This window comes from Lagopus leucura, unplaced genomic scaffold (genome assembly GCF_019238085.1).
Source record: "Lagopus leucura isolate 7727_CA_CO unplaced genomic scaffold, USGS_WTPT01 Super-Scaffold_100014, whole genome shotgun sequence".
Classification (NCBI taxonomy): domain Eukaryota; kingdom Metazoa; phylum Chordata; class Aves; order Galliformes; family Phasianidae; genus Lagopus; species Lagopus leucura.
The window spans coordinates 14,096,831-14,241,009 of record NW_024962268.1 but is presented as its reverse complement, the minus strand read 5'-3'; the positions used below and the strand labels follow the sequence as shown (position 1 = coordinate 14,241,009).

At 39.8% G+C, this 144,179-nt stretch overlaps 4 protein-coding genes and 1 non-coding gene across 9 annotated transcripts; 1 reads left to right on the top strand and 4 right to left on the bottom strand.

Annotated features, from left to right (window-relative positions):
- The first annotated feature begins 45,251 nt into the window (after positions 1-45,251).
- Positions 45,252-56,252, top strand: PTGER4 (prostaglandin E receptor 4). Its single transcript, XM_042875138.1, has 2 exons — positions 45,252-46,232; positions 54,118-56,252. The coding sequence occupies exons 1-2, from the start codon at positions 45,402-45,404 to the stop codon at positions 54,709-54,711; spliced, it is 1,425 nt and encodes a 474-aa protein (XP_042731072.1). The 5' UTR covers positions 45,252-45,401; the 3' UTR covers positions 54,712-56,252.
- Positions 56,253-59,653: 3,401 nt separating this feature from the next.
- Positions 59,654-102,625, bottom strand: TTC33 (tetratricopeptide repeat domain 33). Of its 3 annotated transcripts, none has more exons than XM_042875141.1 (5): positions 102,556-102,625; positions 101,987-102,215; positions 80,477-80,558; positions 68,896-69,027; positions 59,654-62,357 (listed from the first exon to the last, which is right to left on the bottom strand). In XM_042875141.1, exons 2-5 carry the CDS (start codon positions 102,205-102,207, stop codon positions 62,007-62,009), a joined length of 786 nt encoding a protein of 261 aa, XP_042731075.1. In that variant the 5' UTR covers positions 102,208-102,215; positions 102,556-102,625; the 3' UTR covers positions 59,654-62,006. The 3 variants fall into 3 exon arrangements, with proteins under 3 accessions (XP_042731075.1, XP_042731074.1, XP_042731076.1); XM_042875140.1 differs by having other exon boundaries at positions 102,523-102,597; XM_042875142.1 differs by lacking the exon at positions 102,556-102,625 and adding an exon at positions 102,339-102,382.
- Positions 102,626-105,525: 2,900 nt separating this feature from the next.
- On the bottom strand, positions 105,526-123,817 carry PRKAA1 (protein kinase AMP-activated catalytic subunit alpha 1). 3 transcript variants are annotated; one of them, XM_042875327.1, is made up of 9 exons: positions 123,662-123,817; positions 117,752-117,893; positions 115,964-116,057; positions 114,974-115,118; positions 113,581-113,668; positions 112,506-112,730; positions 109,843-110,329; positions 108,657-108,783; positions 105,526-106,102 (listed from the first exon to the last, which is right to left on the bottom strand). In XM_042875327.1, exons 1-9 carry the CDS (start codon positions 123,789-123,791, stop codon positions 105,858-105,860), a joined length of 1,683 nt encoding a protein of 560 aa, XP_042731261.1. In that variant the 5' UTR covers positions 123,792-123,817; the 3' UTR covers positions 105,526-105,857. The 3 variants fall into 3 exon arrangements, with proteins under 3 accessions (XP_042731261.1, XP_042731263.1, XP_042731262.1); XM_042875329.1 differs by lacking the exon at positions 123,662-123,817 and adding an exon at positions 116,448-116,601 and having other exon boundaries at positions 117,752-117,822; XM_042875328.1 differs by lacking the exon at positions 123,662-123,817 and having other exon boundaries at positions 115,964-116,601; positions 117,752-117,822.
- A 4,291-nt stretch (positions 123,818-128,108) lies between these two features.
- RPL37 (ribosomal protein L37) lies at positions 128,109-130,674 on the bottom strand. Its single transcript, XM_042875509.1, has 4 exons — positions 130,608-130,674; positions 129,800-129,935; positions 129,481-129,565; positions 128,109-128,331 (listed from the first exon to the last, which is right to left on the bottom strand). The coding sequence occupies exons 1-4, from the start codon at positions 130,608-130,610 to the stop codon at positions 128,262-128,264; spliced, it is 294 nt and encodes a 97-aa protein (XP_042731443.1). The 5' UTR covers positions 130,611-130,674; the 3' UTR covers positions 128,109-128,261.
- Positions 128,418-128,497, bottom strand: LOC122182362. Its single transcript, XR_006179774.1, has one exon. It is a non-coding gene; the product is annotated as a small nucleolar RNA SNORD72 (small nucleolar RNA).
- Positions 130,675-144,179: the final 13,505 nt, after the last annotated feature.

Sequence of the window (144,179 nt, the reverse complement as noted above, 5' to 3'; positions counted from 1 at the left end):
TCCAGGTTCCACTCCTTCTGATCACTCAGGTGCATTGCTTGCACCTGAGCTCCCTGAGTTAGCCATGCCTTCATACCTGGTGCTTAATCACTGGTTCAGGCCACATCCAGGTAATTCTACTTCAAGCTCACAATAGAGTTTAAGAGTGGAAGCTGTTTGAGCTGTAACAACCGTGCCCTGGTTATGTTTGTGATCTTCTGAAACGTGGGCCTAACAAAGAGCAAAGTCAGAACCCTAAACTTCAGAAAAACTAACTTTCAGCAGCGTAAGGAATTATTGGATGAGATCCTAGAGAAGATGTCCATGAGGACAAGGGAACTGACTAGAATTTGTGACTGTAAGGATGCCTTTCTGAGAGCACAAGAGCTTTCTGTCAAGCAGTATAACAAATTAAGCAGAGGAGGCAGAAAACCAGCATCTCCCTCTCTGGTCACACTGAGTGATGAGAAGAAAATGAGTAGGCAGTGGAATCAGAGGCACGTGGCTTGGGAAGAATACAGTGATGACATTCAAATGTTCAGAATGAGTATTAGGAAAGCAAAGGCACAGACTTAACTGAAATTGAACTTAGCAATGGAGTTAAAAGAATAACAAGAAGAGATTTGACAAGCACCTTGATCAGAAGAGACAGGCAAAGGATAATGAAGCCCCTCTGCTCAATGAGAAGGGAGAACTGGCTTCAACAGACATGTAGACAGCTGAGGTAATCACTGAGATCTTTTCCTCTGTCTTCACTGGCAGTCAGGCTTCCCAAGCCTCTTGAATTTCTAGGCGGGGGACAAGGGAGAAAAATCCCTACCAGTGCAAGAGCAGAGTCAGTCTGAGATCTCCTCAGATTTGTACACTAACTGTGTACAAGTCTATGGGACCAGATGACATGCATCCCAGAGTCCTGAAGGAACTGGCTGATGTACTTACCAAGACACTCTCCATAATGTTCAAGAAGTCATGGCTGTCAGGTGAAGACTCCAGTGACTGGAAAAAGAGAAACATCACACTCAATTTTAAGAAAGGTAGAAAAGAAGACCCAAGAACCCACAGGCTGGTGAGCCTGGCTTCTGTGTCTGAGAAGATCATGGAGTAGATCCTCCTGGAAGTTATGTAAAGGTGCATGCACAACAAGGAGCTGAGGCACAAAGGCTAGCGCATCTTCACCGAAGGCAAATCATACCTGATCATTATGGTAGCTTTCTATATTGGAGTGACTACACTGGTAAACAGAAGAGTAACTGACATCAGCTACCTGGAATATTGGAAAGGTTTTGATATGGTCCTGCACCACATTCTTGTCTCTGAATTGAAGGGACATGGATTTGAAAGTATACACAGACAAGGAATTTATTGGATGGTTACAGCCAGAGGGTTGTGGTCTACACCTGGATGGTCTACATCCAGGTGAAAGCAGGTCATTAGTGGTGTCCCCCAGGTGTCCCCCAGCCTTCTGAGCTGCAAGCATACACTGCTGGTTCATGTCATGCCTTTCATCCACCAGAAACTCCCAACTTCTTCTCAGAAGAGCTGATCTCAAGTAATTCTCCCAGCCTGTACACATATAGGGGATTTCCCCAATCCAAGTGCAACACCTTGCATTTCGCCTTGTTAAATCTCATTTGGTCCACATGTGCTTACTTTTCAATCCTGTCCAGGTCTGCCTGGGTGTCATCCTTCCTTCTTTTGTATCAGCTGTACCACTCAGCTTGGGTTCATCCACAAGCTTGTTGATGTACTCCATTGCTCTGTCTATGTCATTAATAAAGATACTGAAGAGTACAGAACACCAATGAATACTGCTCATGAGTGGCCTTCATCTGGACCTTCGACCACAAAAATAAGAAAGTACAGAAAGTGTACTTTTTGTAAATTATAGTGTAGTAACTTACAAATGAAGAAGGTTTTAATAACTAATACATTTTATACATTTGAGACTGGAATCTCAAATCAAACTGACAACTTGGGAAGTAGATGAGTCTAGTTCCCATCTCAACATTATTGTGGTAAAAAATAGAGTAATAACACATTAAATTCTTCATTGGAGTCTAGATACTAGAATGATTTATCATCTGTAAGGGTGGGTAGCAATAGGACAATAGGAAACAATTTTAAACTGAACGAGGGTAGATGTAGACTAGACTAGATAGTAAAAAAATTCTTTGCTATGATGGTGGTGAGACACTGGAACAGGTTGCCAAGTGAGGCTGTGAATGCACTCTCACAGGAAGAATTCAAGGCCAGACTGGATTGGATATTGAGCAACCTGGGGGTTGGAACTAGATGATCTTGAAGGTCCATTCCAACCCAAAGCATTCTAAGGTCCAGTGTTGTCCTATAATATTCCTGTTCAAAATTTTTTTAACATTTATGAAAGATGTTTTCTCTAAAGACAAATGGAAAAATACTGACTCCAACATTTCTCCTCATATCTCTGTGATTCAGACTACCTAACACAAGCATATGTCTCTTGATCAAGAAAAGAAAATATGAATGACTTTAAACAAGATAAATCTTTGGATTAAATACAAATCACTTTTTAATAGAGGCTAAACCTTCTCAACTGCTGATAGAGGCTCTGGGATTTCCGCCCATAGAAAATTGATCCTGGACTGAATTTTTCATTATAAGAAACAGCTCCTGCCTTCCATTTACTCATGTTCATTGTGAATATATTCATTAAACTTCCTCTGCTACCATTCTGCTTTCACTCAAGCACTCTGTTTGTTTGTTTGTTTATCTTCTACAGCATTACATATTTTTCCCCTCCTCTTTTTTTACTTTACTTTTTCAGCTTCTTAGCAGAATGCCAGTACATGGTCTATCGTCATTTCAGCTGTGGGTAAGGTCTCATTGTTTTCCACTCAGACATAGAAATGCTTTCCGAAAACAGTTTGCATTTGCAATCTTTTCAGTCTACTTCAGTATTAAAATTTCCCTTACTCACTGTCTTCATGTGGTTTTTCTCCTATAGAAATGACTATTGTCTGGTCTCCAGAGAGTACAGTTGTGCCGCAGCACCTTTCTCAGCTTGCGTCACTCGAACATCATAGTCTGGAAAGGGTTTTCCATTTTGCGGTTTACCCATTTTATTTCCTTTGCCTTCTCTGAATTCTTAGCAAGGAGAGCTTTTTTCTTTCTTAACTGCAGGGCTTAAGGGATCACTACATTGCAGTTATTTGTGGCTTGGCGTTCAATCACTTTCTCTCTCGTCTTACAATACTACCCTCCCACCAGTTCAAAATTCTAAGGTAGCTAGCTTCTCAACATAAGAAGCCAGAAAATTGAGTGAAGAATATTTCTTTCTATTTTTTATTTTTATTTAAGTCTATCAGATGTGGAACACCTTTGTAGCATCTGGAAAAAAATGGTGCAAAAGTGTACTACCTTTGTAATCTACAAACACAAAGAACAAAGTCACAGCCCTTTATGCATAAGTCACAGCTTGCCAGTGTGACCTTTAAAGAGTTCTAATGCACTAAGTCTGATCCGACACAGCCAGCATGGCTTCACCAGGGGCAGATCTTGCGTGAACAATCTGGTGGCCATCTACGATAGAATGACGGTATCAGTGGACAGGGGAAAGGCAATGGATGTCATCTACTTGGACTTCTGCAAAGCTTTTGACATGGTTCCTCACATATCATATCATATCATATCATATCATATCACATCATATCACATCATATCATCATGGAATTTTCCTTCTCTTCAAATTGGAGAAGTGTGGATTTGAAGGATGGATTGTTTGATGGATTAAGAATCTATTGACTGGGCTCAGGCAAAGGGTTGTGATGTCAAAGTGTTCCATGTCTGTTGGAGGCCGGTCATAAGCGGTATCCCCAAGGGTCAGTCTTGGAACTAGTGTTCTTCAACATCTTTATCAATGACATAGATGATGACATCAAGTGCATTATCAGCAAATCTGTAGATAACACCAAGCTGAGCAGTTCAGTCAATATACTGGAAGGAAAGGCAGCCCGTGTGAACCTAATGAGTTTCAATAAGGTCAAGTGCAAGGTGTTACGTTTCGGCTGTGACCGAGAAGCTGGGCGTAACCAGCAGCCCAGAAGGCCAGCTATATCCTGAGCCGCATTAAAAAAGTGGTGGAGAGCAGGAGAGAGAGGTGATTATCTCCCTCTACTCAGATCTTATGAGGTCCCATATGGAGTAGTGTGTTTAGGCCAGGAGCCCCAGCAGAAGAAAGACATAAAGCTCTTGGAAGAACGGGTCTAGAGCAGGGCCACTGAGATGATCAGAGGGCTGGAGCATGTCTCCTATGAAGAAAGATTGAGGGAACTTGGAGAAGAGAAGGCTCTTGGGAGATCTCACTGTGGCCTTCCGATACTTGATGGAAGCATATAAACAGGAAGGGGAATGAATGCTTACATGGGTTGACAGTGATAGGACAAGGGGGAATGATTTTAAACTAAGATGCGAGATAGAGGTTAGATATTAGGAGCAAGTTTTTCACACTTTTCCTTCCTTCACACTTTAGAGAATGGTGACTCACTGGAATAGGATGCCCAAGGAGGCTGTGGATGCCCCATCCCTGGAGGCATTCAAGGCCAGGCTGGATGTGGCTCTGGGCAGCCTGGTCTGGTGGTTGGTGACCCTGCACATAGCAGGGGGGTTGAAACTAGATGATCTTTCACATCTTTTTCAACCCAGGCCATTTTATGATTCTACAATAAGTCTTTGTAATTGACATCATTCTACTCACTGAAGTACATTTCTCTGCTGGGACTGAACTTAGACTTTCGTCAACTGCATCATCTTTATAGGATATTCCTCATTTCTGAAAATAGCAGGAAAGTAAACATAAGTACTTAAGTTCTTGAAAATAGGTTTATCTTTATATACCATTTTAGTTACAGACAAATTTCTACCCTTCAGTATCTTCAGAAGTGCCCTTTTAAAACCATTCTTCATCAACGAATGCAGAGCCAAGCCTCGTGTCAGAGAATTCCCCAGTTATCCTAGCTTTATATAACTTAAGAGTTCATAAGTTATTATAGAATGTGTTCTATGATAATAATGAAGGCAGTGTGTTCAATGAATGCCTTCCCCTTAATTAAGGTTAATAGTTAACTAAAAGTTAATTTTTAAAGGCAGTGATACTCATTTACTAAAACACTGGCTATAACGTATCTGAAGTTTTTACTTGCTAAAATGAAGAGGCATTTAGTTTCAAGAAGCTCATGGAGATAATACTGTCTAGAACTAACACAGCCTCAGCTGTTTTGGCAGAATTTTTACACGGTTAGAAATAGTCATGGGACAGCAATATTAGGTGAACTTCCAATCTATGGAAATCAACACTACCATCTGTAATAGACTGCAGATATCAAACAAGGTCCAGTATAATGACAAATAGCCACGAAACAGTCTTTGTATAGCATGAAAGTCTAAATATTACCAGCTTTTACTGTAAACTAACAGAAGTTCTTCTAGTATCTTGATGTTATTTTATTTTTCTGCGCAACACAATCTATTGTGCTAATGCAGATAGACTACTTCAGGGAGTAGGATAAGATTAGTGTGTTATTCTAATTTAAATATTAAAAATTATGAATTCTACAGTGGAATATAAATTCATTTTAAAAGGAAAAATTTTCTCCAAGTTTATCTGAAGTATGCAGTCCACTTTGCTGCATGATTAAGAAATTGAACTAAGGCCTTCAAAATACCATGCCTGAAGTGGACACTCAGTTAAACTTTATTCTTGGAAACATATGTTCTCATACAGTTAACTTACAGCAACAGACCCCTGGAAATGAATTAAATTTCTCTCTTGGATTCAGTTAGATTTGGATCATATGATTAAACATAATCAGTTACAGAAACTACCATCTAATTTTGAATAATAGAAAGAATTGAGCTGTAATAATTCTAGAATAGTAGTAATACAAATAATAATAGAAACAAAGATCTACAGTGCAGCAGACAGCACTACAGATCCAACCATTCATCCAATAAGAAAGGCTCTACTCTTTCACAGTGAGTAAAAATGCATATCATAATCAATTGAAGGGCAGTATTGTCATTTCTCCCAGAAACCAAATGCAGAGAGCACAGTGCCTTCTACACCACAAATATATATGAAAGGAAAAAAAAAGGAGCTACCTCATCAACAAAGCTTCCATATTTTGGTTTGTAATGCTTGCACTCCTTAAAATTCTCTTTGGAACACCTTATACCCATTATCTCTCTGAGACATCAAATATTGCCAAGGGACAACATTTCTTTCAGTTGAAATACTGTTTCCTGAATTCAGATCTGTCAATAATAATGAATTTAAGAACAAAATATAAGAAAACAGATATTCATTGTAAGGGTATCCGAAATTTTTCTCCCTTGTTTATAAATCAATTTATCAAGGTCGGAGGAGGGTATTCTCTCCTACTATATGATAACATTATTTATCAGTGGAAAAGGCTACATAGTACATTGCATGTGGTCTTTAAAAACATTAACTACTGGATGCATAAAAATGATTCTGAAACTTCACAGTTTATTTATGCTGTTGACATTGCTGTTTTTAAAAGTCAAGACTTTTGTGTAATTACTTTGACTTCCCTATACTTCTAATACTTGCTAGTGTTAGAACAAGTGAATAAAATACTTTGCCACCTATTTCAATGAGAAAGTGTCTCTTGGCCCATAACACAGTGAGATCAATTGATAGAGCTTTAAAATAATAAAATAAAATAATGTCTATTCGGAAGAATATTATTAGGAAGTTAGGTAATGTCAAGGGATGGGACAGCACTGTCGGAAGTTGGAAGGCTCAGAGGAGCATCTGTGCTGTTCTAGGGAGCACCATGGGTTCAGAAATATGTCTGAAATGCTTATATACCTACACACAAAGTATTAGGAATAACACAGAAGCTTTGGCCCATTCCCAAAGTTATGATATCATTGGAATTGATAAGACTTGATAAGACTAGCTCCATGACTGGAGTGCTAGGATGGAGGACTGTAGACTGTTCAAGAGCAATAGGCAAGGCAGGTGAGGTGAAGGTGTTGTACTGTGTGAGAGATTAAAATGTATGGTCCTCTCTATTAGGAGTGTAGTAGAAAGTCTCTTGGCAAGGACTAAGGGAATGGATCACAGAATCACCATATCGTTAGAGTTGGAAGGAATCTCTGAAAATCACCACATCCAAAACTTGTGCTAAAGCAGGTTCCCTACAGTAGGTTACACAGAAAAGAGTCCAGGCAAGTTTTGAACATTCCCAGAGTGCACTCCCCAGTCTCTGCAGGTAATTTGTTCCAGTGCTCCATCACCTTCAAATAAGTCCTCTATCTATTCAGATAGAGCTCCTTGTGTACCAATTTGTGTCTGTTATCCCTTATCTTGTCACTGGGCACCATTGAAAAGAGCCTGGCTCCTGACACCTGCCTTTCAGATATTTTAAAATGTTTGTAAGATTCCCTCAGTCTTTTCTTCTCCAGGCTGAACAATCCCAAGTCTCTAAGCCTTTCCTCGTAAGCAGGTTCTCCAGGACTCTCATCATCTTCGTGGTCACCTGCTTAGCTCTCTCCAGAAGTTCTCTGTCTTTCTTGAACTGAGGAGCCCAAAACAGGAAACAGTATTCTAAATGTGGCCTCACCAGGGCAGATTAGATGAGGAGGATCACTGTCCTCAACTTGCCGGCCACACTCGTATTAATGCACCCCAGGACACCATTGGCCTTCTCGGCTACTAGGGCACACTGCTAGCTCATGACCAACCTGACATCTATGAAGACACACAGGTCCTTCACACAGCCCCTGGCTGAGGGGCTGGTGCATTCCTCTGAAGGTGTGGGAATCTGCACTTGCCCTTGTTGAACCTCATCAGGTTCCTCTCTTCCAAACTCTCCATCCTGTGCAGGTCTTGCTGAATGGCAGCACGGCCTTCTGGTGTGTCAGCCACTTCTCCCAACCTTGTATCGTCAGCAAATTTGCTGAGGTGTATTCTATCCCTTCATCCAGGTCATTGATGAGGATGCTGAACAAGATTGTACCCAGTACTGACCCCTGGGGAGCAAAGGCCTCCAACTAGAGGTCAACTACAGGCCTTGATAGCTAGAGGCCTCTGCACCACTGATTACATACTCTGAGCACTGCAAGTCACCCAGTTCTCAATCCACCTCACTGTCCAGAATTGATTGTGTTTCAAGAATGATATTTTAAAAGCCCCAAAGCGGGAAATCCTTCTGTGCCACAAGTAGAGCAGAAGACCAGCCTGACTGAACAGGGAACTCCTTGAGAAGGCTGAAATAATAATAATAATAATTATTATTATTATTATTATTCAAGGTCAGGTTTCATAGGGAGAGCAGAGTGTGGGAGTTTGCTTCTGCAGGGAGAAAAAACGAAAAGCCAAAACTCAGCTGGAGTTGGCACAGACCAGCATGGTGCCAGACAACAGAAAACTCTTTTTAAAGTTTGACAGCAGCAAGAGGAGGTCAAAAGAAAACACTGATAGTTAAACAATCACAGAATCATAAAATTACAGAATCCTTAGAGTTGGAAGGGACCATTAAAGTCCAAGTGAACAGGGGTAACCACAGATAGATCAGGGTGCTCAGATCCTGATCCAGCCTGGGCTTGAAAGTATCCAGGAATCCAGAGAATAGCAACCACCACTTCTCTGGGCAACCTATTCCAGTGCCTCACAACCCTTACTGTAAAAGACCTTTTCCCTATATCCAGTCTAAATCTCACCTCCTTTAGTTTGAAACTATTCCCCCTTGTCCTGTCACATTAGATCTTGCTATAGAGTCTGTTCCCTTCTTTCTCACATCTTTAAATACTGGCAGGCCATGCTCAGTTCTCCCTGGAGCCTCCCTGGAGCCTTCTCTTCTCCAGGCTGAACTTCCCCAGCTTGCTCGCCCTGATGTCGTAGAGGTGGGCTTCCACTCCTTGGATCATTTTTGTGGCCCTCTTCTGGATGTGCTCCATCATGTCCACATCTATCCTGTACTGAGGACTCCACATCTGAACACAGTACTCCAGGTAAGGCCTCACCAGCAGAGAGAAGAGGGACAGGATCACCTCTCTCACCCTACTGGCCCTGCTTCTTTTTATGAAGCTCCAGATACAGTAGGCTTTCTAGGCTGTGAAAGCATACTGCTGGCTCACGTCAAGCTTACCATTCACCAATACCCCAAGGTCCTTTTCATCAGGGCTGTGCTCAACCATTTAATTCACAAGCTTGTATTGTCAGTGACGGTTGCCTCGACCCTTGCATTTGGCTTTATTGCACCTCATGAATCTGTCTATGTCCTGCTGGTTAGCGTCCCTTCCTCAGGTATGCCAACCACATCCCACAGCTTGGTGTCATCTGCAAACTTGCTCAGGGTGCACTCAACCCTATTGTTGATGTCACTGTTCAAGATATTAAAGAGTATTGGTATCCCAGCACTGACTCTTGGGGGACACCACTCATCACTGGTCTCCACCCACATATGGAGCAATTGACCACCACTCTCTGGACTCAGTGTTGCAGCCAGTTCTTTGTCCACCAAAACGTTCACTCATCAAATGCACATCTTTCCAATTCGAAGAGAACAATGTTGTAATGTATTGAGGAAGATGGCTGCCTCAACAAGTAACGGGGAGAAAAAGATAAAGGTGTTTAATGCTCTTTTTGCCTCCATTTTTAATAGTAATAATAGATCTTGGGCTGCCTGGACCTCAGACTTAGAAGACCATCACTGGAAGAAAAATGACTTTTCACCAGTGGTCACCCGATTTGTAAGGGAACAGCTGAATCAGCAAAATGTTCACAAATCTATGGTGTCTGATGCGGTTCAGCCCAGAGTGCTAATGGAAGTAGCAGACATCATAGCTCAACAATTTAGCAAAGGTTGTGAAAATCTATGGAGTCCAGTCATTTCTGACTGGAAGCTAGTTAGTATCATATCCATCTACAAAAAAGGCTTGAGAAAAGACAAAGAAAACTACAGACATGTCAGTCTAATCTCAATGCCTGAAAAAATTCATGGATAAAATTATGCGTAGGTGTTCCTGAAAGAACACCTTTTTGTTCTTGTTAAAGAACAAAACTATTTTCAAGCATACGCACCATGAATTCATCAAAGGAAAGTCCTGTCTTAGTAATTTGATCTCCCTTAATGATATGAGCTGCTAAATGGATGAAGGCAAGGTAGTGGGTGCAATCTTTCTGGAATTCAGTAAGGACTTTCACACTGTCCCTCATAGCATCATTCTGGACAGATTGTCACACTGTGACAGGTTCACACTACATTAGGTGATGAACTGGCTTTATAGCAGAGCTCAAAGGTTTGTAGTGAGCAGTGCTAGATCTCGTGGTAGCCAGTCACTAGTGGTGCTCTTCATGTGCTCAGTTCTGTGACCAGTCCTGCTCAGTATTTTTATCAGTGATCTGAATGCAGAACTGGAACGAGACTTCAGCGACTTTGCCAATGATCCTAAATTGCAAGGTGCTGTTGACTCTCTGAGAGGGTTAGAGGCATTGCAGTGGGATCTAGATATCTTGAAGTACTGGACTATACTCAATAGTATGAAGTTCAACAATGGAAGAGCCATTGGAAGCTGCACCTGGGGCACTGAAATGCCAGATACGGGCACAGTGGGGAGACAACTGGCTGGAGGGCAGGTCAGCAGGAAGGGACCTTGAGGTACTGGTGACAGCAGCTCAACATGAGCCCAGGCAGCCAAGAGGGCAATCCACACTGTGGTGGACATTGAGCACAGCACAGCCAGCCAGGAGTGATTCTCCTGCTATATTTAGTGTTGGTGTGGCCTCACCTTGAGTATTGTGTACAGTTCGGGGTTCTACAAAATAGACAGCATGAAAAACCACTTTTATTTTTTAGCTAACCAAGAAAAAATGCGAGACTAACTAGAAGACAGGACTTCTTTAAGTAGTTGTTTTATGCCAGAGTAAAATGTTCAGAGAATTATATAACAGTTTTCTACTCTGAGATATATTTTCAAACTTGGTACAATTCCAACTGTGAACTGTACTTGGTCTAGGAAGACTCATTTTATATGCTGTACAGTAGCACCAGAGCATGCAGCCAAAGAAGTTGTGGAATCATCACAGAGTTTCTGGACTTGACCAGTCGAAGTCGTAACTCATCTAACATTAGTGATAGTCTTGCTTTGTGCAGGAAGTTTGACGAAGTCCAAACACATTTCTGTGACCTGAAATAAAGCTAGTAAATACTCAAGAGATCAAAACTAACATATACAATATTGTCTCTCACTGTCTATGACATTTTCTGTGAATGGTTTTTACCTCTATTCTGCCAATGCACAATTTCCCAAGCAATTTTCCAAAGCAGATATTTGAAAAGGAAAAGTCCTTTTCAAAAGTAACCATTAAAAGTTGAAATTATTTCAAATCACACCACCTTTTCCTAATACTGGCTGAAGGGCTGAAGGGTTGAAGATTAGATAATGGGTATCCTGATTGGGATTGCACTCCAGCCAATCTGTTTTAACCAACTTCCCAAGTAAGTAGTTACCGGATTCCTACCTGTGTAAGCCTATCCATGAAAATGTTCTTGAGAGAAGGGATGTTGAACAGATTGATCATCGCAAGAGACCTGAACAAATATATCTTTACAATGAGAAATGAGTCAACTGCATGAGGAACATGCTGTACATGGATATGCAGGACACGGGCTAACTTCATAAGAACCTCAAACTGTGTGCTTGGCAGTAAGGGGAGTACATGAAGAAAACAAAAAGATCCATGTCACAGATAGGAAGTGCTGAAGAAATATTTCTAATTTAAGATACAAGCGAAGACTATGACCACGAGATAGAGAGATGGGAGTCATCGCAGTGTTGTGAATGCCCATGAGATTTCCTGAAGGAGTCTTTATTTTTTGAAGGTCATTGAGTCCTGTGCAAATATCTACAGTAATTAGATTGTACAGTAATTGTTTGGCCAACAAACCATCTTAGCTCATGTGGCTAGATTGTAATGCATTACCCAATGAAACCAATGGAATGATGTTCATTAACTACCACGAGAATCATGGTTACCCCAAGGCTGTTGGTAACAGCCCAGAGCTTATGACTTAGATTTCCATTGAGAGGATTTTACAAACACAGGAATAACTTAAGGCATCTGAGCAGTACCAGTGAAGTCAATGCAACTAGTCACTCAGAAATTTGCTTCAGCTGACTCATAAAAGAAATAAGGACTGAAACTCTGAGCAAGTTAACTATTGAAATAAGACCCTTCCTTTGAATAAGGCTCTTCAACAGTTTTCAGAATATTGTTCTAGCACATCTTTTAAAAGCATTGATAAACAGCTTCTGTCAAAGTTTATTCTGAATTATTTGTGCTGGTTTTTTTTCAATAGGCACATTTACTCACACTTCATTTGATTAAAGAAAGCTGCTTACATATTCATTGGCTTAACAGATATTAGATTATACATATCTCTACATATCACATCACTTATAGCCTATGGCTGCACAGGTCATGAGCAGGAATTTAAATTAATTTTTTTAGCCTTCAGGCGCATTGTTTTTCCTATAAACTAGTACATGGATATATCTAGTGTCCAACTTGATGAGATTACAAGAAAAAATGCACAGTATAATTTTGCAGAGCTTTGTCAAAAAGACTTAGAATAGTTTTTCCACAAACATCAGATTAATGTGCTTAAAAGTTTTGAAATACTTTTTTTTTTTTTTTTTTTAATCAAAAAAAGAGCTGTCATATTACAGCAGCTGGTACTGTTTAAGATATTATATAATATCCTCAGTACAGTATTACATCGTATCCTCAGTTTGCAGCTCAAAGTTAGTACATGTATCCAAACTCTCATTTTCATGAAATTTATGTAAATATTTATGCACATATATTAAAAAGCTGCAGAATATCTACTGAAATCTGTTGTATCTGCTATAAAGTGATACTGTAAATTTAAAAGAAAAAAAGTTTAAGTAAGTCCAGTGGAAGAAGGTCTGCAGCAGCAGCATTGAATAATAGAAGCTGTCATTTCAAAGGATAAAAAAATGTTCCTGATTTGTTAGCAGTACTTATGGTTATTTTCTTATATATATATAGTAAAAACCACCTGTTAACAAGGTCAGTCTAGAGCTTTGCACACTGAAGAATGAATCCACTAGTATTCCACTGAGAAGTTTAATTGATGCAGCTGATTTCCTCTAGTTCTGTTTTAGTCTACAAGTTCCATAGCAGCTCAACTTGCCTTACATAGGGTAATGATCAAGTATGCCTAATAAGATCTAATCGCTGTTAATGTTCGAGCCACCAACACATTTGCAAAAAGGTGACTGCACACAGGTAGCTGTGTTTTTGCAGTAACACTAGCTAGAAAATGCATACTGTATCATAGCACATAAATCTGAAAGTGGCCATAACTACTATGGCATGTTGTGGTTCATCAAAGAAGTATCTGATGAAAAATGTTAACAGAAAATATTTTTTTTAAGTCACAAGAAGCATTTTTTATATCTCTATACCATTTCTTACCTAGTTAATATTTAGCACTATTAATTTAAATACTTTCTTATGAGTTTTCTTTCACATGAGAAGCTGTGTTAACATACAGCTCTGTAAGATTTATGTTTAACCACCTCTCTTAATTCTGATGACAAAAACAAGGACATCCATGAACTTATGTTATGGAAAGTATCTCCTCTACTGGAACTGTAAACAAATGGATGTTCCACTATCATTTCAATTCTGGCCTGTTTTCAAATATTATTTATTTATAAATATTTATAAATATTTCCATATTTATTTTCATATTATTTTTCATATTAAAAAAAAGAAAAATTTAGATACCTCTCTTGTAATTTTACTTTTCCAGGATTTTACATAAAATACATTTCATAAAGAGTGAACTTTTCCTCTATTAAAGTCATAAGAAAAGTATTTAAACTGTATTTAAAACTGTAAATATCTTGTCCTTAACTCAGGAATCCACATCCTATTACTGGCCACAGTAATCAACGTGGTGCAAGTTTTACTTGAACAATAGCTGTTCACAGAAAGAGAACAAAGTTTGTTTCCGCTCTCCTATTTGCACAGTAAGCGGGCTTAGCTTGAATGTTGGATTAAGATGTCACAGTAATGCAATGGATTAACAGGATAAAACTAATTCTTCTATACCAATAGTTCTTTCAGGAGAAAATGGTAGAACATATGAACAGAACAATGCTGCAAATTTTAAAACTGATTTGAGATATTTATCTGTATTGATCTCTACTGAAAACTTTCATTATGATGATACTTTTAGAACACTGGTGGCCCTAACTTGCACACTATAAGCATATAAGAAGTTGCATTTCCTCAAAATAAAAAGATTCAAATATTAAATAAGTAAGTCAAAAGCAGCATGTCTTTAAAAAAGCGAGAGAAATGAAAGTGAGGCAAAAAACAAGCTCATGCTACTGTACCAATAACAGCATCAGGGGAGTAGACATCTTCAAGACATATCATACAAAACGTATTTGTTTTTAAGCTTTATCCAGAAGTCTGCTATTGCTTGTTGGCACTCAAAGCAGCCACCCTCATTGCTTGGCTCAAGTGGGACTTCACACTGTTGTAAAAAATTTAAAGGTTCATATTTCTCTTGCCATGGTAAAAGCACATGCACTGAAATCAGTCAAAACAAATGCTTATAAAAGTTGGTAGATATGAAAAGAAATTCTATTTCCTTAGACTTGAGACACCAAACTCCCCTCAGATCTCTGTTTTCTTTCAATAGGGAAAACAAGAATCTGATTCTGATACGGAGAATGCACTCACTCATGAGGTCTCCTATACACTGTAATGCAGGTGTGTGCCAGAGCTATGTGGGTATATATAGTGATAAACCTTATAACTCATTACTCTTCTTTTAATTTTTTATTAATTTAATTAAATAGCATCATCATATGGGTATCACCTGTCTCAAAGGGGGAAAGAGATCCTTGCCCAGGAGCTGGCAGGACTGCAGAGTGGGCTTTAAACTAGATATGAAAGGGGAAGTGGATAAAAGCAGGCCCGCTAGAGATGAGCATGGGGGAGCGGTAATGGGAGTAGGGGTGAGGCGAGAGGTTCAGCTGAAGTGCATCTACATCAACGCACGCAGCAGAGGTAACAAACAAGAAGAGTTGGAAGCCATTGTGCAGCAAGCAAGCTATGACCTAATTGACATTATGGAAACATGGGTTGTAGTGAGCTGGGGGTCGGCCTCTTCTCTCGTGTAACTGGTGATAGGACTGGAGGGAATGGCTTCAATCTGCACCAGAGGAGATTCAGGCTGAACATTAGGAAATGCTACTTGTCTGAAAGAGTGGTCAGGCAGTGGAATGGGCTGCTCAGGGAGGTGGTGCAGTCACCAACCATGGAGGTGTTCAAGGAACGTTTGGATGTTGTGTTGAAGGACATGGTTTAGTGACTGGTACGATTGGAATGATTGGTGATGTGTGGATGGTTGGACTGGGTGATCTTGTAGGCCTTTTCCAACCTTGGTGATTCTGTGATTCTGTGATTCTATGATATTATTGGTGTATGTTCAAAATACTTTCTTCAATTTAATCTACAATAAACCAGACCTACTTACAAAGCTAATATGTAGATGAAACTTGACACACTAAAACAGAATCATCTCACTAGTTTTCCTTGGTTTCTTTGGAACCAAAGAGGAATGAAACTGATACAATAAAATTTAGTTATAGAATCTAAACAGATACTCATTATGTATGTATTAAAACATGAATGATGCTTAAATAAGGAATGAGCCGAGAAGTGAAATTCTACTAGGAGTTTGTCATTTGTCATGCAGATCAAAATCACTTTAGAGCTCAAGAGAAGCCTATCCACCTTCTGGGACAATGACCCTTTGCACAAACATGGCACAGTAAGTTTCAGTCACCTTTTTGTCATCCATCTGAAAAAAGTACAAGAACTATTGAATACTCAGTTTGTGCTAACAATATGTCTAGCTTACACTTTGGAAACAAGGAAAATATTAATCTGACAGCAATGTAGTTTAAAATACAATGATTTATGGGCCAAAAAATGAGGCTACAACCATCCCTTCAGCAACTTTATAAAACTGATATACTCCTGCCCTCCGGAAGGTCTTAGTGCTCCCAAAAAAGAAAATCATGAACATATCCATGATTTGCAACAAATTTCTCCTCATTCCTACCATTCACCTCTGGTGCCACTTAACTTCCATGTGCAAAAGATTGTAGCACCACTACAGCATTTCAGAAACACTGTTTCTTCACAGAGCTGAATACTCACAAGGGCTGCCTCTTCCTTAGCTTCTCTCCCAATCATTTTCTCCAGTGCAACCTCTTATATGTTCTCTCCACTGCTTCCACAATGTACCCAGCTCCTACTGTACTTATTAGAACATAATCTGAATTAACCTAGATTTCTTGGTCTCTCTCACATGACTAGTACTCTAGCATCACAGTGGATGTTAGCACAGATACCAATGAGCAGAGAAACTTTTATCTCTAAAGAAGGAGAATTATTTTACTGCCTAAAACTAGACTTTTTTTTTCTGCTGTTCATCCTCAGTGCCAGACCTTGCCCTTTCACTTTCTGATCAGAGAGTTCCATTTTTTTTTAAGAGAAAAAGTCTACGTCACATTTTGAAATTGATGTTACATATATGGATATATGCATTATGATTGTTGCCACTGTTTTAAATTATTCAGGGTTGCCTGATGTCCCTTTTTCAGCTCTCCTCCCTGCTGTCCATCCCAACTGCACACATCACCTCCGCACCAGGGTCAAGGCCTTAAGCTTTCTGACAATCTTTCTCTGATTACATTTGATTTATTAGCTTCAATTCTAATGATATTGTATTACGGTGTGTTATCTTGCATTCCAATTCTATATTTAGTAAATTAGTTTGTTTCTTCTCAGATTGTTGCCACTGTTTTTAATTATTTGGGGTCCCCTCTTTCCCCTTTCTGGAGACTTCTGCAGATTCACAAATGCCTCTGCCCCGCTGGTCATAGAATTGGGCCGAGCCAGCCCATAAACCATTGACAAGAACTTACAACACTTTTGGACACAGATGTACTGTAAAACAATGCACAGGGTGTTCTATTGCTCTGGATCACAGCAGCCTTCTCACTTTGTTTCTTTCATTTAGCTATTTCCCATGGGCTCCACTTCTCTGACACCACTTAACAAATTCTGCCTCTTTGCTATCCCCTTTCTCTCTTACGAAAAATGTAGTGGACGTTACAGGTAGGACTGCATTCATACGTGCAGTCTGCACACTCCAACTGTGGGACTACTTTAGCATATTTGGATTCAAATTAACACAGAGAATTTCCAAATTTTCTGCAAATTCCAAAAGTTACTTAAAATTATGAAGCCAGAAACCGATCCTTGTCCTTCCAATATTTATCAAATAAAATGAGATTTCTATACTACAATATGCCCACTTCTCTTCAAAGGCAAATTCAATTACATGGGATTTGTAAAGTAATTTCTATTGTTTTCATATATTTCTTGCATTATTATACGAAAGTATAGCAGGCAACCTGATCTACAAGAAAAAGTTAAAGAACTTTAAGCAGCTTTAAAGAACTTGTGAACTTTAATTCACAACTGAATGTATACCAGAGATTTTTCTTTTCTACTCATTCCTTCTAAAACAAAGAAGGCAAAATATCTACAGTGAGAAAATAAACCCATACTCTTCCTTTTTCATACCCTCATCCTCTAAAGGATGTTTAAAAAAAAAAAAAAAAAAAAAAAAGCCTGGGATAAGCACTTTTACTCTCTTTTAGAATGTTTTTTTGCACTACACAGAATTGTGCTTCACCAATATTTTAACAATGAAAACCACAGCTGGGAAGCTGGGATGTTTGGATGCTTAACAAAATAATGATATGACAGCAAACAAAGCCAAAATTTGCTGAGGCTACTCATGTCATCTCTCCCCAGCAAGCATGGGGGGAGATTTCCTCACAAAATCCTAGGAATGAAAGAGATAAAGACGTCAGTGAACTACAGATATCAGGGAATATAAATACTGGAAGCATCAGTGGAAAAAGCAGAAGGCTTGGGATTTTCCCACTCTTTAACACTCAAACCGGTTTTGTTTTCTGGTACTCAAATCTGTCTTTCTGAAAAAAAATCTTTATGTGATTTCCCAGGAAAAAAGTATTTTGGTTCTTCTCAGTGTTGGAAAAAATGTCAATTGCATCCAGCCTGTAAAATCAAGTGATTTCACATATCTACATAACCTGTGTATTAACTGGAAATGGTACAGCATGGAGAATAATAATTAGAAATAGCATGATCTGTGAGGAAATTGTTTATGCTAAGGAAGGAAAGACTGAAGATGAAATCTTAAAGCACAGATACCTTGGTAATGCAAAAGAGAGCAAATAGTCAATCCTCAGTGCTTTTCATGAATAGGAAAAGAATCAACTGTTTTATGTTTCTGGAGCAGAGATTAGGTTTAAATAATTGGAAAGACATCAGACATTCTATTTTCTAACAGTATGGACAATTTAAGGTCTGCAACAAATTTCTCAAGATGTATTATCAGAGGACTTCAAAAATAAACAGTGTGAATAATAATAACAACCACACTTCTCTCTGACTCCTATGACTATCACATACTCTGATACTCAGCTACAAGTATTCAAGAGTTCTTTTTGCCATGGAAAAAGATGAGAAACGGGTAGTAATTAGAGAAGTGGATCTATGCAGCAACAACTTGATTGGTCTAAAGTTCACATGTTACAAAGCAATGGGGAACAGAACATGTAAACTGATTGTCAGCTTATTAAAATTAAAAAAAAAAAAAATCAGGCTTCTGACTAAGTCAATTTCTAAATGACACTAAAGAAAAAGAATAGAAAATATGTGATCCACAAAGAATTGCCATAAATCAAAGTTTGATAACATAAAAAAAGAAAGGAGTAGCAATAAGTGCTCTTTTTTTCTTTCTTCTTCTTCTTTTTTTTTTTAACTCAAAAAGCTGAACAGAGTAAGTTACTTGTTACTGTTTAAATATACATACCTGAAAGAAAACTGGCACAAAGGCTGAACAGTAAGCAAGAAAAAACTGCAGGTGCTTCAAAGTTACTTAAGGTGGTCAAGTCCAGACAGGACTGTAAGAAGTTTACAACAGAAACCTCAGCAATCACCAAAATGGCAAATGAAACTCCATGTTGGAACTTACAAAATAACCTACGTTGGACAGAAGAAAAAGGAAGACTTTCATCATCCTAAATTAAATGTGTGAAGCTGGGAAGAGTCTGGTATCACTGCAGAAAACTCATTAAAGACCTCAGCTCAATGCTGAGCTGTGGTAAAAAAAGCAGACGTGATGTATGGAAGGATAAGAAATAGGATGGTGAATAATACAGAAAGTATTGTAGTGCCATGATATAAATCAGTGGTGGAGTCTCAAGTGGACTGCTATGCATGTTTTGGATTACCCAGTCTCTAAAAGGACATTACTGAACTGGTAGAAATCAGAGAAGAGAAACTCGGTCTAGTGAGAGGTGTCCCTGCCTAGAGCAGGGGGTTAAAATGAGATGATCATAAAGGTCCCTTCCAGCCTAAACCATTCTATATTGTACGAAAAGTCAAAGAGCTGGAAACCTCATATGCAGTAATCAGAAAAGATGAAAAAAAATTATTCAGCTTCTGAAAGAAACAGACTGTCAATAGCAAGTTTTCTCCTTGATGAATTATGGAGAAAGCAAATACAAGTTTTCCTTCTCCTTGCCTCCTCTCAGACACAAGAACAAGTTCATTAACTGACATGAAAATATTACAGATTTTAAAATGATAGGAAATACTCACATCTAATACACTGTATATAGAGGTAATTGAAGCCATTGAAGCCATTGAAGCCAAGTACATCTGTGTATTCATTTTCACCTTAGATACAATCACAAAATTACAAGATGGTTGAGGCTGGAAGGGGACTCTGGACATGATCAAGTGCAACTCCCCTACTCAAGCGGGGTCTCCAAGAATGTACTACTTGGCATTGTGTCCAGACATCTTTTGAACACCTGCAGGTAAGGAAAAACCACAACATCGTTGGACAATTTATTCCTGTGCTCTGTTATCCTCAAAGAAGAGAAACTTTTCCTCATGCTCAGTCAGAACTTTCTGTGTTCCAGTTTGTGCCCATTGCCTTTCATTCTTTTGCTGGGTGTTACTGAGAAGAGCATAGCTCCACCCTCTTGGCACCCTCCCTTTAGATACTTACATACTTTGATGAGAACCATCTGAGCTTGTCTTCTCTGGGATGAACAGACCCAGCTATCTCAGCCCTTCCTCACAGCAGAGGTGCTTTTCATCATTTTAGTGGCCCTTTACTAGACTTGACCAAGGAGCTCCATATCTCCCGTATACTGGGGAGACCAGAACTCTGCACAGTACTTCAGGTATGGCCTCACTGGGACAGAGTAGAGCAGAAGGATCCCTTCTCTTGACCTCCTGGCCGCTCTCCTTTCTGTGCACCCTAGGATAACATTGGCCTTATCGGCCAGCAGGGCACACTGCTTGCCCATGGCCAGCCTGATGTCCACCAGGACTTCCAGGTTCTTCTTCACTGAGCTCCTTTCCAGAAGGTCAGCCCCTAACTTGTACTGGTGCACCTGGGTTATTTCTCCCCGGATGAAGGACCCTGCACTTGATTTTGTTTAATTTCAGGAGGTTCCTCTCTGCCCCTCTCCCCAGCCTGTCCAGGACTTGCTGAATGGCAGCATGGCAATCTTGTGTGTCAGTCACTCCTCCCAGTTTTGAATCATAAGAAAAACTGTTGTGAGTGCACTCTACTTCTTCATGCAAATCACTGATGAATAGGTTAAATAACACTGGACTCAGCATTGTCTCCTGGGGAACACTGCTAGATAGAGACCTCCAAATATGAAGTAATTAAAAGAAAGATAAATAAAAACAACTGAATGTTAAGAAAACTTGGAAGAAACAGTAAACCAAGTAGATGAAAGGTGTAAGCCTAGGAGGCAGACTACCTTCTACTTTACAAGCAACTTCTTGTATTTCCTTAGCTACCTGGCAATGGCCAGAGTTGACTGCAGCTTGCTGAACCATACCAACCACAAAACTAGTCTTACTCTGGCCCTTTCCCTGTGTCTGTGAGAGAAACAAAGGAGTGCTGTGTAATGTATAAATGCAAGACATCCAGGGATCCCAGAAAAGGAAAGAGATGAAAAATCATCATCATATAATCATCATAGAATGCCTTGGGCTGAAAGAGACCTTAAAGATAACTGAGCTTCAACCTCGCCTGCCATGGGTTGATTGCCACCCACAAGATCAGGCTGTCTGAGGCCGCATCTAACCTGGCCTTGAATGTCTCCACTAAAGGAGACCCACGACTTCTTTGGACAGCCTGTGTCAGTTCCTCACTGTTCACTCACTGAAAATTTTTCCTCTAGCATCTAATCTAAGCCTTCCCTCTTTTAGTTTAAACCTGTTTCCCCTTGTACTATCACTATCAGACTGAGTAGAAAGTCTGTTTCCCTCTTGCTTATAAGCTCCCTTTAACTGCAGGAAGACCACAATGGGGCCTCCCCTGAGCTTTCTCATCTTCAGACTGATCAAGCCCAGCTCCCTCAGCTTTTGTTCATAGGAGAGCTGCTTCATGCCTCTGACCATTTTTGTGGCCTCCTCTGGGCCCACTCCAACAGCTCCACTTCTTTTCAGTGTTGCAAGCCCCAGACCTGGACTCAGTACTCCAAATAGGGCCCCTCAAGGGCAAAGCAGAGAGGGAAAATCAGTAGCTCTGCATTACAGCAAAGTGCTGGCATAGGTCTCAGGAAAGACATTTCTACAAGTTTTAAAACTGACTTAACAGTGTTATACAGACAGGAAATCAGGAATTCAGTTTAGAAAAGTACTCTAACTCCAAGAAGGCATTCAGAAAAGTAACGTATTGCATTGTCTACACCTAAAGTATTAAAGAGTTCGATGCAAAATTCACCTTGTGGCTTTTATTCTCTAAATGTTGGAATGAAACAGATACAACTCTCATCTTCCATAGTGAGTAATCTGAGATGTAAATTCAAGGAGAAATCTTCAAGGATATAAACAGGAGTCCCACTTTTAGATCCCACAGATTTTCAATATGCATTGTTAATTGAGTATGCAGCCCTGCAGTAATCCTCTGAACAGTGCTAGGTTTCTTTGGCTTTAAATAAATGTGTTGCTTTGGGGTTTTATTGTTTTTTGTTTGTTTGTTTGTTTGTTTGTTTCTTATATCGGCATACTAAATGTGGCTTTTGGTGGTAACCAAACTACTTAACTTTTGGTGGTATTTTTTCCTTTACATCAGAGGGAACATCAAATAAAATACAATTAGCTATCATTATTTTTTTATCACCGTGGTTACGAGAGTCCCAAATGGATATATACTCTTATCTCATTCAGAAAGCCTTTTTTTGTTCCAATGCACTTGGCAGTTCACACATAATGAAATGCGTGTGACATTCAGGTAACGTCAGAGACAGCACATGGCAACAACATAAAAGCCATATTTGGACAGGAAGGCAGACTGCCGCCTTCTACTGCACAAAGACTTAATAATGACAACATCATTCTGCAGGATTTGCATGACTAAAATTAGGCAAAAACATATTCTCCATGAAAGAAAGGCAAGGCAGTGTACAAACAGTAGCCAGAGGCAGCTTCAGACGTGTCAGTTCAGCTGTGCAAAGAATGTGCCAGTCCCACTGCCGGAATAATTTCCACACTTAACATACAGAACGAGTCATTAAAAATGAGGGGGAGTAACATGAAAGGGTGAGGCATATGGCACACAGTGTGCTACCACAGCATACCATATATTCCAGATAAAAGCATGCATTAGAAAATTCATTTACACTTTCAGTGCTGACAAGGACAGCTACTGCCAATTAACCTCTTTCTCCACTCCAACCTCAGTTTCTGTTTCAGGGTAAATTCCTGGCCCTAGTGAGTCAATGGGAAATTTGCCATAGAAGTTAGTAGGAACAATATTTAACTGCTGTGGCTTCTGCAAGTGTTTTTATTCCTCTAATTTGCATATATATACTTATGATATACTTTACTGCAAACTGCTTGCTTCACCCCCCCACACTACTGTCCTCAATTTTTTTTATTAGCTTGGAACAGTAATGTCTGGAAAGTATTCCAACATCTGGTATATTACTATTAGATTCAGGAAAACTGGGCAGGTATCTACGGGGTAGAGCTCCTGCCTGAGAGAACACCTCATCTCTAATTCCAGCCCTTCTTTGAGCTTTGTCTGAGCAGACACCCCATACAATGAACAAAACAGGGCATGAACCAATGCAGCTACCGGAGGTCTGCGTGGCACAAGTTCACTGTTGACACCACCGCTGAAAGACCTGCTGGGTGCCATGACAAGAGTTTTCTCATTTTTCCGGGCCTAATCCTGCTGCGCAGCATCAGTGGAAACTTTACCATCCACTTCTGCTGTAAGAAAATTTGACCCTGGATTGCAATTTAAATCCCAAATCTTTTCTCAAAAAAAAAAAAAAAAAAAAAAAGCAAGTATTTTTAATTCATAGATCACAGCCCAGGTAGTATTTTAAGTATATAGGATCAGTTCCAAAACTATTAGGAAATGGCACTCTTCTGTTCCAGGGAGACTGTTCACTCTTCAATACAAGCATTATATGGATTTTTGTTAGTAACTGAATACTGATATATATTCCATTTAAAAGTATACCAATACAACACATTTCTCCAATCCACTGCCCTAAAGACTGTGTTTGCCCTGCAGAAACCAGTTTCAGGTTTGAGGCAGTTTGGGTATATATATATATGTATTTATGCCTGTGAAGAATGTGGAGAAATACGAGTAAACTCTGAAGAAATTGCTGGTATGGAATTCCTGTCACAAACAGGTGAGGACAACAGAAGATTACATAGAAAATATAATGAGTAATATATCTCTCAGTGTGGATAACTTAATTTAGGTCAGAAATAAAGGGTAAAATATTCCCTTTGAACAAATTCCACGATTATTTCAAAATATCATCTGTACAACACTTTCTCACACTGCATAGTCCAATGGCACTATCTACATGTTTGGGTACTATTTGCATGAAGAATGGTATGACTCAGTTTGTCTGCATTTTTTAATTTATTTTCTACTTAATTTAACCATAAAACTTAATCACAGAGATACAATTGTGTGAGCTTTAATTTCTTCAACAGAAAATAGAAGTGCCTATTTTATTGCAGCTACTTTGAACAGACCACAAGAAATCCACACAAATACAAGATGACTTTCAGTGACTCTACACACGCTTATACTTGTAAAAGGTATTTTTTATTAATTTCCTGTGTGCAATTCTGCTATTTAGAGAACATTAAGAGCTAGTATTCCAAACCAATCTGCATTCGGGGTGAAATTCTGTGGTTCTTTAGCAGTCCACATGTGCTAGACACACTCTTTAAGCAGGTGTGGATTTTCTTCTTACATCATAACATACATTACGGTTGTAGGGCAACCAGAGAGAAGATTCAAGGTCATTGTGTAGAACTGCAGAAATTGTGCTATGAATGCTTCAGTGTATAAATGAAAGTGGGACAAAGGAGGAATGGAAGAGAAAACTAGGCAAATTTTGTAGAATCATAAGATAGTCATGCAGAATCACAAAACCACCAGAATCATAGGGGTTGGAAGGAATCGTTGACTTCAATCCCTCTGCTAAAGCAGATTCTCTAGAGCAAAACAGTGCTCTTCTAGCAGTATCACTCACCTCCAACATGGCATTTAAAAATGAACAGAAGAAAGAATTTAGCTTTTCTAGGTATAAGCATCTTGCAAATTACTTTCTTCTTGGTGCCTGCTGATAATGTCACCAGCCATGAAAAGCATTTATTCAGTGCAAAAGATTTATGATCAATACTTTAATTATAAATCAGTTCAAGGGCAATCAAATATATGAACCATGTAATTTAAGGTAGAAGTTTCTAAAACCAAACCAAAATAAAAACTTCTCTGCAGCACCCTCTATATTTATTATGTGCCAGAATGGTTTATAAACAAGAGAATTATATATTAATAATGCTGCAATACAGCTTTAAGAGGATTAAATATATTTCTAGAATGAGGTCTAGACCCAGACTAAACTGTTATCTTTATGTTCCACTTCCGATTTTGTGCTAGTAAAAAGCATTCAGAAGAAGAATTTCAAGCTGCTGGTTTTTACATTTGGAGGTTTGGGGGGGGGGGGGGCGGGGTTAGTTTTGGTTTTGTTAGTTATTTTGGGAATTTTTTTGTACACGACAATCCCATTCCAAGAGGATGCTGACGTTGAGATTTTCATCCCTCTGCAGATAGTTGCTATCGACTTCAGTAAAACTAGGTTTCCAAATGTAATTTTTTAATGGTATTTTACAAAATCACTGAACTGTAGGAAGAGACCACTGGTGATCACCAAGACCAATGCCCCTAGATCATCAAGACCAATGCTAGAGCAGGTTCCCTACAGTAAGTTACCCAGGAAAGTGTCTAGATGGGCTTTGAATATCCCTAGAAAGGAGACTTTACAGCCTCTCTGGGCAGCCTGTTCCACTGCACTGTCACTCTCAAAGTAAAAAAGTTCTTCCTCGTGTTCAGATGGCACTTACTGTGTTCCAGTTAATGCTCATTGCTTCTTGTCCTGTTGCTGGGCACAACTGAACAGGAGTCTGGTCCCATCATTTGACAACCACCTTGTACATATTTATTAGCATTTATAAGATCCTCTCTCAGTCTTCTCTTCAACAGGCTGAACAGCTGCAGGTCTCGCAGCCTTTCCTAAAATTGGATACAGAAAGATTATATAAATAATGGCTGTTAAAACATTACAGACAAACAAGAAGATGGTATCAGAAACCTAGACTTTAAAATGTAGCTGTAGCTTCATAGATGCAATGAAACCAGAAAAATTCTGGAAAAATTATGGTAACTATAGCTGTTTCTTTACCTTCTCACTGAGAGAAAAATAACATTAGAATGACAGTCTTACATTTCAATGATCACACATTCAAATATCAAACTGGTATTGTGCTATAAGATTCAATAATCTAACTCTTTTAGAAGGCATAAAATAAATGAGATAGATATTTCTTTGATAGTAGAAGATATAAGAAAATTCTAAAAGACCATTTTTCTATTCTTTCTTCCACTTAACAGTCTTATATACATTTTAGCTCCAATTGAATCTATACCACTTTGCATGCATTAAGCAATTTAGTCTAAATAGCAGTGTCAAAGTGTCTGAAAGAAATTATACCTGCTGACAGTGAACAAGATGATCAAGAGTTCAGGTCTTATAGATGAGTCGCTTTTTGCATGACCAGCAAAACTTTATATCATACAAGAAAGATTTGAATCAGTAGCATCACATGTGGCACAGGCATTTGGAATGTCTTCTGATATGGAGATAATGTGTTGGTGAGATGCATTTAATAGCAGATGACATCAGAAACAAAAAGTAAGAACAAATAGTCCCTTTGTGCCTTGGCATAGTCTTCACCATACTGCAACATTAAAAATTATTTAATCTCACAGATTCCATTATTTCATTTTATTGCTCACTGCTAACTCTTTGGTTTTAAATATGATGAAAATTGGAAGATCTGTAGTAGCTGTCTTTGGGTAAAAATGTGCTTCTCTAAGCCCGTATTTTCCTTTGTTTCTCCAGAATGTGCAGTTTAAAATGAGAGCCAAAGCACACACAGAAACCTCGATGGTTAAAGAAAAGCATTGGTCAGAAGACATGTGCACATGAAAAAAATTTCTCATTATGTTCTCTTTTTGTTCCTTGGAACAAGCTTGTAAATCAGAGTTGAAACTCAATCCCTGTCATTAATTCATGAATAACATACATACGGTGCTTAAAGCATAAAAAACACCAAGGCATCTTGTAATACAGTACTATTTAGTCCTGTTTTAGTCATATGACAAGGCACTATCATCTTCCAAAAATGATAAAAAGAAGATATTTTATACTGAAAAAAACAATGTTTTCAACCTTGTCTCAAGAAAACATATTGCAGAAAACAAGCACACAACATTTCCTTCTATTTTCTTTCTACATCTTGAAGATCTGTAAAAGTTTCTAGAGAAAAATAAAATGAAAAAGATGTCATCTAGAAAATTAGACCGAGTTCAACATGGAAAAAGCAATAAGAACAAAAGAGACTAAAGGAAAATAAGCACAGCTATAAATACTGGACAGCTACATAGTTGGGACACACGGAAAAGACTGAACTAACTTTGTATAGTGTTTCCCACATTTAATCCAAAGACAATAATACTGAAAGCACTGGTTTCAATGTAGGAGAAGCATGCTGTAGGCCCATTATGAAGTTTGACATAAATTTTCTGACTCTTCATTTCACGATGGTGTGATTCACATGGGTAGCAGTTGCAGAATCAAATCCATTCTCAGGTTTCTTTGAAACAAAAACAAAATTTTAATTTGGCTTGCACATGAGTTCTTAAAAAATGAAACAAATTGCATAAGATAAACACCTAAATGATTTAAATATCTCCACAAGTTGACTGCATTGAATTCCTTTTTATTCTTGTAGCTAAGAAAATGCTGTAGTGTTAGTTTATAGAACAAAGTTGCAGGCAACCAGTTAAATTCATAAGCAGATGGGGTAGTAAAAGCAGATTCTTATTTCTTATTCAAACAGACAATCTGGGGGCAGGATTCATCATTTTGTTTTAAGAATCAAGTGTATTCTCAGTAAGTTATCAAGACTTTCCTTCAGGTGAGTGGAGACAAACAAGCATTCCCTGTAGACAATTCCACATTAGCCCAGGTCAAGCCTCTGGCACCTCAAGTACACTTAAGCTCAGGCTGCTGCAGAGGATAATCGTGTCCTACCATATACACACCCCTGTAAGACCTTGTATGTTCACATTCTATGGGATCAGGGAACAGATTCAGTTGAAAATGAACCAAAAGTGCTCTACACAACTCTCTTTCAGAAACAGAAAACCCAGTATGAGTCAAAAAACACATATAAAATAAGCCTATTTGAGTAAATAAGTATGGCCATATAAGGCCATATAGGCCTTATGAAAGCTGAGGATGCTGAGGTATGTAAAACGCAAGTATGAGGCCGTCAAGCACACTGAAGGACTGTGACCACAGCCTGTGACACAGGCATCAAGTCAGATGTTGGTATAAGACTCCTGGAACCCTTTACAGACAGGTTGCAGCCCTGACTTCTGTCTTCCCTGTCCGTTCTCCACCCCATGATATCTCCACCTGTCACTAGACTTACATAGTGTTGGTACTGCATATTAAAATGTATATCTGAAACCTAAATTTCAGTATTGCTTTTAATATATATTTGTTCTTAATTTTTCTTAATTGCATTAGTTCCAATTTACACATTCATATGTACACACATACAACAGCCACTGAAATCTAGCGTGTCTACATGGTAACACCCATCTGTAAGCCTCAGATCTCCCTCTTCCTCTTTCTGTCTCTCCAGCTGACACACATATAAAATGTTGTGCAATTAATCTTACAATCCCATTTTAGTCAGATTGTTTGTTTTCCCTTCTGTTCCAAGATGTTGTCCATTGCCGTGACTACAGACAAGTAGGCATGTTTGATCAGCTAACTACGCTGGATTATGGAAGAAATACTTTATCCAAGAAATAAGATTACTAAGTGTTAAAAAATGTGTATCCTTCCAGTCTTATGAAGTATCCATCTCTCAATGTTAATGTCAGAAATCAACTCATGGCACACAAAAACTCTTAGCTATCCATCTTCTCCCTCTTTCAAATCTCATTCAGGAAGGTTTAGCTTTATAAAAAGCAGTATAGTTTTTCAAACACAAGCTACTGTAAGCAATATATACACAGAAAATGTTTGGATTACCACATATTTTGGCAACAGAAGTCAATCCACATTTGCAAACTTAGAAGTGGAATATTTCATTATTTTGTCATTTTTTTCCTGTTTTTGCAGTGTGCAGTAGAAGGAAGATTCAGATCAGAGACACTATGTAAACACAGAAGGAGCCAGCGTTCACAGAAGTCTCTGAGATATTAAGATATGTTGACACACACTCAAAGTGAGAATGAAAGGGGAAGAGAGAGGACATTTCTCAGAAGCAAAAGGACAGAGGAAGAGGAGGACTTTACAATTAATAGGCAAATGGTGACATGGATATTCCTATGACTCAAGAGAAAAACAAGGAAATGCCGGACTTGAAGAATTCTTGGAAAGCAAAACTGAGGCTACCTAGCAGAGAAATGGTTTTAAATACATCTTTCATTATGTTACTAAAAGGTAAAACTGAAAAGAAGCAATTAATTTCCTCTGAAGTGCTTCTTCAGTCTGTTTTCCTCAGATGAAGGACATAGAAACTATACTCTAAGCAGTATGCCTCCAGAACGTATAATTCAACAGGTGAAGATCTGTGAAGATCTGCACAGAGTCATCATTTGGTTAAAAATCACCATACCAAATGTTTTGCAACCTAATCTCTATGAAAGCAAAGGTCTGCCTTTCAGCAGTCCAAAGCAGAAAGGCTTAAATTATCAACATAATTCAACTACACAACAGTTTCTGAAATGCAGACATAAGGGCATCAATTAAAACCTTTATTACACTTTTTTTAAAATGGTTGTTATTTTTGCCAAAATAAAATATCTGGCTATCATGGGAAGGACTCAGGAACAAGCTGAATATCAAATACCACGAGGTAATACTAAGAGCAAGTTGATAACAAAGAGCAAGGGTAAGAGAATATGTTCCTGCTCAGTAACGTTAACATAATCTACTCAACATGCAAAAAAATTACACACCTTAGTAGCCATCCTAACCTGAGTGCATAAGCTTCTTAAGTAATTTAGTGAGTCTATTATGTCTACTGGAAATAGACCTGCTCAATTGTTCATTTCCCTAAACTGTTCATTTGCTGACAGTCTAAATCTCTTGTGCAATATTTGAGCCTTCCAGTTACTGTAACAGCAATTTTAACTTTCAGAAGGCTTCCCTTTCCTCTTAAAGACTGAAATTTGTTTTGCAATTCAGCTCATTTTATTTATAAATATTTAATTTTCATTTGCCTCCTTAAAATTTGTTCTGAGTGGATGGTAACATAAATTTATTATGAAGTGTATTTATCTTTCCCTACCTCATTAATGCTCAAGAGTTCTGCTGCCTCTATTAAGCATACTGCTAAACAAACTTCTGGAAGCTGAATCCATGTGAATGGAGAAATGAAGCGTAAATTCAGGGTGCAGTTCTTTTATTCCCCTCTCCAATTTCTATCAAAGTCACATGCTCTGATAGATTTCAGAAAAGACATTAAAAATGTTGATGTGAAAGCAGGAGATGTGATCTGGAGTAATTTCAACCTTCAACAAATTACACCAACATTATCTCCTGGAATAATCTGAAGTGGCAATTCATAAATCATAGAATCCATACAGTGGGTTTGGTTGGAAAGGACCGCAAAGTTCCAACCCTCTGCCATGCGCAGAATTGCCAACCCCTGGATCAAGCACCAGATCAGGTTGCCCAGGGCCCCACTCAGACTGGCCTCTGACGCTATAAGCACTGAACCAACATAAGAAAGAGAATGAAAAACTTCTTTAAAATGAAACAAGAATATCTGTACTGGGGTTTGTAGTTGTCACCAATGTTATTTGAAACTAGTTTTTCTCCAGTGTTACTTTTCATTAGCTTTGGTCACTGTTCCTGTCTCTCTGAGATACAACTAAAATAAGTTCAAATCAAATCTGAGGCTGCTTGAGAGAGAATGAACTGAAGTGAAGCAGTGAAGAATGAATGCAAATAGTTTAAAGATTAAAAAAGAAAAAAAAAATCAAATGCAGTTTGTCAGTGAGGATTAACTGACAAAGAAATAATTGGATGTTTAGCCTATTCATGTGCGTCATCATGACAATGGTTAGTGACATTTTCAGTGTACCTTCAATTAAACCAATCACATATAGTAAATATTCTGAGCATAAATATACTGAAAATACTGGCCAAGCAGAGCACAGCACTATTTTTTCACTTAGGTGCATCGCTACAGTTTTATACAAACAGTCACAATTCATTGAATTTTATTTTTTATTTTAAAATATTTATGTTTTAAAATGGTTGGTTACCTTGGCTGGTTATCAAACACTCTCTGATCTCTCCAGTTAGGGTGAAATCTGCAGAAGTTAGTAACTGGCCAGTTCCAGACATATCTGCATACATTTTCCCCCTAAGACCACCTTCACAGCTACTTTTTGTTTTATCAGAAATTCACAAAATGAATCAAATTTTCCCACAATAAATGAATAATTTGACAACTGGAGAGTAAAAGGCTTAGAAGATATTAACTCAGCTCTGAATTACAAAATCAGAAACCACTGCAGTGCTGAACACCTTGAGTACAGCTTCTGCGTACATCTGTCTGAATGAAAGCTATACATTGTACTTAACTGTTGCTGGCTTAATGCAGTACAAAGGGAAAAAAATAAAAGAATACAGCAAACATTTAACAGAAGTATTGAAAGCATAAGTGCTTCTGCCTCCGTGCCTATGCAGACCAAAGGGGTAGACAACGTGTGTTAGGGCTGAATGAAAGCGTATTATGCTCTTAAATCAGTGGGAAAGCATATAGCCAAAAATACTTGTACTGGCACTCTTGAAATGTTATGATGATCCATTTTCTTTGAAATTGACTAACATTAATGTATTTGCATCCTTGAGATAAAACAATCAGTGAGCTTTTAAAAAGTTCATCTTGTTCCACTAAAACAGATACTGCAGTTCTCTATATAACTAAAATATCCATCCATCTGTCAAACAGCAATGTTTCAGACATCTGAGTATGTTATTGTAACTGAACTTAGGGTGGATTTTGAAGTTTATAAATGATTAGGTAGTGTTTGAACTCATTCTCTTCTTATTCCTAGACAAAACACAATGCTCAGAAATGCCATGAAGGTTCTACAACAGTTGCACTTTTTCAGAATACCAAAATACCATTCACTACAGATACTTCTGGCATTTAAGTTCGCTGAATAGGAGCTACTCTAAAATTTGATGCCTATACATCAACTTTGATACTAGATAATTCTAGGTACTAGACATATAAAGAAGTCTCATACTTTATTTCAGAAATTTCTGAGTTTTCATGGGATTCTCTTAGCTACTGAATCAGTCTTACCAAACACAATATTTAGTTAGTAAAGCTTGGTGACACTGAAAGCAATCTACCATAACTGGTTTGGTATTCTTGACTATTTCTGGATTTGGATAAAATATGTGGTTCACAAAGAAATGTTAATGTTAATATCCACATCAGATCACTTATAAAAGTGTAACTGATTTGGTTCATTCCTACCACTTAAATCTTGGTACATTCACAAATACTGATAAACCACTAATTACTCAAAAGGTGACTATAAATGACTTTCCAGTAAAATGATCGACAATAAAAAAATAAAAAAATAAAAATCTAGATAAAATAGATTGATTTGTTCCTGTAGGAAACAAAGAGGGTGCAGAAAGATCACTGATATAATCATTGTTATATATTAAGTCAGTTAACTTCCTATCAGAAAACACTCCAATAAGGAAGTGATGACAGCTAAAAACAACCTACTGAAGAGAGTGCTAACATCAACAGTTTAGAACAGATACAGGAAATAGTATATTTGAAGGAGTAATTTTAGACATGAAGTCTGGGAGGAAAAGAAGGAACTAGCAGATTCTTGCAAGAGTGAGTGGCAACACACAGAAATGGGAAGCTGTGACAATAGAAAACACAAAGAGGAGGGTTCAAGATGTTTGTACAACATGGAAAGCAACAAAGCAATAATAGCTGCACAGGAAATTGCATGGGACTTTAGAAATGCCTTACATTTTCAGTATGGGCACACATGGTTAGAGCTATATGAGCACATAATGGGAATTTAGATGCTTGATTTGGTGCTTATGTTCCAAAATCAGATGCTTAAAATTATTACTGCTAATTAATCCTGAATATCTATCAACACACTCAGCTTCTATTGCTCAAGATAGCTAATCAAGATAGCCATCTCCAGTACCATCTTAACCTTAATGATTTTCACTTCTGTTCATACCTATGGACAGTTCACATTCCTCTGCTTCCCTCTGCTGTGATACTCTAATCGAGGACAATCTTAGAAAACCAGGCTGAACACAAACTGCAAGACTAATGATGAGCATTCCCTGGAGCTAGGGCTTACAAACTATGACTATACTCCCAGATGTGTGAGCTAATCTGTAAACTGATCTTCTCTTGCTCTTCCAATTAATAGTTAATTATTCGATGTAAAGCAAAACATCTTCAAAAGGAGACACGGCAACTGTTCCACCTCAGAGTATTTCATAGCCAGGATACTTTCCTGGAAGATGGGAGACACTGATTAGTGCTCCCTCAGGCAGAGGAAGAAACTGAGCGTAAGTCTGCTGCCATTTAACTGCTGAGCTAGTGCATAGCATGTGCTGGGAGTGGCAGGCAAGGAACACAACACTAAGGGGTTTTGAACAAAAAAAAGACTGTACAGCTAATTTCAGGAAAGCTGAAGGATACTGCAGTATCTGAGTCTCAGACAACCACACAACTTAAGGCACTCTCTAAGCTTAAGTCCTTTTCCAGGTATACCTCTAGCAGCTCTCCATTCAGCTTGCCGAGATTTGCCATGTAACTCTCCTTTTCATAGGAACTTCTACACAAGTAACCAGTATGATACTGACTAATGCCTAACACCTAGGCACTGCAGAACTTTAAGCTGAAGCACTTGTGCTGTTCTTTAGTGAGTGTGGTGTCTGCTGAGTTAGGTGTCCTTGCCAGAAGGAGGAAATACATTGGTGGCTGCACATATCTGGGTGCACACAGGGCAGTAGAGTTTAAAAGTGAGTCCTGACTGAGTGCACACTCTGTAACCAACAGAAAGTCACAAGGAAATAGTGTGGGAAAAAAAGCCAACCTTTTTGATACACAAATAGTGAAGTTCAGAGAAAAGAAAGTTCACTTGACAAAACAGTCCTGTTTGACCATAAGCCATGTTGTGTTTCTCTCTTCAGTCCCCAGCAGTCTTATCACCAAACCTGCAGAACTAGCTGTCTTCCTGAAAGCTACCATCTCACCCTACAGCCCTTCCTTCATCACATTCATAAAAATAACAAGATTAACAATTAATCATTCAAATAAAGCACTCTGTGTGAATCTCTATTCCTGAACATATATAAAATTGTTATTTAAATTATTTGTAACTCAGACTGTAACTTCCCCTAATTAGGAATATCTCCATAGTGATACAGACTGGAACATTTCCAAGAAAATCTGATTTATATTAAACGAGCATCTTGCTCATCTAATTAATATTCATCAGAAAATTATGCAGGAATGCTTTCCACATGGCATACATGTCCAGGAACTGAGTGATACATCACACACATTCCTTTCAGATCTGAGTTGACAGAAAGGGTGTCCTACAACACTGCTATACTTGCACTTGCTCAGGCAGGTGTTGGGCAAAACATTACTGCAATAAGCATATTACAGATATACATTCAGAAAGAAGTTACGAGCAAGAGGGCATAAACCTCTGGTATTTCCATAGGCCACTATCATCCAACAAGAAACACTGCTTTTTATGTTGTTTTCCATTTTTTTTTCTTGTCAGCATGCCTAACAGTGTCTTACACAGCACAGAATTGCTTGGTACAAAACTGAGATAGTATTGTTCTGAGAACTATCTTATCATTTCCAGGATTTGACATTAGTCATGAACCTGAAAGTCAGTTTATCTTAGAAAGGATGGGAAGCACAAGGAAATTTCACTTACCATATTTTAACAAGTATTCCTAACATACAATCCTTCACATGACATGATGGACACTTCAATCTGATTCCTTTCTTCCTCCTCAGATCAGACAGCAGCCACTCCACTTCCTAAGACCCATCCTCAAGTTCTTAGGTAATTCTTTCAGCTGAAACCAAATCAAATAAAGAAACCAACCAACCAACAGAACTACACCTGCAACACTGTAGAGACACTGTAGAGTGTGTAGGTTTTTTTTCCTGCTACACAACTAGGAAAGAAGAACATTAAGTCCCTTGAAAATTTTCAGACTCAACAGTCTTTCTCAAATTAATACCAGGCTTCGAAGCATGGCACAAGAAATCACAAGCCTGTAGGATCACAGGTAAGTTACTCATACCGTGTGAGTTAGGTTTTCATCACAATACCAGAAGTGTTACAGCCACAGAAGCTGTGGCAACTGAATGTTTAGGCAAGAATACTCACATTATATCCACTTCTCATCTGAAATGTGCACACATGTAAAACTCAGATCCAATTTAAAGATATACATACTGAAATAATATAGAAATGAATAGTGACAATGCCAAGGTACATAAACCAAGGTTTATCTTGTGAAAAGTTATATTCCCATTGACATGTGGAACTTCAGGCTGTTGCAATCAAAAGGCGTGTTTGCAAGTCTAACATTTATAATTACACAAACATTCCCCCACCCTGAATGTCAAACATACTGAATGCCTTTCCGACAGTGAGAGGCTTTCCAGCTGGTAAAGAAAACAGCACAAGGAATTCAGTTGTACATTAATTCAAACTATTATCTATCCACATCTCTAAATTGAAGCTATTTTGTTCAGGCTACTCTACTAAAGCCAAATGGGCAGATAGAACATTTAAATATTTATGAAGATTCATTATAAAAAGCTGAAAAGTATTACTAGATTAATACATGCCTTTAATAAATGGTGAACTGTTTGCTGTAGAAGGCAGTGGCTCAAAGGTTACTTATGTCTATTTAAAATATATTAATTTCTAACCCATATATTCTCCGTCTGTGAAAAGCTTCCATTCTTAATTAGCCAGACATTAGCCCTTTGTGAACGCTGTTTCACTGAACCAGTGGAACAGTACAAAGCTCAGACTAAATGCATTAAACGAACAATAAGCGGGCCTCTCTCCTCCTACTTTGGAAGGCAACGTGGTCACCTGAGGTTGTAAACGACTGGCAAGTCACAATTCTGGCACTAACCCCTTTGTATGACTCTGGAAAAGATGCCTCTGTTTCTAACACCTTCCTTTCTCTGTTTTGCGTTTAGACAACAGCAGTCTTGGAAAGGTTCTGAGACCTGGAATCATCAGCCCTCATAAAACAATGCCGGCTGTAAGGAAGATATGCCTGCTGTAAGCAAAGATCAGATTTGAGACCATCTAAAGAATCTAAAGGTGTACAAGTACATGGGACCCGATGAGATCCATCCATAGGTTCTGAGAGAACTGGTGGATGAAACTGCCAAACTGCTATCCATTGTTCTCACTGACTGGAAAAGAGGAAAAATAACCCCCACTTTCAAGAAGGAAAAAAAAAGAAGATGCAGAGAACTGCAGACTAGTCTCACCTCTGTGCCTGCTAAGATCTTGGAGCAGATTCTCCTGAAGGCCCTAATAAAGCACATCAAAAATAAAGACAAGGTGATTGGTGATAACCAACATGGCTTTACCAAGGGTAAGTCATGCCTGCCAAACTTGGTGACCTTTACGACAGAATTATAATATCAGTGGATAAAGAAAGAGCAACTGACATCATCTATCTGAACTTGTGCAAAGCATTTGATATCCTGGTTGCCTAACTGGAGAAAAACTGGATTTGAAGGATGGACCACTTGATAGATAAGGAATTAGCTGTACGGTTGCACTAAGAGAGAGAGTTGCAGTCAACAGCTCAATGTCCAAATGTAGACCAATGACAAATGGTGTTCCTCAGGGATCAGTCTTGGAACGGGTATTATTTAACATCTTGGTAGGTGACATGCACAGTGGGATTGGGTGCACATTCAGCAAGTTTGCAGATGACACCAAAGTGAGTGGTGCAGTTGATATAGAGGCTAGAGGGAAGAGCTGCTATCCAGAGGGATCTGGACAGGCTTGAGAGTTGGGTCCATGCCAACCTCATCAAGTTCAACAAGGCCAAGTGAGAGGTCCTGCACCTGAGTTGGGACAATCCAAGTGCAAGTTGGGCAGAGAATGGCTTGAGACCAGCCCTGAGAAGGATTTCGGGGTGTTGGTCAATGAAGGATTCAACACGAGCCAGCAATGTGTGCTTGCAGCCCAGAAAGCAAAGTATGTCCTGGGTTGCATCAAGAGAAGTGTGACCAGCAGGTCGAGAAAGGTGATGCTGCCTCTCTATTTTGCTCTCCTGAGACCTCACCTGGAGTACTGCATTCAGTTTTGGAGTCTCCAGCACAAGGACATGGAGCTGTTGGAGCAGGTCCAGAGGAGGGCCACAAAACTGGAAGATGGGGAAAGAGTCCAGAACACAGAGGGTTACAGCTACATTTGACTTATTAAATTGCCTGTCTGAGACTGACAGCTACAGCAGCTTACAAACAGCACTGCTTTATGACAACTACTTTGTATTAAAACACCAGAGAAAATAGAACTCACAAAGTGTCCCCGGTAGTCACCACACACTATCAGTACAGCAGAGATCAGTGCAAGGTGGACCACCACCAGAGTGCACAAACATATGTGCTTCTGAGCATTAGCTGCTGTAGCAGTGGGTCCAATAGCAGAAATAAGGGTGATGGATTTGACCACCAGTGGAAGAACTCCCAACTTCATAGCTGGCTTTAATATCTGTATGCTACGCCTTAATACTACCAGTAAGATACCCTTGCCTTAGATAAAAGGGGTAAGATCAGTTGCATCATTCCAGATCTCAGAGTTTTTAAGCAACTATAAACAAGCCAAATATTCAACAGGAACAAGTCCATGCATTCAGTGCAAAAGGCTTTTGTGTTGTATCTACTTCACCAGCTGCCAAACGAAAGTCAAGTAGCTCTTAAGCATTAGGCTGATAATGAAACTGCTCTCAGCAAAGGCAAACTGCAGTAATTCTTAAAGGACAAATGAAGTGCTTTATGGCAGAACAGAAATGGAACTGCTGTTGAGTTTGGCTGACTTTTTCAATTCCAAACTAAGAACAGACTGTAGCCTAGCAGTACGTTTCTGCGTTTGTTCATCTGATGAGGTCAGTCAGTTGAAATTAATTTTTATTACTCTATATCAAATAAGAGGAAATGAGAATCATTAAGTTACCTTTCCTAATCAATTCCTTCAACACACCTGGCTTCCCAGAGGATAAACTACCCTCTGCTGGAATAACAAAGAACTTACAGGCAAGAAAACATTTCCTTATTAACTTTGCACAGAGATTCTTGAAAGCATTCAGTTGCAAACACAGCCTGTCTGTTGCTGCAGGCTTACTAAAGCTGGGTTTTGCTCCAATAATTTTGCAGCAAGTGTCATCTTAGATAACCCATGATTAGATAACCCATTTAATACATGAATCATTCCCACAAAACTTACTTTTCTTAAATGAGCATGGATTTTTTTCTAAGAAACAAGCTACTGATTTACATAGCATCCACTACACTTGTTGGTTTGTGTTATTTTTCTTAGTCCTGGAATCTTTCAGAATTCAAAGCTCAATGTGATATAATTCACATCATGCAAGATTTGATTATATACAGGAGTTACATACTGCAGGAAAAGTTCCTGAATAATTGTAATGGCAAGTACTTAAAAAAAAAAAAAATCTTTCCCAAAGAGTCCAGCCACAGTGTTTATTAGGAAAAAGCCATTGCATAGCACTATTGTTAATTTACTAGCTGCTCCAAAAGTATTGCCTTCCATTTTACTGTGTTCGCCCACGACACCAAAGGCAGATGGTGGTGAGGAGATGGATGGGGGCAGTGGAGCTTGAACCTTTCCACCAATACCCTGATACATTTCGTTGCTCTGTGACAGATAGCAACAGAGGGGCACTCTGATGAAATGGCATCTGACATGAAAGAACAGATGAAGCAAAGGTGCGTCACAGAATTCCTCCACTTGGAAAAAATGGCACCCACTGACATTCTTCCTGACATGCTTCCTGAAAGTTGATGGAGACCAAACAGTGGATGCAAGCACAGTGAGGCAGTGGGTGTTGTGTTTTAGCAGTAGTAACAGTGACATAAAAGACAAGCCATGTTCTGGATGGCTATGCAGATTTTAATGAGTGCAGAATGCAGGCAATTCATCGCTGCAGAGCTAATGGTAGAAATTATACTGAAAAATAGTGTTCTGTAGCTGAGAATTTGCTTTATCAAATAGTGTTATTGTGCTCTTTGTATCTGTTGTAGTTTCCATGGAAGTAAAGAAAAGGCATTAATTTTCAATCAACTACTTGTCTTGAAAGCTGGAAGTACTTTCAAGCCAGCCCCAAAAGGCAGGATGGTACAAGAAGAGACTTTATTAAATTTGCTGATCATGGCTCCCACCAAGATTCAAATCACATGCCAGGCCAGCCTTCATGCTGCAGATTCTGCCTTCTTTCCAAAGATGGTCCAGAAGCATATACGTCACCTTGAGACTACTGACAATCTTCTTGAAGTGCTTAACCAGCACAGAAACAGAAAATTCAGTTTGTATATAGGTAACAGATTTTTCCAAAGAAAGTTAGTTTTATTTTCTAAAGACATATTGAAAAACATCAAAGTCAAGTAGGAAAACAAGGAATGGAATGGTACAGTCATGAACTAAGTCACATCCCTGGCTCTTAACCTCACTGCAAAAATCCCAGGTCTGCTGATTTCATCAAAGTTGTTATATGGTTTTTTACAGTTGGTACAAGTTTCAACTTTCAAACACAAACAAAAAATCTCAGTTCTTTCTTCAAAACTGCAGAAAACAGTTGTTAACAGGCTCTTGGGCATATGTAAAGGAAAGAAAAAAGATGGAAATGCCACTTTGTTGAAATTTCTAGCACACAAACATTATCATGGAATTACAATAAGGATCCTTGGAAAGAAACTTACCTCTTCAAATCTCTCATGGAAAAGAGGAAGAGCTAGTCATCAGTCGGACCTGTTAATTAAAGACTTGCTGTGCACTGCTGGGTTCTGTCTGCTTCCACCATGGCCATCAACTGCCATATACAACAAAACAAACAGCCCCTACACCCCTGCTGAAAAAGAATAATAATAATTACTAATACATCTTCTAAAATTCCCCCCAAAACAATCCTGCATATGTCCTAAAAAGCCATTCCTTCGTTTCAATGAAGGTGCAACCGTCTGTGCCCCAAAGGCACTTGTAACATTTTTGTCTGAATAGGGTCTAACATATCCGTTTATTTGTAACTCATCAGGCAAGATCCCAGCTAGCCACAATTACTTTACTGGACTTAAATAAAGAATATATGTTAAAAGCTAAGTATTTGTGTGCTTTTATGAACTTCCCTTTCACGCTTTTGGCCCTGAAAGACAGGTAAACTTATCTTAAAAAAAAAAAAAATCAGAAAAAAATAGTACATGGATATAAGCAATGAGGAAGAGTTTAATTTTACATATATAGTTTCAAAAAAATGAGTTGAAAACAACAAAACAAAAATTAAAAGCATTTTTACTCATAAAGCAGACTTTGTAACTGCTAAAACAGAAGTATGTTCCACGAAAGTGACAAATGTTATTACAGAGGAAAAAGCCATTTGGTGTGCCATACAGATTAATAGCCTAATTTAAACAGGGGGAAAAAAGAAGAAAAAAAAACCAATAAAACTTGACAAATATGGAACACGTGAGTGTGCAGTAAATTACAGAGCTGCATCCTGTGGGAATGTAGAGGTGCCTTGCATGCCCACTCACCATCGGCTCCTCTCGCAGCTGCAGTCTGCGGCTACCATGGATGGTCACACAGAGAGGAAGAAGGCAGCGGTGGGCATTGCTCTCACAGAGCAGGGATACTCTTTCCTTCTCCGAGAATTCCCGCACCAGGGAACGCCCCACGCATCAAGCTGTTTTATGAAGCACAAAGAAAATGTACCAGAAGTACCACTACTGCTACTCAGACTAGTAATAATCAGAACTCTTAACAGAAATCTAATACCGGTTTATTCGCACATCTGACACACCTAAACCTAATACTGATTTACTCGTAGTTATAAATCTAATACTGTAGTATCCACGATGATACTATGTAAAAGTTCACAGGCAGAAAAATGCTATGTGCTTCTATGTGCTTTAAAATACAGAAACCTGTATTTACTTACAACAGTATTTCCATTCCAATTCCATTACAAAATCTGCTACTTCTTTTTAAATATTTATTCAACTTACTTCCTGTCTTTTATTTCCTATTGATTAATAAAGACCATTATGTAACTCTCGGTTCAGTCTATTTCTACTGCCTATTAATTTTATTTTGTCATCCAGGCATAGTTTAGTAACAGCTATTCTAATGTTGTTGGCTTTTTTCCTTAAAAAACCTTTATTTTGTCAAAGTATAATAGCTGAAAAAAAATTAGCAACAAAAGCAAGAGGGAAAATTTCCCACTGAAGGAAAATGTTTGAGAAACTGGTAAATAATTCAAGAACATTATTGAACGTGAGGCATTAAATGGGCATTTACCATGCAAATCATCTGTCAGGTCTGAAATACATGCCAAGAGCTCAGGACAAAGTTTCCAAAATTGGCTCTATATCCATTTCTATCAGCCAACTTACAAAGCTGGTGAAAACACACTTCCGTTGGAGCTCTTAAGAGCACGCCCAGGAAAGAAGCCACCAACATGCAAGCCTACGTGAGCTTCTGGTGTCAAAACTACACACATCTCCACACACTCAAGACCTCCGCGTAGGTTATTTGTCTGCGGTTTGACACTTCTGAGCAGTGTAGGTAAGGTTTTGGTACCATCAGCTGGCAAAAGAGCTTTAAGAAGGCTATCATGTGGCATCTGAGACATGCTGAATAATTATGAGCCTCCTACCACACCACAGAAAAAGCCAGGTACACTAATTCAAATCTCTTTCACCAAGCTAGAAATTTAACCACAACTTATTAAACAGCTCAACAAAACAAACCAGAGTAGTTCACTCATGTATTTGAATACCAGTCTTCTAACAATTGTAAGAGCATTGAAATCAGGGGAAAAAAAAAAAAAAAAGAAAGAAAAAAAAAAATTAAGGCAACTAGAATTTTATCCTCCTCATTTTCAGGAAATGTCACTCTTCTGCTTGAGCCAAAGAATAACCTAATGTATTCCTGGCCTGATTTAAATACTACAAACAGTAAAACAATAAAAACAAATAAAACCAATAAAACCAACAAAACAAAAACATTTATTAATGAACTGTTCCACTGGTTAATAGGTCTTGCACTTTAAAAGTCTTGTTTGTTATGTCAGTCACAACCTTGTGCTAGTAAACACAAAGCACATTTAAATCACCTGCACTAGAACAGTTTGCATGTATTTCATAAATCATGTTTTCTCATCTACTAATTTTTAATGGGCAGTTTTATTCCACACATGATTACCACTCAGAAGTTGCTTTTTTTAATAGGTATTCTGACTTGCCACGCATGTGGTTTCAAAGAGAAGCTGTCTGATGGTGACTCAGTAATTCAGCATGTGACACTATTGCTGTGACAGAACAAGTGCTCACCTTCCGAGTGCAACTTCTTTGGTTTTTCAGTTTCTCTTTCAGTATCTTCTTTCCTCTAAAGTCTTACGTGTGATTATGATTTTCATCCTGACTAGGAGTTCTACACATCAAAGCCATTAATTCAAAGGGAAATTCCTAAAACTTAGTACATGTTTTTAGTAACTTGAGAAGTTTTACACAACAGATAGATACAGTAGGGTCACATGTGGCCTGTCCCACAATATTGTGACTGATTTCCACCACTCCCTAAAAACTAGCAGTATTTAAAAAAACTGGCCTTGCTATTCTTGCACTCGTAAATGCATTTCTGTTGTTTCTTCACTGCTTTCCCTGATTTGTCTGCATTTTTAATTAGCTCTTTAGATGTATTCACTGTAAGGCAAACCTGGTAGAATGAAAAAAGGCATTCATTTCTTCACATACAAACTTCAGCACCATAGACTTCTGTAAGACTTCTGAAGACACACACACACAGTCTGTTCTAAAGTATTAACATAATTCACAAGGTTTGGTCTGCTGATAAGCAAAAAGTCAAAGGAGAAGCTGCAACACAGAAGACAAATGACTTCCTCTACCCTTAGTCATCAAAAACCTTTGCACACCTTCAGGGGAGCCGGGCGATTCCTCTCCCGTACTGTTGCACTTATGTGAACTTAATGGCACATTATGGACTCCCATACCAGAAAACCAAAGTTTCAGTTTATGAAAAAACAATAAAGCAAACATGTACAGCTGGTTGGTCACACGGCTTGAATTCACAGCTTGCTGGGCACTGGGGCATTGGAATACCAGGCCAAGTGCCCCTTTCCTGCAACACATGGAGAACTATTTAATAGATAAGAAAAAAGAAACCCCTTGTTCAGCGCTTTCCTTTGGAAGTATTTTAGGCTGCTTGTAATTTGTTTCTGACAATTAGGCAAGCTTAACTGAGCAACCTCTCCTCCCACATGTAGCTCTGTGCTCATGACAGAATGATTTTCCAATTTAGAAAAGCCAGAACAGCTGTCATACCAGCCAAACAAATACCATCCTATTTATTATCTCAGAACCACTAATACAGCCTATTTGTTGTTTTAAAACCTCTTTTCCTAAGAATTAACTTTATTTCCAAAGTAGTAAGATAGCAATACTACAAAACCAAATGACGAGATAATAAAAATTTATTTTCTTCTTTGTGTCTGTTCGCACAACACTGAAAGCTGAAATCGTTCACCCTCTTCCTTTCAACAGGCAGTCTCACATATTTTGCTCTGACAGTGCTTTTGCTGTCGATATGTTACACTGTCACAGGCCTAAAAAGAAAAGGGAGATGGAGGGTGGTTGAAGACAGTTGTACATCAGATAAGAGGTTCTTATAAGGATATAAATTTCATGCTCCAGGGTACAGGTTTTATATCTTCTGCAGGAGCTGATATCATCTAGTGCAAGGGAAAGGACACATGGCCAGGCGGGCCCAGGTGTCGGATGCGGTGTAACGCTCTGATGACCATGTTCCGGACCTGACATGACAGCATCCTCCCTAAGAGGAACACCATGCAGGTATGTGCCTGCTGCAGAGCAAGCTTTTTGTTGGCAATTCTGCTCCAGGAACCCAGCAAACAGCACTCCTTATGCGAATTTCACCAGACAGGCGTCAGATGACACAGTTTTTATTCTTCCATCAGCCCGACTGGAGGATGAACGATCATAAGGAGGCTTTGTTAGATGGTACAACTCTATTGCCTAGTGTGCAGGTGGTCTTCTTATAGTCAAACTAAAAGAAGCATTTGACACAAACGTACAAGCAGGTCCCTCACACACACACACCTTCTTCTGTGCTCAGTAACGCAACACGGCTCTGAAGCCAGCTGTAAGCAACACATGGACGACAGGCTATGAAGAGAGGCTACGGCTGGCAGCAGGAGATACCAGGCGCGCTGCTCTGATGCAAGACTGTCTCACGCCCGTTTGCTCTGCGGTATGGCCCGGCTCTACCTGCGCTTATCGCTTCGATAACTCGCCCAGCTTCCAGCCTTGCCCGGCCCGGCCCGGCCCGGCCCGCCGGACGTAGCCGGGACGCGGCTTCCCCCAAAGGACGGTGCGAGAAGCCCTCGCCGCCGCCGACTGCGAGCTAGGCAAGGGCCGGCGGCAGCCGCTCGGCCGCGGGGATCCGGCCAGGTGCCTCCCGTCCCTCCCGCGCCCCACGGCCCCCACCGCTTCCCGCCCCCGCGCCCCGCCTCGCCCTGCCGCCAGCTCCGGGCGGAGGTGCCCGCGCCCGGCCCCGCGCAACCTGCCCTCCGCGGCGCGGCCAATGGGGCGAGAGGGCGGGGAGGAGCGGCGCCGACTGCCCCGGCCGCCTCCGCCCTCCGCGGCGAAACTCGGCGGGAGCGCGGTGGGGAGTTAGACGGCGCCCGCGCCCCGCACGGCAGCGCAGCGCAGCGCCGGCGGGAAGGAGGGAGAGAGGGAAGGGTTGAGCGGCGCCCACCGCGCTCCGGACTTTCCCGCACCGCCCCCGCCGACACCGGGGAGCCGGCCCGTCCCGCGGCGGCGCTGCGCCCTCCGCGGCGTCGGAGAGAGACGGACGGGTGCCGCGCTCCGCTCCGCCGAGCTCTGCGCTCGGGCCGGCCCCGCTGCCCCGGGCCCCTTAGACTCGGCGTGGGGAGAAGCGGAGGCAGCGCTCGGCTGTCCTGGCGCTCCTCTACGGCTCCTCTCCTAGACTTTTTTTTTTTTTTCTTTTTTAAAAAACCCACACGACTTTTTTATTTTTTTTTTTTTTTTTCTCTTTCCTCATTCGATTATTATTATTATTATTTTATTTTCAGGCTAGGCTGTCCTCTCCCTAGTTCCGCTCTTTCTCCCTCTTTCCCGATCCCTCTTGCCTCCCACGACCTCGCAGTAGCACGCGGGCACCATGTCCTACTACTCCACTACCATGCCACCTGCCAATGGCTCTGCCAATGGGACTGCCAGCGCGGCTGAGGGCAGCAAGCCTGCCACCATCCCCACCGTCATGTTCATCTTCGGCGTGGTGGGCAACCTCATCGCTATTGTGGTGCTCTGCAAGTCCAGGAAGGAGCAGAAGGAGACCACCTTCTACACGCTGGTCTGCGGGCTGGCAGTCACTGACCTGCTGGGGACCTGCCTGGTGAGTCCAGTCACTATTGCCACTTACCTGCAGAATCGCTGGCCAGGAGGAGTGGCACTGTGTGAATACAGCTCCTTCATCCTCCTCTTCTTTGGACTCTCTGGCCTCAGCATTATCTGTGCCATGTCTATAGAAAGGTACCTTGCCATCAACCATGCTTATTTCTACAGCCATTATGTAGATAAGAAGCTGGCAGGGCTCACACTCTTCGCCATCTATGCTTCCAATGTGCTGTTCTGTGCCCTCCCCAGCATGGGGCTTGGCAGATCAACCTTGCAGTACCCTGACACCTGGTGTTTCATAGACTGGCGAGCAACGAATGCCACTCACGCAGCATACTCATACATGTACGCCGGCTTCAGCTCCTTCCTGATCATGGTTACGGTGATCTGCAACATCCTGGTCTGCGTGGCCCTCATTCGCATGCACCGTCAGTTCATGCGGCGCACATCGCTGGGGACAGACACCACCTCCAGCCGTTTATCTGACTTTCGCAGACGCCGGAGCTTCCGTCGGATGGCCGGAGCAGAGATCCAGATGGTTATTCTGCTCATTGCCACTTCCCTGGTGGTGGTCATCTGCTCCATTCCTCTGGTGGTGAGTAACATTGTGCAACCCTACTTCTTTCCATCATCCACACTGCTGAATCTTTTCTCCTCCTCTTCTGTGCCTGTAGGTCAGAATCATGTTTAGATGGTGCTGCAAACTCTTAGCGTAAGTTCAGTGCAGTTAGCACGCACGCATGGTAATAGAAAATTGTACTGGTTTATATTTACAAGGAAAGAACCCACGCTTATACCAAGCCCTAGACTACTTTCATTGGTTGAAATGCAGTGCCAAAAATTCTTAACAAATTTTCCACTATTTAACTGGAATCAACACAGTGAAAATTTCACTGAGAGCTGAGGGCACTTGAAAGTTCACTCCCAAAATTAATTTGTGATGAGTGAGGTTTGGAGCTGGCCTGCTCTTCGGATGCCTCTTGTGTTTCTAAAATATGTGCTGTTGCTGAAGGATACAGCAGTCCTTACTGTGTGGAAGGAGGTGAGCGTTCTGTTTGCATGGCACCAGCAAGGTGCAGAATGCTTCCCACCCAAACCCAGCGCAGAGCTTCCCATCCAAAGGACCCACTTGGGAAGATCCCACGCTATTTCACTCCTCCAGCAGCCGTGCTGGAAGGCTGGAAGCAGCCGTGCCACTTGTTGCTGTCATTTTTAGCTGAGTGAGAGTTGCAAGAACCTGGCCTCATGGAGCTAGAGAAATACAAGAGTGCCAAACAACATTACCACTAACTATTTGCTAATTTTCTGCAACAGCTGGTACAATTACTGCCACTGACTTCAACCTGCGGCTCCTACTTTCTTCTGTTTCTTCACCTTATCGCCAAGGAAGACAAAAAAAACCACCAGCTCGAGGCTCAGTTTTCATGTGCCGCCCACCATAATACAGCTTGGCGAACTTCTCTCTCTTCCTGGCTTAGAAATGTTAAACAGTTGGCTTGCCATACTTGCCACCTTCCAAAATACAGTTTAGGGAGCCAAGAAGTTGTTAGACATAAAGCAGCACTGGAAGATAGATTGCTTTGAGGGAGTTTGGTGTAGATGGAAGCTATTCCACAGTCTCTGTATCACAAAGGGTTTGCGATGTGTGTGATGTATGAGTGGCCGTCAGGGGATGTGAAACAGCCATGCTGCTGCGTAGTAAGGAAGTTCAGAGAAACACATCTGCAGAGAACTTGGAGAGGTCAGCGAGTCCATCCCCCTGTTCAGAGGAGGGTGTAGTTGCAGGGGCCAGGCCAGTTTTGCCACATTACTGAGATAAACAGGAGCCAGCGGAGTGTGGCTGTGCTGGAGCACCAGCAGCTGTCACCCAGCGCTGTCGCACCTCCTGCAGCGCTGTGACTTCATGTCATGCTGTGGCTTAGCTGAGCGCTTTGCCATCTGTTTGCTGCTTGTCATCTAAAGGAAATGGAAATGTGCTGCTCGAGCTGTGCGCGGGCTGTCTGCAAGGCACGTGTGTGCTCGATTGAGGAACCGTGCGCAGCCTGTTACACAGTGCAGCAGCAGAAGCCTCATGGGTAAGGTGACTTGCAACACTGGGGGAGTCGGATCATGAGGTACCAAGCCCCAGCATAGGGTTTTAGAAAAAAGCCAAAACCTCATCCCTTGGAGGAGCAGCTAGAGAAAGGCTGAGGATGCAAAATGAAATGTTCCTGTATGTTAGGAGCAAGATATCTTACAGAACAAAAAAAAAAAAAAAAAAGGAAAAAGAGGGAGGGGCTACCAGAAAGGAAACTAGATTGTTGACAGTTCAAATTAATGATCCTGGGTGGGGCAAGAGATTTATTATTTAAACAGTGGCTGTTGAAAACCTTACGTGCAGCAGAGAGCATGTGAAGATGCAGGTGACAAAGTTCCGCACTCTGTCAGACCTTGATTCTGCTGCTTACAAAGCCATGGTGTTGCCTTGAGAGTGTTCACATGCAGTTGTTTTTCTCAGCTAAAGCAGCAGACTTCTGTGTGCAAAATGAAGTAAAAGAATGTCGTTTTGCTGTCTCCATATTTGACTCTGAAGTGTGCTGAGGAAGAGGAAAAAAAAAAAGTTTTCTTTTATGGCACTTGTAGATACATCATTACAGAGTCCAGTATGGTTGAACTGCTCCATTGTAAGGGTAGCTTTTGTCAGCCTCCTGCTGTGGGAATAAGCCACAGCTGTTTATGTTTTGTTACACCACGATGATGCCCCTGGAGCCATTCAAGGCCAGGCTGGAGGGGGCTCCAAGCAATCTGACGGAGCTGTAGGAGCCCCTGTTCATTGCAGGGCAGTTGGACCATACAGCCCTTATGGGTCCCTTCCAGATTGGATGATTCTATGATTTCATGTACTGCTGCATACGTGTATTAAGCCCTCTGCTTATAGACGGAGGTTAAGCATTCCAAGATAAACTCTGAGCAGTGACACCTTCATGTTTTACGTACTTAGTGAAAGCGGCAGAGACAGGAAAATCACTAACTTATATGTACATTTTTATGACTCAGAGGAGTTCCCTGGAGTTATGGGGGGAGCCCACACTGCAGAGGAGACTGCGAGGCTCATTTGTCGCACGGAGCCTGGCAGACACAGGAGCATGCGAGTAGTAAGGTGGTGGTGGCATGATTCAGATGCACAAAGCCGGCTCAGAGGGTGCTCAGTGACTGAGATTTTCTGACGGGCTGATTTCCTACTGATGATTTCAGCTGAATAAACTATCTCTGAAGTCAAAGCAGAGCAAGTTCTGAGCAAGGTACAAACTTTAATACTTTAGAGTGAATGCTTTCACAGTACAATAAATTGGGAGATAGAGGGAGCCCAGCATTTATCAGTATTTATAAGAGTTTAACCAAAAAACCCTAAATTTAAAAATTCTAAGTACTCTGAACTACTAAGAAAAAACTTGTCTTGATTGAAGAAGTGTTTAAAGAGCAGTGAGCTGAGTCACAGAGATCAGCCGTTCTCAGTAATGACGCTGCAGCTCTGAGCTTACAAATAGGGTTGTTCAGCATTTTAATGATTTATTCATAAAATCATCAAAATCTTACAGTGATGTGCTGTAGCAAAGCTATTGAGGATTGTACAAAGCACTGAATGAACATTGAAATGAAGGTGGATCAGATTTATCAAAGGAAAAAGAGCAAAAAAAAAGTGTTATCTATAATAACCTGCTATACCTATCTATATATAACCTGCTGTGTTCTCAGTGTACAGAACGTGGTTGGAAAGTGTGAAGTCTGACAGGAATTTAGGAGTGAACTGGAGAAAAGCACATGAGCTGTATGCTGCCTCTCACCTGCACTTCACTTTTTTCTTTTTTTCGTCTTTTAAAACTGTGAGTTTTTAGAACATAGGATTGGTATAGGTAGAAGTAGTGAATGAGGCACATTAGGTGGTACTTTATCAAGAATGTAGTGGAAATTGCTGCCCAGCCCTTAAGAATGACTCTCAAGAGAAAGTAGGCACACACTGCGGATAGTATAGTTCACTCCAGCGGTCTCTCAGACATTCTTAGGTTTACAAATGCATGATGTTTTTCTTATCCCGACCTCTGCATGCTGTTGAGTTGCACTGAAAGTGTAAATAAAATGCTGTGCTTCAGGATGTGTGTACGGTCCATCTCATGAAATAATCAAGAGTTTCTAACATGAGGTTTAGTTGAGATAAAAGTTTGGGTTTTCGTTTGATTTGGTGTGGGTCTTGCAGCCAGCAGCACGGTGGCAAGCACAGCTACTGGGCCATCTCTTACAGCAAGAACCCTTAAAGGCAAAGGGTGCTGGCTCCTAGAGATGAAAATCTTGTTTCCTGATTTATATCATTTAAAATTTATCCTATTGGCATGTGGGACATTTTATGAAGGGAGATTATTGCACCAATTGCTCTGTGACAGTAACAATACAAATTGCTTTATAGTACTTGACAGAAATTGAAATCATGATTTGCATTTGTATTTAGTAAAAAAAAATGCAAAAGCAAACCATGCAAGGGCTGTGTTTCTACCACTATCTATTTCTTCAGCATAAACTCAACACACTGTGGAGCAAAGTGCTACTTAACCTCTCCTGTGAAGAAAGGCTGAGGGAGGCTCCGGGGTCACCTCGCTGCAGCTTTGTAGTACCTGAGGGGACTGATAAACAGGAGAGAAAGAAACCTTTTACACAGACAGGTAGTGACAAAGTGGAATAGTTTCAAACATACAGAGGACAGATTTGGAGATTTAGGTTAGTTGTTAGGAGGAAATTCTTTACTCGGAGTGTGATGAGGTGCTGGCACTGCTGCCCAGAGAGGTGCCCCATGCCTGGAGGTGCTCAAGGCTGGGTTGGATGGGGCCCTTGGCAGCCTGAGCTAGTGAGGGCACTGCCCGTGGCAGGGGCTGGAGCTGGGTGGCCCTTGAGGTCCTTTCCAAACCGTTCTGTGATTCTAAGGTTAATAACATTGCAAAGAAACCACAGATAGTTTCAAAATATGTTGCCTGAATTCTGTGGCTGCAGATGTATCATGTAAGTCTCAGTTATTTGAAACATGAACTGTTCTCATTTGCTTTTTCCTTAAATTAGGATTTCAAATTGGAGAAATTGGAGAAATTCAAACAGATAATCAGCTAGTGTAACATAAAAATATAATCTACTTTCTGAGCACTTATTTAGAACATGAAAGGCGATATTCCTTATCATGCTACAACCTGTAGGGGAAGACTCATAGCCAAAAGAGGTATATCTGTTGCTGTTAGTGTGGATGTTTTACCAAGACGTAAAGAAATGATAAAACTGACATTCCAATGGAGATTTTATTTCTACTGTGTTGTGATTAACAAGTAATCCATGCAATATGTCCGAGCTGGTAAATGCATTTGACTCTTTGGGGGCTTCTATGAAAAGATGTGGGACAGTTCAAAGTTTTCATTAAATGGGTTCTTTTTAGGAATCTGTCACCGCCATGTCACACACCATCAAAAAGAAATGAAGCATACAGAGGTAGCATAAAGCAAGCTGTATGACTTTTTTTAGCCGCAGCGTCAGTGCTTAGAGATGTTTGTCCCTGATCTCTGCCAGGCAGAGAATGGTGAATCGAGTGCCTGAGTTTCAGCTGGTGCTTATCAGAGGAACAATCCCACCGTTAAATCACTGGTGTGTAACTTTAGCTCTAAGTTAAAAGGGGAAAAAAAAAAACGAAGAAAAAAAAAAAGTCAGGTCTCCAGAGCTGGTCTGTGTGCTGCCTTCAGAGTGTGCGCCCGGCTCAGAGATGCGGATGAATCCACAGGAGAAGCTCTGCCTGTCACACCTGTCGGGTTCGTGGCAGTGCGCGCACCAAGGCTCCAAGGCTGCTGCTCCCACAGCGCTGTCCTTTCGGCCGCTGGCTGCGGGCAGGTCGCTGTGCCGGGATCACAGCCCAGCGCTTGCACAGCTCCAGGGTGTATCTCTTGCCTAAGGGGAAGAGGAGGAACGATGGGAAAGAAACGTCCTGACACGGGTTAAATCTTTAGGAGAACTTTGTCCTTCGTGTGTTTACAACCTCTTACAGTTTTGTTTTGTTTTTTGGGGGGTTGTTTTTTTTAGGTTTTGGTTTTGGTATGTTTTGGTTTTTTTTTCGGAGGGTGAAAAAAATTCTCATAGAAATGGCCAAGCATATTTCAAGAGCAGAGTACAGCCGGTGCCATAGTCGCATCGGCTCATCTTCCAACCCCTCCGCATGGAGGAATCCCGGCTGCTGCTTCAGAGGTTCCGAGCCCGCGGCTCTGCGAACGGGAACGGAGGCCCAGAACGAATTCCCGCCGCGGCCCCGGGCTTGTCCTCGTGGTCGTGCCCTGCGGCAGCGCTGCCACCTGGCGGTGCGCTGCGGGACGGCCGCTGTGGGGAAAGCCATCCGTGCCCGCTGTGGATCTCAAGCTCCTCGGGCTGTTCTCGCAGCCGGCGGTATGCAGGATTCATCGGTGATGGCTGTCAAACAAGAAAAGCAGAAGGTTGGAGGCTGTGTAAATACTGAAAAAAGCTGTAGTGATTGAAGCCTGATCAAAGTGAGCTGAGGGTCAGCCTCTTCTCCGTTGTAACTAGCGATAGGGCTGGAGGGAATGGCCTCAAGTTGTGTCAGCGGATATTCAGGTTGGATGTTAGGAGATACTTCTCCAAGAGAATGGTCGGGCGCTGGAACAGGCAGCCCATGGAGGTCTTTTCTGTGAAGTAAAACTTCATAGAACTCTATAAAGTAAAATCACAGAAATAGACATTGCTGGGTGTGCAGGAATAATCTTTGATGCGTATCAGTTGTGTCTCTGGCTTAACAGAGGATAAACTAGCTGTCAAACAGCCACCTGCAGTGTTGAGAACAATTAGGAAGGATCACTGTATTGCTCTATAAATTCATTATTTTCCCATATTTGAAATTCCTGTGGAAAGGTTTTGTTACCAGTGAAGCTGGATGAATGTGCTGAGAAAGCAAATATGGAGGATTATCAGCTTCATGTCCAGTCATTTGAGATTCTGTGCATAGCAGTGCTGAAGAAGGACTCTGCAGTGCTTTATACGTACTTTGCCACTCACACTCTAAATCCTGACAAGCAGAACACAAGCAAGCATGGCTCTGCTGCAGGAAAATTTCATCAAAGAACTGTGATTTTTTTGTTTTTCCAGTCTTGCATAGGTTCGCAATCACAACTTCTAGTAAAAAATTATGCACTTGCTTTTCCTCATGTTTGTCTGTAAGCTCATAGCTAGGCCAGACTTTACTCATCTCAGGAGCCAAAGTGGAGGTTTTAGAGCATCCATAATTTTCACTGTGTCATGTAAGAAGATAATTAAGGGGTTTAATTAAGGAGTATGAAGAATACAGCGTCTTCCTTTGTCAGTTATTTTCAGTGGCTTTCCTAGGCCTTCCTAAAATTCCAGACATTGCATAGATCTTGTTAAAATGAAGAATAGCTATTTGAGACTTAACACACTGATATGATGTCATACTCTGGATTGAACTGGATTGTGCTCTACAGCAGCATTTTCAGAAGTGGTTCCAAAACAAGGGTAGGGACTATAGTATTGTTTTTTCTTGGATTCCATGGAAAGCCTGAAGGAGGCATTTCTGACAGGATCCAAAGTAGTCTTAAATTTTTTGCATGATAAACTGGAAGTGCTAATTCAGTAGTCATCTAGCAGCTGCTTCAAAATCTTGAATTCCTAACCACTTCATATGTATTTTTATGCTTTGCTAATTAGAACCAAGTGCCAGCTCATGTAGGTAAGCAATGCACTCCAGTCCAGTGCTGGAATCATCTAATCGTATTGACGTATTAAAAATCTTCTACCTGAGGGACCTTTCATTTTGTTACTTTATTTTTTTTTCCAAAGCATGCTGTAACAAGAAAGACACTGAGGTTATACAATTTCAGTAAGGACAAGTGCCAGCCGGAAGTATTTCTGTACTTGGCAGTCAACAGCTCTGGGCTTGTTTCTGGAGAATAACATACCTGGATTATAACCTTAGTTTCAGTTTGTTTCTGAACACACAATTATTAGACCTTTGCCAGAGGAAACAGTTGGTTACATCCCCTCAGAGGACTCTGATATCTCTTTGCAAATAGCATAACACCAGAGATACAGTAAGGAAGCAGGATATAGCTGTAACTCGTAAGTCTTTGTTCCTGGGTTATAACCGTTAACAAGGAAGTTGTAAAAGCAGCATCCAAAAGTTGAAGGTTCGAGGATTAGTTATGAGCGGTTAAGAGAACGTCACTGCTTTCTTACTTGCAGCACATAAGATCAATTTACAGCAGATTAATCTCTGATTTTTTTGCAGTTTTGAAAAAAAAGCCTCACAGTTGCCAATCTCAGCTGTATTGCTTTGGCAGCCTTTTCTCTTGAATCTTGCAAGTTGCAAGTTGAGATCCATGCTTTGATATATAATCTTTGATTTCCTGTCGCAGTTGTAAAATTTTGCCTTTATCCTCCCCCTTCTCTTTCAATAGGTCCGTGTCTTCGTGAACCAGCTCTACCGGCCCGAATTAGTGAGAGATGTAAGGCAAAACCCTGACCTGCAAGCCATCCGCATTGCCTCAGTGAACCCCATTTTGGACCCCTGGGTCTACATCCTTCTCCGCAAGACTGTGCTCAGCAAAGCCATTGAGAAGATCAAATGTCTCTTCTGCCAAATTGGAGGAGCTCGGAGGCAGCACTCGGGGAGCAATTTCAATTGCGTGGATGGTCGCAGGACCTCTTCTGCTGTGTCAAGTCAGTCACCCTCTTTCATCTCCCGTGAGCTGCGGGAGATCAGCAGCACGTCCCAAACACTGCTCTATCCCCCAGAGTTAAGTGAGAGCAGTATTGGGGGTCGTGTGCTGCTTCCAGGCCCCAGTGCAAGTTTGGCTCAGTCTGACACTACATCCGTAAGGACACTGCGCAGCTCAGAGACCTCGGACTCCTCACAGGGGCAGGACTCAGAGAGTGTCCTCTTGGTGAATGAAATCAGGCCTGGTGCTGGGGTCAGCTCTACGTCCAAGGGCAGTCCCCTCCAGGTCACCTTCCCCACTGAGACATTGAATTTATCAGAGAAGTGTATATAGCAACAAAAGGCATCAACCCTGGTGATCTTTCCTGGTACATTGGAAAACTGGTGCAATAGATAGGCATTCTACCTATTCAAGTGGAAAGGGGATCAACTATGCTCCAAAGGGCTAATTTTCTCTTGCCATGTGATGGGTACATTTCTTTTAGACTACTGAGGACTGTGTGGAATAGACACTGTGTTTTGTGCTGCCATCAGAAGTTATACAAGATGGGTCTAATGAGACTGGAATCACAAACATGTCTTGTTCTGGGTCACAGGAGAGCTACTGGGCCTCTCAACATAGAAAGATCCATCACTTTCTTTTCCTTTTTTCCTTTCTTTCTTTCTTGCTTTGTTGGTTTGTTTTGTTTTGTTTTTTGATTTTTTTTTCATTTCTTTCATTCTCTTTCCAAATCTGGTAGAACTGTGTTTTTCTGTGGCTGCTCAGCTATCAAGGTTCTGGTACTAGAACAGAATGTGAGGCAACTACTAGGAACTAGACGGAGCTACTCTGACAGCTGCTTGCAGTAGGATTTCAAAGTGTCTCACTAAAGCATGAAAATGTGAATTTTTACTGTTGTGTATATATCAGGTTTGAAAATATTTAAAAGTCTATTCTTCTCTATGAGAAGGGTTCTTATTAATACCAGGTATATAGAAATGATTGCCAGCCTTCTCTTCCCCACTATTTCCTGCTGATAAGACATTCTTGGTTTAGATTTGTTGTCCGTGCTAGATTCATGGTTGATAATTCTTTAGCTGAAAATATGTAAACACTTTGAAATGAAAATGTACATACTATTGAGAAAAAAGAAAACATATCTTCAGTTAAGAATATTCCTTTTCAGCGTATGTACAAGCCAGATTTTATTTATGTGCTGATAATGTTTCCGTGTATAAACACATCCGCTCCTTGCTGAGTACTTCAGCCCACGTCCTGCACACACTTAGGCACACACTTAACAATGCCCATCCGAGTAGCCCTTCTGCTGCCAGGGAGACTCTCATGTAAAGTTAAGGACATATAGAAGTACTTTAACATCAGGGCCTAGAACTTTCAACCCCTGGTTAATAGTCATAATATTCACTTTAGTTAAAGCATCACTGATGTAATAAAGGTATTTTTTCATAACATTTATCATTTTACTTTAAATAGTAAATAGAATTTTATGACTCTGTAATCTGATATTCCACCAAATAAATGTATGATACCGTGGAAGTAGAATCTTCATTTAAAAGCATAAGTTATATAGAACCAGCTCCTGGTCTTGCACTCCTTGTACATTATTTGTTCCTAGAGTTTTAATGGAAAAGACATCACCAAAAACAGCAGTGACAAAAGGACTTCTGGTGTTTTATTTTGCGAGGTTAGATCTTGTTACAGAAATACTGTTTACTAAAATAATTCTGTACAGATATTTGGGGATGTTTTGTCAAATACTAAGCATGTTATGCTGCTTAAAGTGTTCTTATGTGAAATGCTTTATTGTAATTAAAATCTTGAGCCTTATGTTGATGACATGTTTAAGCAGTTGTATTGACCAAAATGATTTTGGAGATCACGATTAAATGGAAATGTTCTGCTTGAGATCAAAAGTTTATTAGTCTGCCATTCGGTGCCAACTGCCTACTTTAACAAGCCACCCTTCTGGAACACCTTGTGCTTAGCTGCTTCTAAAACCTACTGGAAGTTTCCAGAGCTCCACAGAACAATCACCATCAGCAAGAAGGAGCCATCTTAGAAAACGTGAAAGGACTATCGCACAGCCATGAAAATCTCTCAGAACGACAGAAAAATCAAAACCCCCACTCAATTAAACCTCAATCTGCCTATTTCCCTCTAGCACAGGAGCAGTAGAGTTTATTTGTACGTAGGAAGTTATGCACAAATATTGCAGCAGAAGCTACTGCTGCACTGATTAGAGAACAGTGCTACTGAAGTTCCTGCTGTAGCTGCAGGTACATATCTGCCTTTGTCTTTGCAATTAAAGCATTTAGCTATGGTCTGCTACTTGCTAGTGACCAAAAAAAGGCCTCACTGTATTATCTAAGACAAGGAACAGTACCTGACAGTCTAGTTTCTAAATGAGAAAGGCCTGTGCATTACTGATGGAAAACAGTTTGTTCTGATAGACTTCTAAGCAAGAATAGAGCAGCAAAAGAGGTGTTCTTTCTTCCCTTTGCAAAAACAAATGGTAAGTCTTCCTTCTCCCCATAGCATTGGTGGTTTACCAGTGCTGGGCAGGACTCACAAGCCCACATCAGCACTAGTTGCCTTAGGAATGAATGAAAATCCCCAAAAAACCCATGTTAATGGAAAATGCATTAATTCACAATTCAAAAGTGTCTTACTCCAAAATCCTATCTCTGTGACTCCATCAGTGGTTTATCAGTGCTGGGCAGGACTCACTAGCCCACATCAACACTAGTTGCCTTAGGAATGAATGAAAATCCCCAGTCAACCCACATTAATGGAAAATGCATTAATTCACAATTCAGAAGTGTCTTATTCCAAAATCTTATCTGTGACTGCATCTTGCCAGTCCCACCACCCCCAGTCTCACACCCTTACTTCCAGCATTCTGCTGCCCACAGCACAAACTGCAGCTTCACCAAACCTTATACCCCACACCTAAACCTTTCCTCAGACTCCAGACCCAAACTCCATTTATTCCCCCATCCTCTGGCATGGTGTGAACAGGATGAGAGCCATTATTGGTAGGAAACTGGTAGAAATCAGTTTCTATGAATATTGTAAATTAATTTGAACCTATGATCTGTAAATGAGCATTACAGTTGGATCCAGGTTTAAGGAGCAGAATATAGTGTACTTAGGCTCCACTCATGGGCTCAAAGATCCTGTTACAACCTAAGCTTATACATCTCCACTGTCTGCAACACCAGTGCTACTATCAGTGCTGTAAATGCAATGCCGAAGTGATAACGATACCAATGTAACCATTATCTTCAAATGGCACCACGACATCTTGATCAAGAAGTCTTCTACAAAACTTTTCAGCCAATATTCTTCTGCAAAACTGAGTATCTGATTTACTTAAAGCAGATTTACTTTTCAAGTTTCAACATAACAACAGACCTTTTCCACTGCTAGGCCCTGTTATAGACCTGTCAGCTTTATCAGATATGAAAATCAATTGAAGTCAGAACCCCAAGCTTACTGAACCTCAATACAAAACTCACTCCTTACATCCAGTTTTTCCCTTTGACCATTTACTCTCTAAAATTCAAAGAGCTACTAGAATCACTTCTTTCGGAAAGTCAGCCCCCTAAACCAGGACAGTCAATCTGCCACAATGGAACTTCTGCTGCTTAACAGGCCAAGAACTTCAATCCACTTGAGAATGTGATAGCCAATGACACCAACCTACAGTAAATCTGCATAGTCCAAGCCCACATGCTTCTGCTTTCTTGAACCCCAGTACTACATAAGTTCACAGCTCTTATATGATCTAGAAATAAAACTCATTTTGACCTTCTTACCATTACTTTTAAGATCTGGGGGACACTAACCTCATGTTGCCAGGTACATTTTCAGTGCTACCTTTCTCATCTTGATCCCAAACATCAACAGTTGCTCAAGGAAGTTTTAGGGATGAGAAGAACAAAGTTCATTTTTTTGCCTTCCATAACCTGTTTTAAAATCCAGTCCCATATTGTATTATTAAATTAGTCAGTGTTATCTGATCCATACTTTGCCCTCTAATATTGTTGGAAAGTATTCTCTCTGTGTAATCTAAGTATTTCTGATTATTATCAGAAAGTAATGCTTCCTATGTATTTCTATAGATACTACAACAAAAAGTAACACTCTGACAGAGCAAATTCTCAGATTTGCAGAACAGTATTTTTCAACACAGTCACCACCACTAGCCATGTATTTTCCCCAGCCATGAACAAGAGCCTGCATGCTGCGGAGGTGACCCACTGTTTCACAGTTGTTATGATGGCGTTGCTGCTGCTGAAACTCTCACGGTGCCAACATCTGCTCACTGGTATCTATCAACATTCAGCAAGCATCAATCACTGTCAACGGATGCCATTTTTTTCTGCAGAGGAATTCAGTGACACACCTCTGCTTTATATGCACTTCCACTTCAGATGCCATTTTGTTACGCTGCCTTTCTGCTGCTGTCTGTTCCATCTGTTGTTCCCACGGTAGAAAGGTTCAACCTCTACTGTTCTAACACCAACATCTGCTTCTGAAGTCGTAGGCAAACACAATAAAATAGGAGACATCACCTTCAAAACAGCCGTCATCTGTTCAATTTTCCAAAGATCATTATCTCATTCCGTAGGGGTGGAATTCATATACTCCGTTTCAGTATCTGAAGCTGACACCCAGTCAGCCACTTCAGGCTTCTTTTTTATAGTCAATGGAACTAATTTAGCACCTTGATTCAATTTTTCCAAAGATTTTTATCTAACATAAGGCACATGAATGTCCTTCTAAATTACACATTTCTTTCCAGATATAAAATTTTCCAAGGGAAAAAGTCAGATTTAAATCCTCAGCTGTGTGTATTTTGCTCTTTAACTACCTTGCTACATTTCAGGATTTTCATATATGTATGATTCATACGAAGACAAATATACAAAAGCTACTGAAGCCACTGACTGTGAGTGATGATTATGAATAATAAATTTCAGTTAGTAAAGTAGCAGTAGTATTTCCCTTTTTGCTTTCTCCTTCGGATCACATTCTTTTGGATACTCCTGAGACGCTCAGAACCACTTACCACTACCTTTTATTAAATATTTTTCTTAAGATGGCTTTTTTTAAAAACAAAACAAAACAAAACAAAACAAAACTACAACTAGTCAACATGTCCAGCAGAGACAGACGAAGCCAACTGATTACATGACTAACATCCTAAAATGGTGATTGGTTTAACATTCTTGTTACTAGCTAAAGAATAAACATGCATCACTACACAGCAGAGAAGTCACTATTTTATTCAAACATATCCAGAAAATCCTGTACATGCAAAAAATGGCATGCTGTACAAAAAAAAGGAGAGAGGTTGCAGTATCAGTAGTGAAGCTTCCTCCCTAAGAGTAACATGTTCACAATAACTTATCTGCTATCTCTTTCAAGATATTACTGACAATACCTAGAATTTGTAACCTAGTGACATCAGAATAAAAAACACACTTAGAACTGGGAATGGGAACAACACCACCTCCAGCCCAACACAACTGTTGAGCCTGATGGTACAGATGTGCACTGCCAGAACTTTGACCAACAGCACTGAATTCAATAGTAGTTTTGCAAATCATTTCAGTGGAAGCAGAAAGAGTGATAACAACGACCTGTGCAAGGAATAAGGGAGTCCCTTCCACATGAGTAAATACACAACACTGATACAATTAGAGAAGGCAAACAAAGGAAAGATTTACTTGGCTACAGCCAAACTGCTTCAAAATGGAAAACTGAAAATGTCTTACAACTTTTTTGCACGCTTCCTTTTCCAAACAGAGAACGTCTCTTCTTTGAAGAGAGTTATCAAACTCTTCTAACACCTCCTATTACTGAACAGACTGTATTATTTGTTACAAAAAACAAAACAAAAACAACAAGATGAAGAAATTATACAGCAGAGCATTTCAAGCAAGAATCAGATACCTATTCAACGAGCATTTAAAAATCTATCTCAGAACTGAATAAACAAAAAACATAGTATGGTGATGTGTGACATTTTTTTAATGGCCACTGTAATTATAATTACTTTGGATATTTAAATGTGAAAAAGTGCACATTATTTGTGGGCATGCACAGAGATCTAAAAAAATATGCATGTATTTGCAAAAATATGATGAAAGCTTAGTCATGTGAGAACACGGAAATTAAGTCTTTTAAAAGGATAATTAATTTCTGCAAAAAACTTAGCCGTCCTCTTAAGAATTAGCAATATTCAAATGAACTAAGCTGTGAGTTGGGTGACTTTTCTACAATAAGCATTCTATTGCAAAATTCATCATGCTTCATGGCAACAATAATATATACACATTTTTAATAGAAATCAAGTATTAAAGATGTAGAGATTTCAAAAGGCTTCACTGTTATTTTAAGTACTTTTTTCCATTCAAAATATTTCAAAGTGAATATTTTAATATTTAATACTTAATATTAATATTCACTTTAATATTTTAAGTGAAAATATGTTCCCAACCCTGAATTTTTGAGATTTCTTCAGTAGACTATTACCCAGTTCAGTCTGGAGGCTCTCATCTCTATCCTGTCTCCTATGACAATAAAAAGAGGGTAGTCTTAGCAAAGAGCACATCAGAGAAACTGCCTGATTTTGTTTTCCTAAATGGCTCGTTTAAGGAACCAGCGGCAATCTTCCCCTAAACAAAGATGAAGTCTAAGCAAGCACGTCTCGTAAGTTTATTCAGTTATGAATATCCACCACAGCATCTAAAATCCAGAAAGAATAAAAATGGAGACTCAGCCAATGCTGCCCTGAACAACTGAGACCATAATTTAATTGGCAGCTTCCAAGAACTGTAAAAAGAAAACTGATCCCCCTTATAAGACTAGCCTTACTAAGAAAGGAAAGGCTACATAAAATGTACAAATATCTATTTCCAGCTCCCAACATTTTACTTGCAGCAGTATTTGTAGCACAGCACTGAAGAAAAGCCCAGTTTCAGTCTCAGCTGAACGTTAGCTCTTCTACTGAAACATTTAATAACAATGAAGCATCCAGGAGCTTGTTCACTATAGCACTGCCTTTCATGTGAAGTGTTTAACCATTCCCCTTTGAAAGCAGCATGAAAGGCTTTACCAATTCTGTTTGAATTACAGATCAGATCTCCAGTCCATCACAGACACAACAAACACAGAAGTTAAAGTCCATCTCTGCTTCATAGAAAACAACCCCATAGGAAAATAAATGAAAATAAAAGCTTCTGATAACAGAGAACAGTTCACCATAGCTGGAAGATAAATAATGACTAAGGATTGAAATATATATTTTGAAATCCCTTTTTCTTTTGCATTTTAAGTAAGTTCATTAATTAGTCAGAAAATGTAGACGTTAACCTGTAAAATTATGAAATATTGTAAGGTCAGCGAGCGAAACTAGTCAAGTGTTTTAACATTACATTTCTTAATGAGATTCTCAAAATAAAATCTTGGGTTTCCTCTTGAAAAACAACTCACGTCATTTTTTTTTTTCACTTTACAAAAGAAAAATAATTTCAATCTTCTATTTTTGCTTAAAAAAAAATCAAAATCCAATGTGATAAATGACATTTGAAGCAGCACCAACAATCCACAGGGCTGCCCTATCGGGCTCTGATAAAAATGGATTCATCAGGAGTTGAAGTGCAATTCTCTTTCTCAGTAACGGTCTCTACTGTGCCTGAAGCAGAGACGATCACTACAGTTTTAGCTTCTGAAAGAGCCTTCTCCTTCTCTGCAATGGCAGCACAGACTGCCACAATTTCATCACTTTCAAAGTCATAGTCTGGGATCGATGCTTGTGCAACCTCTTTTCCTTTGGCTTGTGATTGCACTGCCTCAGTCTGTGTTGCCTTCTGCTGTTCATGTAGTTTTCTTGCCCAAGAAAGGTCCTCCTTCCATACTTCAGGGTTCATTGGAAAGATGTGTAAGGATACCTGAAAACTCCGGATTGCCTGCAAACATAATAAGGAAGAGGGATTGGAAAGTTTGAAGCCAATGTATTTCATCACAGAAATTTACAGAGAAAAAAAGAACTATGTACATCATTTGAGCAAAGCAAAAAATGATTTCACTATTATCTGACTTCAGAATAATATTCTCCCTCAACTCTAAGTTCAATAGCAGCATTAACCCCAAACAACACTGCATGCAAGTGTCTGAAAACACCAGGAACATGAAAGCACAATCAACAGACCAGGTATTTGGCAGCAAAGGTAAAATAAGAGTTCATATGTCAAAAACAATACCGCAAATAAGTAGAAGACAAAACTATTGCATTATTGTATTAGTCTAAAAATCAGCACTAGTGGAGGAGACCCACTGTTCTGCAGTTGCTATGATGGCATCGTTGCTGAAACCAACCCACCACCCACCACCCTCACTGTGCTCATATCCACAGTTTGGTCTCCATAAATGTTCACAAATGTTAATGAATGTCAGCGGGTGCAATTTTTTCTGCATGGAAGAATTCAATTCCATCCTTTGGCTTCATGCACATTTCCATGTCAGACACCACTGTGTCAGACTGCCCCCCTCTGCTGCCATCTGTCACACAGCAACAACATGTAATGGGATATTAGTGGGAAGGTTCAGCCTCTGCTGCTGTACCACCAACATCCTTCTCTGAAGGCTTGGGCCAATGCAGTAAAATAGGAGGCATCACTTTTGGAGCAGCCCTCATATGTCAACAGTGAAAAGGTCAAGACTGACTTCATCTACTGTCATTTACAGGCATGTAAGTATTTTACATCTATGATTTTATTGTCAGTTATGGAAGTAGCCATCTGAATGATCAAATTCTTCTATGGTGAAGCATATAAGCCTTCCCACGGGGTGGAAAATCAATAATTATACTGCTGGTAGAATTTGGGGACAGTTCTAGCAGCTTGCATGCAGTGACTATAAAGACATGAGAATTATCAAATACTGTGTTCATTCATTATTTATAAATACAAAAAGAATGGAAATTAATTTGAAAAATGACTACTTTTCATCTGAATTGACAGAAACTGCCAGTTCATTCTTCTCCTGGCCACAGTAATAAACAAATTCCACAACATGAACTCAGCAGGAACAGACTAGATACAGATCAGATCTTAAGAAATGCTGATTGTGCTATCAGTATTACTGAAGTTGTAATAGGCAGCCTTTCAGTTCCAGGAAAACGGAAGACTTTATAACTGGTCCTCAGCCAGATCTGAAGTATAGGAGCACGCTGGAACTTTAAACAGAAGGAGTAGTGCAGTTTAATTCTTGCAGAACAATGTGATTTTATTCAACTTTGCTACTCTTCACTTCCAGGGATAGATGAGCTACAAGTAAACATTAAATGCTCTTTTTTTTTTCCTGTTAAACACAAAATGTAAACAAACACCATCTGCCTTTAAGCTTTCCAAGGAAGAGGTCTCTTAATTAGAACCTTTCTATATAGTTCTGTTAAATTTTCTATGTAGTTATGTTCGTGCATATTAAGTGACATTGAACACAGTACTAAAAAACAGATTAATATAAGGCAACACTTAATAAGCTGAAAAAGCTGCCCTCAGAAACGTACAACAGAAAATGAGCATCTTTGTAAATCTTCTCATCCCACTTATAATTTTAATAATTACAAACTACTGCTGAAAGCAAATTATCTTGTAGTAAAGCCATTCACATGGATCAGTTCAGGAAGTATATACACAGCTGACACTGGGGCTTACCCAACTCACACCTGACACTAGTGCTTATAGTAGGCTTTTATTTTACATCTCAACAAGAGTCTACCTGACCTATTTTAAAAGCTGTCCAACAGTTGAGATGTACACACAACTATAAGCAATCTTTCTCCGTATCTAACACTTACAGATGGGCATTTTTCCCTAACATTCAACATAGCATTTTATTCCAATTAAAGTCTGTTATATCTTGTGCTATTCACAGTGACTACAACTCATTTTCACAGAAATCTCTACTATATTTAAAGACACTGACCAAATGAAATCCAGATATTTTCACTCTAATTACTTTATACAATTTAATCTGAATAGCAAATGCCTTTACCTATTTCAACTTTAAACAAGCTGATTTTTTCTATGCTGATTTCTGTTCCAATTATTTATTCTTTTCAGTAGCAATTTTTAAATTGAAAATTATTTCCAGCAGAAATACTAATTCTGCATTCAAGAATAAGCTGAACAGTTTATTATCTGCAGTTCTTAAGTTCATAAATCTATTTTTTTCAGAAGTATCCTTGCAAGACACTAGGGCAAACTCTGTGGAAGCATCTGCCTTAGGCTGGCTTTACCTTAGAGATCTGTTCAGTAAGCTCTACTGCAGATAGGCATAATCCAGTTTCATTGTTGGAACAAAAAAACTATCCCATTCGAGAACATTTGACTCCTACCAAATGATACTGCTAAATAGGACGCATCCCCAAGAGTGGACACAGATCTGCTGGAAAAACAGCTGAAAGAGCACTTAAACTTTCAGAAACTTGTTTGCTTTTCTGCAAACTGAAAATAAAAATCAGCTCTCAGTAGAAAGGACTTCCATGCATTAAAAATACATCATAACCTTGTATCACTGAGAGGTACCTACTCTTGAAAAGCATCACTAAAAGCTGTTGAAAAGAATTCAACATAGCTCCTTTTCATCTGACAAAGTCTTTTATTTTCTCTCAAACTTAAGCTTAATGCTTCCCAAATCCTATACATTAGAATATGTATGTGGCTGGCATGTAGTTCTGTTCACCAGAACAAGAAATATGTCCTGTGCTTTCTTTTTTTGTTTATCTCCCTACAGAAAAGTCTTTTATCAAAACCTGATGCAAATAATGTAATTTAGAGTTTTTGTTTCACACTTCAAATGAAATTACAAGAAATTCTAGGCCAAAATTACAAATCAAGTAGCTATTTTTTCAATCGCAGTGCTTCCTTTTAATTTCATTTGTGCACATAAAAAAAGTCCTGACTACTCTCATATATCTTATTAATATGCTTAAATAACTATAAGAATAATCTATACATTATGTTGTAAAACAATAACCATCACAGCACTGTAGTTAAATATTTTAATTTCATATGAGTCTAAAAAGAAAATGTGAGTTACCTGACTCAAGAATTCGGCAGGAACACAACCAGGTACCAGTTTACAAATGCTAAATATAAAATGAAACCTTATAACATTCTCTTAGGTTAACAAATATATTCTGTTAAAAATGTAATAATTATTCTTTGCATGACTCCTATCGCTACATAAAAGCCCTGACACAGAAAAACATATTCTCCAAAAATGAAAGAAATAAGCACGCATCATTGGTTTCCATTTACACACCTGCCCAATGTTATCACAGTTATCAACACTCCAGATTTGAAAATGAGGATCCAGTCCACAGTAAACTTACATCACAGAATGGACGAGGTTGGCAGGACCTCTGGGTCCACCTGGTTCAATCCTGCTCAAGCAGGGACACTGAGAGCAGTGTCCCCAAGGCCATCACCTGGTGGGTTTTGGACATCTCCAATCTGGGAGATTCTGTAGTTTTCAGTTGGTTATTTTTTTTAATGCTGCATTTGCTGTGTGCTTTTTGTTTGTTTGCCTGGTGGTTTGTTTATTTATTTATGATTTTTATTCTTTCACAGAAAGTATGCCTCACTTTCTCTCATGGAGAAAACTCTTCCAATGAAGAACAGCTGTATGAATTTGTTACTTCAGAGCGTTATCAACAATACAGTAAAATTCACCCAAAGACAAACATTTACAATTACAGAAATGGACTAAGCTCAACTATGCATTTCTACAGTTTCTGTATTCACAGTGACATTTACTCAGATGTGCTCTTATAAGTCGGCTTCGAGAATGTTAGAAATTACATCTTACTTGATATGCACTACATCCTGCTTGTTTGTAATTAACTCTTATTAGTGAACTGATTTACTAAATTCAGGAAAAAAGAGTGCATAGCTTCTCTGAAAGTTAAATAAATTGGGACTACTTTACCTCATTTTGTCTCTGTCACAAGTTTAATCCTCCACAAATCTTCCATTTGCAAGAAATAAATATATTACACACAATATAGATTAGTTTGTTTGGAAGTTGTATTTCAGACAGAGGAAACAAAATCAAAATACAATACGTCTTTTCCTATGAAAAGTACATCATTCTCTGTGAATTAATAAAAATATTTATGACAGACCATTTGGCAGGATGTGGGCAGTGAGGAAATACACTGGAGTGAAGAAAAGGAGATTTGAAACAATAAAGCACTGAAGCTGCTCTTGAGAAGGGCAGGAGTTTCCAAATCTCAGACATTACAAAAAGCACTGACGTTCATGCTTTATTAACACTTCTTTGTAAAAAATTTAATGCAGTGAAAGATGAGAATATCATGGCAATGAAAGGCTAATGGGAAGAGTATAATTACAATAGATAATTTGTTCAAGAAGTCTCCACAAGTTCAATACTTACGAAATTATTTAACCTTGTAAGCCTTCTCCAGTCTTTTCATAGATTCCTTAAAAATTCTTCTGTTTGACAATAGTGAGCATTATCTGAAGTTTATAAACAATCCCAATGCTATTCTTTGTATGTGAGAGCACTCTCATTAGGAGGCAATTCAGTATGCTTTAAACACACCAAAAAGCAAACAGTGCCTCATGTTAAAGCACTGGAGATGGCAGCAGGAAGGTACCCATCACCAAGCTCCCTGCTCTGACACCTCAGTGTCAATACAGCGTAACTATAGGTGCACCTATAAGGGTGTTTTAGTTCAGATTCACAATGTGCTTTGATGCAAATCTCTGTTCCAATTTAAAATGCTTTGGTTAGCACTGGGGACTCAGACAACCCTTCTGGTTAAATTCCACATTACACTCCAAGCCCCTGAAACTCTCCAAATAGAGCTAGTCTGAATTAAAACAAAATGAACGCAGAGTGGATATTAAGTCCCCAGCTCTACTCACTGAAGATATTTGCTCTTGTTGGAATCATGCATTTAATGCAGCTGAAGCTTGCATGGCCTGGTGTGCAGACCTGGTGGTGTAACTAAAATGGGTATATCTGTAATTTTGATTGCTGTTATTGTAGCTTTTTTTCTGTTTTTCTTCTTTTTTTTTTTTTTTTTTTTTTTTTTATAGAATAAGCAGCACCAGCTACCTGGTATTCTTGCAGGAAATAACTTTGAATTTCCTGAGACTAATGTATTTAAAATCTCAGACATAATTTACAGTGGCAACTTTAGGCACTGAAAAAAAAGAGGATTTATAGATTATTAATGCAGACATGACAGCCCATCCGCCCTTGCCTTCTGCAACACAAAAGCAATGCAATGTCACCAACTATTTGACAGCATGCAGATATGGATTTATATTAAATATTTCCTGTTTTGATACCGTGACAACAGAAGGCAGAACACTACACATATATCTGCAACACTCAGCTTCTACCTTATGTTATTCTCATGTTTTGCCCTTTTTTAATTTCTTTTTTTCAAATACTGTACCCTAAGGTAGTTTAAAAAAAAATCACGCTCTCCATGATTTGTTAGCTTCACTCAAAAACATCTTAATTTATGCTTGAAAAGTTTTCTGTTTAAACACTGCAACTTTCCAGAAATACTCTAATGACAATATTATTCATTTCTATAAAACCAACACTCAGCTACTCAAAACAAAAACAAAATAAAGCCACTATCTTTTTATCTGAGAGCCCATTACAGTTTATTTTTCTAATTGACTTCTGTGAACATATCTGGACTACAGAGCTCATTAACTCTGTTTCCACACTTTAACATGCAGACAGCTATTTAGAGTTGGATGACCTGCAGACTGTGGGTGATTTGATGTAAGGGATGTTTCCTCTTGTATCACTTAACATGCCCAGTACAGCACCATGGCATTCAGCAGGAGCTAGAGAAAAGCTGTACTCCAGCTACTGCAGAGCACCCCAGCCTTTTTATTCTCTTATTAGCAAAAGCATCAATTTCATCTCCCATATGGAGTCATGGAGCCACAGGGATGCGTGGAAGCGCACACGTGATTTGCTGCACTTGAAGCAAGAAAGCAGGAGCTAGGGAAAACAAGATATCTTTCTAGCAGCTGTGCATAAAACTGAAGACAGGTATCACCTGGGACTTTACAGTACTTTCAGCTCTAAAGCCTGGTGTGCTGTGTTGCAACATACAGCATCTAGAATGTAGCATACACAGTTACATCACTGAAATTATTCTGCTGCATAAAGCCACCACTTAAACACAGCATACAACACAGAAAGCTTTGAGCTAGGCAGGTCTTACACAAGCCTGGCAGCAAAACCACACAGGAAGCATTTGTGATAAACAACCAAGTAGAGGGGCACACTGGTAACAAACAGCAAACATCTTTTTCCTTGCCTGCTTTCAAGCTACTTATGGCTATTCAACCGCCTTGGTATTTCTGTACTTTCACTCTCTCACACACAATTCAGAGGATGTAGTCCACAATTTTAACATGTCAATGTTATTTATTTTCCTACCAGTGCTATCTCTCCTAGTCCAAGCTGGGCACGTCCCAAAGTCTGCCAGGCATCCCAGGAACGTGGGTTCCTCTGAACAGCCATTTCTGCTGCATGCACTGCTGGGAACATTTCATGTAAAGACATCAGAACCTATGGCAAAAAAATAAGAGGAATAAGAATAAGCAACTGAAAACAGAATTAGGTTTTCTGGGATTACTCAAGTAACCACCATTTTTCCAGTATTAAAGACAGTTTCATCTGACCTATCTTTTCATAGTCAGCTGTCTATGACACTTATACTTGCTCCACAGCTCATGAAGAGAAACAGGCATGCTACAGGATGATTCATCTTAACTGTTCCAGCAATTATCCTAGAAGTAGATTAATTGCTTTGGAAGGCATCTCCTCTTCCTCCCTACAAATCCCACGCTCTGTAAAAGAGTATTAGAATTGTGGCATTACACCATGGGACAACATTGAGAATTAAGCACAATAAATAAGCAAGTACTGTTGCAAAACTCCTGAGTTTTACTTTTTCTTTTTAATAGAAAATTGAAATCTACCCAATAAAGTTACAGTGCACATGATAAAATTATGGAAAAAAAATGGTAATCAGAATGAAAACAACAGTGTAACAACTGCAAAAATGTTACACTTGAGAGACAACTTGCTGTTCAAGGATGCTTTACTTAGATATGAAGTCATCTTCATAAAAAAAATTAAAATAGTGGTTTCTGAACGTGGAGATCACTTTCACTCAGCACTGCAGGTTATGTATGGGCCCACTACTATTCTATTCCTTGTACTGAATCTTCATAACTTAGACTATAAATCATAGTTAACAACTCATAACGTGGCTCAGAGCTTGCCTTGTTTTTCCAAGACCTCCATGAAATTGGCATGTTACCTGAAGACCTGCATCACTCTGAGATCATTATTTCAGACACCCACATGCTATGGTGATAGGTAACAGCAAAAGAAACAATGACAACTGCATTCCAACAGCGTGATGAAAAAGTTAACCACACAAGTAAGACTCATGCATGGCTAGCCACTTTCTTCCCAACTGGTCAACCCTCAAGCATGATAAATAACAGAACACAACAGCACAGCTGCTCAAGTGTAGAACGCATTTAACTTTACTTTCCCATAGTATATTAAACAGACAAATATGAGTGTGGTGTAGAGCAGGATTTAAATTCAAGTATCTTGAATTAATATTAATTAACTTTCATTCACAAAGTACTCGCACAACATTACAGTAGCTACAGTAAATAGCTTTTACTGCAGAAAGTAAACTGTGCACGCAAGAAATTCAGTAAGTGAAATCTCCAATAAAGCCTTTGGATCCATACCTGTCGTGTTTTAGTAAGACTTTTTCTAAAGAGTAGTTGCATGGTTTCACTTTAACTCAACAGGCTACATACTGGAAGTTAAAAATACCTGAACTGGTTTCACTTTAACTCAACAGGCTACGCACTGAATTCAAAAGTACCTAAAAAATTTTAGGTACAACCCCCCACAGCTGTAAGTCACATCATATCATTTTCTCCTCTTTTTTTTCCTCAACAGTTATCAACAACTGTGCTTTCTCATGAAAAAAATAATGTAATGAGTACTGTGCATTTTTTCAAAACTTTCAGTTTAACTGCATTTTTCCGGGTATCTTCTTCTGACTGAAGCAAATCCATTAATTGAGTCAAACTGTTACTGGTGGAGAGGTGTACATCCCACCAAGATTAAGTGATTCTGCACCTCTCAACTAGCTTTTACATTCATCTCTTAATGTGTTTATTCTCGTAACAGAAAATAAACCCAAGTATATAACCACTTAAACAATTTTATATCTCTCTGAGTAGCCAGTATTTCTTACAAGTACTTTCTACTGCAACAACTCCAAAATACCATTATAAATATTTAGGATGTAATTTGCAGTGTTGAACGAATTTTACTGCCTTGTCTACTGAACTACAACCTTGCTGATAATAATGCATCCCAATTACTCCACTTCCATCTATGTAAAACTGTTGTGTGCATTAATTTAGATAAGCTGCTTTAAAAGTACTCCTCCAAATCATGATGGTAAACACTGTGCTAACAGCAACTACGGCATCAGATTCTCAAGTTACTAAAACATTAATTTGAGTGTTCCAATTAGCCACTCAGCACAATTACATTTTTCAGTTATTAATAAAGGCACACACCTATACTTGCCAGCCATTATAGATAAATAATCTTAATGCACATTATTTTCATGCAATTTTATTTTCAAGCAAAAAGTCCATCAAAATGAACATGCAATGGCAGATCTGAACGTGTGCAGCTTTGTTTTAGGTTACTCCACATGTGACATTACCGTCACTTTAATAAAACAGACTGCACACAAATTTACTTTATCGTCATTTTAATAATCTTTGTATTTTGGTTCCTTTTATTTATTTCTTTTTTTTTTTACTGTCACTCTGAGTTGGTCAAACATGATATTAGCATAATGGTCTACTTTTCTGCCTCCCATTAAGATGTTTCTAGTCTTCGTTCATCCCAGTCCATCTGCTTGAAATACTTGAGATGATCTATGATCATCTTTCCTTCAGATGTGCAACTGCAACAGGAATCTGTCAACCATTAGTGCTCCTTACACCTGCAGTATTAGAATGCTGGCTGCTAATCTTCTAATTTTATCTCTTCATTATTACAATCAGCTCTTATATTAAGATGTTTGGTTATGCTTGGATATTTACCTTCACTGCTTTGAAATAATTCTTCTGAAGAAAACTAAATAAATAAAAATTACCACCCCCAAAGGCTCCCTCCAAAATAAGCACTCTGTGATTTGGCTGAATTCCATTCAGAAGGAACTACAACAAGAATGCATCTTGTTGGGAATTCTTGTCAGAATCCAGACACATACAACTAGAATACATTATCAGCAACTTTGTGTAAAGCTCAAGTTACACTCAAACCTATTTCAATGGTGGGAATTTTTTTGATAGTGGAGATGAATAATTGCACCCTTTGCTAGTCACGTCCACAAAAACTCATAAAAACTCATATTACTAGTGAAAGCAGGAACAAGCAAACATTATTTTAAGTCATGAATCATATCACAGAATCACAGAATGGCCTGGGTTGAAAAGAACCAGAAAGATCATCTAGTTTCAACTCCCCTGCCACAGGCTGGGCTGCCAAAACTGTTAGAATAAATCAGACTTGTCAGAGTATTTATTTAAAATGCACCTTTATTTTATTATTATTTTTTTTTTAACAGAAAAAAAAGACATTCAGTTGCACTAGGATATTTTTCAATGACCAGACAAATAGCATGATCCTTCAGAGGAACGATGTATTCTCAGAAAAATGCACCAACATTACCCTTCATTTGAGAGAACATCAACTTTTTATTTGTCAAAATTATGCTGGGGAAAACCGCCATGAAAAGACAATCCTATTAACAAAACAGATCTTTGTTTTGAAGCAAGATATGCCAGGAAAGATCTATTTTGCCAAAATCACATGCCTGCATAGTGAGGATTAAGATATATTCCTCAATGAATGTCCCCTCTAAGAGCTGACTCTCTAAGATTCTGTTTCACTTCTGTTACTCTAATTTCTTGTATGAATATTCTTTTGCAAACTCCATTAGCAAGGCAGCACTCAGATTTCACAATTAAGTAATCTTATCCCATATGTGATTTATTTCTAGTTATAGTGAAGTTTGTGTCATTCACAGACATACATCTGTGAAGTCTTTACTTTCAGGAGTGAAATGAACCGATCTATTTAAAACACTAAAATATTTATCAGTTTACTAGCTTGCACAGCAGAAGTAACATTAGAACATTACATAATTACTGTAAATCACAAAATGGCTAATAACAGACATTACAAGAAAGCTATAAATACATAAAAATACAGAAACACAACTCTGCAGAGTCAATATAATAGATACAGCTACAATATTGATAGAGAATACACGAAGAATCAGGTAATTCCTTTACTGAATTTCATCAACTGCTGCACAGACTAAATGCAGTTCATGACCACAAGAACTTCCAAGTAGGCAGATGCTGTGCTGTAATCCTCTCAGTAAATCTCCCTCCTCTTAAACTTACACAGGTACTGTGTTTGTGCTGTAGCATGATGTACTGTTTTGTTTGGAAGTAATTCTTTGTTTTAATTAGTAAGCTTTCAGACTTTTTTTTCTTTTTTTCTTTTTTTTTTTTTTTGCCATCCACAGAAATGTACAGTAATGCCATTTTAAAATCAACAGATCTCAATACTCATGGGTAGCAGAATTTCAGTCTGTCACATGAAAACAGCGTCTTAGGACTGTCTGTCAGAAGGGTATGTTAAATTCAGTTCAGCTCATACCTACATTGAGTTCACAAAATCTGGATGTTCTGGGTTGGAAGGGACATTAAAGATCATTTTGTTCCAAACCTCTGCTCTGGGCAGGGTTGCCACCCACTAGATTATGCTGCCCAGGGCCCCATGCAGCTTGGTGTTGAACATCTCCAGGGATGAGTTCACTGACTGTAAAAATCATGTTGGCCAAAGGTCTGTTCCAGCAAACAGATTCCAGTGGAAGCAGGAAAAAATTATTCCTACATCTCTTTTTTTTTTTTTTTTTTTTTTTTGCTCTATTTTGTCATGGATGGATGCGCAGCAGCCAGTCTGTTTTCAACTACCTGCCAGACATGTAGGCCTTGTATTAAACTAAATTTCATTCTCTGTAACATAAACATATAAATACCAAAGATCATACATCTACTAGATATAAACCAGCAATTATTATTAGCTGATTTGTTATAACCTTAACTGATTAACAGATTATTAAATCTGTCCATTTCTTAGGAAGCTTGTCAATTTTTTAAGTATGAAGAGAGATGAGTGGAAGTTGAAATTATTTCTTCATATGCAATGGATTTCTTCTACAGCAATGGATTTCTTAATCCTTAAGAACAGTGGTTGGAATGATTTAAATAACGGACTTGGCCTATAAAAGATATACGTAGCTGAAATCCTGTTCACTGTATGCCAATTGAGGATGCTGGATGGTTCAGAAAGTAGATCAGACAGCTGATAAACAGCCAGAAAGCTTACTAAATTGAGAGAACTGTTTTTTCTGTTGTTGTTTTCATCTGCGTTCACTCATTTCTACAAATATCTAAAAACAACTGTACTGTATACTTTGGGATGCCTTTAAAAATGTATGAACTTATGGTGGAAAAAAAAAACAACAGTCATAGATCCTTGTCTTCCCTCTCCCCGCAGTACTAAACCATGTAGATTCAGTGTCCCTAAGAAACAGCATAAATGCTGTCATAGTTGCATGGCATGTTTGAGAATATGTTATCTGAGATCTCTGCAGTACAAGTATCACTGGATGAGCAACATTAGCCAGGAGAACTCTCAGGCATTCTACTTGAATTCCAGGAGAGTTCATTACACAGCCGAACCACTGCCCTTTGATATGTCTCTTCCTTCAGGAAAGATTCCTGGTTGGTCCACTGCACAAAGGTTCAGACTCAATTCATACAACTCCTTTGTATTTTATGACTTCTTATAATTCAAAGCAGCAGTGAAATAATGCACTGGATGTTTAAGAATTTAGGCCACAACGACCTTCTTGAAGACTGAATATAGGTGAGCTTCCTACACTCCTCTGAACAAAACGCTACTGATCTAGTATCAGAATTAACAATAGGAGACAGCGTTTTTTTTCCAAAACGTTTAAATAATAATAGTACAGAAACGAGCTGCTCACATAAGCATTCACTTGCTATCCAGCATTTTCAACAGAGAAGCAGTTAAAGCTGGTAAGGGAAGATGAACTACAGAAACTGAAACATCTTGCACCAAAAGGAGAACAGGATGTGCACCCCTAACTTCTCTACACATCATAATCAGAGATCAAAGAGTAGCTGAGAGCAATGAAAAGAAACTCATCAGCTTTCATGGATTTTGAACCAAGATTCAGTTGAGCAACTTCACAGATCCCATACGACTTTCTGGAAGTGCACTTATTGCAAACTGTCACTGACAACTGAAAACTTTAATCGCTATTTCCGCTCTTCAGAAATTAGGAAAGATGTTTGTCCCACATCAGTCAGAATACAGATCTTTTAATCCTTTCCATAAATATTTACAGATTCCTACTATGTCATTAGCTTATTTTGCTGAGCTGCATATTAAACAACAGAATATATACAATGTTACTTTGTTGCTGATAAAGCAAATACTGATGAACTGGGAAACTGCTATATAACCCATACTAAAATTATAAGCCTTGCAGAATACACAGATCTTAAAGCCCATCCACAATCTTTCATTCCATGTTAAATCTCAAAAAAGAATGACTTCACAGGGAGATTTTTCTTTACTGACAAAAATGAGTACAGGCCATAAAAATCCTCTGCACGCAGTGAAAAGTTACTCCTAACATGAATCACCCCCTCAAATATATGACTTGCACCAACAGTGATGAATTTCATAGGCTCTAAGCACCAGCCAAGGCCCTGCAGAAATTGGTGTTCTTCCAAATCTGGAGGTACCTAAACTTTCCCATTTAGCTACACAGTAATAGCTTTAGTAGTTGTGTTGGTATGCTGGATAGGAACAATATACTCAGTCAGAAGACAGTTTCATTTAAGTATTAACCACAGTATTTTTTCAATGATTTAAGTATTCCTATTTTGGCAAAAATGGATTTTTACAGCTCACATCAGTGCATTAAAAGTAGAAAGATATCAAATTACACCTTACACTAATCAGCTTCCAGTAAGCATAAGTCATACCACAAATAACATCTGTAATAGTTACTTGCGCATACTAAACAAATGCTGCTGATTTAAACTTTTGTTTAAAAAGATTTAAGAAATAATTTTATGAAGTATACAATTTTGTACATAGACGTATCTTCTACTGCAATGTGAATAAGAATGTACTATGGAACAACAAAAAGTGAATACAATGAGAAACAGTGAAACTTCCCAGCTGTGGTTCCTTCTTCAGCAGAGAGCAAAGTTCACGCTGAAAGTAAAAATGTAAATTCTCTTATTAAAATCATAGAATCATACAATCCTTAGCACTGAAAGGGACCTTTAAAGGTCATCTAGTCCAACTTCCTTGCAATGAACAGAGACATTAGAGCTAGACTCTAGATCTGAGCTAAGTTGTTCAGAACCTGGTCCAGAAAGTCTCCAGGGATGGGGCATCCAGTGCCTCAGCACCCTCACTGTAAAAGATTTTTTTTTCCTTATACCCAACATAAATCTCCCCTCTTTGAGTTTGAAACCATTTCCCCTTGTCCTATCACCACAGTCCCTGCTAAAGCATTTGTCCCTTTCATTCTTATAGCTCTCCTTTTGATATTGAAAGGCTGCTATCACGTCTCCACGAAGCCTTCTCCCAGCTGAACAGCACCAGCTCTCTTAGTCTGTCCTTGTAGAGAAAGTGTTCCATCCCTTGGATCATTTTTGCTGCCCTCCTCTACACACTCCAACCAGTCTATGTCTCCCTTGTACTGAGGACTCCACATCTGGATGCAGTACTGCAGGTGAGGTCTCACTGTGTAGAGGCGCAGGATCACCTTTATGCTGGCCATGCTGCTTTTGATGCAGCCCAGGATATGGTTGACTTTCTGGGCTGTGAGGGCACACTGCTGGCTCATGTCCATGATATTCTTTCAGGTTTTGCTCCTCTCCAACAGTATCGTTAAGCAAAGAAATTTTACAAAACCAAATCACAATCATTCAGCCGATTTCTGAGTCCTTTCTGGTGAGCTGGAAAGCAACATGCCGTCTTCTACCAATTCACCTCAAATCAAATTCAAAACTAGGTAAGATCTAAAACTTCTGTAGCTGCACAGAACAAAAAACTCCTTCAGCATTACTACACTGAAAGCAACTTCTAATTTTTCAATTAATTGCTCTACAAAATCTAACTCTATTCAGTTTGCAGGCAACAGAGGTGTGGTAACAAAAAAAAAGCCACAGACCACAACCTGTGCTTCTTTTTGTTTTCTTTGTACTAGAATCAAATACAGTAGCAATAAAGATTTGAAAACTGAACAACAGAATCACAGAATCACCAAGGTTGGAAAAGACCTTCAAGATTACCCAGTCCAACCATCCACACATCACAACAGTTCTCACTAAACCATGTCCCTCAACACAAAACCCAAACATTCCTTGAACACCTCCGGGGTCGGTGACTGCACCACCTCCCTGGGCAGCCCATTCCAGTGCCTGACCACTCTTTCAGACAAGTAGTATTTCCTAACATCCAGCCTGAATCTCCCCTGGCGCAGCTTGAAGCCATTCCCTCCAGTCCTATCACCAGTTACACGAGAGAAGAGGCCGACCCCCAGCTCACTACAGCCTCCTTCAGGTAGTTATGGAGAGCAATAAGGTCTCCCCTGAGCCTCCTCTTCTCCACACTGAACAATCCCAGCTCCTTCAGCCGCTCCACAGATGCCCTGTGCTCCAGACCCCTCACCAGCTGTGTTGCCCTTCTTTGAACCCGCTCCAGGGCCTCAATGTCTTTCTTGCAGTGAGGGGTCCAAAACTGGACACAGTACTGGAGATGCGGTCTCACCAGAGCTGAGTACAGGGCGACAATCACTGCCCTACTCCTGCTGGCAGCACTGTTCCTGATGCAAGCCAGGATGCCACTGGCCTTCTTGGCCATCTGGGCTCACTGCTGGCTCGTGTTCAGTCCAGCATCAATCAATACCCCCAGGTCCATTTCCTCTGCACAGTCTTCCAGCCGCTCTGCCCCAAGCCTGTAGAGTTGCCTGGAGTTGTTGTGGCCGAAGTGCAGAACCAGCATTTGGCCCTATTGAACTTCATCCCATTGGCTTCAGCCCAGCTATCCAGCCTGTCCAGATCCCTCTGTATGGCCTCGCTACCCCAGACAGATCGACACTTCCAGCCAACTTGGTGTCATCTGCAGACTTACTGAGGGTGCACTCAATGCCTTCATCCAGGTCATCAATAAAGATATTGAAGAGCACAGGCCCCAGCACTGACCCCTGGGGAACACCATTCGTGACCGGTCTCCAGCTGGATTCAGCTCCATTCACCACCACTCTCTGGGCCCAGGTCTCCAGCCAGTTCTTTATCCAGCCAAGAGCATACCTATCCAAGCCTCGGGTTGCCAGCTGCTCCAAGAGAATACTGTGGGATACAGTGTCAAAGGCTTTGACAGGGTCAAAACCAACAAAAAAAACAACAGTTACATAAACATTCACTGATCTACAGTTTTAACTTTCTCTTGTACTTCTCCTGGATTTAAAAAAGCATATGCTCACTAAGGAAATATGTTGCTCACAATTAAGAATGTAAGTATTAACTGAGAATTCCAGAGAACATGAATGAAGAAGAAACAGCTCTCACTATTTCCTCTGATACAACAGAAGTCTCTCCCAAAATCTGAAAATGCATCTATTGTTCTACATTAGCATAAACAAGATTTTCATATTTTCAAAAAAAGAAACCTAATGTGTCATGTGAGGAAAAAGGCCCTGTTCACTCTTGTTAGAGCAGTCTTTGTAAATGCAAAGATATGCATAACACTGCAACTGTGCATCTTCCCCAAAGCCTAGTAAGCTACGTTCTACAAACATAATAAAACACAGGTGACATTTTCAGAAGCTTGGCAAGTATTTTGTTTCCATCACGTTGGTTACAATGTTATTTTCCTAAATAACAAAGAATAAAAAATAATAAAAAAGTAGAAAAAATGTGATGGAAAGATGGACAATAGTCTTTATCAACGAAATAAGAAATGCAGCTTCTACAGGTATTAAACACAGGAAAACAATATAAGAAATCTGAAGCCACACAATCCTTGTTCTCATTCTTAATCCAACTTTAAAACATTTTTGTAGAACAGCATCTTTATCTAATGTGTGGGTAAAAGCAATTTTGTATCTTGTCACATAGATAGCAACAGGAATTTCACCATCCAAACAGAACAGTACAACCTGGCACTTTTGCCACCTAAGCTACAAAAAGAAATCAGAAGTCGGCACCATAACTTTAGTGAGGTGCTGATGGATGCAAGCCTTTGGCTTTGATGAACTTGCGTAATTATACTTCAATTAATTCTCTTTTCCAAGACTGATTTATCTATCCTTTCATTGGTTACAGCCAATACGGGTTCATGAGTCCAAAGACCTCTTCTTCTTGTATTTCAGTGTACTGTGTCTCACAGTATCCTTCTAGACAAAATGTCCAGGATACAGATAGACAAAAATATAATGCAATTGGTAAAAAACTGGCTAATGAGTTAGGCTCAAAGGGTTGGTTATAGTAAATACAGTTATAACAGGCTGGCAGCCAGTTTCACAGGTCTCCATAGTGAGGCCAGTTTCCTTCAAGATATACATGAATCACAGAATCACAGAATGGCCAGGGTTGGAAAGGACCTCAATGATCATGAAGCTCCAACCGCCCTGCCACAGGCAGGGCCACCAGCCTCCACATTTAATACTAGACCAGGCTGCCCAGGGCCCCATCCAATCTGGCCTTGAACACCTCCAGGGACGGGGCATCCACAACCTCTCTGGGCAGCCTGTTCCAGCACCTCACCACTCTCTCTATAAAGAACTTCCCCCTGACACCCAACCTCAATCTCCCCTCCCTCAACTTAAAAACATTTCCCCTCGTCCTACACATATCAACCCTTTCAAAGAATTGATTCCCCTCCTGTTTGTAGGCTCCCTTTAGGTACTGAAAGGCTGCAATGAGGTCACCCCACAGCCTTCTTTTCTCCAGGCTGAACAAGCCCAGCTCCCTCAGCCTGACTTTGTAGGGGAGGTGCTCCAGCCCCCTGATCACCTTCATGACCCTCCTCTGGACCCTCTCCAACAGCACCCTGTCTTTCCTGTACTGGGGCTCCAGACCTGGACACAGTACTGCAGATGGGGCCTCACAAGAGCAGAGCAGAGGGGGGCAATCACCTCCCTGTCCCTGCTGGCCACCCCTCTTCTGATGGAGCCCAGGATACCATTTGCTTTCCGAGCTGCAAGAGCACACTGCTGGCTCATGTTAAGCTTTTCATTCATCAGGACCCCCAGGTCCTTCTCCACAGGGCTGCTCTCAAGGACTGCTCCTTCCAGTCTGTATGGATGCCTGGGATTCCCCCGGCCCAAGTGCAAAACTCTGCACTCTGCTGTGTTGAACCTCATCAGGTTCACCCGGACCCATCTTTCCAGCCTGTCGAAGTCCCTCTGAATGTCACAGTAAGTAAATTTGCAGATGACACTCCATTGGGAGGATCTTTTGATTCCACTGAGGGTAAAAAAGCCTTGCAGAGAGACTGCAATTAATTAGAGAGTTAGATGGTCACTGTATGAAGTTCATCCTAATTCACATCCTAGCAAAGATGTTACTTACTGTGATTGGCTGGGATATGCCACATTTTTAATTCCTACTACAAAGCATCCTGTTGTGTTGAGAAGAAATGGAAATCCTAAATAAGTTTTGTTGTACTCTATCCACACATCAATTTCACATAGCTGGACAAAATGTAGTAATAATCACAGTTGTTTATTTCTGAATTTCTAAACTGATAAAGAGCTGTGATGATTTACCTGTGATTTCATCTCATAAAGTGTAGCATCCTCTGGAGTTAACTGAAGTGCTTCATCCCACCTTTGAATAGCCTCCCGGTACCTGCAATTACAAAAATATTACAGTCTCACTGTAACTTAGAGAAGACTTAAATCGTGAGTATTTCTATTTTTAAAGCTGATGTCTTATTTAAAATGCCACAGCATCGCAACATTAATGATTTTTGTGGTCATATCCCTATAAAACATGTTTACTTGCTTTAAGGAACTGGGTATTTGCTATGGAAAACAAATGGAGTGCTAAGTACTACTGCACAACTGGCCTTAAGTGAATGAAAAGGTTAACACAGAAACTTATGTCAAACTAAATCTGAAATTCTTGAATTGAATTCAGTTCCCCTCATCGTCAAAAATCACCCTCAGCCAGGTATAAAAAAAAACAATCAAATATGCCTTGCTACATTCATCATGTAAAATTTCTTTTCATCATCAAAAGCTACTAAACACTGGCATTTCTGTATTTTGGCAGAGAGCAAAATACAGAAGTCTGAGTAATTTCAGTATAGGAATAGAAAGTAAGCCAAAAATAAACAAGTATCCCAAAATAACTCTTATTTGAATAGAGATATGGCTGTTCTTTAATGTTATCCTCCCCTAAGAAAATGAAGAAGTGAGTCTGCTGACAGAAGAAGTAGGTCTTTATCTTGAACTTGGCGGAACTTGGTGAAACTTCATCTTGAAACACTAGAGTTTCAAACTGAAGAACTGTAACAGCATAATAAAACAGCTACTGGAGCGCACTCTTCAATCCTTAAAGACAACTTCATACTAATAAAATCAATGCCACAAGCTCTCTGAATCCTGTTTCACAGTTCCTTTCCAGAACTGTGTAGGAACACTTATTTTTCTATTAAATTCACTGTGAAGGTAGAAAAGCTGTTAATCTAGATACACTGCATTCTTAACACAGCACTGATAAAATTAAATTCATACACACTTCACATGCAGTTTTTATCTTCCTTTACTTCCCACTCTTTCTCTTTCCCTTCTCCCCATTTTTCAGTGATCCAGCTTGCATCACATCAGACCAGATACATGACGACTTGAAGTTATGAACTGACTGGAATGATAGTTGGAAAAGCAACAAAACTGAAGCTGAGGTCCTGGCAGCAATTCAAGTACCACTCATCTGTAAATAACACTGGTAATTATGCTCAGTACTTAATTAATCTTGAGACAATTTCCCCAACCAGCTGCGCAGTTGTCAACTGTTCATTTCCTATGTTCAGGTGTTCACACTAGAGGACACATCACTACATTTTCTATATAAATAAGTAAAAGCGTTAAGCTGTCTTTTAGCTAGATAAACTACTTTTTCAGTAGAAGACTACAGTTTTGCCTAAGATCTTGCACAGGCAGCCTACCACAAACCCTTCATGAGCTCTGAGCTCAATAAGGTGGTGTGCTGGCCAGGCAGTGAGCTGCAGCACCATGAATGTCGCAAAAAAAACATTCAGAAACGGAGGATTTTAGAAACCTGAGCAAATGTGATGGAGACATAACTAATGAGAAGGAAGGAGGAACACTGACTTTCTGAAAACAGATGTAATACCAAGGTTATGTTTCAAGAACACACATTTTTACTTCTATGGAGAACACTGCTGCTCATTGATGAGTGTCAGTCTGAGTGAGACAAAATTCACAATGGCCTACCTCTGAAGATAGTGCCAATACAGGCAAGCATTGCCCAAATACTGTTTTGCTGCGTATTTGTCAACAGTTTGCCACCAGAATAAAGACGGGCAAGGGAAGGGAGGTTGCTCATTCACAAAGACGTTAAACTGTGTGCAAGCAATGTCTGTGAACAGTGCAGTGATCCAAAAAGTTGCTATCATCCACAAAACAAAAAAAAGTGGACAATAATTTGTCAGTAAAATACATGCGAACCTCAGAAAGACCCATCTGAGAGAAATTAAGACAGAACACCAGAACTGCTTGCTAGGCTTGAGGACACATCAGAAAAAAACTGAAGAAGAAATACTTGCCTGCAGGTACACGGTGAACCATCTGCTCAAAAACCATGATTGGTTACAACTGTCTTAAAGTCTGGAAATATCCATACAGCTTTGAAACACTGACCTTTCCAGTTATGTACATTTCCCTAAGAAAAATGTATGACAAAATAGAACCACTCTATCCTTTTATAAATACTCAGGATAAAAAGCGTTTCAGTTGTTTTGGGAATAGGGACTGTTCTTAAGAGAAACTGAGCCATGCTACTTGCTCCAATGATGCAAACTTAGGGAAAAAAGCCTTTTTTTTATAGTTCTTTATTCAAATAATTTTCTGCCTCACTCTTCTGAAGGAGAGGATTGTGTACTACATTAAATATCAGATGGCCTACAGAAGAAAATTGCCTGGGATATAAAATACAGTTGTAAAGTCAGTGTTCCAATAGAAGTTTTATGAAAACCATAAACCACAGCTGACATAAGAAATGAGCTAACACGAGGTAGTATTCCTAAACTTAAAAAGTAAAATCTGATAATTTTACCACATATCAGGAACTTGGAAGAATAATTTTATTTTTATTTTTTTAGAAATAGAACTTCAAAATAAATATACATACTCTGAGTTTAATTAGCACAAATTTAATAGAATATTCTATGTGTTATTCCCATTTCTTCTCAGAAAGTAAGCTCATACACACAATTGAGGTACCAGCATGTAACAAGCTAGTACGCATCAGCTGAGCTGCAGAAACTAGCATGTCATGGCTGGTAGGAGCAAGCAAGAGAATTTTAGCTTAATGCTGTGCCATTCATCTTAACACAGATCACAAACATGGCTGAACTCCTTGCAGTGCATCTGCTATGGAACAAGAGCACACATATTCAGAACACATGCTGTGGCACAGTGATGTGCAGTAACGTGTTCGAATCTTAAGGTCTTAAAACAAAAAATGAGATGAAACTTCGTACTTGAAATAACTTGCATCAAAAATAGCTCGTATCAGAAACAAGAATGAGATTCAAAATCACAGAATGGCCTGGTTTGAAAAGGACCACAAAAATCATCGAGTTTCAGCCCCCTGCTATGTGCAGAGTCACCAACCACCAGACCAGGCTGCCCAGAGCCACATCCAGCCTGGCCTTGAATGCCTCCAGGGATGGGGCATCCACAGCCTCCTTGGGCAACCTGTTCCAGTGCGTCACCACCCTCTGTGTGAAGAACTTCCTCCTAATATCTAACCTAAACTTCCCCTGTCTCAGTTTAAAACCATTCCCACTTGTTGTAGGGAACCCCCAGATGCATTCACTTGTGATGTTTTAAACGTTCTTTAGAAACCTCTGATGTTTGATCAGCATGGTGTACTGTCCTGGGCACCACTAGGCTGGACACATACTGGTTGTAAAGCAGATCATAGAATCACTCCGGTTGGAAAAGACCTTAAAGATCATCAAGTCCAACCACAACCTAACCACACTACCCTAACAACCCGCTGCTAAATCACATCCCTGAGCAGATTTGTAGAAAAAATATCTGTGGGTCCTGGTGGCCAACAAACCGGCTGTGAGCCAGCAATGAAGTCAAACAGCATTGTGGGCTGCTTTACAATCACCAGCTGAGGACAATGAAGTTTCTCAGCTTTGGCAAGACAGAGCTCTGGAATGCCAGGTCCAGTTCTGGGCTGCCAAGTAGAAGAAAAACGTAGACAGACCTGAGCAAATTCAGCCATAAAGAAGTTTAAGAGCTTCTTTCATACAAGAAGAGCCTCAAAGAAATGAGACCATGCAGCCTAGAGAAGAAAAGGTTAAGGGGCATCTTAACATAGCATAGTGATTTAGAACTGGGGGCAGTAATAAAGAAGATGGAAACACAACTCTTCTCGTCAGTTCCCAGTGACAGAACAAGAGGAAATGGACACAAACTGAAACACAGAGAAAAACAATCATTACAAAGGGTGGCTGAACATTGGAACAAATTGTTCACAGAGATGACAATGTCCCCAACTGAAGATATCCAAAACCCAACTGGACAATATCCTGAAAACACTGCTCTTGTTGACCATGCCTTGAGTTGGAATTGGAGGAGAAAAATGTTCTGGGTTTTGTCAGTACTGTATGATTCTACACCATCAACAACCTCATTGACATGTGATCTAAGAGGACAAATGATTATCTTAGCTGAAAAAAAAAAAATTAGAATAAGAAAATTTCCATTTACCCAAAAAAAAACCCGAAAACTTGAGCTATTAATTTTTACACGGCTTGGATTGCTGTAAGAGCTTATCTACCACAACAATAAGAAGTCTCAGAATGTTAATATTGGTATACGCTGCGCTTACAGAAAATCAAAGTAAGATTTCCAGCAGAAGTAAAATCCCAACCTATGTGACATCATAACTAAGCTTCTAAGCTCCAGTAATATACAGCTTTTTTAAGAAAAGACTCATATTTTGAGGTATTGAATTATTATTTATGGAGTACTAAAATACAGTACATTGAATTTTACCTACAATTACTTCAATCAAATAGCATGTCTCACTACAAAGGAAAAATATGGTGATTTTAAACAGAACACAGACATTACTTTCTTCACTGAAATGCCAAAGAAAGAAGAAATCAATGAAAACTGGATATATTGGGGAAGATTCTAGATACAAGACTTGATAGATCTTGCCAATTTTATTAACAAGATATGAAATTCCACAGCCCCCTTGAAGCACTAAAACTTCTCTCTTCAGATACGCTGCTAACCATCTGGGAGCTATAGAGATTTGGCAGACTTTTGTACAGCTTGCAGAAGCTAGAAACTCATCTCATGATTACACTTCACTTTCTCAACAACACTTCTGGGAAAACAGGATCTCTTCTACTCCAAAACAAAATGATTATACCAAATTTGTTTTTTCATAAGAACATGTTCAATTGGAAGCTTCTGAATAAACAAACAAGCAGCAAAAAGTAGCAGTTGATACAAATTACCTATGAGAGATCACACAGGATCTAGAGTCCTATGGACAAGCTTGCCACAGCTGGTACTTGCCACGAATTGAGACAGGATGCATGCAGAACAGCACTGAAAACGTGTGAAGATATTCTGAATAGATGTAGCAAATTCAGACAAAATGAGACAGGCCTACAGGAAAAGACATGTCAGTGATGTGCTGTGTCAGCAGAAAAAAAAGAGGGAATAACACCTTGGAATTCTTAGGGAGCTGGACGGACTCCTGCAATCAGGTGTTCTAGAAGGATGAGGACAAACATGGTTATAGGCAAGAGGAAAACAAGATTTCAAAAAAAAGAATATGGCTCCTTCTCAGGTACTTTCACCACATCACAGAAGATGAAGGTGACTGGCCTTCATCATTAAAAACATCAGCAATAAAAACATCAGCAACTTTAATCTAGCATTTGACAAAATCCAACAGACTTTGGTGGAAGCTAGAATAAAAGAACACTAGTCAGTAACTGTACAGAGTACATAGAACAGGAAAGGGAGGGAAAGGTAAAGCAAAAAACAGCTGATCATAGGAATATACTTTCAAGGTAGGTGATGATGCAGCACTGCATGGTGGAAAATGAAGACTCACAGAACAAATGAAGAAGGAACCTCACAAGTAAACTTCACAAAATTATTATGTGCTTAATTTTTTTTTTTTAAATTGCAGATAAGTCTACATCAACAAATTGCTGCTCTACAGTGTAACTTGTTTATGGTAAATAATGTGCCCTGTATTACCTGTGATTGTCAAGGCGGCAAGTTAAGACTGCCTGCTTTACTACCTGATGGAGCTTCCAGAATTTTTTTGTTGATTTAACAGGCTTATTTCAGTATGGTCACACTAATTACTAGAGGTAAAGATGTACATGACAGCTCTTCAGTGGCCAGTGATCACATACAAGTCCTTACCATACAGTAAACAACAGCTAAGTGTGAACAGGCTTTCTGTAACTGCCATGAAAGTAGGCAAAATATACTGAACTTAACACTGAAGAAAACTGCACGCACACTGCTGATGCTCGTGTTTTTAATGCAGAGCTCATATTCCTGCATTAGATCCCGTGATATCAAGCCACATGGTCCAAATATGAAAAAAGTCAGACCTGCACACCAAATTACATAACTCCACAAATACTTCAAAGAGATGCATCCTTCAAGAACTTCCAATGAAAAACAAATGTGAAACACCATTTCACTAAATGCCAAAAACAATTACCATCCATCACCACATTCAACTACAAAATGAGGTTTTCAATGTGTTCGAGCTCAATTTCTTAAGCTGTACTTCATCCACACACATACCTATGGACACTTCTTATTTCCTGTATTAGGCAACTAAAACTACTTTTGACAAAGAAAATCTATTAAAACTAATACTGGAGATAAGTATTCCTGTAGTTAATATACAGAAGTGAAAATCATATAACCAAGATTCTGGTATCATCTCTGAAAGACACCCTCACTCATGTAGGAACAACACTTAATTTCCTCACACACAATATGAAAAAGCATTCTTTCATAAATGATCAGAAATCATTACTAACATGATTATTTTATTGCTTTGAGGCACAGGAATGGAATAAATGGCAATTATTTTAACAATTAATGACAAGTTACTGCAACAATCTGAACGCACTAGATAATAATGGAGGTAATCATTGTCTACACTTGACAATCTGTCACAAAATGTCTTTCACATTTTATATTTAAGTGTGAGGAGCCTGCTTCCTTTACCATATTTTATTCCCTTCTTGAAAATCTAGCAAACCATTGTTTCACAATCAAACTCACTCAAATACTATACTGTTAAGAAGGCAAGCTAATTTGCAACACAAGCACAACATATCCAACAGCTAGTCAATTCTCTCCCACTAAATGCTAACTACTACTATCAGTATGCAAAATTACACAGGGCTTTGTCCTCAATGAAGCCTTTGACAAGTATGCATGCCCATTTGCTGTTTTTTTTCTAGAACCATGAAATATATCAGTCCGTGATGAATACAGAATTACATGTCTGTCTGACAAGCAATCTGCTGAAGTAAGTAAGACCAAAGCACATATTTTTCTTTAAAAAAAAAATATGTTTATATTCAGCAGAAACTCAAACAAGTTGCTCACTACAAAATCCATGTTAAAAATGTCCATTACATGCATAATTCCAGAAACTGGGAATTACGTAATTTTGCTTCTGGCTTCCCTCCAGAATCTCCTCAGGCCTGGTACTGATACTTCATAATTATGGCCTCAAATATGGATCAAACATAGAGCTTACTTTATCACATAACAGAAAAAAATTCTTAACTGCAATAAAATAACACAACTGAAGACTCTAAAGAGCTTCCATAATGTAGACAAGAACCAAACTCTCACCCCTCTTCTCCTGGCCACTCCTCCACTACGCATCCTACAGCATCCTAGGCACTGGCTTCCTGCTAATCAAAAAGACTTGTTTATCTTCGTGTGACCCCAAAAAATATTTCAATGAGCCCAAATAACTAATGTTATTTGACAAATTCAGGCTGATTTTAATAGATGTGGTAGCATTCAGAAATCCATAGTTCCACTTTGAAAATGAGAATGGTAAACAGCAGAAGATCTCCATTAACTTAGGCACCAGAACTGGTGGTTTTGCTGTTCCAGTTTTGTCATGAAAACCCCAAAACCCTACTGCCCGCCACGTACCTTATTAACTGAAGAAACATTAACAGATAGACAGCAGTGACTGCGTTGCTGGTATATAATAATGAAAATATTACCACAGAAAAATATGCTACTGTAATGATAAACATTTAACCTTAAGGATTCAAAAAGAAATAAGCTACTTCTAGCTTAAACATCTCAAGGAACCACCTGCAATTTCTAGAATCTGTTTTGCAACCATCTACAAACATGGAATATTTCAGTAAATCCCAGCCTTGTAATTTAATATTGTATGATTAAAATCAAAATGACATCACTGGTGGAGTCCCCCTCCCAGGAGGTATTTGAACATGGCAGTAAGGGACATGGTCTAGTGACAGGACTCAATAGGCCATGATGATGGCTGCTCCTCATCATGCTGAAAGTCTTTTCTGACTGGATGATTCTGCGACTTCATGGGTGACAGTTCCACAGGAAGCCAAAATAATGATAAATAGGAGCAGAAATTAGGTTGGCATGTGGAAATTCCAATTAAGAACAGGAATACAATGCAATACAACACCTGCTATTTCATAATTATTTCAGTAATAACAGGCCACAGTAACCTTGTAAGTTTTATAGTAGAAGGAATTGCACTGCTAAGGTGAATCCCTTTTTTAAATTAACTACTTTAAATTAACTAACTTTTTAAATTAACTACTTTAGTATCGTTAAACAAAAACTGCAAATTAACACAAGTATCAGAACTTGAAATAGTTATAATACTTCTAAGATATTTTAAATATATTAGGTAATGAAGCAACATATTTTACTGCTAGACTGAAATCGTAACTACAAAGCTTCTGTTCCTCAAAACAGCTTCAACAGCACTGCCTCTGAAAGCAACAGGAAGAAGAATGTAGAAGAAAAACTGTTGTGCTGTATTTAAAGTAATAGTTGTATTCTGGGCTTAATTGTTATTTATTTGTTCAGATTATCCTTTAGAAACATAGCAGTAGATCTACAGTGATTGATGCCATCTGTTTACTTCTTAGTTCAATAGGCATTTAATTCTCCTAACCTTTCAAATACTTCTCTACAAACAACAGACAGCTCTATCTTCCACTCTTCACACTATGGTCCTACTGGCTCTTACAAATTAATCAGCAGAACTAGGACAAAGTCAAATGCTGTTCACCAAAAAAAAATAACACACACAAAACAAACAAACAAACAAAAAATGAAAAAAAAAAACCAACAAGGTAAATAAAATAAAAGCATTTCCCTACCTTTCTCCTAAATGACCAATTACCAAATCAGTGTGGTTGAGGATGAGATATCAGCCTCACTACAAGAAAGGCGGTGGATGAATCCAAAGGGCAATGAAGCTGGTGAAGGATCTGGAGCACAAGTTTTAACAGGAAGCAGCTGAGGGAACCAAGATTGTTTAGATTGCAGGAGGCTCAGGAGAGACCTTATCACTCTCTACAGTGATCTGAAAGGAATTGTAGCGATGGAGAGGAGAGGGGTCAGTCTCGTCTCACAGGTGACCAGTGACAGCACAAGAGGAAATGGTCTTAAGTTGCATCAGGGGCGATTCAGATTGAATATTAGGAAATATTTCTTCTAAGAAGGAGTGGTCAGGCACTGGCACAGGCTGCCCAGGGAGGTGGTGGAGTCACTGTGCCTGGTGGTACTCTAGAAAATTGTAGACATGGCACTGAGTGACATGGTTAGTGGACATGGTGATGGGTTGATGGCTGGACCAGATGATCTTAGAGGTCTTTTCCATCCTTAATGATTCTATGATTATACAGTGCAGATACACAAAAAGCAACAGCCTTTAGTCTGTTCTCATTCTGTACTGGGTAGATGCACTTCATCTAGATGATATGCCCTCATTACTTTGGTATGATTTATACCAAATAATGTAGTTCCCCTTATTTTCTTTTGTTTCTTCTGGACTCATTACGTTTGTTGATATCAGTATTACAGAGTAACAACTACTGAAGCTACGTAAAAAAGCAGACACAAATGGATTAAGGTAGGTGAAATGTGTCATTCTCCACAGCATTTTGAGATTTATAGAGGGCAATTATAATGTGTGATTCATGAAAGTATCTGTAAATTAAGTAGGCAGGTACCCTTTAACTCTCCCAGTATAAATGAAAAGATTATACAGTACTGATATAAAATGACTATAACATCTCTCTACAGATAACAGCAAGTAAAAAATGCCAATTACCTGAAATAAGTGAAATATTATTTTGCAACAGTACACGTCGAAGGACATAACATGCACAAACATAATTGTATGTGAGCTGGGGCTATTGCCAATCAAAACCAAAGGAATGCATCAGAACTTTAAAATCTCACGACGGCCTGCAAATTTACACAAACATATAAATTTAAAATGAAAGTGTCAAGCAGAATGGGGACTCTCACTACCAAAACCTCAGTTACCAGAAGTGGTGAGCCTAAAACTCATGAGGCCAAAATGTTTTGTAAAGAAGGGAGAAGAAGCAAGCTTAAATTGTGCTCCCATTCCCACAAGAGAATTGAAGTTACTTAAAATGCAGTATATTTCTAAGGATGAGCAACTTCACAAAAAGCTACAGATTCAGATTCATGACTTTTTTGGGAGTGTAATTTTGCACACATAATACTGCCTGTTGAGAGAACAGCAGCAAGAAACGTCTGAACTATCTCCTTCCATTTTTATCCCAGCACAACATAAGAAGAAAAATAAATTACTGAAGATTCAATAAAAGATTAATATTGCATGTATTTTTATCTACACTGGTTACTGGTAGAAATAATTAAGTCATTTAGACCACAATAACTTATGCTTCTGAAGCCTAACTTCTGAAATAATCTCTGTCTTCATTTTATGACTGAAATTCCATGCCCCACACCTAGAGGTGAACACATACAAAAGGAATATCTTGAGCCCTGACAATTAAAATACCCACAGATTTACAGTGTAACTTCAGACAGGGACATGACAGCAGACACCAATTTGCTTAGACCATTAACTAACTAAAACATCTCTTTTCTTGTGAAGAAGTGAAGCAAGAAAAGCTTGATAACTTCAACCCTTATCTGGAGAAAGGACATCCTAATTACACTTTTATCTTCCTTATAGTTCATCCTAATTACACTTTTATCATAGAATCATAGAATCATAGAATCACCAAGGTTGGAAAAGACCTAAAAGATCATCCAGTCCAACCGTTCACCTATTCCCGCCTATTCCTATACCTTTATAGTCATTGTAGCTCAATAGTTTTAAATATTAGATTGATTTCAATGATTAGATGAACATAATTAAGTCAGAGTGGCAAATGCTTTACCTTCTCTACAGATCTTTTTCATTTACTTAATGAAAGGTACCATCTACAAACTCAAAACATGAATGAATTCACTTCAGAATTATAAATATATTCACTTTGTTTCAGTGTTTTCTCTTTCAAGTTTTGCTCAGTATTCAGAATTCCAACTTCCCAGTTTCAATAAACAACCACAAAACTTAGGCACTTTTTGTTGGTGGGAGACTGCAAGGGTGGTCTCTGTAAGCAGAGCCCTTGTCCCTTGTCAGAGCAGAGCTAGCTTCATTGTTTCAAAGGGGACCCACTGCTGCCAGAGCTGAGGCATAAGCCACACTGGATGTGCTCTTGAAGAGCAGATTGAAGGAAGGGAAAAACTGCTGTGCAACAGCAGCTGGGAGAGAGGAGTGAGAAAACGAGGGAGAGAAGCAGCTCTGCAGGCATCAAGGCCAGTGCAGGAGGTGCTCTAGGCGCAGAAAACTTGCAACATTTCAAAGGAAACACCCAGGAAAACCAGTTGCATCAGTAATGCCAGGGAAAGTTGATATTTTAACAATCAGAACAGTTCAATCGTCAAACAACTTCAGTCAATTAAAAACACCTCTGTCAACATCCAGATTCACTGAGGTAAGTTTCTCATCATCATCACAGAAGCTAATTGCCAGAAAAATGAATGGTTGTATTAAAGCCTGCATACAAATACAAATTCCAACAAAGAAACCTAGGTAGCAGAACACCCTCCAGTAAGTTCATGCTATTTAACATACTTAATAGGTGTCTTCTATTTTTAACAGTAAAATCGGATGGCAAAACTAGTTGACTACAAACCATTATTCATTGCCAACATCCCCCCAAAATTCCCCAAAGAATGTTGTTTAAAAAAAAGTCTAAATCCATGAACCCTACTATGTCTTAAACGGCTCTTTTTTTTGCAAAAGAGACAAAAAGACTGAGCCATGGTATAAAACATTAGCTATTTATTACCAGCTGGCAGGCCAAAGATAATGTTTTCTAAGACCTGCCATTTAGCTGCAGAAGTCATTAAAGTTCCAGAGATCAACATGAAAATATATCCAGTGCACACTAAGAATGGGAGGATTCAAAAAAATCAGCAGTTTGAAATGGCTTCAAAAGAGCAAGAATCAGTCTCTCATGGAAAGATTTCTAGGATTGTTACAGGGCACCAACTAGTGGCCGACAGAAAAAAAATGAGCAGAATATTATATGTGTGAGTCTTCATTTGTGACTGAAACAGATGCACTGATCATGCACCTTCAGCAAGCTCGTGGATGACACTAAGCTAAGGGATACAGCTGACACATTTGGAGGGGATGCCAGCCAGGGTATCTTGAAAGACATGAGAGGTAGACCTCTGCAGACTTCATGAAGTTCAACAAGGCCGCATGTAAAGCTGTGCAACTGGATCCACCTGGCACTCCCAAACATGCACATAGGATGGGCAACGAGCAGATAAAGAAGTTCTGGGCAGTTGTGGTGAATGAAAAATTCAACAAGAGCCAACAACATATACTTGCAGCCCACACAGTGAATTATATCTTGGGCTGTAATAAAAAAAAAGGTGATCAGAAGGGCGAGGGAAGAGATTCTTCTCAACTTTGCTCCCATGAGATTCCACTTGCAGTAATGCTCCCTCTGGGGGCCTGAGCACAAGGAGCACCATGATCCTGCTGGGGCATGTCCAGGACAGGCATGTGGACCACTTTTCCTGTGAAGACAGGTTGAGGCACCTAGGTTTGTTCAGCCTGGAGAAGGCACCAGGGAGGCTTCACTACAGCCATTAAGCAGTACCTAACGGGTACCTACAGAAAAGACAGGGAGGGACTTTTTATCAGGCAGTGTAGTGATTCCACAAGGGAGTACAGGCTTTAAATTAGAAGAGTGCAGCTGCAGATTAAACATTCAGAACAAATTCTTCACTCGGAGGGCAGTAAGGCACTGGTACAGGCTGCTCAGAGAAGCTGTGGGGGCCCCATCCCAGGAGGTGTTCAAGGCCAGGCTTGATAGGGCCCTATACAACCTGATCTAGAGGGTGACAACTCTGCCCCTCTGTGGCTCTATAAACTAAACCTGAAATACAATGGTTAATTTGAACAAATGTAAGCGTTATTACATTGCAACAGAAAGGCGGTTTTTGTTTGCTTTTAAAATGTTGGCGTTTTATTTTTGGGGAGGTGGTTTTGATTCTTTAAATTGATGCAACTTTTGATAAATTGAGCTTTTTATAACACAACTGACAATGACACTAAACATGATTTTAAAAGGACTGTCATCTTATGCTGACTCATTACGACTATCTAGTGAGAAAAGAACTCTCAGAATATATATAGATCTCTAAGGGACTACAGACTACATGCAAGAAATTAATAATAATGCTGGGGGGGGGGGGAAGGAAAAAAAAGTCTGCTAAAATATGGATTAATTAGCACATCTTAAAATATTCTTTAAAATAAAGCAATGGGTTAGAAAATTTCACTGAGAAATTCTTACGGAGTAATTCTCCTAGAAGAGTAAAGCATTTCATGGAAAGTAACTTATTAACTCATCTGTTAGTGGCACTTTGAAAAGGCCTTGTTTAATCTGGTATTGCAAAAGCTAAACCAAAGATAGTATTGGTTGGTCTCATTTACATTAGCAACTGACAAAGAAACATCAATTATTTATTTTAATATTGGAAATTCTCCATAAGCTCAGCCAGAATACTGTTTTCCAGCTGAAAGCATTATCTTCCAGCTTTAGAAGCGGAGACTTTTAATTTAATAGGGAAACAGCAGTAGAAATAAGAGAACAGAATTAACCTTTAGTTTTCAGAAATTATTGAAACATTAAATGCAAATCAACAAGAACATAAACCCAGTAGTGTCTATTTGTAAAAAATAAAAAATAATTCAGATAAGCATTTTCTGCAGTCCTTCGGGTTTAATGAGAAGAACTCTATCTCCACCTACTGGACCACTAAAAACATGTTTATTTTTTAAAAAAAGGAGAAAGATTGCAAAGTTATCTAAACGGATATGCAGCTTAACTATATGAAAGATACTAGCATGACATTAGTACTCCTCTCCTTACTGTCAGCTTCAAAGCAGCCTACTTTACAGGATTTTTCATTCCATTATTTAGTCTCACCTGAGCTCTTAACTTTGAATCTTCCATTATTTAATCTCACCCAAATCTCAAACTTGGGTCCACAATTTGTGGTTAACATAAATTGCACTTGCAAACTGTTGTTGTTGTTTTTTTTTAAATATATTGAGGCAGAGCACAATTTTTTGTACTTTCATGTAGTGAAGTATTCAAAAATGCCCATACCTACACAACAACCAACAAAAACTTTTTTTTTAAAGAAAAAAAAAGATATTCCAGTGCACGGGGACACATCCATGGTAGTATCTGTTCGGACGATATGCAGGCATTCTAAGTTTTATGTAAAAAAGAATAATCTCTCTAAAATAGTCTCCACATTTCTCAACCACAGAGTATTCTGTTCCTCAAAAGTCTGTACACATATGCCTGTTTTCTTCTGAATCTCTTCTTCCCAAAAATGCAAGGAGCAGACAACCGTGGACTTCTTCCACTTATTTATTTTCTTTCTGTTCTGACTGACCACTGTCTACTGATCATAACTGTCTATCTACCAGTCTTCTAGAATTGTCCTCTATGATGCATTAGACTGTGGGTGTCCAACCTTTTGGCTTGTCTGGGCTGCACTGAGTGAAGAGGAATTGTCTTGGCCTCAAGTAAGTTGCTTGGAAAGTAATGCCTACTCTGTATTTCCATGGAAACTACAACAGATACAAAGAGCACAATAACACAGTTTGATTGAGCAAATTCTCACCTTTGCTTCATCCACACTTTCTTATCCTCAGTGGTCACATCCCTGCCACATCCAGTAAAGGATGGAGATTCTTCTTTGCCCTCCTCTTACTGTTAATATATTTGTTAAAAAATAATAATAATCAAATTGTTCCCCTTTATTATAGTGGTCAGGTTGAATCCAAGCGGAGCTTTTGCCTACTTACTTTTCTCCCTACTTATCCTTGCCATTTCTTTGTAGTCTCTCTGAGCTGCCTATCTCTTCTTCTACAGGAGGTAGACTCTCTGCTTCTCCTGGGCCCCCAGGAAAGTTCCCTGTTAATCTACATCAGTCTTCTTCCCCTCTAGCTCATCCTGTGGCACAAGGTAAAGCCTGCTCCTGACCCTTTAAGACTTCCTTCCTGAGGAGCATCTAGCCTTCCCGGGCCCCTTCAGGACTGACTCCCATGGGACCCCCCCTACCAGCACCCTGAAGGAACAGTTCCATGTTCTCCCCCTGAAGTCCAAGGCAGCAGCTTTGCTGCCCCCCCCCCAACCTTCACCAAAAATCAAGAACTCTACCATTTTGTGGTCACACTGCCCAACACAGCTCCCAGCCTTCACATCTCCCACCACTCCTTCCATTTCCGAGCAGCAGGTTTAGCAGGGCACCTCCCCTGGTAGACTCTCACAGCTGTGACAAGAAATTATCTTCCACATATTCCACATTCTAAAAAAAACCTCCCACACTGCTTATTCTGTGCTGTATTGTACTTCCAATATGTATCAGGGAAGTTGAATTTCCCCTTGAAAACAAGGGCTGGAAATTGCACAACTTCTGCCAGCTGTTTGTAGAAAGGCTCATCTGTCTCCTCATCCTTGTTAGGCAGTCTGTAACAGACTCCCCACCAGAAAGTCCGCCTTGTTGACCCTCCCCCTGATCCTTATCCATAAAGACTCAATTCTATCATACCCAGCCCCAAATTCTAATCACAGTCACACCACCTCCCCTCCTTCTTTGCCTATCCCTTCTGAAGAGCTCATAGCCATCCTTTGTATCACTCCAGTCATGGGAGCAATCTCACCATGTTTCAGATCTGCCTACTAACAATGGCTTCAAGCTCCTCCTGTTTGTTGCCCATGCTGAATGCACTGGTGTAGATGCACGTCAGCCGAGCCCCCTGCCTCACTATCAGTGCCCTCATAGTTAACCCGGGGTCATCTCTAATGAGCCTGGTTTTAGGCCCCCCCCCCCCCATATCTAGTTTAAAAAGCCCCAGCAGCGAGCTCTGTCAGCTCCTGGGCTAGGATCCCTTTCTTCCTCTGAGACAGGGGAGAACCATCCACAGTAATCAGGCCAGGTGCAGAGTAAACTGCCCCATGGTGAAAAAAAGAGCAAAATTCCTGCAACCACACTAGTCTTTCAGCCACATATTAATGAGATGGGTTTTCCTGGTCCTCTCAGTATCCCTTGTTGCCAATGAAGGCATAGAGGAAAATACCATCTCTGCTCCTAATCCACCATATAACATCTCCAATGTCCTTCAGTCTCTTGATAGCTGTCAGGATTCTCTCAGCAACTTCATCATTGCCAGCCTGAAATATGAGTAAGGGACATCAATCAGAGGGGTGAACCAGAACAGGGAGCCTCCTAGGAATGTCCCTGCCCCAGGGAGGCAGCACAATTCAGTATGTCTTCTGGCTGACATAGGAGGGCTCTCTGTTCCTCTGTAAAGGGTGTTGCCTAGGATAATTACCCTTCTTTCCTTCTTGGCAGAAGGAAAGCCATGCAGACAACCACCTCACCCTAGCCAACCTTTTGGGTAGACCTCCCACAGCATTCTCCTCATCTCTCCCTCAAGTTCCAGAGCCTCAAACACATTACATAGTGGCACCCAGAGAATCAAAGTAGGCAGCAAGAGCTTGCCTGCGATTGCCACCTGTTTCCATTCCTCCTGATTTTTCAGGTCCCATTCCACTGCCAAATGGTGACAAGACATGAGGTTCACCATTGTTTGGGGGTTATTACTCCAGTGCCTTTGTCCCAGGTATGACTGGAAGTTACTCCAGCTTGCACTCCCTGATGCTTCTTAATCTCAACTTCTCCATGAGCTCTGACACATACTGAGCAGATCATCCATCTGTTCACACCTCATGCAAGTGGTATCCCTGCCATACTTTACTGGTAGCAACAGGATCAGGTAGCCCCTGCAGCCATGCACCTGAACAGACACATTTTTGAGAAGGCTCAAAAATACATGGATCAGGAGAAAAATACATTCTCCTCAACAACATATCTTCTGTATCTTTCCCAGGCTTTTAACAAGTCTAATCCACACATGGGTATAGTAGACAAGTGCCTTCCAGGCAGCTGTCATAAAAGCTCAAACGTTTAGCTGGTGACAGCTTCCTTCTACCGTTCACGTGTGTGAGTTTTCTAAAGGCAAAGAGCAGGCTGTACAAGTTTTTTCTAGCTGTATGTTACTCCTTGCTCCCAGAGAAGACTCACTTTGCAAGCACAAGTCAGTTTGATCTTAGACTGAAATATGCTGGGGAAGTAATACCATCACTACTGTGGTTATCCTTTACCAGAAGCTACCTGGCCTACCCAGGCTTAAAAGCAGTGAGCACTATTCCATACAAGCAATACTGGATCTACTTGTAAAACTCTATCACATTAGAATAACAGAGTAACTTGAGTAGGAAGGAACCCGTAAGGATCAGTGAGTTCAACTTCTGGCTCCACAAAGGACCACCCAAAAATCAGACCAAATCTGAGAGCTCTGTCCAGGCACTTTTAAACTCTGGCAAGCTTGGTGACATAACCACCTCCCTGTGGAGGCTGTTCCAGTGTCTGACCACGTTAGTGGTGAAGAACCTTCTCCTCATATCCAACCAGAACCTGCCCTGTTGCAGCTTCATACTGTTAATATACTAATTTTACTGTGCACTGTAGTTTCTTTTCAATAAGAAATGAACATATTACTTTCCACTCTTTTTTAAATTTAGTCTCTGCTTCTTTATCAAATATGTTTCCCCTCAGGATCCCCTCCGTCTCTTCATCTCACAAGCCACATCAGCTAAGATACCATCTTGGTTTCCCATTAGCTTTCAGTCTTTTGATTATCTACAACTGAATCAATACCACTTCTTTACCTGAATGCTGCACCACCCAACTCAAATGTTCAACTGCTACTACACTATTTCAGAAAACCATTTGCTTTTAGTTTTTTATTTTTACACAAGTCTCTTTATGTTGTACAAAATGTTTAGTAAGAAAAAAATATACCATGTGCGTCTAACAGAGTCACTTTCCACCACACAGAATAAATATAACTTCACAAACTGCTTCCTTGTAATGGTATGTCAACTATTCCACTTTTTTAAGCAGTAAAAGCTTCCCACTGAGAGCTTAGCTTTAAACCTGTGTGAACCTTTTTTTAAAAAGAGGTCTGCTTGAAAGTTACGTACACCAGCAATACCATACCGCTGTAATTGCCTAAACTCTACAGAACACGAGAAAGTTGCTGATGATAGTAATGCCCCTTCAAGTATAAAGATTACAGGGTTAAGTACAGAACTTCTGCTAAGCCTCAGATATAAGCGTTAGCACAAAAGATAGCGAAAAATCTTCTGAAAACAACATTTTAATTTCTTATTACTTGTTTTCCATGCTTCTTATAGACCACTCAGCTTGTATTGGTGGTTGCTGTAAACTCTCTGTCAAGATACAGGTCTCACTAAATTAACAAGTTAAACCACACTGCTAGTCATGAATAGACTGAGTTCATGTACTGTTCTCTAACGAATGTTAAAATGAAAGTTTCAGGACAAAACTCAACCCCTCAGGATAATTAGCAGCACCAAGAATTACCTGTTCCTAAGCTGTTCTCTCTGAATGCCTCAGCCATCCTTTTTCAGACTGACAGGTATAGCTTAACAGAAGACAAGTATATACTGACTTCTTGTGAAATTACTTCTGTTAGGAAGTAATTCCAGATCATTGTTGATCTGCAGCAATGAATAAACACAGATGTCCATGCAACTACAGCCAGAACTCAGGTATCAAGTATTCTGATGTTTTTAAGGGAACTATTATTAAACTGTGTTTTTCTCTCCTCTAGAGAAGGTCTAACCCAACTATGGAGTTTTGAAACACAATTTATAGTGTCTCTCGATGGGGCCAGACGAGATCCACCCAAGAGTGCTGAGGGAACTGGCAGAGGTGATAGCCGAGCCGCTTTCCATCATCTGTCAGCGCTCCTTGTTGACTGGTGAGGTCCCAGAAGACTGGAGGCTTGCCAATGTGACTCCCATTTATAAGAAAGGTCGTAAGGAGGATCCGGGGAACTACAGGCCTGTCAGCCTGACCTCGGTGCCAGGGAAGGTTATGGAGCAGATCGTCTTGAGGGAGATCATGCGGCATGTGCAGGGTGACCGGGGGATCAGGCCTAGCCAGCATGGGTTTGTGAAGGGCAGGTCCTGTTTGACCAACCTGATCTCCTTCTATGATCTAGTGACCCATCTGGTGGATGAAGGAAAGGCTGTTGATGTGGTCTACCTAGACTTCAGCAAAGCCTTTGACACTGTCTCCCACAGCATTCTCCTGCAGAAGCTGGCAGCCAGAGGCTTGGATGGATACACTCTTGGCTGGGTAAAGAGCTGGCTGGAGGGCCGGGCACAGAGAGTGGTGGTGAATGGAGTCAAATCCAGCTGGCGAGCAGTCGTGAGTGGTGTTCCCCAGGGGTCGGTGCTGGGGCCTGTCCTCTTCAATATCTTTATTGATGACCTCGATGAGGGCATCGAGTGCACCCTCAGTAAATTCGCAGATGACACCAAATTGGCTGGAAGTGTCGATCTGCCTGGGGGTAGCGAGACCATACAGAGGGATCTGGACAGGCTGGAGAGCTGGGCTGAAGCCAATGGGATGAGTTTCAACAAGGCCAAATGCCGGGTCCTGCACTTCGGCCACAACAACCCCAGGCGACGCTACAGGCTTGGGGCGGTGTGGCTGGAGGACTGCGTAGAGGAAATGGACCTGGGGGTATTGATTGATGCTCGGCTGAACATGAGCCCACAGTGTGCCCAGGTGGCCAAGAAGGCCAATGGCATCCTGGCTTGCATGAGAAACAGCGTTGCAAGCAGGAGCAGAGAGGTGATTGTTCCCCTATATTCAGCACTAGTGAGGCCGCACCTCGAGTACTGTGTCCAGTTTTGGGCCCCTCACTGCAAGAAAGATATTGAGGCCCTGGAACGTGTTCAAAGGAGGGCAACAAAGCTGGTGAGGTGTCTGGAACACAGGCCATATGAGGAGAGGCTGAAGGAGCTGGGAATGTTCAGCCTGGAGAAGAGGAGGCTCAGGGGAGACCTCATTGCTCTCTATAGCTTCCTGAAGGGAGGTTGTAGTGAGCTGGGGGTCGGCCTCTTCTCTCGTGTCATTAGTGATAGAACCAGAGGGAATGGCTTCAAGCTACGGCAGGGGAGATTCAGGCTGGACATGAGGAAGTATTACTTTTCAGAAAGGGTGGTCAGGCACTGGAATGGACTGCCCAGGGAGGTGGTGGAATCACCGAGCCTGGGGGTGTTCAAGGAAAGGCTGGATGTTGTGTTGAGGGACATGGTTTAGTAGGAGCTATTGGGAATAGGTGAACGGTTGGACTGGATGGTCTTGAAGGTCTTTTCCAACCTTGGTGATTCTATGATTCTGCTTCTGTTCATCCTCCACTCCAAAGTTACTTCCTGCTTGAAGTGTATCAGGAACAATTTATGAAATACTCTTTCACACAGAATCACAGAATGGTCAGGTTGGAAGGGACTTCAAGGATCATGAAGCTCCAACACCCCTGCCACAGGCAGGGCCACCAACCTCCACATTTAATGCTAGACGAGGTTGTCCCAGCCCCCATCCAATCTGGCCTTGAAGACCTCCAGGGACGGAGCATCCACAACCTCTCTGGGCAGCCTGTGCCAGCACTTCACCAGCACTCTCTCTGTAAATCTCCAACCTAAATCTCCTCAAATTAAAACCATTTCCTCTTGTCCTGCTGTTATCTACCCTTTTAAAGAGTTGATTCCCCTCCTGTTTGTAGGCTCCCTTTAGGCACTGAAAGGCTGCAATGAGGTCACTCCGCAGCCTTCTTTTCTCCAGGCTGAACAAGCCCAGCTCCCTCCCCCTGTCTTCATAGGGGAGGATTTTTTTTTCAAAAACATCCTGCTTGAAACCTTATTGAGTACTACTATCAGGAAAGACACACAGTGTCTACTTGAACCTGATCTGCCACAAGAATTAGATAAATAACAGCACATTAATTGCTGTGCACTATTTCCTTATTTCCTTAGTCACTGTGTACGTATAAATGCGCTTACTCTTTGTAACATTAAAGTGAGATTACAACACATTTACAAGACAGGAGAGCTCCCTGAGCAGCTGAAGCATTATCTACAGTACGACTTATCTCACAATATTCCATTTGCCCTCTGAAATTTCAGATGCAATCAGTCATCTCTCCCCATCATTTCGTGTTAAGCAAACACAACGATATGAGACTCGAATGCAGACTTTGCAGCAGCCAACATCAACACCAACAAACAGAAATAAACCTACTCAACATCAGACCATAGACGCAAAATTTAAAAACAAGCAACCGATCTATTTTTCAAGCGTGAGAAGCATGAATGCAGCAACTAATACTCAGTGTTTAGAAAAAGGATTAAAATAAGACCCAGCACTTACTGAGTCAAAGAAAGACTAGGATAACATCAGTACCTCCTATTTTCAGCCAAACTTGCCCCCTCGTCTTTCAGCTGTTTGCTCTTCTTTATGCAGTCTTCGAGGAGAACTTCCTTTCTTCTCTTCGTGGCGTGCACCCAGTCCTCATCTTCATCACCACCCGGACCCTTCTCATCTGCAGCCTCTGCTTCAAACTGCTGGGAAGTGGCTCTGGAGACCTTCTCGCCGATCTTTCTCTTCCAGCCAAAAGATGCCATCGGGAGAACTAGAGAAAAACAGATTTCAGCGATTAGGTGCGCTAGGTTTAAGGCTTGCAGAGAAACAAACGCAGCTCGCTCATCTCGACCCTGAGAGCAATAACACGAAGCAGTGCACTCTTCATCCATACAGATCCTGCCCAGCAGCTTCACGTCGGTCGCCAGCGAGGCGCTCCGCACCAAGGCCAGGCAACAGCACCAAGCGAGGCACGCCCCAGGCCCAGCCGCTACGCCGAGCTCCCCGAGGAGCCGCACAGCCCGGACACCGCCAAGAGCGCTGCCCGCCGGGCCCGCCCCGCAGCCACAGCCCGCTACCTGCGGCCCGCGCCACCTCCCAGCCCGATGCACCTCTGACCCGCCGGGAAGCGGAAGGGCGGAGCGGCAGCGGCTCGGCCGCGGGCGGAGGGCGACGGGGAACGACGAGAGCGCGCCCGACCGCGGGGAGGGGCGGAGCCGTGGCGGCGGGTTGCGTGCGCCCAGGCGCCGAGTGGCCCGAGTGACAGCACCGCGGCCGTCCGTTCGTTCAGCTGCGGGGCGGTACGCAGCGCTCGGAGTAGCGCTCGTGGGCTCACGGCAGCCCGCAGCGCCGCACCCGGCGCCGGGCCGAACGCGGGCGGTGTGTCGCAGCTGCTATGGCGCTGCCTCTTCCGGTCCCGTCCCCTCCCAGCTGTCGAGGCGGCAGCCTCTTTACCGTGACAGTACAGAGCAGCACGAGACAGCACACGCCTCCAAACGCGATGGTTAAGTGCTTTGTTTTTACTTGAAGCTTCTGAAAGTATAAAAAGTCAACACAGTTGTAAACAAGCATTTTTGCATTTATTACTTTATCAGAAAAAAAAAAAAAAAAATCAACATAGGAAGTAGGCACATCTTTATTAAAGAATAGGACTTCATATCTTACAATGCTAATCAACTGGTAAAATAACACTTCCAATTTTGTAGTTAACACTCATAACAAGACATGAAATTTTCTTTGTTGCTTTTAGCATTATGCATCAATTTATACTTTTTTTTTTTCAGTTCATTACCTACTGAGCTCAGAGAGAACCAGGTTTATCCATGCTTCCATAAAGTTAGAACACACAGGAAAAATAATTCAGCACACTCCAACTAAATATGCTTTGGATTACAGAGTGACATACTCAACCAATTTGTTTATTTGCATCAATTACATCCTTACACTCCTGGCATTTTTCTCAGTGACATTCAGTCTTAGCCTGATGGGATGCTAAAAAAGGTCTTCAAGCTCAGTAGGAACATCTGAAGAAAGCAGTTTCAAAGTAAAGATCTACAAAGCCTAAGAAAGTGATATGACAAACAACTGCACTGAATTCAAATAGGTTGTCAGTCCCATCCTCCCTCCCTGAACCTGTATTAAAAAAAAAACCCTCTGTTCTATCACAAAACCTTTGGCCATCAAAACTGTTGAGTTATACCAACAAAATTCACCTCATTCAGACAAGACAAAGTAAAAACCACGGCTGCCTTAAAGCACAGGAGAGCCAAAAAAAGTGTATAAAAATTAAAAGCTGTTTGCACCTTTACATCTTGCAATGGTGATCAGCATTACAAATCTACAAACCAGGAGCAGATACCATTTGTAAATAGTTAAACATATGCAGGAAACAGTTTCAGTGATCCCAAACCAATTCCAGATGAGGAATTACTGCAATAAAAAAAAATCTGTGCGTTTGTTATACTTGTACAAGTGCAATATTTAAGTTTCAAAATAAAAGGATAACAAACTGAGCACACCTATTTATTCAGAACATCGGAACCTTTCCTTACACGACTGAAGAAAGAACTTAGAAGTATGATTGATAGCTGGTCCCACATCCTGTCATCTCCATCTCAATAGTATAAATGCAAAGTTTTATCGAAGAGAACCCTTCCACTGTGAGCTACAGTAATATAACCCTGCGTTACAGGGATCGTGTGAGACGCCACTTGAAGACAAGAAACTGAAGTTGTACCTACCTGTACATACAAGACAGGCCACACAATTGCCCACTTGAGAAGAGCTACAGTAGTTCTGAGAATTAAGCAGATACAAATTTCTTCAAATTTCTAACAGGAATTTCTGGACTGAAGCCAATTGGACTGCATTAGACTGTTCTTGTCATCTGCAGTTAGCAGTGTGTCAAGGATGGAACCATAGACTCATCGTTGGCAAGAATTCCCATCCATTTCAAACAAAGAGCAGGTTTCACTGTTTATATTAATGCCTTGATTTCTAAATTAGAGAGCAATCTTTCAAACTAAGCCATGAAGTCTATTTTGAAAAGAAAAATCCCCAAATAAGAAGTTAAAATGTTTTATGGCAATTTATTGATTAACGCATCTTTAAATGCTAAAATTAAGTGCTAAATGAAAATGGAACTGCAGGTACATACATCCAATTTACAAGATATTTAACATTTTTGAGCAAATATATCTGATTCAGCATTTAAGGTCATTTTCTTAAACATTTCTTCTGCAGTTATGGTTTTTGTGTTACATGCGTGTTATCCATGACTGCAATCTGCATTTCAAAGCTTCCTAACTATTAACACTTTAGTCGTCATTTTCAGGTTTTAACATTCAACTGAAAAACTGCACTATTAATTTCCACAATTTAAATGGTAAAATTCATACGAGGGTAGCCTGGAAGAACTTAGCTTATAGATGTATTTAAACTGCAATGTGAATTCTATACAGCATATAGTAAGTTAACATGGGATGTAAGCAGACATATCTAAGTATTAACTTTTTTTTTAAAGGTGTGCCAATTTCAGATTGCAGAATAACATGCAACAACCCAGCTCTTCGCCACATGCATATACTTCAAAGAATTCTCAGCCTGCAGTAGCCGTGCTGCTACTACACCATGGTATGAGCTAGCAAACCTGCACAGAGCAGCAGCTTGCTCACAGTGCTTCAGAGCAGTGATTTGTTTCAGGCCACTGCGTGGCATATCTTCTCAGCATCATCTCTCTTGGCACTGCTGTGGTTTCAACTGCTCTACTTCCACCCTAGAGGGTTTTATTCATAACTGTGCTGCGGAGTACTTACATGTACTGAAAATTTCAACTGGTTGGATTTGCCAACATCTAATCAAATTTATCAATTACTGAATTTCATATTATAGCACATCAAACTTTGTTTAAAATCTCATTTACTGCTGAATAAAGGGGGAAGGAACAGCAGTTTTAATGCTTTGTTCTTAGGAGACATTAACTGTTCCGATCAACTGAGGCACAAACGTAGACAGTGACCAACAAGTCATCCTTAGGTCATTGAACTTGTAAGTGTACATTTTCTTACAGTGCTCCAGATGTATGCATCACCAACAAGAAGGATAAAAACGACTGTGTAATGTAAATGTTATATAAATACTAATGTGCACTCACTGAAAATGTTACAAGCACTGCCCAAGGGGCGTGTGATTTCCTGTACCTGTATTAAGTTACTGAATAGCAGAAAATCAGAATTCACTCCAGCTTCAAAGCAATATACCTAACTGCTCATAATCACTTCAGTCCCTAGGTAAATTGCATTTTGCAGGTATTTTTTTCAGCGCCTTTGTTAATTTAAATTGATTACAACTGGAAGCATCTGACTAAGATTTATGCATGCTTATTGCTGTAAAAGAAATAAGCCCTCCTTCAAAGTTATTGTGCAAGTATTTTAATAAGATTTGCACACATCTCAAAAAATTCTATTGTATGACTGCCTGGTCTTGGAGTTAAGTCAGCTGTCGAAGAATCAAGTGAAGAGGTCATTGATGAGGTGAGGGATGTATCATTAGATTTTCCTTGTGCATCACCATCTGAATCTTTCTGACAAGATCTGTAGTTGCTCACAGAACCAGATCTCTGTGGAGTTGCAGTCCCAGACTTTGCTTCAATAATTTCATCTGAAAAGGACAGTAGAGAGTAAAAAATTAGTCACATCAAAACAGCCAGAAAAACAGCAAGACATCTTTCCCTCCTCAGACTTGATCTTATTTTTAAAATCTTCATTAATACATAAACAGCTCTTTGAAGTACATATAGTTACTAAAAATAAAAGCTTATACAAGAAGCAATCATTACAATCATACAGAAGCAGTCATCCTTATGCAAATTAGTACCGCTTATGAACTGTGCTTCAGGACTATCTGATGAACATTAGACCAGCAGCCATCATATTTTTCAGTCAGTAAATAATTTCAGAGGCTAACAGTTCAATTGATTTACCTGAATTATCTTTAAAGTTAACTTTATATGGTTATCTTGTTTATCTTTTTTAAGCCAAATAGCAGTTCGAACATTTTGTAGATGCTTTTTGCTAGCATCTACTTCATTTTTATTGTATTTGGTTATTTATGTTTTATTGCTAATATTCTTAAGAGTAATTGTTGATTGCTATTATTTACTAAAGTGAAAGACAAATTTAGTATTTTGTATACCCTGGGCTATAGTTACAGCAACTTAAGCTTACCTTCCATATTAGAAAGAAATACTTTCATCTTAGAAGTAAGTTCTGCGGAAGGATCTCTTATCTTACTTTAGAAACTGAACTAGCTCGACTCACACTTGTCATTAAAACGTTCTTTCCATGAAAAATTAGCGAGTAAAGGAGGGACTGTCTTTTCAATCTGTCAAAGCTACTTGAAACTACAATCCCATAAAAGAAATATTGAATAGTTATTTGTGGCAAAAAGGAACATCAAATCAACTTCGTAACTGAAAGGACTGTCAAACAAGTCCATGGCTTTAAGCTGTTCTCAGTAGCTGAAAAGCAAGAATGCAACAGGCTGTCCTTTCTAAGCTGAGTGGCTCTAGGCAGTCTTCTACCCTCCCACTGTGTTGGTATTTTTCTTATATTACATATAATATATATAAAATAAAATAAATAAATATATATATATATAAAAAAATTATATGCATTATATATTATATATAATAATAATATATATATAAAATGTAATTTAAGAAAAATACCAAAACACACACACACACACATATATATAAAATATATATTATATTATATATATAATATATAATAATTTATTAATAGTGGTACAGGAAACTGATTAATACCTTTTGTCAAGTATCATTGGATCTAAGCAAGAAGTTGTATCATTCTAAGGGACAAAGGAAGAACAGTAGTGCTGAATTATATTAAACTGATCAAAGACTCTGCCTAAACCATCCTATACTGCAATCCAGTTGGACTCCAGCAAATCCTTTTTCCCTGCCTTCATGTTTTCCTAGGTATGTTACATAAACGATTGGCTGTAGATAATCTTTCTTTTTTCTACTCTGCCCCTAAAAATGTATTTAGACTGTAGCTCTTTTGTTCATTTTCAGGCAAATACCTAACTTACAGTTGTACTATCACTCTGTAAAGTATGATCTTGCTTAGGTTAAGCTACCAGCTTGGAAGATGTCAGTTACTGCATTTACAATTCCTAACTAAATTATCTTCTACTGCCACCAATGGTGCACTGATTTTGTCTTGCAGCTACATGCCCAGCAAGCTCCTCACTCCCTCCAACATTACACTGCTCAATGGCAGAAGAAAATCTTATGGCTAAAAGCAAAAAAATTCACGGATCAAGATAAAGATGTTTTAACAAGAGAATGAAAAAAACCAAGGTAATGGAAAGGTGATCACTCACGCCTCTCACAACATGACTAATGCCCAGCCAGTCTCTAAACAACGGCTACTTTCCCAAAATTTCCCTTGTCTGTTTTTTCATTGGTTTGTTTGGTTTTGGTTATTTTTTTGGCTAAACATGCTACTGTATGTAATAGAATAACCCTGTGGTCTGTATGAATCACCTGTCTAGACTGTCTCCCTTTCCAACTTCTTGTTCACCCTTGGCCTATTCACTGGACATAGCAACATAAGGAGAAAAGGAAAGCCTTGATACACTGCTAATACTGCTCCACAATAGCCAAAACACTAGCATTATCAACACTTTTGGTCAAAAATCCGGAACACAACATCATACAGACTGCTATAAAAAAATACCATCTCAGCCACACTCAGTACAGTAATGTACAAATCAAGAAAGGACAGTACACCTACATGTCAAGCTTTATCTTCACTAGGAAAAGATGTTCACATGCCTACCCCATATCTAAATTAACATTTAAATCTGGCCCTCAGAGGCAGGTTAAATTGATCTAAGTATTGCTTCTTCATAGCACTGTCCCTTTAGCACCAGTGACATCAGTGCTGGTAGAGACATACAAAGCACTAACTCAGGAGTTAATATACCTATAGAGGGTTTTGAGAGAAGAACCAGCTAATCATTTGATCACAGGAGCACTAGAGCAAGGAGTAAAGAAACACTGCAACTCAGATCTGGCTTTAACTGATAAAGGCCAACAGTTTAATTTACCTATTCACAAGCAAATTAAGACCCAGCATTTAGAACAATTTCCCTTAGTGCTCTATTAACACAAGTTTTTCCATACCATCAATGCTACGGAAGTCCAGTAAGTATGTTCTGCTGTCCACCTGATACAGTTGTAAACTCATTTTAGAATATGCACTTGTCACTGGATTCTTCCTTCGAACACGCAAGTAGTATGGATTTACAACCTAGTACAAAAGAGATTTGAGTTAGTTACCAGAACTGCTTGAGATGCAGAGCATACTGTTCTTATTTCATCTCACTTGCTTTTCAGGGTGCAGTTTTATGTGTTTGTGTTTTTTTTCTTATTGACAAAAAAAAAAAAAAAAAAAAAAAGAAAAAAAAAAAAGCACATCCTCAAGGCCCCTGTAGAAAGGTAGACATGTTAACAAGACTTTTTTCCTGTCAGCATAAATTGCCTCTTCCAAAACCATTCTTATACAGTAAGCAAGTAGTCAGTGTGCACACGCTCACAACTGTTTTCCTGCACAGGAATAGCACCAGAAAAATCAGGGAAGAAAACTCTAATTCTAATGTAAGAAAAAACAGCATTCCTTTTAATTCATGATACATACCAGGCAACTTGACAAATCAAGCATGTACTCTTGGAGTTTACGTTCTAAATTTAAGCAGTTAAGACTGCTTATGCAATATGCAATACATTTCCTGGAAACCACATACATATTCATTATTATCCAAGATTCATTAACATATGTTAATGTCCCTTTGGGTGTGCCCAGTGGGAATTTAGGGTGGTCACAGACCACTTCCTTCATCCTCATTTTTTCATCTCCAAATTCCTCCTGATATCAGCTGATCTTTAGCTGTTTTCTTTTTCCCCCCGTTTGACAAATTTTCATTGATTGTTATGTCACAATGAGCAACTTTCCATCTTGGTACCCTATAACTCAAAACAATTTATATGAAACCCAACAAAAAGTCCTCACACCTGGTGGATGCAAAGACAAAAGCAGTCTATTGTGACTTCAGTGCTTCGGGGAACAAGGATTATTCAGAAAAACATGACTGTTCACATATTAAGCAAAGCTAAACTGGAAAGTTTTAGAACTAGCACACATTAATTTCTTTTTGCTAACTTAATATATTGGTCCTTAAACTAATGCATTTATCGCTATTGCTGAACCAGCCTACATCAGGAAGATGCAGTTTTTTAGACTTGTAGGCTATATAAAAAACACAGCTCAAAATCTCCTGTTGCTTGTAGCAAATAAATTATATTCTTTTACCTTCCATTCATAATCCAGCTGCTTAATTGCTCGACAGACTTCAGCCATTATATCATTTGGTCGACTCTGACTCCGTATCCCCAAGTGCCACTTTGCTCTTCTCACACCTTGGTGTTTTGACTTCTGTGGATTCAGCTCATCAAGAGTATGGCGAGGCCGTGGTGCTTCAGCTACTAAGAATGGCACTCTCTCTGGATGAGGGCGAGACAGATGGTGATCATCAAGAAAAGAATCTGGCGGGCTTGTAGCCAGGTAGAAGTCTTTGGCCTCGTTCATTATTCTTCTATTATCTATAATGAGGTGATAAGCAACTGCTAAAGGATCCTGATGATTTCGGCTATACAGACAACTTAGCACTTCCTCCTCGGTACATTCAAACTTCTCACATACTTCTTTTAAGGCTTCATCATCAATCATGGTAGAACTATATGAAGGGTCTTCGGGAAACAAGTATTTGGGAAGGTCCTGCTTAAACCATTCGTGTTCTCTAGATTTAAAAATAAACAAAGTGTAAGTCTGTACGTGGAGCAAACCTTCTTAGCAATAAATTATTTTTTAAAAGTTATATTTCATATGTACACAAAGAAATCACAACTGTCAGCCCAAGTGTCCCTTCTCTGTGCTTCCAACAAAGCAATCCGCACACTAGAGCAACTGAAAAATTCCATAAAATAAAAAGCAAGCATTAATGGCTTCACAACATTTTCTTAGACATTCAGCTTTAAAAAAAATAAAAACCCACACTCTCTTTCCTAGAAATGTTGCAACTACCTGAGCTTTGAAAACTCCTTATTGTAACTCATCCGCTTGATGAGTACATGAATGGGTAGTTGTTTTTTTTCCTACTTCTAGTATCTTTGATTTAAGAATATTTCAGCTGAAATTCTTATGCTGTCCTGCTAAAATTCTTAGGCTATGCCATCAAATGTCCCTCATACACACCTAACACAGTTAAGAAATCTTGATGGGTAATAATTTGACAGATATTCAAATGAGCATTTTTGAATAAAATCAACTGTGCTGCCCTTGAAAATCATAAAAGTTGGAAAAGACCTCTGCAATCATCTAGCCTAACCATCCACCTACCAGCAATACCACCACAAGACCATGGTGCTGTCAATTTTTTTTTCCCCCATTCAGAACCCCAGCTTGTCCCCAAGACATACAAAACTGACAAGGATATGGAAAATATCTCTACTGCTGTATTTATAAGATAGTTTTCATAGAAGGAAAAAAGCCAACATACAGATACTTTTTTTTCTTCTATCATCTAGTAACCTATGTGCCTGGAGTAAGCTGCTTAACTAGCCAAATGATATGGCATGACAAGGTGTTACATACAAGAAAACTTTCAAAACTAAAGATCTGCTACAGATTGAAGAGCAGTTGCATTCATGAAGCTCTACTTTCAGACTAATGAGTTGAGTAAAATATACTTTCATCAATAATGAACACTTCAGAAGCAGGAAATGCTTTTCTTTATGTCACTACAAAGCACAGCCCAAGTGGAGTAAATGTGCCTAGAACATTGTTAGTATTTATTAAAATGAACCACTCCTCTTGCACTTGCACAGATATGGCCATGAAACAACTAAGGTATTCAGTTAATTAGTCAGGTTGCCCTTTAAACTGACATGATGTCTTATGGATAAGTACACAATTGTTAAGGATTCAAAATCCACCCATGTTCTGCAACCAAAGTTTTTTAACATCTTTCCCAATACTTGTCTAGACTTAAGATGACTTAAATGGGCTAAGCTTCTATCCACTAAAGTTGTACAGCTCTTAGTTCTCAGTTTTTTGTTTTCTGATAGGACCTGGAAAAAACAATTTCTTTGTTGTAATGAAGTAGTGAAGGACACATATGATATGCGCCACATTTTTTTCCTTAAGATGAAAAAACACAGACATAGTTTCCTAACTTCTAAGACTAGAAGCAGCAGCATCTTCACTAATATAGTATTTCAGTACCCTCTTCTTAGAACTCCTCACAAAGGAAACAGAAAAACCTAAAAGCGTACTTCTTCCAGCAGCTTACCAGGTACCAATTCTTTGTTTTAAAGATTTCATATTTGCCAAAGCAATCACCCACTTCGAAAATCACAGCCATCATGTGCTCCAGATTCAAATATATTTGTAGTTTTAGCTCATCAAAATTCTCTGTAGTAATTGTCAGTCTTAACACATTCATGCCAGGATTTTGAAGTCAGAACAAGAAGTGTTATCTTAACGTGGAATATTAATCTGAACGTGTCTTTCTCAGAGTCTCCAGAAACATGATTTAAACAGTAATTATGCTGAATTGAGAGTGGTAATGTTTCCTCAGATATTTAAAGCACAGAGCAGTGGTTCTTAAGCCAAGAAGTTCTTTGTCCAGAAATCAATAGCGCTGTGCAGTTTTGCAAGTCATTCTGCAGCGACTGTATAAACACAGTTCTAAATCAAGTTTCTCAAAATTCCTATAGCATTTAACTGTGGTCTCCAATAGAAACTTTTTTGTCCAGGGAGATGAGAAACACCAAAGGCCAAATGACCAGAAGCTGATTTTTTCCTCTTATACTGTAAAACAAGGATAAGTTATCTGACTAGTTTCTTTATATTGCATATGTGCACTAAGATAATAATTCTAGCATTCTTTCAACAGACATCAGTTAGTATTTTACCTAATGTCTCGGATTGTTGCTCTCTTCATTGGATCCACTTGCAGCATATGTTTCAGAAGACTAATGACAGATGGATTCAGGTACTGAGGGGTATAAAAGATACCATCGCATATCTTCTTAAAAAGTGTTGGCACGTGATCATCATCAAAGGGAAGTGTTCCACATAACAGTGCATAGAGAATAACCCCACTGCTCCAAATATCTACTTCTGGACCTGCATATAACCTGGGAAAAAGTTATTAGCGATTTCTGTTTAATACTTTAAAAAAAACCTTAAAACTACCATGCTTGCTTACAATAATTGCACAAACTTAGGGATAACTAATCTTCAAGTACTTTAGCATTCTGGTTTACATGCCACACCTCTCCCCTTTTTCAAATACATACAGAAAGCTAGGGAGCAAGTATGTAGTTTTCTCCTTTATTATGTATAAATACTCCACAAATACAATTTAAGACAATGGTCAACTGAAAAAAAAAGTTGTTTCTAATACCAAGAAGCCTGTGTTATATGTTGCATAGATTCCACTAAAACAATGTTAACAAGATCATCCATCTATTCTCCAAATCTGAGATGCTAAAAAAATTCAAGGAAAGACCATTTACCTAGACTTACCACATCTATGCTACTGCCCAGATAAAAAAAAAGACATTTGGCCTACCGTCAACAACAGATGATATTAGGGTAGCTGTAAACAATAGACTTGACAATGACAGTCCAAAAAAAGTGGAAGTTACGTTCAGGCTGAATATCCATTCTGCAGCGGATATTTCATGGCCACTCAACTTCGCTGAAGACGCCGTCTCTAATTCTATCCATACCTCTACTTCCTATATGAGGCACATCGCACATACTAGATTTGGGGCATTAGACATCACCTCCAACTTACAGGAGCTATTCAAAGCTAGTTCAGAGAAGCCTTATACAGTTATGAAAAATTATTAAGACAATTAACAGCTCAGCATAGTTTCTTCACATCAAGCTGATAAAGAATTATGCAGCCTTTAGAATAAAGCAGTATAGTAACCAAAGTACATGCACACATGTATCCAATTAAAAAAAGAAAAAACCTACCTTCCTGAAATTACTTCTGGTGCAGCATAGTTAGGGGAACCACAGCTCGTTCTTAAAAATTCTCCATCAGACATCATATTTGATAGACCTGAAAGTGCATAAGAGTAACTACTAAAAATTCAGAGAACAAAATGGTTTCACACTGTATATAACATCTAGAACAAATCACCAGTAATTTGACAGAAGTTAACAATTTATCTAAGCTGGTAGGGACACTTCTGTGGAACCACTGAAGTTTCAGGCATGAGAATACCATGTAATCCTATACCCCATATCCTGTTTAGTTTATCAGAAAATACCAGACAAAAGTTACCACTTCTGGAATAGCTGTGGAGAGTGTTGTCCTTTTTCCTCAGTGGAAGCCTCAACAAGATTACTGCAGTCCTGAGAACTCAATTCGAGAGGAGGCATTATACCCTTTTACCAGGGAAGGGCCAGGAGATGGAAGAACACAGCCTGACCAACTCTGACACTGCCACACATGAAGCTAGTATTAAGCTCTCATTTAATAAGCTAGTCATGATTTACTGAGTGCTGTGCTTTTGCAGATGCTTCTGTCATGGAAAGAGTTTTTACTGTTTTTGTTTTTTTAAGTTGCTGTGTTTTATTTCTTCAAGTAAGTAACTGTATCACAAACAATTTCTATGCAAGAAATTAGTAGGATTCACAAGATGCACATACTTGAATACTTCAAAGAGCAGATATTATGTACTATTTCTAATAGGAGATACATTGTGATGACACAGCTGTATAGATACCTTACTATTTTCATACAGTCAGGTTTCTTCATTCAGATGATTATTCAGAACTAGCTACCAGTCTCACCACCAATTCTGTCACAAATGGCTCATACAAACTATCAGATTCTCTGACTAGTTAGGCACCCATGTAGCAAAGAGCTCAGGTGTTTGTAAAATCACCCATTTTACTTTTTACACTACATTTTTCTTCCCCAGTCACATCTTTGGAATTCACATTTTACTGAATAATATGCTTTTTAAATATAAAGAACTGTCCTTGCACTGTACTTCCAAGAGTGCTGAATATCTGCTTTTTACAGATGGAAGAACAAGCAATAGAAAAGTTAGTTTGCAAGTGATAACGTGGGGAACTAAGTCTTATTTCAGAGAATTATTGTTAAGCAAAACGAAAGATGACAGCTCTTGGTAACAAAAATAACAGTAACAAAAAATACCTGATTTGAAAAAGAAGAAAGCACAAGGAAAAGCAAATTCCACAGATTCCCAAGAACAGTATTTTCTCTTGCATTCATGCTCTTCACAGATTTTATCTCACCATACAGGACACTCAAGTAACCAAATATTAAGTATATTCCACAGCAACTAGACCTAAATAACACAAAAAATGTTTCTAGGGTGATATTAATGCTTACCAAAGTCAGCTATCTTGGCATTCATGTGTGCATCAAGCAACACGTTTTCAGGCTTTAGATCTCTGTGAACTACCATGTGCCTGTGACAGTAATCCACACCAGAAAGGATCTGTTGGAACAGACGTCTACTTTCCTTCTCATCAAGCTAGAACAAGAATTTTAAACAAATCTAAGACAGTGGAAGATGACTTTTTCGTTTATATTAATTACAGAAAGTTTTCCAATGACCTAAAGCTATCATCTATAGTTTTGATACTTTACACAGCACATCTCTGTGGCAGAAAATTTCACATCTTACATCATTTTCCTTCTGCCACAGCTCTAAAATGGGTAAGATAAAACAAGATCCACCTGCTCAATAGTCACTGACATTTGTCAAACATTCTTTGGAAACTAGTTAAGTAAACTAGGAACATCATCACCCAAACTTTTATTCTGTCTAACTGAAATACCAAGGTACTTCAGTACTTAAGTACATAATAAGATTTAAATAAAACAAAAGATGCTGACAGTTAGAGGCAGTAAATTTTATATAAAATGTATGCTCTTAATGGCAGCTTTGCTCAAATAGCAGACTTAGTTGGACATTCCCATGGAACATGCCCTGCAATATGTCAAAGTTAGCCAGGATGCTTTTAGTTATTTGTTAGACTAAGCTTTCTAGATAGTTTGTCTTAGGGGACATTAGAGAATTAACAGAAACCTGTAAAAGAGGGCAATAAGGGCAATATAGCAGCTTCTCAATAATGGAAATAATGCTTTACAAAGTGGAAAAAAACAGCATGACAGGTACATGTGAAGATCATGTTAACATGTTCTAAAAAAAAAAAAAAAAATTGACAAAGATGAAACCATAAAATATCTTTATTTTAACTGCTAGCAGCAAAAATAATGCTGAATACATAAAAACAAACCATCATTTAATAGGAATGTTGCAAAAGCAATAACAGAAGGCAAGTCATTGATCTCTAGAATTGAACTACTTCTTACCCTTCCATTTTTACAGATATAATCAAACAGCTCTCCTCCTGAAACGTACTCCATCACCATGAAAATGTCAGTTGGGGTACTGATGACCTGGTACCTGATACAGAAAAGTATCTATTAGTTTAAGTACTCAGTATGAGAGGTTGCACCTGTTTAAGCACTTTAAAATATATTTCTGTGTAACACTTCCCACAGTACTGGTTTTATCAGTCAGTTTACAATCACTGCCATAACAATTTCTCATCAGCTGTTTCCTCACTTTTTATTTAGGGAGGCTGCTGTTGTGAAGACTAGCAGAAAATTTATATTCCCCCACCAAGAAATTTTGAAGTCTCACTACAAAGGAAATTATATTTTAATCTTTTAGAAAGAAATTACAGTGCAACCTCACTTCTAACATTACCTTTCGTGATTTTCCCTATAGTTGTGAAAACAATAAGCTGTATACTTCAGGCAATCATGAACAACAGTTCATAGTTGAAATTACCACAGTGATTTCCACTTTTTGGGTAGAGAGACTGTGAAAAATGCTGGAAGATAAACCTCTCATGATCTCTGAAAATAAGCCAGTCCACATCTCTTGGAAGATGCAACCATACTTCTCTTCAGTCAGTTCATTTTTCTAGTTACAGAAAAGGCAACTGCAGAACACAACAGTTACATACCAGTAACATAAGCAAGGTCAAACTCCACAGAGTGGATGACTTAATGCAGGAGGAAGAATTTTTACAGAAGAAAACACAAGCCATTCTATTACTAGAGTCTAAAGAACAGGGAGGAGACACTTCCGAGGTTTTTAATTAAAGCACGGTATAGAAAAGTATTCTTGCAAAGATAGATCTAAAGTTATAAATACTGATAAATCATTTTATAAAGTTTTTAATAAAGTGTTCCAAATTAGAAGTTGTCTTATTTATAATTAAGCAGAAAAAGACTGTTTACTTTCACCCCACCAGTTCCCCAGTCTAATTTCTAAGAGCGTAAGCAGCATAACCCTAAGTTACCAGCGAGTCTGGACACGAGTATCAGTTATAGCTCAAATGGCATTTTTACACAGGATAACAACCCTTCAACTTTGGAAAGTCAAGACAAACAGTTGAAAAGTTGAGTATAATTAATCTTTTCTGTCATCTCCTACATCTTGATCCTTCCCTTCACATGCTGAAGAGAAAGAATTTCGCACCACTTTTCACTGAGTAATTTGTATCTAGTCTTAGGAAATAAATTACAGAGCGTCTCGCCTGGGACATAGTTAGCTGTACTCTGAACCCTACTGATGATTGCCTAACAGATAGGCAAGCAATGACCTTTTTGCATACTAGACAAGTGGTAACAGCTATATCAAAGAATTCTGAAATATCAGATCACACCTAACAGACTGCACATCCTTAATTCAGAAGAACTTTGCAGAGGCATCAACACCGGAGAAATCGCAGGTAACTGATCAGCATGTTGTTAAAAAATACTGAGGGAAAAATACAGTAAGCTTCCTATAGAAGTACACTTTACAACCTTGTTCTTAACTTGATTCTAGGCCAAAAACAAACAAACAAAAAAAACAAATACAATTAGAAAAATAACATTAAAGCACACTTCCCTTACCCCCAGAGAAGATCAGTGTTGTTGAAAATGCATAACAGGGGATACTGAAAATTGAATACTGCTTCTTAGAAGCTATTTAGTTCCCTAAAAGCTTCTGCTAATACTACTGCCCTTTGGACATATTTCAAGTCAGTGAGAGCAAAAGAGATTATTGCTTAAATAAATCCGATTATAGCAAATAAAACTTACAGCTTAATTATATGAGGATGTCTGAAGAGTTTGAGGTTCTGAATCTCCCTGCGAATTTTTCCTACAACATCAAGGCTGCGAATCTTCTGTCGATTCAGAATCTTCACTGCAACTTTATGTCCAGTTAACTCATGTTTGCCAACTACAAGGAACAAAAAAGAATTTAGTGAGATTTTTCAATTGCTCCATAAAGGACATTCACTAGATCATTTCAAATACAGCCAAGAAATACCACAATAAAGATACTAAATATTCCACAAATCCCCATTACCTTTAGGGAGTTTGAAGACCACATGGCACATCATTTCTGCTGTATCCCAAAGACTTCTCTCAATTCTACTGAGACCTTAAATCTCACACTTGGAACTCTTGCAGTATGACTGAATTTTTGCACAATTGCAAGCAAAACATTTTTGCATCCCAAACCACTGCCATCCTTGTTAAGGAGGAAGACCATTTCATTTCTCTGTATGACTCAATCTGAGTTTGCTTGATAATCCTCTCAGACATGCTCTCCCTGCAGCTTTTCTACTCAGACAGCAAGTATTGCTGTTACTAAAATGACTGTTTCCTTTCCCTCAAGAAAGGAAAATTGCTGTTTCAGCAATCAGAATTATTGCTAATAGTATCCAATCTTGAAATATTTATCTGTCTTTGTAGCAGTTTTATCCTATAGGACCTTACGTAGTAAGCAAGTACATCACTCCAGTTTCATTGTATAAATGGCAATACATAGATGAAATGCACAAAATAAAATCCAATGTTAACTATGACAAGCAATCTCTTACATTTCTAAGTTTCTCTCCATTTCTAGAAGAATTTTTGTTTCAGAGGAAGTTGGTAGCGTAAAACATTAAATTTCTTAAGTTTGCAGGTACATTTGGAAAAGACCACAACAACGTTACTAAGAAAATGCAATACCAGATCACAGACATACTACAGAACGTAAGCATCTCTCTCACCATAAGACTTGAATGAGTGCCTGCGGAAATTTATGCAGATATCCAACACTGCTAGTATCACAACTACATCCACTTCAGTTCAGTTGCTATTCAAAGTCCTGCCTTCTAAAGGCAGGCCAGATTCCAGGACCCCTAAATGGTTCATTTTTGTCCACCTGACTGACTGGTACCTCTGCAGAACACAGGGCACTCTGCACGTACCTCTTCACTGAAGAATTTATCTAAAACCCAAGCTTTATTTAAATACAACCACGGGAAGGCCATGATAAGCAATTTAATGTTTTTTTAATAACTCCATGCTGAAGAACCAGTTCCTATGTATTATACATAACATATAATAAATTTATCTGCAAAGCCTTCAATAATTTTGCATTTGTTATTTTACAGTGCAGCTAGTTGAACTGGAAGCACTTATCTTGCTTTTAGAAAAAGAAAACATTAGTGAAAATGTCGTCGAACAGAGAATCAAGGACTGAACCGGTATTCTGATGATAAAGCTACGGGCCAGTGGTATGTGACTGCCTACCTCTTCTGAAAGGCACAGTTCCTTCCTGGATTAATAGTCTGCTGCAGCAATACACAAAAATCTTTCTGCGTTCAAGAGTTAATTTTGGCAGAATTATAAGAAGTCTATCAATCATTTGTAGCTCTCTACACTGAGTTACAAATCCAATGCAAGTGAGACAAAAAATCATAGTAGAGACAGATGTCAATAAACCTCAATATTGTTTTTGTAACAAAAAGATGATTACTTTGTAAAAAAAACCAGTTTGTAAGAATTCCAGCAGAGAAATTACAACACAGCGGATCGTGCAAGTCCCTGAGCCACCCTGACAGGCTGGTGGGATACATTCTGTACCTGATAAGGCAGGTAGGCTCACTCCAACTGTGCTGTGGGGAAAACAGAAAACAAGCCTCCTCTGATTCTGAAAAGCCATTATGTAAAAAGCAACAGAATAACCAAAACACTGTGCAAGAATGTTCACAGCACTGAGCAATGCAGGATAGCATACACATCTGAGCAATTACACAGGTTAGCACATATTCAGTTCTGGCGTACACGGTCTCATCTATCAGTAAATTTGTTTCATTTATGATTTGCCAGTACGCCCTAGACGAAAACCAGCTTTTCTGCCTCTTTAGCACTGTTTGACAACTTCAAATATATTACTGAAATGAAAGCATAGCAGCTTTCCACAAGTACAGAAAGATTCCAAAACCCTGAGAAGTCTTTAGGAAATGAACAAGTCTCTTCAGAAGTTTTTGCCCCTCTGCCCTTTTTTCCCCTCAAGTTTAAGTTTGTATGAAATCTAGCTTTAAGACTGGAGTTTCCAATAATCACCTTCATGAAATAAGAGTGATTCCTGCAAATGTTATCCACAGAGAATACGTGGCACCAGACAACCACCACAGATCACATACTTTAAATACTAGACAGCACTCTTCTCAGAAAGTCTTTCATTCTTCCCAGATAAAAGTAATCTTCACTGTCTAATGTAATAGCAAACACAAGTGTTTCTACACGCTTTAAAAAACGTCAAGGTAAAAAGATTTGTTGTTTTATTTCACTACTGTAAGGTAGCTTATATATCAGATGAGAGCTGATCTGTAATTCCACAAATAAGCAGTCAGACGTCCACATGCCATAAAATATAACTTTAAGATGGAGCAGTTTGAAGTTTATTGGAACTGCTGGCTACTTTTGAACTCAGCCCAAGAATGGAACTGAAAGGAAGACCTCAGATGATAACATCATGCATAGCCCATAGAAAACCAAGAAGCCAGTGTTATCTTTCTGTAAGCTACTCTGTATTACCTCTTAGCATAAGTTTTATCTAGGGGCTGGCTTACAATTTAGAAGTATATTTAGGTTGGTCAAGTTAATCATTCTAGTACTCCACCAGTCTTAAAAAATAAAAGCATTGCAAAGAAATGTCCCTTTGTATACCTAACATACCTCACTCTATTCTTTGATAATAGACTCTGGGTTGATAACCATCTTGGCTCAAAAAACCTTTATGATCACCAGATCCAACTATAATGTGACCACTGGAGTCCCATCATTAAACTATGTTCCTCAGTGGCACATTCACACATCTCAAATACCTGCAAGGATATGGACTCCACCTGAGCAGCCCTTTCCAATACTTGCCCATTTTCTCAAGGAAGAAATTCTCGCTGATATCCTATGCAAACCTCCTCAGTGCAACCTGATACCATTTCCTCATGTTCTATCACTAATGCAAGTTTCAATATGGCTATGCCCAGCAGCAATTTTTCAAAGACACTTAGAGATAGATCTTTAAAGTTGCAACAACTTCAACCAGTTTCAGCTGTTTAAGTGCAGAGATATTTGTCTAAATTCAGGTCAGTAGGCCTTCAGCTGGAAAAGAAAAACAATCTCAAGCCGCAGGAAGTATGATGTTCTTATGAGATTATGTATGAGTTACGGGCACACTGAGGAGCGTCTCTTTGGATGTCCTCTGCAACAGGAGGGCAACTGGAGGTAGAAGCAGCAGAAATACAGAATCACAGAATCACAGAATCACCCGGGTTGGAAGGGACCCCAAGGATCATGTAGTTCCAACCCCCCTGCCTAGCAGGGCCACCAAACATACATATTCACATACACAGCTGTGCAATACACAGGGAGCTCTCACTAAAACCTGGGCTTTACTGTCACATGTAATTACATAGCCTCCATCTGGCAGGTCTGGTATTTGCTGGGTGGTTCTCACTTTGCATATCTGAAGCTGCATAAAACACAGAAGACTTACAAGATCTTTGGCATAGGACACCACAGAAGGTGAAATTTAGTCGCAGGAGCATTAGGTTGCCTCGTTTGATGTTTGTACTAGATATTTTAGTAGTCATAAAATCACTAAGGTTGGAAAAGACCACATGTAATCAAACACATTGCCAGAAACCAACAATCTAAGCCAAGGCTCAGTAGAGATAGCACCCTTTAAAATTAAAATAAATAACGTCATTACTAACTTGAAGAAAAAAAACAAAACAGTAGTTAATGCAGTAAATTAACAACAAAGCATAACAAGCAAAGACATATTACTTAACAAATACATCAGAGAGCAAACTCACATTCACTGTTCCCTCTCAAGTTTCAACAAGGCCTGTTCACATCATTTTTGCAGTTTATACAGATCAGTGTTCTTGGCCTAGTTTTAAAGGTTTGGACAAATATTTTGTATTTACAACCACAAACAGTATCCTCACTCTCATTAGAAATCACTAGATGTCTGACTACTCCTTATGAAATCTAACCATCTGGGACATGTAGAACTAAAATTCTGCCTTTGGATTCAGCAGAAAACATGATCAATTTTTAAAAAAGACAACACTAAAACAGTAATCACAGAGTGGCTTGGGTTAGAAGGGACCCTAAGGATCATCAAGTTCCAACCTCCTTGCCACAGGCAGGGCCACCAGCAATCAGGTTTCCCCATCCAACCTGGGACAGAACACCACCAGGGATGGAACACCCACCACCAACCTGGGCAGCCTGTTCCAGAATCTCACCACTTCCTCTATAAAGAACTTTCCCCAGATATCCAAAATCGCTAAGGTTAGAATGAGTGCTTTATGTCAAATGCTTGTATAATTTAAGTGAGAATGTACTTCACAAAACTAATTTACTTCCAGCAGTCTTTTTTGCCTTCCATGTCAGTGGTATTTTTATTTTGCCTGGATGTAAAAGGCAAAAAATGCTAGAAGCAGTAGTCTTCTCCATGAATGCCCATCTCAGGCACAGTCACATGAACTAAGTAACTAACTCAGGATCACAGAACCAAATTAAGAGTTAAAGAGGCAGAACATCACATCAGTAGCAACCACCTGTGATAATAAAGCCAAGACCAAGCGAAAAGACGAATTCATCTGACAACTAGTGTAACAGTGGGAAATCTTTGATAGTTACTCACAGATCTTTTTCCAACTCATTTTTAGGGCTGTCACTGCCATTAAATACCCTCTCCCAAGAAGACTGCGTAGCTTAACCCAATTTAATGTGGCATCATAGCAGATACCATGAAGAAAATCAGCTCTGCATCAGCTGAAGCCACGACAAACCCCACAAACTCAAGGAAAATCCTAGCTGAATAAAAACAGGACAAGCTTTTTCTTATAGCATAAGCTCTCACTGCCAAGTGAGGAAACCTTATCAGAGCCACCGAAAGAGGCAGAGGAATTAAAGAAGTCTTTAACTCTTTTCCTGGTAGGCATCATACTTTCTGCATGCTGTTTACAGCCTCCCTTGTGCAAGTCTGAGCTGTAGAGAAACTTCAGTTACCACCAGCCTCAGCATTAAGACTTCCCATACATCTATGTCAGCAGCAGCTCTCATTGCTCAAATAATCTCAAGTTGTTTTTTTTGTTGTTGTTGTTGTTTTTTGTTTGTTGTTTTTTTAATGCTTTACCCTCTGCAAAGCAAGAAAACTCGTCATCCTTATAAGGACGTCAAGTATTTGTGGGACAAAACGCAATCCCGAGGGCAGCACTGTCTATACGTCCGTAACGTATAGACAGTATATATAGTATAACGGTATACGTCTAACACCTCCGTTACAGATGCGCTCATACTTGCAGCGCACACAGGAATTCTGCTCCGGGTACGATATCGGCCAACGGAAGAGAAAACCCCCACCCGAAGAGCCGCCCCGCCCCGCCCCGCCCCGCCCCGCCATGCCGACTGCCGCCACCACGACCCGGCCGCCGCTCGCAGACAGGGCTATCTCCCGCGGCCACACGAGCCAAGACTCAGAGCCCAGACCTCGGCCCCGCAGCACCCCGCGATACAGCGGCCACCTCCCCGCCCGACAGCGCGGCCAGCCGCCGGCTGGGGCTCCGGCAGTCCTCTACGCCCCCAGCCACGTCCCGGCTGGCAGCCAGCCCCAGCCCCGACCCAGAAGGAGAAGACGGCGTAACACCTCACCCTTGACTTTGCCGAAGGTGCCGACGCCAAGCGTGTCGCCTAGGATATAGTGCCCAATCTTCACTCGCCCGTGCTCGTGCTTCTGTTTATCTGCCGCCGCCATCTTGAGCCAAGAGCCGAGTCTGCGCATAGTGCTGGGCCGGGCCCCCGGCGAGGAGGAGCGCCCGCCCGCAGCCGGCCCCCGGAAGTGAGCGCCACATTTCTCCCTTCCCGCCTTCCGCCGGCGTGAACTATTTCCGGTATGGGGCGGAGGCGGCGTGCTCTGCTACTTCCGGATTGAGTGCGGTTTTTGGGTCTCGTAGGTCTTCATGGCACTGTCGTGAGGGGGTGTCTTCGCTGCGTACCTGCTCTTAATTCAGAAACGGCCCAGCCGTGGCTCAGCAACGGGCGGCCTTTCGGCGTGTAAGATGAAGAAGGCTGGCAGAGCCATGTTTCTGTCACTATGTTGTACTCTGCCTGCTCCCTCAGAGAGGTAGCTGAGAAGAGTTAGCTGCCACCAAACCAGTCCTCCTGCTCCCATGGCAGCAAATTCAGCCTTCAGAACAAACAGGCCTGTCAAGTCTTTGCATTTCTAATCAATGTCACAGATTAAACCTGTTAGTTTTTCTCACCCATTTCCCTTCACCTGGGCCAAATCCAGAGCCAGCAGAATTCCAAGGGGAATAGGTGAGTGGGACCTTCCTGAGATGGAAACAGAACTGCCTTACCCACTCATTTACGATCAGTGCAGTGGTGCTTCTGGCCCTGAGAGTCCACCTGCCTGCTGCTCTGCCTTGATGCACTTTTTACATACCACAGACCAACAGCTATTCTTGCCTGCAAACATTATTTTCAAATTGTTTTCCTACCATGCCTTCAGATGGAATTAGAAGAAGAGCATCAATTAGGTTGTCCATACTGTGGTCCAGAGGAGGGCCACAAAGATGGTGAGAGAGCTGGAGAACTTCTCCTATGAAGACACTGAGGGAGTTGGGTTTCTTCAGCCAGGAAAAGAGGAGCCCTGGGGAGATCTCACTTCAGTCTTGCAGTACTTAAAAGAAGCTTGCAAGTAGGAGGGAGAGCAATTATCTAATAGTGATAGGATAAGGGGAAGGCCTTTAAATGGTGGGAAATTTAGGGTTAAACGTGGCAAGGCACTGGCACACATTACCAAAAGAAGTTGTGAGTGGCCCATCTCTGAAGGCACTCAAGCCCAGGTTCAACATAACCCTGGGCAGCCTGACATGGTGGGTGGCAACCCTGCCCATGGAAGGGTTAGAACTAGATAGACCTAAGCCTTTCTGTGATAACTGGGCAGTTATTTGTCCTGGGAAGATCACTGACTCAAGGGGAATGTTACTGCCAGACCCCAACCAGACTAAGTGAGTGACAGCAAATGAAATGCTTTCTCCTGCCTCACTGAAGCACAGCCACTGAACTATTAGCAAGCACAAGCATAGCACTAATTTACTTGAATATCAATTCCATAATCTAATAAGGCCTCAGCTTGTAAGTGCTAACATTACAAGGTATTTGATGTTGATTTATATAAACTTACCACCTTTTTACTGTATGACATTTTATTCGCCACCATTACCTCCTACTCCAGCAGCAGAAGAGTAAGTATCAGGGATAGACATTGTATTTTGAAAACATTTTAACAGAAGGCCAGTTAGTAGGCTCTCATCTGAGAAACTCACAGGAAAGAAACCATGAGAGAACTATGAATAGTTGATAAAAGCTTAAGAGATACAAAAAACAAGCATGTAATGAAAACAAATGTTTGACTGCGAGAGTTTAATGCTGCTCAGTTGCATGTGAAACAGGTGGCAGCTGCAAATATTGGAGCAAAAAACCTGAAATAGTCTACCAGTATTTCTTGGATGTGAGAGAAGTGTATGGTAGGAATGCAGATATTTGATAAAATAGCTAAAAAAAAACTTTTCTAAGTGTTCCTTAGTTATTTACAGAATGCCAGTGATTGATTACATTTCAAATTCTGAAGAAAATTCAGAGCACTACAGGCCTTAGTTCCTAACAGTAAGAAGGCTGTGCTCTTTTCATTTTCCCATGTTATTACAAACAAGAGCTCATTTTTAGTAAAAACAAAATACAAGTGGAGCCTGCTAACAATTTAGTCTGCTTGGTTCTTCAGCTATTATCTGTTGGGAAAATACATTTCAAGTAGGAATCCACATTTGAGCTTTGCTCCTTCATTTTTTTCCCTCATCTTCCTGTAAAATTTTTGTAGTTACAAAACAAGGTGACCTAGATTGTGTAATCAGGATCTAGGTGCTTGAAATCTGTATAGTATCCAATGTACAGCTTGTGGTAATCTGTAATACTATAGGAAAATTACTGCATTTGCAGGACTCCGTATCAAGTTTTAATACAAAAGCGAAGGTTAAGAATCTAGAATAGTAGTGAAGCTGCCTGTGGAAAACTTTCTGCTAGGTCTTAAAATCATTGTCGTGAGTCAAAGCACACTATTCACGTAAATTCTTAAGGAAAACGTGATTAACTTCTCCCCAACTTTTTTCTCATAGATCCTGTATGTTAGAGCCACCTTTTCCAGGAGGCTCCTAAATCTAGTGGATTTTGTTTCCTTCTGTCACTGTTCCAAAAACAACTAGATCAGTCTCCACACTTAATACAACAGAGAATTAGATTTCAGCTTCTACATAAAATGAAATTAGTACTACATGGTAGCATACTAATTGTAGACGCATCTACAGCTGTTCCTATTGTGGGGGCAACAACCTCACACTGACAAAAGTCAAAACACCCTTGCCAGTGCACACATGAAAATGAGCTAAAATAGGTGCTAATATTTATGTGTTTTTGCAGGAAGTACAATATTAAAAGGCAAAATTATCTTTAGGGTATTAGCTTTTATTAACTGCAACATATAAACAAAGTCACTCTACTGTAAAACTAAAACTCTGGGTTTAAAGTAATTTTCTAATTAGTTGTCTGTTAACTGTGGCTCACTACACCTTCAATAGCTGTGTCAGATTGTCAGGTCTTATACTTTTGATTTATCAGAGGAATCAACATAGATGAAATACTGCTCCATGGCACTAGGCAGAATTCCTCCATAAAAGATGGATACTCAGAACTCTGACCCTCATTGTCAAGCTGGCAAGGACCTCTCTTCCTTTTTAAATTCTGGTATTGTTACTTCTAGAGCTAGACATTGGAACACTGACTTTGAGAAACTTTTAATTTAAATAAAAAGATCGGCTGTTGCCTGGAAACAGAATTCTTGCTTCAATCAATATGAAATTTGATAATTTTTCATGTAATTTAGACTACATGGTCTAATAGTCTCTTGGATTACCTGTGCTTGATCTATCAGTCAGAGGGAAGCAAAAATCACGGATCTAAGTTAGTTCTACACATAATGCTCTAAAGAGCACAGTACAAAGGCTCAATTCTAATAACTCCTGAGCTAGGATTATTTTACCAACTTTACAAGAGATTGTATACAAAAGAAATCACCAAGGCATTTTCAGTTTTCAGCACTTAGGAGAAACAGTAGGAAGTGAGTACCTGAGAGTCTACATTCAGCAAAGGCCAGTTCATTCTTCTAGGCCAGTTGTGACAGACGTACTGCTGAGCTACCTGAGCTTTTCTGAACATTTACCATAACCTAAATGAACTTAATACCTGCCTCTCATCAATAATTTTAAGAACAGTTGGAAATGTAGCAAACCTAACGCTGCTTCAGAACATAAATTAATGATGAAACCAAAAGAACTACAAGCAGTTTCAGAAGCTTAAAGCAAGTATCAGGTTCCTTCCCACTTTATCCTAATTTCCTTTTCAAGGCACCTGAAAATCATCCGTTGTAGGATCACCATCCTCTATTATTTTAAGTCAGTTTTAAAGCCAGCAAGGACCCAGAAACACAGTGTAATATCTAAGCTCATCAGGTCTCAGTCTGTAATTCAGACATACTTACATGTGACCTGCCCTCATCTGCATCTTACTACCTATCATTTGATTTACTTGTTCACACTCAGCTTAACTTACCTATTTTTCCCCTTCACATTGATTTTCCAACATGGTTTGGATAGTTTTCTTTTCCAGGCAATACAGCCCTTGGAGTAATTTCTCCCACCCTACCCCACGAAGCAGTGACCCAGTGAATAAGTAATACTTTAGTTGGCCTTTCAGAGTCACAAAATAACGAACAATGTGGCTAACTCTGGGCATCCATCTGAAACTACTGCATCTCAGAACAGCACTTAAAGCCATTAGCCACATTACTGGATTTGAGACGAATTCTCCGTGTTACCATTTGCTGTGTCTGTGAATTACCCAGAAAAACTTAGGAACAAGCCCACAGCCAGCATTCAATTTCTCTTGCAAGTGGAATTTCTCAAATAACCCATAAAAGCCTCTTTTTAAATGCAGCGCAGAGATAATGACTGTTTCCAACGTAAAGATGCTATCAAATGAGGAGTCAAGCAAAGAATTAATTTTAATGTATCTTTTCGTATCACTGAAAACTGTATAAGTATACATATTTTCAGATATCCCCTTTTTCACTGAAGTACATATATAAAAGGTGACATTTTATGAATAAGACCATTTATTTTAGCAAATAGATGAGTCTTTATGATGAGCTGGATGCTGCAACAGCTGCTCTCTTCGGCTTCGGTGTGGTTCCCTCACGGAATCCATTCCTGCAAGTAATAATACAGTTACCATGTGCTGAAAAGTGGGTACTTCCTCAAGGCTGTTTTATATACTAAGTAATACGCTTTTTTTCAGCTTATCTCAGTAATGCACTGAAATCACTATGAAGTTCATATGTTCAGACATTTTATTAAGAAACATCATTGACAAGCTGTTTGGAATACACGGTATTGTCTTCTCTCTCTTCTGAAAAAGTAAATTTGACATTTTCAAATAGAAAAACTTTAGTAACCAGTAAAACTCAGATACAGTACATCTACTCTACTGAAGGCACCCCATTGTTTAGGTAGCTCAGCAATTTCTTGCAGAAATTTTCTTACAGAAATTCTCTATGCTCTTAAAAAAACTAGAACAGTAGTGACAAAAAAGTCAGTTTTAAGCTTGCTATTCTATGCAACACTGATATTTCAGCCACTCTTAGGGGAATGGGGGTTGCAGTTGCACAACAAAGTATTTTCTGGCTGCAACTGGGGAAAACTGATAATTAAAAGAAAAAACCCATACAAAGGATCCTTCAACTACACCCAGCTCCAGAACTTAAATCAGGTAATTTCACAGTATAGTACCCATACTGTAGTATAGTACCCATACTGTAGTATAGTACCCATCCCTACAGTATCCTATAAGAACAGCTCAAAGCTTCACACTGACTTCTAGAAACCTGTAACACAAAATCTGATGAACAGCTACTTACTGCTAATTGAGCTCTAAGTAACAGAAAAATAGGTAATTTGTGTGTGTGTGCATAAGTAGGGGGATTGGAACACATTTTGTGAATTCTGCTACAAAAATCCACACTAGAGTGCAACCAGCAACTTAAGTGACTTACAAATACAGGCAATGGCAAACAAAGCACTATTCTCTTTCAAGTGCAGCCATTTTATTACTGTACCCTGTGTTCTGTATCATTCATATTTAAAAGAAACATCAGAGCTTCTTATGCAACCTGTGTTACTAACAGCAAGCTTTTCAACCTCACAGCAACATACTGTGCATCCTTTATATCACAGCATATTTTAGAAGATCACACCATTCTCAGTGTTCTAAAAAAACATGCCTACTCTGGGTGACTGATTTTATAATCAGGTGAATACACAAGATATCATGTTACACTAATTAACAATGACACATCATACCTGAAGCGACGGTACACCTTTTTCAGGTGCCTCATGCGACCAGTACCAGTGGTGTTGCGTCTTTTAGCCTTTGCGCTCCAGTTGTCTGGAATATATAAATTACTGTTAATGCTGATCTGCACAACTATTCACTAACAGAAGTACAAAAAAGTTTTAAACAAGATCAACTTTTACATAGTAACACTACAGACAGCTAATTTAGTTTCAAAAAGGCATCAAACACCAAATTATTCTTCCCTAGTCTGAAAATAACCTGACATCCCAAAAACAAAGAAACACAAGCATTTAAACTCAGGTCAGTCAGAACTTCCTTACTTACACTTTCTCTTACGCTTGGCAGGGTATCCACATTTCCCACAGGTAGACTTCTGCAGGTGGTATGCCTTGGACCCACATCGACGACACAAGGTATGTGTCTTATTCCGTCGCTTACCAAAGGATGATGTACCCTTTGTCTGAAAAACATTTCAAGACACTTGTACATACCAGAAGGAATAAGCTTTAAAAAAAAAAAAAAAAAAAAAACAAGCACTGTTCTTTAAAACCAGTAAACATGATGATGGCACGCTGCACTCAGGCACCAACCCTGTAGGCCAATACCTGTAGGCCTCCTCCATTTTTAAAGATCAGCTCTTTACAAGTCTCTTTGCCATCCAGCCCTGTCCCCCACCTGCCGCTGAACGAAACTACCCAGCAGTTACCATCGAAGCTGCCCCCAAACTCATTAATGTTAAATTTCTTCCCGAATAAAGGTAATTCCATCAGTAACGTCAGACATACGCTCGCCACCGATCATTGCCGATTCCCCTCTAAGCTAGCCCCGGCCCGCTCGGATCCACATTACTGAGAAGCCCCTTGCAGACAGCGCAGCCCCGTAACTCCCGCTTGAGCAGACGCCCCGCGTTCGCTCTCCGCAGCGAGACCGGGCCCGGGCCCAGCGCCGCGCCCGCCACCAGGCTCCCAGGCCTCGGCACAGCAGCCGCTGCCCCGCGGAGCCATCCTGCCACCAGGCCCGGCTGCAACAGTGCACGGGGCCATTCCGAGCACCATACGAGGCGCGCCGGCCGCTAGGGCCCGTCCCTGTGGCGGATGTCGGCCGATGCCCGCGCCAGCAGCACCGCACTCACCATCTTCGCCGGCCGCCAGCACCAAAGAGGCCGAGCCCCGCCCCGCTTCCGCTATAACCCCCACAACTGCTTCCGGGTGCGCGGCGGGGCTCGGCGTGGCGGAGCGGAAGTGCCTTCCGCGAGCTCGGGTTGGTTCCCTGTGCTGTATGTATGCGGTGCGGCCGCCTGGCATTGGTGCTTGTGTTGTGCTGCCGCGCCGTGCCGCGGCTGCCGGGGAGCAGAGGGTGGGGTGCAGTTGTCTGTAATCTTACATTGCTGGTAAAGAAAATAGTATCTCGATAAAGCTGTGTTACTCACTGAGTGAGCTGTTCTGTGTTCCGCGCGGTCCGCTGCAGCTCATGCCAGGCTGTAGGATCTAATTGATAAGCTCGCAGAGAGCTCTTCTCACAGTTTGCACCCGGGACGTTGTGGTTGCAGTACACATCAAAAGAACAGCCATAAACAGAGACCCCACTGCTGTCCACCACATCCCACAGCAACCTGTCAATTGTCCAAAGCAATCACTGAGGCAAAATAGATTCTAGCATAGATACACCACATAAATTCTTACATGCTAGCCTACTGTACACCTCCAGCACGCTTACAGTCTGTAGAAAATTGCACCTTAGAAAGTGGCCCAGGTTACTCGGCCAGCTCTTTCATTTTAGCAGTTTCTGCCCCCAGAATAAAACTGAAGGTGAAGTCTACACCTTGCATCACCGATTTTACCTGAAAGTCTTGGCATCTAGTCTGTCCATGTTCTGCCTGTAGTTAAAGGGGAGAGATAAACATTTCCAAAGGGAAGTTGTCTCACCTTATATGAGGGATCCAAAGTGGGCTACACAAATTGTTATTGGGAAGAGCCCTTCTCCTAACAGGAGCCTAGACAGCCCCCTTAGGCAAGGTACATAGATGGCTAAACATAGGTAAGATGACCTTTGCCCTAACAGAATGGAAATATTTTTAAAGAATCTATTTTCTTTGAGAAAAGAGAAGAAAAGAGAAAGAAGGGAGAAGGGGAGGGGAGGGAAAACAGTTTCCCATGGATGAAATAAATACCATACAGAGAAAATATACCAACTAGCTCAAACATTGTGAATACATTGTACAGACACAGCAACCTTGCTGTGCGTCTTTTAACTGGTACCTCCTTTCCTCTTTTCTCTTAATCTCAGAAAATGAGGATGCTGAGAAGAGGCTGGATAGATGCCATGGTAACAGCCTCCCAAAGAAGTGTGCTAGTTTGGTGTCCTGCAAGGATATGCTACCAAATAATTATTCTCATCCACTGTAGGATAAAAATAATCAAGTTCATTTAAATGTTTTCAAACCTGCCAGGAGATAAGGACTTCTGCTATCACCATGCAGTCAGTGTTCAGGAACAATGGAAATGTACATGGTGGGGAGTGAACAAGTCTGTGGCTAACCCAGCACCACCCAGCAGCTCTCAAGCTCCATCTGAGTTGCAGCTGAGGACTGTGTATACTGCGGCTAGTGAGCTGAGGCCTACTTAAAACCATGGGCTCATATAATAATAGCTGCCAAGTGGTACCAGCCTAAATTTAGCACTGGCCAATTCACTCTTATCCAGTGGGACAGCAGGTGTTCCAAGAGACACAGAAAATCTGGATTTCAGAGCTGTCTTTCTGATGCAGGAAATGGCAGTCTGTCACTGCAGCATGTGTCCCAATGCTGTTTCCGTGCAGCACCTGGCATCCAGTCAGTGTTGGAGCAATGTTGGCACATAATGTGATCATAGCACCCATCTAGCTAGGGGCTTATTGGATACTGCGGAAGCAGGAGCCTTTCTATGTATCCCTGTTATAACACCATATTCTGCAGCCCACCTGATTTGGTTAGGGATGAAAAACCAAAGCCAGTTATAACAGTGGAGATGCCCACTCATTTTTCCTTTTATCCCTCAGTACATAAGGTCCTTTTCCTCAGCCTGATCTGGTGGTCTTCCACAATGGAGTGACAATATCAGTGGACAGAGGAAAGGCAACTGATGCTGTGTTCCTGGACTACTGTAAGGCCTTTGACATGGTCCCATACCACATCCTTATATCTACATTGGAGAGATATGAGTTCACAAGATAAGTTTCGATGGATAAGGAATCTGTTGGAAGGTCACAGCCAGAGTGTTGTGCTGGTCAGCAGCTCTATGTCTAGATGGATGTGGTGACAAGCAGTGTCCCCCAGGGGCCAGGTACTCTTAAACATTTTTATCGGTGACGTAGGTGATGGGTTTGAGTACTCCCTCAGCAAATTTTGCAGATGGCACCACTGTATAGTGTAATTCATACAACAGAAGGAAGGGATGCCACGTAAAGGGAATGACAAACTTGAAAGGTTGGCCCATATGAGCCTAATGTGGTTCATCAAGTCCAAGTGCAAAGTGTTGAACTTGGGTCAGATCAATCCCAGATATGCGTACAGACTAGGAGAAGAACTTGAGAGCAGCGCTGCAGAGAAGGATGTTAGGATCCAGGTATTTGAAAAAGTTAACATGAACCAGCAGCCTGTGTTTGTGGCCCAGAAGGCCAACAGTATGCTGGGCTGCATCAAAAGAGGGGTGGCCAGCAGGGAGAGGAAGGTGATCATCCCCTCCTCCCCCCACTCAGCTGTCATGAGACCCCATCTGGATTATTGTGTCCAGGTCTGGTGTTCCCAACACAAGAAAGATGTGGAGCTGTTTGAGCAGGTCCAGAGGACGGCTGTGAGGATGATATAAGGGCTGATGCACCTCTTCTATGAAGACAGGTTGAGGTAGCTGGGCTTGTTCAGTCTGGAAGAGAGAAGGTTCCGGGGAGACTTCATTGCAACCTTCCAATACTTAAAGGCAGATTGTAAACAGAAGGGACCCTGAAGGCTGACTTTTGACATGGATAGATGGTTGATAGAGCAAGTTTAAAACTATAAGGAGTGATATTTAGGTTAGATATTAGGAGGAAATTCTTTATTCAGAGGGTGATGAGGCACTGGAACAGGTTGCCAAGAGAAGTTGTGGATGCCTCATCACTGAATGTGTTCAAGGCTAGGCTGGATGGGGCCCTGGGCAACCTGGTCTATTACCTGATTTAGTGATTGGCAACTCTGCCTGTGGTAGGGGGTTTTGAAGTTTATGATCCTTATGATCCTTCCATCCCAAGCCATTCTATGACTCTATGATTCTATGATTCTATGGTTCCTATCCTTAAACCTTCCTGACTTCTTTGCCCTATCACTTTTCTGGGAAAGTGGAGGAGCAGCACCCACTTCAGTGACATTTGCTTTGCACAGGTTTGGTGTTATGCTGTTACCTAGCACAGGCATGTCCAACCCCTGACCTGCAGGCCACATGCAGCCCAGTACAGCTCGCACTGCAGCCACCCCCTGCTCCACACCATCATGACAGCAGCTCTTCCCACAGGGCAGCCTGGCCCGGCCCCTCAGCTCCAACCAAACAGCGGTGTGCTATGAACCCATCTGGGCTGAAACCAGGGCATGGGGTGCAGTGCAGTGCCAGCTCAAGTTATGGCAAATAAGTTTATGAAGTTTGATCTCTTTTTTATACAGGTTAATAAAAGCATTAAAATTAAAATAATTGTTGTTACTTATATACGCTAACTTTTTAATATATTTAATGAGGGCTGCTCTGAAAGTAATGCCTCCTATTTTATTACATTGGCCCACAGCATCAGGGGCAGATCTTAGTGGTTTGGTGGTAAAGGTTGAACCTTCCCACCAGTATTCCATTATATTTTGTTGCTGTGTGGGCAGATGACAACAGAGGGGCAGTCTGACAAAATGGCATCTGACATGGAAGTGCACATGAAGCAAAGGTGCGTTATCAAATTCCTCCATGAGAAAAAGATATCACCCACTGACATTCATCAACACTTAATGAATGTTTGTTGAGACTAAGCAGTGTTTAATGTAAGCCAGTGGATGTGAGGTAGTGAGTGGTGTGTTTCAGCGGGACAACAACAGTAGGTCATGTCCTCTGGTCCAGATTTTTACAAGCGTGTAATGCAGGCTCTTGTTCATCACTGGCAAAAATACTGAACTAATGCTGGTGACCATGTGGGCAAAAATAGCATTTTGCAACTGAGAATTTGCTCAACCAGTGTTCTTGTGCTCTTTGTATCTTTTGTAGTTTCCATGGAAATAAATACAAGGCATTACTTTTGGAATAACCTCATAGATGTGGCCCAAGTCAATTCCTTTTCACTCATGCAGCCCAGGCAAGCCAAAAGTTTGTTCCAAAACAGAGCATTTTTGCTGAAATTTGCTGAAAGAACTTCTGTGTGGCAAATGCAAGACCAACAGCTGCTGTCAAATATCATCATATGGCATCACTTAGTTATGTATGTATAGCGTGTCCTGTGCACAAATGGCAGGACTATAGGGGATTGAAAAAGCAAAGGTTGATGCATGACATATCATAAAATCATAGTTGGAAGGGACTTTTAAAGGTCATCTAGTCCAACTCCCCTGCAGTGAACAGGGATATCCATAGGTAGATCAGGTTTCCCCGGGCCTGATCCAGCCTCACCTTGAAAGTCTTCAGGGACGGAGCATCAATCACATCTCTGGGCAGTGCCTCACCACCTTCACTGTAAAAGTTTTCCTCTATCTAACCTAAATATACCCTCTTTGTGCTTGAAACCCTTTTCCCTTGTTCTGTCACCACAGACCCTGCTAAAGAGTTTGTCCCCTTCTTTCCTGTAGCTCCCCTTTTGATACTGAAAGGCTGCTATCTGGTCTCCTTGCAATCTTCTCCAGGCTGAACAGCCCCAGCTCTCTCAGATTGTCCTTGTAGGAGAGGTGTTCCATTCAATGAATCATTTTTGTGGCCCTCCTCTGGATGCACTCCAACAAGTTTATATCTCTCCTGTACTGAGGACTCCACATCTGGATGCAGTACTCCAGGTGAGACTTTACCAGCGCAGAGTAGAGGGGCAGGATCATCACCTCATTCACCCTGCTGGCCGTGCTTCTTTTGATGCAGCCCAGGATACAGTTGGCTTTCTGGGCTGCGAGAGCACATTACTGGCTCATGTCCAGCTTTCCATCCACCAGTACTCCCACATCTTTTTTTTTTGCAGATCTGCACTTAGTCCTTTCATCCCCCAGCTTGTACTGGTAATGAGGATTGCCTCAACCCAGGTGCAAGACCTTGCACTTGGATTTGTTGAACTTCATGAGGTTCATCTGGGCTCACTGCTGAATGCTGTCTAGGTCCTGAGGGTGAACTCGACCCTACTGTCTGTGTCATTGATGACATTGCCAGAAGCCAAGTGCTAGATAGCAAGTGCTTGATATCATCTTCAGAAATGCAGGCAAGTCCCTTGGACCAGAGAAATGCTTTTAGATTCTGTTGGGCAATGAAGACTTTAACCATGCTTACAGTGTCTCAGGGAGGCTGAAGGAGAACTGAATAATTCAAGGACAGCATTTTAATAAGGGTCAGTTTATATGCCTTTCTTTCTGCATATCATCTTGGATTTCTTGCTGGAATTAGTATGGAAGAAGCTACCCTAAATATCTGTTATCTATTATATATATTATATACGTATATATAATAGCTGTCTTGGGAAGGGTGTCTGGTTTGGAAACACACCTTCATTTGTATGATATCCAGATACTTGAGTTTGAAAATATTAGTTTGTTTGAATTTGAGCGAGAAACACTGTTCACCACAGGATGGTAGTATAGTTCAACTAAAACTTCCAACCGCTGAACAGTGAATTAGGTTAATAAATTAAAAGAACTGTTATTTATCCAGTCCTTAAATCTCTATGATAGTAGCAGAAATTATGAACAAATAACAATGGTTATGAAAAAGGCAGTTGCATCCTGCTAAGAAACTAATGATTAATGCAAATGGCTTTATTTCTATTTAAAATGAAAATGGGTACGAGAAAATTACACAGCTGCCACTAGCTTACGAAATTACTTGTTAAAATATAGTGAATATAAATTATCAAAATTATCAGAAGGCTTTGCATGACAGAGCTTATACGAAATGTATTAAATACATTTTATATTGTTGCCTCCAGAATGAGTCTGTTTATTACAACTATGAACTATTTCCATGTATCCAGACTCTTCTTTACCACACACACACAATAAAAAAAAAAACAACAGCAGAAAATGGCATGCTGAAATAAATACCAAAATTTATTAATTAAAAAAAAAAAAAAAAAAAAAAAAAAAAAGTGGCTCCCCAAGTGTTTTTCTCAATACTGAATTAAAAATGTACACAGCCATTCTATCAGCCGTCATGGCAAGAAGTGCATTGTGCTGGTGACATGTGACGTGGCATCCCTTCAATTGTGCTCATGTGCAGTGCTTATATAAGCAAGTTGCATTAGAAAAGCAATATTATGTTTTTTTAATTACTAATCTTTAGCACTGGAGAAAGAGACCAGGATATGGGCTGAGTGTCAGAAGACATGCACAGAAAGCTACAAGCTCCTTTACAAGTTAATAGCTGTTAAATATTATGATGATGATCAAAATAATGCTACACAGAACAAACTTTTTCTGGATAATACCTTAAAATCTTGCAGTATTTTTTTCTGGACATACGTACACACACAAACATAGTACAGAATTTTACTGGAGATCTGCTGAAAGTTGCCTCTGAGACCCCATAGTCCAGAGTTGTAACTTGCATCACATTCTAGATTGAAAGGTTCAGCTTTTGATTGTTCTCCCCTGACACTGCAGCAGGAGATGTTTCAGTTACTGGGAAATCTTTTGTACCACCACAGGTTGCAAAGCACTGGATTTAATTTTTCCACAGATGGCTCTGTAGTTTTTGAGAAAAGGCTGGGCAAGTGTTTGTAGTGGTGTGGCGGATACGCTAGATGAACTTCTGGCATCCCTTCCAGCTGTATTTCTTTAATGCTGCCATTTTATAAGAGATCTGTAAGAGTAAAGGCATGACTGTACCTCCAGCTTTTCCGAGTGTCATGTTTTCAGACAAATGCTTTTTATCAGTTTTATGCTTGGAAGAAAAAACTTTAGTGTTCGTATGTTGACTGCTTTTTCCCACTATTCTGGTTAGTCAAATAAAACCTGTAGCCTCTATCTTATAAACTTGCCTTTCACTGACATGCATGCATTTTAAACATCTGTCATTTGCCAGAATAATGCAGGTCTCTGGCTTTCATTTGCAGAGTTTTTCTAAAGGACTTTAATCTGAAAAGATTCATTATTGAACAAAAGAAAAGCAAACATCACTCAGTCATGTGTATGTATCTCAGTGTATTCACATACACAAGGATGGTACACATTAAGCAGTACTAGCAATGTTTTCTTTCTTTTTTCCTTTTTAAATATAAAAGTTATATCAAAAAGCTTATCTGTTTCATAGCTAGATATAAACTAGACCTAAGGTGAAGTGTGCTAACTTAGAAACCTGCAGTTGAGCATTAAGATGTAATTTACAATGATAATTCTTTCATATTTCCCAGGTTCCCAGTATATAGGTTAGATGGGAATATTGACTATTCGGAAACAAAGTATAATTTAAACTGGTGGAAACAGAACACCTTTCCTGCAAGAAAAGTTAAAGACTTTGTCAGAACCTTGTGAAAAGAAGCCCTACATTTAAGGTTAGATTCAAACAGTTGACTACCTTACCCTCTCATTTTTCACACATTTTATGTATAATTACACATCTCTGCCATCACATTCACTCCATGTGGTACTCCACTCAGCATCAAGTGAATGATTTCACTTTTAATAAAAATGTACATGAAGCATGCTAAGTATCTCATTTTCTTTTACAAATACACATTTGCTTCTAACAAAATATTTGCTATTCATATATTTCAGATCTTACTTTAGATCCAATATTCTATCTATGCATGTTTACAGTGAGGTGAATATCAGAAGAAAACATCAGAGAAGAAGGGCTGAAAAGACTCAAGTTTAATCCGAGAACCAGTAAAAACAAGCCAAATATACAATTTATTTAATTTAATCACATCTCACCTCAGGAATCCTAAAGAATTTTCATTTATCTGTCTCTAGGATTACCACAGGGGACTGCTCACCTTGATCACTTTGTCCTGTATGGAACTGTGTAGTTTGCCTTTCTTACTGGGACTCAAGAAACAAAATGTATTAAAAAAGTCTTTGCACTGAAGTGAAATAGACAGTTGTATGTTTAAAGTTTATTGAAAATAAAGCCTGTTTCCCCAGGTGAAGTAAGTTAGCCTTTCTCCTTCAAAATCACTGTTGCATTTAATAATGATCGCTGGCTGAGAGCCTTCCCTAAGTACGAATGCTTTGCCAAGAAACATCAGTTAAGGCCTTCAGTTAGAAATGTTATCTTCTGTTTATTCTGGAATAGCTTATTTCTGCATCAGGCATTTTCCTCTTTCTGTTTACTGGAACTGAGGCATACTGGTTCCATCAGGAAATTCCCTTAATATCCATGTACAATTTCCATCTAATGCCATTTCTCTTGAATAAAAAATAGAGGACAAAACATTGCCTAAGCTTATTAGTGTGTGCAAAGAGGACATAAAAAAGATTTTTGAACTTTTCCCTATCTGATTACAACACAGATCTTACAGTCCTGAAGCCATAAGAAACAGTGTATACCAGCACATGCAACACAGCCTGTTTCTTCAAAGCAGACTTTTGAGGGGATGGGATGCAGTTGTGGCCCCAGGTCTCCATTTTGCACCACTGGGTACAGGGCAATGCTGTTCTGGGCACTCAGATCAGATGGAACTTTCCATACAGCTAAGTATCTCCTATTATTTTGATTGGATCTGCACCTTAGCACCTTTCAGCCTCTGACAGGGTGATTTTAGATTTAACAAGGCAAACTCAGAAGATATATGAGCGCTTATGCAGAAGATACATGAGCCAGCAGTGTGCTTAGATGAACAAGAAAACCAATGGTACCCTGGCTTGTATCAGGAATAGTGTGGTAAGCAGGACTAGGGAAGTGGTTGTTTCCTGCACTCAACATGGTGAGGCTGCATCTCGACTGCTGTGTTCAGTTTTGTGCCTCTCATTACAAGAAAGATATTGAAATGCTGGAGTGTGTTCAAAGAAGGGCAGCAAAGCTGCTGAAAGGCTGGAGCACAAGAATTATGGGCAGTGGCTGAGGGAACTGTAATTGTTTAGCTGAGAGGAAAGAAGACTCGGGAGAGACCTTATCGCTCTTTACAGCTTGGTCTCTTCTCTCAAACAATGAACAAGAGGTCAAGAGGAAACGGCCTCAGGTTGTACCGGGAGAGGTTTAAGTTGGATGTTAGGACAAAAAGGGTCGTGAAGCATTGGAACAGACTGCTCAGGGAAGTAGTTGAGTTACCATCCCTGGAGGTATTTAAAAGATGTGCAGATGTGGTGCTTAGGGATGTGGTTTAGTGCTAGGCTTGGCAGTGCTAAGTTAATGATTGGACATAATGATCTTTAAGTCATTTAACTTGGAAAATAACTTTACAATGGAGAATATGCCTTAAAATTTTAGACGTGGTTTGTTGTGTTAGTTAGTACTTGTTAATAAATTACTTTAAATTGGAAATTTTTTCAGTTGTGCCTGAACTTATATTAGGTGGAGATGTAACCTAAGAAGTGGCTATTCATAAAGGCAGAAATGCCCGTGGGAATATTGCACTGTAAAAAAAAAGATCACAAAACCATGACTAGTCCTAGTCTACTTAGTCTCCTAATCTACAGCCTCTTACTGCATTCTAACATCAGAAAAAAAAAAAATCAGTACATTCTGAAGTAATGGTATTGGCAAATAAATTTTTCAGCTGTCTTTCGACCATATTACAAGTTACTGACTTAAGTAAAAAATGATCAGGAACCTTTCCCAAGGTTCTTTTCTCAAGACTGATGCGTTTTGCATGAGGAAGTATAGCAATACTACCTAATCAATATAGCCCTAAGCAGTGTTTATTCCTGCCTCTGAAGGTACAGTACAGCGTTACCAATAAAGGCAGTGGTGTGTTCCTTTCTTGCCACGAGTGCACACAAAGGAAGAAACACAAGGCTTCATTGACCACTGAGGCTTTTGTAACAAATATTATCAAAAGCCCTACATCTTACAATTTTCTCTCAGAAAGATCAATATTTATATCTTTTCTGGTTGTTTTTGTTTTGTTTTGCTTTTTGCTTTTTGCTAGCTCTAAAACATCTGGATATTGCTGTTTGCTGAATACTTTTTCTTAGCTGTTAATTGCTCTACAGGTTCTCTGCACTCATAAACATTGTATATTTAGTCAGTCTCATGATGATTCTTGAACCAAGCAGGCACACAGCAGTGTTTGTTTACAGGCTAATTAAGAGCACCTACCATTTCCAGGAATGCAGGTTCTTCCAAAAATATTTGTTTATATGGTCTCCCATACCAGATTTTTAAAATGCCGAATTATTTTTCATATAGAGACAAATTAAAACCAATTTGTTATAAAAATGATACATAACAGTAACCATATGACATAATAGGCAGAAATTGTCAGACCTTCATATGTAGATAGTAGCGAAGTATGCCATTAACTCTGGTGACACAAAAAAATATATATCCTTCTGGGATACACACACAAAATTTAAAAATCACAGTAGTTCACTTCCTTCAGAGCTGCTCCTTTGAGCACAGCTGTGGATACAGACAGGAAACCGAATAACTTGCAAAAGGACACCGTTCCCATTTTTATGCTTGCTGTAGCAGAGGTAACAAGTGCTACTGAGCATAGTGGAGCTCAGGTGAATCTCCGTGACCATATTAGCCTTTTGCTATTGCTGCTATGCATTTTCTTTTACTGCAGTCTGATGGTTGTTCTATGTGTTCCCAGCCTAGAATTAGGAAGGGAAGAAGACAACCAGACATCATTTTGATGCTGAGGGAATAATGCTCTATATTCCCATTGTCTCACTGAAAGTTTGCAAAAGCTTGCTTTATTTGTCTCAATTTGGTTTCAGATGCAAGGTGCCTACAAAAACTCATTCCTGGAAGTTTCATATAGAATTAAGGTTATTTACTTCTTGAATAAACTGACAAAATTTTAACAAATTTCAAATGGTCCTAATGCTGTGATTGAAAAAGACATCCTAATAAGATCTGCTTCTTTGAAGTCCTGCCTTTTTTTCTGTTCTATCCTTCTGTCAAGGAGTCCTTCTTCTTGACAAAATCTTATTTTTAGGTTTTAATTTCAAGATTCTTGTACATTTTTAGGGAGAGATCAATGGATTTTGATGAAAGATTCAAAGTATGCTTCTTGAAACATTTTGGATTTCCAACTACTTACAATAATAATTCTTAAAAAAAAAAAAAAAGAAAATAATAATGCACAAGCCCTACTGGCTTAGAAAGAACCAGAAATATGAAAGCTTGGACAAGGCTGGTAATGGCTAATATTTAACATTCTACTTGCTGTACAAAGAATTATCAGAAAGAGATAGCATTTTGAAAAGCACCAAGATATCAGACTGAAACAGACCTTCTGGATCACCAGTGCTAGATGCTGCTGTCTCAAGCACTCATATCAAGCTACTTACAAATTTAATAAACTATGAATTAAACTCACAGTTAGGCAATGTAGAAGATACAAGAAAAAATAAACAGAAGCTTAAATCATTCAATATTTGTGAAAAACTGACCTTGTCTTCCACTGAGGGTCAGTTGCTTGGAACTGACTGTACAGTCCTTGGCATGATTTAATCCTTGAGATACTCTTTTCTACCTCATTTGTGCCTTTGTGTCACCATTATGCAATGCAATAATTCTTCCAGCTTTGATTGTTGCATGTGACTCTTTCTGTGTTAGCTTATTTGAAGGGTTAAAATCATGAGACCAGCCATCTGATTCATGAAATGCACTTCTTTTATGCATGTGTGAGCCTCTGCTCCTGGGCAGGTGTATGAGAGCATGTGGATCTGCAGCAGGCAGATTTTCAGGTTGAGAAGGGCTTGTGGAAGACTTTACCCAACTCCCATCCCTCAGTGATAAAGGCCATTGAAAATCTCACTTATGTTTATTATCCATACCTCAGCCACCTCCAGAGGCTGACGGTTCAAACTTAGCATTTTTTCACCATGGAACTGGGATGATTCAGGGAATATTAGAAGTATCAGTAGTTTCAGAAATGAAGAAATAAATATTCAGCCTCAAAGAACACTTACATCTGGCCCGTTTGGGCAACTGGTCATTAGATAGGATGGTGAATTTGGATTCCACCATCATGTCCAGCAGAGTCCTGTGAAGCAAAGAGAAATAGGGTGGCTATAACCAGTAGTCTAGGATAAGCATCAACCAGAAGAGTTGTGTAAGGTGTTGGTTTGCAGACACTTGAGCCCATGCAGTGTCTGGCTGGATCTGCAAGCAGAAGGGTCTGCTTTTGTCTATCTTCTATCTTACAAGTTTCACTTCTTTTTCTCCCTCTCTCTCCTCCCTGGCAGTGCATTGCCACCATCTTCCTGGCTCTGTTTTCTACCTGAACTCCCCAGCAGACAATCTAACTCATCAACAGAGCAGAAAAGTACCCATTTTTTTTTTGCTGAATTTATTGTAATGGACTAAACTGTCTCATAGGGAGAACTAAAATGTGTCAAACCCAATGCCAGATGTGCAGGAGAAATACATAATCGGTATGTGAAGCAACAGCTGAAAAAGAGGTGGAAAAGCAGAATAGAAACTCAGTACTTTGGGCAGTATCAAGTTGCTAAATTTGTTCACCTTGTCTTGTGCTGTAAGATTAGAATTTAATTCTCAAGAACAGTAGTGACTTTTTTGGCCATGTATGACCTTTCCTTCCCCACAGGCTGAAATGTCTGTGCTGTAGACAAGTCTAATTTATCACTTATCTGCTACTAAAACCTTCAGAATTTTGAATTATGGTAACATGAGCTCTTCTCTTCTGACCCACTTTGTTTAAACCAGAATTATCTCTGCCCTTGTTTGTGTGACACAGTCTTCAGTACATTCATTCCAGTTTCTAAAGGCAATATCCTTCTGCAAAGTCCCTTAAGAGCGGATCATTTGTATTACTGTTAGCACAACATCAGTGCTATTTGACATATTTTATAGATACACATCCCAAGGCATTGTCATTAATCCTTGAAACATGACAAATACTTTAAAAGCAAAACAGGCAATTAATATATTTTTTAAAAGTTAAATGGCATTAGCAGTCAGAAACAAATCCAAAACCTCCCTGAATCAGTTTCACCGTTTAAAATCATAATGACAGGATGTTCTTTCTCCACTCGGTTGACACTGAATCCTTGGCATTTGCAACAATCATGGAGCACAGACTGTCTTCAGGGCTGTAATGCATAATGAACTTGGACAATGAAGACACAAGACTATTTAAGGCTTGGTAAACTATTGAGTAACCTTAGCATCAATCCTACAAAGGGCTGGAAGTCTATAGGGAAACATCTCTGATATAATTATATTCTGGCTGACCTTAGTGTGAAGTAAAATACAGACAATAATGTTTCATACTGTCTCCAAACTAGGCAGGATATCATTCGTCCAGCAAGTGAAGCATTACATTAGTCATTCTTGTGCTAGAATTATCATGTGGTGCGAGATAAGAAATACCTTGCATTATGGCTAATCCTTTTTTTCTC

Coding starts and splice junctions, on each gene's coding strand:
- PTGER4 (XM_042875138.1), top strand. CDS start 45,402: ATGTCCTACTACTCCACTACCATGCCACCTGCCAATGGCTCTGCCAAT. Junction 46,233..54,117: donor TCTGCTCCATTCCTCTGGTG/GTGAGTAACATT, acceptor CTCTTTCAATAG/GTCCGTGTCTTCGTGAACCA.
- TTC33 (XM_042875141.1), bottom strand. CDS start 102,207: ATGGCATCTTTTGGCTGGAAGAGAAAGATCGGCGAGAAGGTCTCCAGA. Junction 80,559..101,986: donor AGTTTGGCTGAAAATAGGAG/GTACTGATGTTA, acceptor TTGTAATTGCAG/GTACCGGGAGGCTATTCAAA. Junction 62,358..68,895: donor GACTAGGAGAGATAGCACTG/GTAGGAAAATAA, acceptor TTATGTTTGCAG/GCAATCCGGAGTTTTCAGGT.
- PRKAA1 (XM_042875327.1), bottom strand. CDS start 123,791: ATGCGCAGACTCGGCTCTTGGCTCAAGATGGCGGCGGCAGATAAACAG. Junction 116,058..117,751: donor CATCCTCATATAATTAAGCT/GTAAGTTTTATT, acceptor TTTCTGTATCAG/GTACCAGGTCATCAGTACCC. Junction 110,330..112,505: donor GCAACAATCCGAGACATTAG/GTAAAATACTAA, acceptor TTTTAAATCTAG/AGAACACGAATGGTTTAAGC.
- RPL37 (XM_042875509.1), bottom strand. Junction 129,566..129,799: donor TGCCAAGCGTAAGAGAAAGT/GTAAGTAAGGAA, acceptor TATATATTCCAG/ACAACTGGAGCGCAAAGGCT. Junction 128,332..129,480: donor AAGGTGTACCGTCGCTTCAG/GTATGATGTGTC, acceptor TATTACTTGCAG/GAATGGATTCCGTGAGGGAA.